The sequence below is a fragment of the Triticum urartu genome, chromosome 7A, assembly GCF_056163025.1.
Source record: "Triticum urartu cultivar PI428250 chromosome 7A, HENAU_Tu73, whole genome shotgun sequence".
NCBI lineage: Eukaryota > Viridiplantae > Streptophyta > Magnoliopsida > Poales > Poaceae > Triticum > Triticum urartu.
Window position 1 is genome coordinate 385307850 of NC_141879.1, and position 144179 is coordinate 385452028.

General features: G+C 44.4%; 2 protein-coding genes and 1 pseudogene across 2 annotated transcripts; 1 reads left to right on the forward strand and 2 right to left on the reverse strand.

Annotated features, from left to right (window-relative positions):
• The first annotated feature begins 15728 nt into the window (after positions 1-15728).
• Positions 15729-106090, forward strand: LOC147959682 (uncharacterized). The gene is made up of 3 exons (XM_087532817.1): positions 15729-16082; positions 20510-21172; positions 105962-106090. Exons 1-3 carry the CDS (start codon positions 15729-15731, stop codon positions 106088-106090), a joined length of 1146 nt encoding a protein of 381 aa, XP_087388943.1.
• Positions 106091-106941: 851 nt separating this feature from the next.
• Positions 106942-113513, reverse strand: LOC125522619 (uncharacterized). The gene is made up of 4 exons (XM_048687663.2): positions 112650-113513; positions 111222-111366; positions 109335-111152; positions 106942-107900 (listed from the first exon to the last, which is right to left on the reverse strand). The coding sequence occupies exons 1-4, from the start codon at positions 113321-113323 to the stop codon at positions 107175-107177; spliced, it is 3363 nt and encodes a 1120-aa protein (XP_048543620.1). The 5' UTR covers positions 113324-113513; the 3' UTR covers positions 106942-107174.
• Positions 113514-126065: 12552 nt separating this feature from the next.
• LOC147959683 (uncharacterized) lies at positions 126066-130055 on the reverse strand (annotated as a pseudogene).
• Between the last annotated feature and the right edge of the window lie 14124 nt (positions 130056-144179).

A 144179-nucleotide genomic window follows, 5' to 3' on the forward strand; every position in this document is an offset into this window, starting at 1 on the left:
TTGTTTATTATCAAACCTTTGGGAGTTACTTCTACGTTTTCTTATTATGCCATGCTATGCTAGTAGACGTGGATTGGGTGAGTGAAATACATGACAGATGTGAGTTTTGTTTATTAATGGTTTATCTAAGGTGGCAACTTAAACACACATCTGGGTGGATTGAGGCACCTGGGTATTCCAGGACTTGCCTGTTTTCTTTTGGACCGCCACCCAGGCTCAAAGGGATCATGAGACTATTCATACTAGAAACTTCCGTGTGCAGCCACAAGCTATTATGGGCTCTAGCATAGTTGACTAAGTCGTGTGAACTCTTACAGTGGTAGACTAGCAGATGTAGGGGATGTAGGTGGTACGGTCTACCCAATCGTAAGGTGCTAGCGCTTCTGAAAGACTATGTCTCGGTCATCCGTCTTCTCAAACACCATGTAGTGCGAGAAACCAAACGGAGGCGATCGAGTCTTGTGGGGAAAAGTGCGCAAACCTCTGCAGAGTGTAATAAACTAATCATGATTAGCCGTGTCCCCGGTTATGGACATCTTGAGTATCTAGTACCTGGATTATCATGTGAATCTCAACATGTTACTCTAAATTAATTTTGTTGGGTTATGTCTAATGATGATGCTTAATTGGGATTGAGAATGCTGTCAACCATTCTCAATGTTTAACAACTACCTTGATAGTAATTAAATTTATTCCTTTGAAGTAGGGAAAAATTGTCTTTACGCAAAACTGTAACCATAGAGCTTTCCACCAGCCAAATATGCATATAGTATAGCTGTTTCATTCCATTACTCTCTATGTGTTACATTGCCAGCATATTCCATGTGCTGACCCATTTCGGGCTGCAACGTTAATGTTGCAGACTTTTCAGACGATGATTAAGGAGTTTTTAGGTCGTGGTTCTATACTCAGTGATGCCGTTGGAGTTGATGGACTCACTTATCTTCCGAGCCTTCCGCTGTTATCGTTATTAGATGGCATTAAGCCATATTTATTGTAATAAGTTCTCTTCTGAGACACTCGATGTAAAAGTGTGTGATTGCTACTCTGCTATAAATCCTCCGAGTACTGTGTGGTGTCAGCATTACTAATTCAGGGATGACACCGGAGCACAGAGATCAGACTGTTTGAGGTCTGGTCGCTACAGACGCATGAAAGTACTCGGTGCTTCCGATAAACCCATAGGCATGACTAACCACTCATACAAACCAAACTTTGTTTTGAAAGCGGTTTTCCATTCATCATGCTCTTGTATGCGGATTTGATAGTAACCACTTTTAAGATCAATTTTGGAAAAAAAATAGTGGCACCGCTAAGTTCATCAAGCATATCATCAAGGCATGGAATGGGGTGCCTATATCAAACAGTGATAGCATTGATAGTTCTACAATCGGAACACATGCGGAAGCTACCGTATCTTTTTGGCACAAGGATGACCGGAATGGCACAAGGACTCAAACTTTCAAGCACATGTCCATGGTCTATGAGATGCTTTACTTGCCTTTGTATTTCTTTGGTTTCTTCAGGGTTGAGGCGGTAGGGAGCTTTGTTCGGAAGTGGTGCTCCGGGGATTAGGTCGATGCGGTGCTCGATGCCTCGTAGTGGAGGTAGACCCGGAGGTAGCTCGTCAGGGAAAACATCTTGGAATTTCTGCAAAAGAGAAGACAACACTAGAGGTAGATCGTGAGAGGTGTTAGCTTTTGATGCCCCGTCCTTGCACAAAATTACATAGTGTAGGACACTTGATGGGTTCTCACACACTCCTCTTATCTCACTTTTGGTGGCAAATAGAACTAGGTTCTTCCTTTCACTCATCATGGAGGCACTCGATTTGGGCTTGTGGCGCTCACTCTCTTTTTGGTGGTTCGCTCTCTCACTATTCTATCCATGATGGGTGGCTTGCTTGTCGGCACTTGGCTTGGAGACATAGGGCGAAGTACGACTCCTTTCCTTTCATCTTGAAGATGTAGTGGTTCGTTCAGCCATTGTGGATGACACCTCTATCAAATTGTCATGGTCGTTCGACAAGAAGGTGGCAAACGGTCATTGGAACGACATCACACTCCAAAGTGTCTTCGTAAGCTCCGATTTTGTAGGAGACTTGCACTCTATGCTTGACATGAATAGTGTTGGAGTTGCTTAGCCATTGAACTTTGTAGGGATGTGGGTGCTTCTTCTTGGGCAATTGGAGCTTGGAGCAAGGTTCTTCACTTCCTAAGTTATGACAACTCCCTCCATCGATGATGACCTTGACAGACCTTCCATTGATGCCGGCCTTGGTATGAAAGATGTGGCATCTTTGGTCTTCTTCTTGGTGATGTGGAAGGGTCAAGACCTTGGAGACAACAAGAGTGGGACTTGAATCTTCATCACAAAAGACTTGTTCCTCTTCATAGTTCACTTGCCGGTGCATGGCGACTTGCTGAAGTGCTTCCGTTTCTCCTTCACTCATGGTATGTACCATCGTCATTGAGGATCATGGTACGCTTGTTGGTACACTCAAAGTACTTGTGGCATCGGCCTCCGCATGTGAAGTATTTGAAGGAATTTGTCTTGACGGTCTCATCGGTTGGGGTAGATGATGATGAAGCTCTCGGCTTGAAGTTGCTCGTTGTAGGAGGATGACTTGAGGTTGTCGGAGCTTTCTTGTAACTCGAGTTGTCGACGTGGCTTGTAGAAGGCTTGGTTTATGTAGAAGGTGTTGGAGTCGTTGAAGCTTGGGTGTTGGAGAAACCATAGGACTTGGATGAGAACTTGGCATACTTGAAGTCATCTTGCACTTGACGTTCCGCTTTGGTAGCTTGATGCACTAGCTCGATGAGGTTCGAGTATGGTTGGAAGTCGGCGATCTTCTTGATGGGGTGATTGAGTCCATTCAAGAAACGTTCCATAGTTTGCTCATCATCTTCCATGACATTGGCTCGTATCATTGCAATCTCCATTTCTTTGTAGTACTCTTTAACGCTATTGGTTCCTTGCTTGAGGAGTTGGAGTTTCTTGAAAAGGTCGCGGTTATGGTAGGTAGGCATGAAGCATGCTCTCATGACATCCTTCATTTGCGCCCAAGTAGTGATAGGTGGTCCACCTTTTGCCTCTCAGCGCTCAATGACTTATTCCCACCAAATAAGGACATAGTCTTGGAACTCAAGGGATGCCATCGCGATCTTCTTATCTTCTTCATAGTTGTGCAAGCGAAAGATTTTGTCGACTTTCAATGCCCATGAAAGGTACTCTTCGGGATCATTGCTTCCATTGAATTTGGGCATGGTGAACTTTAGCTTGCCGTAGCGTTGCTCTTCATTGTGTTCGGGTCGGGGATGATGACGTCCTTGACAAGGAGGATCGTCTCTCACAACTTCCTCTTGCCGTGGAGGATTTCCTTTGTCTTCTTGCTCTTGTTGAACTTGATGTTCTTGGCGAGCTTGTGAAGGAACTTGTCGAGCTTGACGTTGCACGCGAGCTTGATATATTCGTTCATGAACTTCTTCGCGAAGCGCTTCTTCATGTTCATGAGCTTGTCGGCCTCGGTTGTATATGGCTCGACTTGATTCTCGGAGGGCTTGTTGCTCCTCAAGTGCTTGAGCTTCTCGCAGTTGTTGTTGTTGACGTTGTGCCTCGGCATCTTGTGCTTCTTGGTGTAGATGCGCTCGTAGACATCGTGTTGGTGTTGTCGTTGCTGTTCTCGTGCTTGCGCAAAGGTAGCTTGGTTTTGACGATGTCGTTGTTCTTGAGAGTTGTTGTCATGTAGAGGGTTGCGGTTGGCTTGGCGATCTCGGCGGCAGCACGACGAAGAGTGTTCGATGTTAGTGTACTTGAGCCGGAGATGGTGTACTTGAGCTCCTATGTCACAAAGAGCCACCTCTTGTTGAGGACAAAGTGGAAGAAGAGCGGTTGAGCAACAAAGCACGAATCTCATCCATTCTTGCATCATTCTCTTGCTTGTGGTCGTCGAGCTTGTGGTCGAAGTAATCTATTGTGCATTGCTCAGAGAGTCGCAAGTCGGTGGCGAGGTTGTCGATGTGTTCGCTCATTCCTTGTTGCTCTTCATGCAAAGCACGTTGTGCACCAAAGAGGTGGCTCTTTGTGACATAGGATCTCATGTCGTCGTCTTGCCCGATGAAGAGTGAGTTGGTAGAAGTACTTTCCCGGTGTATACAAAATGTACCTTGACCAATGTTGAAGATGGATCAAAGATCACTCCTTTGTGGAACAAGGAAATAACACAATTGGTACCAATTCTTGTCAGTCTCTCACACCTACACAAGTAAAAGCTTATGGTGGAGCTCGGTTAGGATGGTGGCACAAAATTTGATGCAACTGTTAGTGAGCTTCAATAATGTTGGAAAAGATTCACAAGTTTGCAGTGCAACGAGTAGACCAAGAAAAATATGGTACACAGAAACACACACGCAAAGAGATGAATGGGGTCGTGGAACCAAGGATGAGCCAAAATGTGGGATCCACGAAAATGCTCTTGTTGCACAACACTAGAGAGACGCTAGCACGATTGCACAATAGGCAGATACGAAGACTTGTGCACAACCTACTAAGAAAAAATGCAACGACTTCTATCCCAAGTATGCTCTATGTATGGTATTCCGATGATATGATCCAAGATGATCTAATATGACAATCTTAATGTTGTATGATGCTATGGTTCTGGCTTAAAAGCTCTTTGCTTATCTTTCCCTTTTGTTTAAAAGCTTGTTTGGCTCTTTGTGTTTGAGCTCTTTTCTCATGCAATGCTTCACGAACCAAGGTAGCAATTGGGTATGCGATGACACTTTGTGACACAAGAGATGATATGCACCAATGATATGTATGCTATGGGAAGTATGATCACTAATGGGCACAAGTCACGTTGCCAGCAATACTCAAAGGCTAGTCTCGATGGGTAAGAGACACAAAATTGGGCTGTGATGGTTATCAATGTAATGGCAAGGAGTGGACAAGGATGTCGTCAAATTTACCGTCCTTGCTTACGGTTGAGGGTGTCACGAAACCAAGATGAGGTTACCGAGAAGGTCGTTGTTGATGACGCGTCCGTGGCGAAGATGAGCGACGGTGATGTTGATGTCGAACCGTACCTAAATAGCCGAAACACAATAGGGCATGGAACCGCAACTCAAATTCTCAAAGCACAAAGTTGCAAAATGTATCAGAGTGCGAAACGAGTAAGCAATGGTGGTTGCGGAAAGTGTATGGGGATGTGTATGCGGAAGTGGGTCGGTGGCTACAATTTTTGGGTGGGGATTTAATTTCGTCAGGGTTGGACGGACGTCCGGCGGTTGCGGTCGTCTGGTCGCCGGTCATCTGGTAGCTGACGGACGTCTGATGCCTGGGCGAAAATTCGGGCACGGGTAGAACAGCTAGGGTTCGTGGTGGAGAGATCGAAATCCGTCGAATCTGGGCGATTTTGTGGATGGAAAAGGTGGAGACGAAGGGGAAAAGCTACATCCACTCAAGGCAAAGCAAACCGACGGATCAAATCCAACAAAATTCCATCACACCAACAAATCACAAAAAAGGGGCTATTTTTGTGGGAAATTTTCGAATTAGGGACAAAATCAACAAAAACAAGGCTAGAAACACAATGGGAAGGCTCTGAAATCATGATCAACGTGGCTCTAGATACCAAGATGATGTAGGGTGGAACCCTAGATGGTCGATCTTTCACAAAAGGAGTGGATCTCGCGATGAACACGAAGAACACGAGGGAAAACACGAGGGGAAATCACAAAGGGGAACACAAGAGAAACACTCAAACCAACAAGTATGATCACACATGCGCTAGATCCATGAACACAAAGGGAGATACATGATCCAAAGTCAACAAGGGACGATACACGGTAACCGGTTCTTCTCCAAAGGAGGTCTTGATGGGGCCACCCAAAAGGGGGTCTTGAATCCAAGGGGATCTTCTCCGAAGAGCGGCCGCGGTCTCTCTCGTGGAGTAGATCCGTCTCTAATGAGCTACTACTTTGCTAACCCTAGCTAGGAGGAGTAGGAGGTCTATTTATGGTCTTAGTGCAAAAGGGGACGAAGTAAGGGGGTACATGGGCCTCGGGCCCAAATCCTGTGCGCAGACAGGTACGGGACGTCCGCTGGGGACTGGTCATCCGGTGGCTCATGGGCTTCTGGACGTCCGATGGCTTCCGGACTTCCGCTGGTTCTAGCTCGGTTGCGTGGGCACCGGATTTCCGGAGTTGGCCGGTCGTCCGGTCGCCGGTCGTCCGGTGGCGTCGATCTTCCGCTGATTTGGCTCGGGTGCTGTGACACCGGTCGTCTGGTCCAGGCCGGACGTCCACTCACTGGGGCTCGGCTGGGGCTTCAGGCTCCAGACGTCCGGTCCCAACCGGTCATCCGGTGGCTGTAGCTTCATTGGCCTTCCTTCTTCATGACCTTGGCGCTTGATGTCCTCGTTGCCTTGTCCGATGGGTGTATTTTCTCCATGACCCTCCTCCAAGTACCTGATCACGCATAGTGTTTCCGCTTGAGGTAGTAGCCATGTCTCATGTATAGAAAGTGGTAGTTCGGAGAGGAGCAAGTTCACCTTATCTTCGATAGCCTTTGCTCGTGCCCTTGTCATTGGTCCAAGTGGTGTCATGGGAGACGTAGTTAGGTCCATGGGGATGATCTTGGGATGCTCCGCATCATGAAGCAACGCATAAACTAGGGTTTAAGATTCTGTCACTCTAGCAACCCATCATCTACTTATTACTTCCCAGTGCCTTCCCCTAGGCCCAAATCATGGTGAAGTGTCATGTAGTCGATGGTCACATAACACCACTAGAGGAAAGACAACATACATCTCATCAAAATATCGAAAGAATACCAAATTCACATGATTACTTATAACAAGACTTCTCCCATGTCTTCAGGAACAAATGTAACTACTCACAAAGCATGCTCATGTTCAAGATCAGAGGGGTATTGAATATAATTAAGGATCTGAACATATGATACTCCACCAAATAAACCAGCTAGCATCAACTACAAGGAATAATCAACACTACTAGCAACCCACAGCTACCAATATGAGGTTTTGGGACAAAGATTGAATACAAGAGATGAACTAGGGTTTCAGAGGAGATGGTGCTGGTGAAGATGTTATAACAAGACTTCTCCCATGTCTTCAGGAACAAATGTAACTACTCACAAAGCATGCTCATGTTCAAGATCAGAGGGGTATTGAATATAATTAAGGATCTGAACATATGATACTCCACCAAATAAACCAGCTAGCATCAACTACAAGGAATAATCAACACTACTAGCAACCCACAGCTACCAATATGAGGTTTTGGGACAAAGATTGAATACAAGAGATGAACTAGGGTTTCAGAGGAGATGGTGCTGGTGAAGATGTTTATGAAGATTGACCCTCCATTGATGAGAGGATCATTGGTGATGACAATGGCTTCGATTTTCCCCTCCCAAAGGGAAGTTCTCCCGGTAGAATAGCTCCGCCGGAGCCCTAGATTGCTTCTGCCCAGGTTCTTCCTTGAGACGGCAATGCTTCGTCACGAAAGCTTCCTTGTGATTTTTCTAGGTCAAAACCCTCCATATAGCAGAAGATTGGCACTAGGGGTAATACGACACCGTCTCCGGAGAGGAGGGTGTACAAGGGGAGATCTGATCTTCACAGCGTAGGATCGATAAATGGATGGGGATAACAAGCTGCAAGCAACTGAAAAATGGAAAATAAGAGATTATGACCCGACGAGGAGGATGCTCACCGAAGCCTGCAATCCGAACATTTGCCGATCCACAACCCGCAATACTACCCCACACAACCACGCTCAAGTCATGGAGCACGGGATAGATGCAATCTGCAAGGGAAACCATGAACTCTAACCCACACAACACGATCTAGTCGTGGAGCACGAATTAGGAGAAATTTCTCAAGGAATCACGAGAATAAGGATAACAAGAGCTCTCGAATCTCAGGAGGAGTCTATGTCTTTGGTCTTTGATAGAAATGGAAAAAGTCACCAACAAACGGAAGAGCTAGCCTATTTATGATTGGGACAACCCCCCTAGATAGGTGTGAAAGAGAACCAGCTTGGTTTGACTAAATGGCTTAGAGACTTAATGAGGTAGCTTCTGGAAAACTCTCGTTGGAGGTGGTTGGCAGTTTTCGACCAAACATTGTTCACTGGAGTTGAACAATGTTTCCTTCAGTAGAAAACTCGAGTTCTGGGAACCTTTCGCAAGTTGGGATATCCAAACTCGTGCAGAACATTGTTTCATCGGAATCAGAACAATGTTTCTTCAGCAGACAACTCATTCTTCTTGAGTTCCTAACTTAGTTTCTTCGCCATAAAACATTGTTTTGCACGGACTGAAATGTGTTTGGCCTTATTCGATATCGCATCTGAGTTTAACCAACAACAAAGGAGGTGAAGGAACAACCATGTTTTTAAGGTCAAATGATAGACTTAAGTTACCGTTCACCTAATCATATATTTGCATTGCGCGGCTTCCTGTGATTGGACCATTGATGATTGGTGGTGTGGTGCCCATTGTTGGGATGTCCTCATCATCCTTCCCTTCTTGAGAAGGAGATATCCTCGACTCTAAAGGCCCAAAGTATGGGGAAAGATCGGAGACATTGAAGGTTGGGCTAACATCATATTCTTCTAGAAGATCGATCTTGTAAGCATTGTCGTTGATCCTCTCGAGCACCGCAAATGGTCCATCACCGTGTGGCTGCAACTTGCACTTGTGTTGCTCAGGAAAACGGTCCTTCTGAAGGTGTACCCATACCAAATCGCCTTACTCAAACAACCGACAACAAAGGAGGTGAAGGGACAACCATGTTTTCAAGGTCAAATGATAGACTTGAGTTAGCGTTCACCTGCTCGTGTATTTGCATTGCGCGGCTTCTTGTGATTGGACCGTTGATGATTGGTGGTGTGGTGCCCATGGTTGGGATGCCCTCGTCAAGGGGCCTGCCAGGGGGGCCACAAGATCAGGGCGCGCCCTGGGGGTAGGACGCGCCCCCAAGCTTGTGGCCGCCTGGTGGGTCCCCCTCTATTATTTCTTCGCGCATTATTTTTTATATATTCCAAAATAATTCTTCATAAAGTTTCAGGACATTTGGAGTTGTGCAGAATAGGTTTCTCAGATTTGCTCCTTTCTGGTCCAAAGTTCCAGTTGCCGGCATTCTCCCTCTTCATGTAAATCTTGTAAAATAAGAGAAAAGGGCATAAGTATTATACCATAATGTGAAATAACAGTCCATAATGCAATAAATATCAACATAAAAACATGATGCAAAATGGACGTATCAACTCCCCCAAGCTTAGACCTCACTTGTCCTCAAGCGATAGCCGAAATCAATAATCATATCCTCATGTTTAGAGATAGAGGTGTCGATAAAATATAATATAGACATGAGGGTATCATGATCTGTTGGGGAACATTACATGGAAAACAAAAAATATATATGCACACGCAATGATCTATCCATGGAGATGCACAGAAACGAGGGGGAGAGTGTGTCTACATACCCTCATAAACCGTAAGCGGAAGCGTTTCTCAATGCGGTTGATGTAGTCGGACTTCTTCACGCTTCAACTGATCATGTACCGAACGGACGGCACCTCCGCGTTCTGCACACGTTCATCTCGGTGACGTCCCTCGCCTTCTTGATCCAGCAAGACGTCGAGGTAGTAGATGAGTTCCATCAGCACGACGGCGTGGTGAGGGTGAAGTGATCCTCATAGGGCTTTGCCTAAGCACTACAAAAATATGAACGAGGGTGTAAAAAGTGTAGGGGGCGCCGCACACGGCTAGGCAATTGTTTCGGGTGTGCTAGGAGTGCCCCCCACATGTGTGTGTATATATAGGCCAGGAGGCGCCCCAAGTAGGACCGAGTCCTACTTGGGTTCCTCCTAGGCCACCCCCTTCCTTATTTATCGGAGGGGGAAGGAAAGAGGAGGGGGAGAAAGGGAAGGGGGAGGCCGAATCCCCCCTTTCCTTTCTCTTCTCCCCTTTCCTTCTCCCTTTCATTCGGCCCATATGGGGGGCGCACCAGCCCCTGCTAGCTAGTGTGTTTCCCCTCTTGGCCCATTAGGTCCATATCTTTTGCCGGGGGTGCCCAGAACCCCTTCCGATGACCCGATATGTATGCGGTACCCTCCGGAACACTTCCGGTGTCTGAATACTATCGTATTATATATCAATCTTTACCTCTCGACCATTTAGAGACTCATCGTCATGTCTGAGATCTCATCCAAGACTCCGAACAATATTCGGTCACCAAATCACATAACTCATATAATACTATATCATCAACGAACGTTAAGAGTGCGGAACCTACGGTTTCGAGGACTATGTAGACTTGAACGAGACACATCTTCGGTCAATAACCAATAGTGAACCTGGATGCCCATATTGGCTCCTACATATTCTACGAAGATCTTTGTTGGTCGAACTGTTATGACAACATACATTATTCCCTTTGTCTGTCGGTATGTTACTTGCCCGAGATTCGATCGTCTGTATCTTCATACCTAGTTCAATCTCGTTACCGACAAGTCTCTTTACTCATTCTGTAATACGTCATCCTGCAACTAACTCATTAGTCACTTTGCTTGCAAGGCTTCTTATGATGTGTATTGCCGAAAGGGCCAGAGATACCTCTCTGATACTCAGAGTGACAAATCATAATCTTGATCTATGTCAACTCAACAAACACCTTCGGAGATACTTATAGAGCATCTTTATAATCACCCAGCTGCATTGTGATGTTTGAGAGCACACAATGCATTCCTCCATTATTCGGGAGTTGCATAATCTCATAGTCGAAGGAAAACGTATTTGACATTAAGAAAGCAATAGCAATAAAACTGAACGATCATTGTGCTAAGCTAACGGATGGGTCTTGCCCATCACATCATTCTCCTAATGATGTGATCCCATTATCAAATGACAACTCATGTCAATGGTTAGGAAACATTAACCATATTTGAACAACGAGCTAGTCTAGTAGAGGCTCACTAGGGACACGGTGTTTGTTTATGTATTCACACATGTATTAAGGTTTCCGATCAATACAATTCTAGCATGAATAATAAACCTTTATCATGAATAAGGAAATATAAAATAACAATTTTATTATTGCCTCTAGGGCATATTTCCTTCGGTCTCCCACTTGCACTAGAGTCGATAATCTAGTTCACATCGCCATGTGAGTAACACCCATAGTTCACATTGCCATGTGATTAACACCTATAGTTCACATCGCCATGTGATTAACACCTATAGTTCACATCGCCATGTGACCAACACCCAAAGGGTTTACTAGAGTCAATAATCTAGTTCACATCGCCATGTGATTAACACCCAAAGAGTAATAAGGTGTGATCATGTTTTGCTTGTGAGAGAAGTTTAGTCAACGGGTCTGTCACATTCAGATCCGTATGTATTTTGCAAATTTCTATGTCTATGTAATGCCCCGAGACCGTTGCGCCAGGTGTCTTCCAGTTTCGCGCGTTGTTTCCATGTCATTCGCTTGAGTGTTGCATCTTGCCATGTCATCATGTGCATTGCATCGTCATGTTTTTCAAAACTTGCATCCGTCCCGGCCTCCCGGTTCCTTCCGTTGTCTGTTCTGAGTCCAGACACACTTGCACGCGCCCGCGGCACATCCGAAATAGTATTTTATAAGTGGAATAAAAATGTTCTCGGAATGGGATGAAAGTTGGCGTGCGGTGTTGTTATGTTGTTAGTAGGTCGCCTGCCAAGTTTCATCGCATTCGGAGCACGTTTGATAGCCCAACCGTTAAACTTATAGCAGCAGTATTGCTGGTCTAACGCCGGACGTTTTCGCGCTCTGGAAATGGTTGCCGGGCTGCACTTCTCTTCTCTCCTCTTAGTCCATGGCCCTCTACATAGCCCACTAGCCGACCTCTGCTACCCTTCTCCATTTTGGACCGCTAGATGGCGATCGAACGGTCCAAAAACGGACTAGAGTGGACGGCCTCCCCCTTCCATTTCTGTCAAAACCCTAGCCTCCCTCGTTTTCCGTGCCGCCCAATCATTAGCCGTTGCCACCACCTCCCACCTTCTCCTCCATTTCCGTGCCTGGCCACCCTTCCTCCTCCACTTGGCGCCGCCCCACTCGCTAGCGCCGCCGCCAGCCACCGCAGAAGCCACTTGGAGGGCGCCACCTGTCCCGCCAGCGCCTCCCTCCAGCCGCCAGGGCCCGCCAAACCCAGATCAGGCCCGGGCAAGCCCATCATGGCCCGCCCTGAGCCCGAGCAGCGCCGCCGCTCCTGCAGGAGCTCCTCCCGTTCCCGAGCAGCTCGAGGCCCTGCACCGCCCGGCTCCTCCTTGCCTCGCCGGCCGGAGCCTTCCCGCGCCGCCCACCTCCGGCCACTGGACCTCGTCGCCGATGACTGCCTCCTCTAGGTCGCGCCTCCCGTCAACTACCTCTCCTTCCCGTCTCCTCCCTCTCTCGGGACCTCACCTCACCTCATCTCTCTCTCTTTCAAGGAATGGCCATGGATGTCGCCCCACTGCCGGAGCTGACCGGTGTCGGCCCGTCCCCGCCAGATCCGCGCAACCGCCGCCCCAGATCAGGTCCCTGCCGCCGTCCGCCGTTGTCCCAAGACCCGCCGGAGCCCCCTGCCACGCGCCAGCGTTGACCGAGACGGCCAGATGCGTGGGCCGCCTCACACGCACCTGGCCCAGCGCCAGCTCCTGCCTGGGTCTCTCCACCAACTGGCTTGCTATGGCCATGGTGAGAACACCCCAGCCCAGCGCCCAGCAGATTAGGCCGAGTGTCTGTTTTTTTTCCTCTGGTCGATTTTAGGATTTATCCAGGGAACGCCAGTCTTGCAGAAAAACCCTCCAAGTTCATGCATATCATAACTCACAAATGGTGCATCGGATTAAAATGATTTATATATGAAAAATGCTTAGAATTTCAGCTAGTTTCATAATTTGCAACTTTCAACCATGTTTAAAATGATGTTTGCTTATAATTTGCATAATTGTCATGTTAAAATGATTTATTTCATAACTAAATAACCGTAGCTCCAAACTTAACAAACTTTATATGTAAATGGGGTGGGAAAATGCCTAGTTTAACATGGTGCACTCTTCTTGCATGTTTAACAACTCTAAAATTGTGTATAGGGCAGAACAGTACCAACCTTAAAATATGCATATGGGGATTCTCCGGACTTGTTGTTTGTTGTTCCGGCCTCATTTGAACATGCCTAGATAGGTAGTTTTCATATGCTTCACCCCTTGCCATGCTTAATAACATTTAATATTTTTGGGTACATAAACGGGAGAGAACTAAATAAGTCATGTGGTGTTTCGTCAATATGCAACTCATTGCATATTGAGCTCCACTTAATTTGTACTATTGTTTGTGCACTTTGCCATGCCATGCCTCATTAAACCGGACATGCATCATACTTGTTTGCGCATCATGTCATGCTTATGTGATGGTTGTTTACTATGTTGCTTGCTTCTTTCCGGGTTGCTACTCTCGTTAGCTTTGGTTTCATTCCGGAGTTGTGAGGATCCGTTCGACTACGTCTGTTTGTCTTCTTCATGGACTTGTTCTTCTTTCTTGCAGGATCTCAGGCAAGATGACCATACCCTCGAAATCACTTCTATCTTTGCTTGCTAGTTGTTCGCTCTATTGCTATGTCGCGCTACCTACCACTTGCTTATCATGCCTCCCATATTGCCATGTCAAGCCTCTAACCCACCTTTCCTAGCAAACCGTTGTTGGGCTATGTTACCGCTTTTGCTCAACCCCTCTTATAGCGTTGCTAGTTGCAGGTGAAGATGAAGTTTGTTCCATGTTGGAACATGGATATTTTTGGGATATCACTATTATCTCTTACTTACTTTAATGCATCTATATACTTGGTAAAGGGTGGAAGGCTCAGCCTTATGCCTGGTGTTTTGTTCCACTCTTGCTGCCCTAGTTTCCGTCATACCGGTGTTATGTTCCTTGATTTTGCGTTCCTTACGCGATTGGGTGTTATGGGAACCCCTTGACAGTTTGTTTTGAATAAAACTCCTCCAGCAAGGCCCAACCTTGGTTTTAACATTTGCCACCTACTCATTTTTCCCTTGGGAGTCGTGCTCCCGAGGGTCATCTTTATTTTAAACCCACGGGGCAGTGCTCCTCTGAGTGTTGGTCCAAACTAGAGCATCGTGTGGGACCGTCCCTTGGCAACTTGGGTTACGTTGGTACCTGTACGCTTAGCTTATCCGGTGTGCCCTGAGAACGAGATATATGCAGCTCCTATCAGGATTTGTCGGCACAGTCGGGTGGTCTTGCTGGTCTTGTTTTACCATTGTCGAAATGTCTTGTAACCGGGATTCTGAGACTGATCGGGTCTTCTCGGGAGAAGGAATATCCTTCGTTGACCGTGAGAGCTTGTGATGGGATAAGTTGGGACACCCCTGCAGGGTTTGAACTTTCGAAAGCCGTGCCCGCGGTTATGTGGCAGATGGGAATTTGTTAATATCTGGTTGTAGAGAACTTGACACTTAACTTAATTAAAATGCATCAATCGTTGTTAATATCCGATTGCAGGGTTTGATATTTTCTTGACAGATATGTGATGCCCCACCACCACCATTTTCTAGTACTCTGTAGGATCATATTCTTGTGTGTTTCTATTGCTGCTAACCACGGCAGGATCACAAGTCGGTGAGACTGACTGGGAGAACATAACCGAATAAGGAGTTACATGATAAATTTCAGCAAATGATGACTGAACCGGTGCAAGATGTGCTGAACAATTTTGAAGAGGCCATGTATAAGATAACTGGCTTTGAGAAGACGTTCGAAACAATGCTTGATAACAAATTTAATGAACTGCTTGTGCGTCTTCCACAACCACCACTGGCTGCACCTACCGCACCTCTGCAACAACAACAACAACAACAACAACAACGACGGCGACGACGACAACAACAACGACGACGACGACGACAACAACAACGACAACAACAACAACAACAACAACAACAACAACAACAACAACAACAACAACAACAACAACAACAACAACAACAACAACAACAACGACGACGACGACGACGACGAGGACGACGACGAGGACGACGAGGAGGACGACGACGACGACGATGACAACAACAACAACAACAACAACAACAACAACAACAACAACAACAATGACAACAACAACGACGACGACAACAACGACGACAACGACGACAACAACAACGACGACAACAACGACGACAACGACAATGACTACCTCCACGTCGTGAAACAGCCATTCGCCGAGCGAGCCGTGTCCTCTTGAGCCTGGCCAAATTGTTAGTGCTATTGTTGATACTTCTGTGGCTCCTGCTGATGATGAGGAGGATGATTATGCAGGAGATTACGAGGATGAGGTTGATCAAAATCAGAACTACGTGCAACCACTAGCACCACAACCACCATGTCGTCCACATGCAAATTATCGCAATGGTAGGTGACGCGGAGCATCCTATGGACATCACCATGTAAAGAGTCCGTTTGCCAAGTGACACATGCGACATCTACTTCACATACACAAAGGTGAATCATCTCCTTCACACGTGCTCACTTGACCCCTTCGAGGATTGTATACTACTTGACACCCCTCTCGTGTGCATGCTTAGGTATTACCAGAACCTCACGGATGACGAGGAGGAGTGCAAGCGCCAAAGAACACCTACACCATCCGCAGCGAAGCATGGAAGAGAAGACGGAAGAAGCGGAGCTGCTACAAGCTACAGCCACCGAACGTCCGGACGCCACCGGACATCCGGTACCTGACGCAGCCCAGACGGCCAGAAGAACTCCAGGCGACGAGTGCTACAGCGGCAGGACGTCCGACGAATACCGGACGTCCAACGAGTCCCAGTGCCCGGACGACCGGTGCCGACCGGACGACCGGTGCCGACCGGACGACCGGTGCCACTACACCCGAGAAGAATCAACAGACATCCGACACGCGTCGGATGTCCGGACCGTCCTGAGCCACCGGACGTCTGACCCCCACCGGTCGCCCGGCACCTGCCTGTGTATAGCCACGGGACTTGGCCTTGTATCCCACTCCTACTTACCCCTTCATGGCTTACACTATAAATATACCACCTCCACCTCCTTTCTAGGGTTAGCGTTGTGTTAGCTCATATGTGAGATAGAGCTTCGCTCATCCATCCGGATCTACTCCATTGCGAGGGACCGACACCTTTTTGGAGAAGATCCACATTGGATTCAAGACCCCCTCTTGGGTGGCCCCTTCAAGACCTCCTCATGGAGATGAACGTTACCTTTTATCTTTCCTGTTGTTGTTCATTTACCTTGTGGATCTTGTGTGTTTGCTTGTCTAGTGGATATGTGATTGGACTTGTTCTTGAGTGTTTCCCCTTGTGTTTTCTCTCCGTTCTTCCCCGTGTTCATCGTGTTCTTCGAGGGAACCCACTCCAATCGTGAGAGATCGGCCTATTCCGGGTTATGATGAGGACATCAATACCATTGTTACACCCACAACCCCTGCTGCTATACATATTGGACCAATTATTAGAGCTCGCGCACTCCAATTGAATTACCAGGTACTTTCGTTTCTTGGTAACGATTCTAATGTTCATGAGAATATGATGCTGCCTAAATTGGATATGTTTGTTTTGCTTACAAATGAAGGGCCTAGCTTGGACAAGACAGATGAACCTTGAAGAAAGTTCAAGCAGGGAGATGATGGCATGCACAAGGGGAACAAGAACGGAGTTACAAGTGATGATTCCAGGACTTTGAAGCCACCATAATGAGTGCATGAAGCCTTGGACAAAATATACAAGATGCCACGTCATAAATTTCGTCCAGAGGACATTCTAGGTGTTGCGTCACCTTATTTTTGGGCCAGGCCCATGTAATTTCGAAATACTTGATTATAGGCTGTTTTTAGAGTCCATATGTGTGGGGAAACAAGAGTTAGGGTTGGTTTCGGAGCCCTCCTCCAAGGGCTAGGAAATTCCCCCTCTCTCCTCCATATATACAACCCTTAGGGCATCGTTTAGACTTTGGGTTTTGTTTATATTAAAGTTCGCCATAGCTGCGACTTCGCGTACTTCGTTTGTGTTCAACGACCAGACAAAGGCGTCACAGAACCCCACCTTGATCAATAAAGCTTTCCTCTTATATTCGCAATATCCAGATTGCAATCTTAGTTTCTTGCTTGTTATTCATTTGCCTGGAGGAAATAGACCTTTGTGGTCAGGTTGATCGTGCTCCGGCGTGGTCAATAACCTCTCGGAGTTGGTTTAGCGATTGCTAAGGCACGACATCCTCGCATGTTCGTAGTCAGATCGTCAAAGTCGACTTCCTCCAAAATGATAGCCACCATCTCATCGAAAGACGGGACACCTTTGCCTCTATCAGGTTGGCCCCACATCATATGGTATCATGAGCCATGTTGATCACATATTTGGAGTCCCTCCCACCGTTTTCTAGCCTTCTTTTGCTTGATTTCGTCCTAAATGTCAAAAATCCCCACCAAAAATAGCCCCAAATTTTTTTGTGATTTGTTGGTTTGATGAAGTTTTGTTGTTTTTGATCCATGGATTTGCTTGGTTTCGAGTTTATCTAGCATTTCCCCAAGTTTCCCCACTTTCCATCCACGAAATCTCAACAATTTTGACCCCAAAATCCCCATTTTCCTGCCAAAATCGTGTCCCGAAACTCGCATCTCGCGTTGACCCCAACCCACTGGACGACCAAGGTTTTTACGGACGTCCGGAGCCCCAGGAACCACCGGACGTCCAACCCTTAACGGACATCCGGAACCCCTAACCCGAGCAGAATTTACGGATTTCCGAGCCCTCCAGACGTCCGGCCTCCGAACATCCGTCCATTGCCGGACGTCCGTAACCTGTAGATATTGACTTCAGCTGATTCTTGTTTCGGCCATAACTAATTCATCCGAACTCCAATTTTGACATTCTTTAGCTCATTTTGAAGCTCTTGACACCCCCTTCCCACAAAAATACTTCCAACATCATTTGACTACATCAAAATTTTGAAACTTTGGCATCTTTGCCTAGGGTCTTCCACCACATCATCCGCATTACCACCACCGACTTCCGCAACCTAACCCATCTTGATCCCCATTGCATATGTGGTTGCTTGAGTAGTGATTCAAGCCTCCTAAGGTGTTTCGACTACTTAGGGACGGTTGCTTCCTCATCAACCACCACCACCACTTCTGCATTGCCTACTCGCATAACCCATCATTCATCACCTCCGCTTGCCGCTACCACCATTTTGACATTTGACATTTGAGATTTTGAGTTCGCGGTTTTTCCGTTTCCTAAGGTGTTTCGGCTAATTAGGAATGGTTCGACATAGAGAACACCGCCACTCATCATCGCCACGAGGTCGTCATTGTACATCCCGGACGGTAACCTCGACGACATCATTGTATATTCCCCATACAATTGCATTGATGACCCCTAGCCCATTTTGCGGTACTTGCCTATTGAGACTAGCCATTTGAGTATTGCCGGCAACATCACTTGTGCACATTAGTGGTCTACACCTTCCATTGCATACATACCATATCATATTGGTATTATCTTGGTATCATGTCATCTCTTGTGTCACAAGATTGTTCCCGCATATCTGCATTTGCTATCTTGATTTGTGCATTTCGCAAAGTGGCCATATCAAAAAAAAAAGAATAAGCTTTTAAGCATAGAAAAAGAGAAAAAAACAATCTTGTAAGAAAGAGCCATAGCATCATATCATAGTGCATTACAATATATCATATGGTATCATACTTGATCATCTTCGATCATAGTGTGCAACACCGGGAACCATACATACATAGCATACTTGGGATAGAAAGTTTATCCATTTTGCATCTTATAGGTTGTGCACAAGTGTCGTATCCGCCTATTGAGAAATCGTGCTAGCGTCTCTCTTGAGTTGTGCAACACGAGTGTTTTCCATGGATTCCACATTTTGTGCTCATTCCTTGGTTGCATGACCCCATTTATCTATCTCTGTGTGTGTTGCCATGTGCCATTCATTGCTATTGGTCTACTTTTTCACTTGCGAATTTGTGAATCGCTTTCAACATTATTGACTCTTGCTAACATTTTACACCAAATTTTTGTGCCACTATCCTCACCAAGCTACTCCATAAGCTTTACTTGATAGGTGTGAGTGAACAAGTCCGGTACCAATTCCACTATTCTTTCATCTCACATTGAGTGAAATAGGATACATCCTCAACTTTGGGAAAAGGTAACTTGGTATTGTTTATCTCATTTCCTACTCACCTCTACTCGAGTCTTGTGATGGATAGGCAAGGCATTTAATCTTCGGTCTACAACAACAACAACGAGTTCGATGCCACGAACAACCCCAACGACGCCAAAGATGCAAGCTCAAATGGAGGAGATCAATGCCCTCATCAAGTCCTACAAGCGGTCTTCCTCATCTTCGAGAAGACACGCAAGAGCACGTGTCTCCGAGCTACCATCTCCGGCAAAATCGCATCGGCGTCGACACTATCACCAACAAGGACGTGAAGGTCAAGAGATCAACACCAACAACTGCTCAATGAGTTCACCATCTCCCTTGGCATCTTCGCCAAGTGACTTCAAGGCGTCTTCGCCTATGGACATACGGCGTCTTCGCCCATAGGCACTTCAAGAGAAGCTCCCCAAGCTCAAGTCCGCGACTTCCACAAGCTACTATGATCTCGACATCGACCACGCGATTCCTTTCTATGGGACTCAAGAACATGAGGAGTATCTCGAATGGGAGCGTTTGATGGACGACTACCTCAAGCTACATCAAGTTCCTCCCGAAGATCAGGTGAAGTGCGCCACAAGGAACTTCCACGACTATGCGTCCACATGGTGGCTTCACGCACCTTCGGAGACCTATGACATGAGTTGGCCGAAGACGAAGAGAGCTTTGCGACGAGAGTTTGTGCCTCCAACCTACACGGAACAACTTCTACGCCAATTGGAGAACACCACCCAAGGATCCAAATCCATTGACGCGTACTTCAACAAGATGAATATTGCCTTGCGATAAGCCAGCGTGGACGACCCCATTTCGATGAAGTTCCACTTCATGATGGGATTGCACAACGACATCTCTAATACAATCTTCCTCGAGAACTACAAGTCCCTCGACGACAACTACATTGGTGCTCTCAAGGCGGAACAAGAACTCATGAAGGCCAAGGCTTCTCGATCCCAAGCACACTTCTCTAAGACCAAGCTCCAAGACGACGAGCATGAGGCTAGTACCACCACGATGTCCAAGCCTGGCGAGCTACAAGACAATGCTCCCAAGTTCAACTTCACCGCCATACCTCTTTGTGGCATTGACGATGTCGAGTCTACCATGACTCTTTTTCAAGACGGTGCGGCGACGAGTACGGCTACGGAGACCCTCAAGGACCAAGCTTTGGAGGCGGGCTACAAGGTGGCGAACAAGGATGATGCTTCCATCTAGGGAGGCGAGAGTGATGATGTGCCATCTTCGGCCTTCATCCACGGCGACGGTGACGAGATGATCGAGCATGGGATTTTCCCTTTGGTCATGGAGGAGAGTGATGATGTGCCATCTTTGGCCTTCATCCATGGTGACGGTGATGAGATGGTTGAATATTTCACCTCGACCACGGCGACGTTTGATGACTTGAGTGACTTGTGCCACCATATTGAGAGTGAGAGTGACTTCACCACTAGCCCCATATATGACAAGTTGCCCCAATTCCCATGTGAGGAGAGCCACAACCCCCACCACTTGAGTGAGATGAGTTACTCCACCATACGTGAGATTGAGTGCGCCTACTTTGAGGGAGTGAGTGAACCACCACATAGAGAGTGTCTGATAGTTGATAGGTCTCGTGAGGCCATTTGCATTTCTAACAACTTGACCTTTACCTCTATTCTGTCTTCTAATTTTGTGCTAGGTCCCACATATGATGACGCGCCGATTCGTGACGACTACGTCCTCCCTTTGGACAAGACGATGGCCATGGTGGAATATGATGCACCCCCGACATGGTTGCATCAAGATGAAGATGACCACCATTTGGTCTTTCCCACCTCACCTACACCACTTGAGTGGAATGAAAATGATAAGATAGGTGACGGTGATGCTCTAGTCCTAGTAGTGGACATTCTTGACATTGATTGCTTACATGATGTTGATCAACCTATTACCATGCTTCATGCTAGTGCGACTTCCCCATGCGATGATTTACCCATTTATGATGAGTATGATGATTGCCATGTGGAGTCTATTAGTTGTGATGCCATGTTACATAGGATTTCTTGTGATCATTCTTTAGGTCACATCATGTTTGACAATCCGCTTGACTTGCCATATGCTATGCATGAGATCCATCATATGTAATATTTGCAATCTCATCATAGTGACTATGCATATGCCATTAAAATAAACCCAATTTTCACATATGGCATAGATGACAAGCCCATGGTTATTGGCATTTGTTTTTCTTGTGATGATATTGATATGCTCCCTTTGCATCACTTATCTCATATGCCATGCCATGACCACCTAGCTTCGGATATGCATTGCTTTGGATGTTGTCCATTTTCTCCATATGGTGTTTCTGATATTTCTCATGAGGAGACCCCCATAGTTTCCTCACGCGTGTTAGGAGATTTTGATCCATCCCATTCATTGCATGATCCCAATACTTGTGTGCACCATATGCTCCCCATGAATAAACATGCTATTGTTGTGCCACATACTTGCACGCTCAATTTGTGTCCCCATCGTGTTATACACAATAAGTATTCTTTCATGATGAATGACATGTTCTTATACCATACATCAAATTTCTTTGAGCGATGCTTATCTTGTGCTAACTCTCACGTGCACATACACATCATGATGGATGATGTGTACATTTACCACACACACAATTTCTTTTGTTTGTGTCTCTTTCGTGTAGGTACCCATGAATACTTGTCAACCTCACAATCCCATGAGTTGACAAAACAAGCTCTAGAGAGCAACAATGACTTGGGATCACGTGCATTGTATTTCACACCGTTCCCATTATGCAACAACTTCGCGCATTCCTTCTACATGACCCTCACATGGTTATGTGTTATTGTCCACTACATATTCTATGCCCATCTTGCTATGTTCACTTTGCACGATATGCTCATTCATATGCCTTTGCCATGCATTTGTGACCCATGCTTTGCATTACACATGATGATTGATTCTCATACTTGTATGTGTATTTGCAAGCTTGGTGGAGATATTGCTTCTTATTGCCATGTTCCTTTTGTGACCCATTCCTATGATGATACTATGATCTTGATTTGTGTTCGTGCTTGTCATATGTCATGTGCATTATCTATGCCTATTATTTGCTCACATGACATGATTGCCATGATTTACTCTAGTGTGTTGCATCTTTGCTCCACTAGTTTGCATGACCTCATTACTATGCTTGCTTATGTTGCATCACCGATGATTCATACTTTCTCATTTCATGCGGTTGATGACAACCATCAACATGCTTTGCACATGAGTTTTATTGCTTCTTGTCATGTATCTCCATGTGTTGCCTCTCTCATGCTGGATGATTTGACATGTATTGAGTGCAACAATGCCCTTAGTCTTGATAATGAGTTTGCCCCCATAGCATTCTCCCATACATTTGGAGATTTTGACATATTTCTTGTGAAGCATGCTTGTCTTACCTCTTTGCACCATATACCTAGTGCCATGAATATAGCCTTTGTTGCATCATATTATTCATGCACTTGTGCTACTAATGGTTATGTGCAAGAGAGGAGAACCATCATGATGGATAATGTGTTTATCTACCATGCACATATGTTCTTTGTTTTGTCGTGTGCATGTGTAGGATACTTGGACTTTGTGTCAACTTCCACGTCATGTGAGTTGACAATCCGAGCTCTTAAGAGCGAACCACCTTCTATCACGGCGACTATACATCATACTTGCTTGTGCTTCGGCATTGTGAAGGACGCACAAGGACATGCTTTCAAGGTGATATCCTTCTCTTTCAAGAAACCCAAAACCATGAGCATGAATATTGTGGATCATACTACTTGTGTTGCTTGCACCTTGAGACTTACTTTTCATCTTGGACCCCTTGATTGCGCACATGTTAGTGATATTGCATTCATTCATGATCGCCACTTTGCCATGTATCATGATATATATGCCTTGTGTGTTGCATACAATTCTTGGATTAGTTGCCCCTATGATATGCTTGGTTGCAACAATGTCATCACTTCACATATGCCATCTCCCATTGCTTGTCACATGATTAACTTGATTGCCTCGCACATGATGAACAATTGCCCTTTCTATTGTGTTGAGTGCCATACTATCTTCAGCACACCTTATGCACGCTATGCTTGGATTGTCTTGCACTTGACCCATGTGTTTAGACACTTCATTTTATTTGGTGTTGTGAATGCTTCTTATGCCTACCATCGACATTTCATTGAGCACTTTGCCCATGCTTGCTATAACCTTGAGGTAGATGCTTATTCCCTTGTCACACATATTTGCATCACTACCTCACATTTACATGCTTGTCCCCATCATATCTTTGCTTGTGCTCAATTTATGTGCTTACATGCCATGTCACTGTCCTTTGTCAAACCATATGCTTTGCATGATGATGACACTTGTTTGGTGAATAACCTCTTGAATGCTTGGTTTTGCACTAACGCTAACCACATTTATTTTTCCAAGTGTTTGTTGTCCTTGCTCATTTTGAAGGAATCACTAGACGGTGCGACATTGGAGAGTGCCCACTTCAAGCTTGAAGATGATGACTACTTGGTGAACATCCACTTCTACATGGCGAAGCCATCTCTTTCCCATGGTGATTTTGTTTCGATCCGAGGTCGGATCTTTCCCAAGGGAGGGGAGATGATGTGGAGCATCCTATGGACATCACCATGTCAAGAGTCCGTTTGGCAAGTGACACATGCGACATCTACTTCACATACACAAAGGTGAATCATCTCCTTTACACGTGCTCACTTGACCCCTTCGAGGATGATATACTACTTGACACCCCTCTCGTGTGCATGCATAGGTATTACCGGAACCTCACGGATGACAAGGAGGAGTGCAAGCGCCAAAGAACACCTACACCATCCGCGAGGGAAGCATGGAAGAGAAGACGGAAGAAGCGGAGCTTCTACAAGCTACAGCCACCGGACGTCCGGACGCCACCGGACATCCGGTACCTGACGTAGCCCAGACGGCCAGAAGAACTCCAGGCGACGAGTGCTACAGCGGTCGGACGTCTGACGAATACCGGGCGTCCGACGAGTCCCAGCGCCCGGACGACCGGCGCCGACCGGACGACCAGTGCCACTACACCCGAGAAGAATCAACGGACATCTGACGCGCGCCGAACGTCTGGACCGTCCTGAGCCACCAGACGTCCGACCCCCACCGGTCGTCCGGTACCTTCCTGTGCGCAGTCGTGGGCCTTGGCCTTGTAACCCTCCCCCACTTACCCCTTCGTGGCTTAGACTATAAATAGACCACCTCCACCTCCTTTCTAGGGTTAGCGTTGTGTTAGGTCATATGTGAGATAGAGCTTCGCTCATCCATCCGGATCTACTCCATTGCAAGGGACCGACACCTCTTCGGAGAAGATCCACGTTGGATTCAAGACCCCCTCTTGGGTGGCCCCTTCAAGACCTCCTCATGGAGATGAACTTTACCTTGTATCTTTCCTTTTGTTGTTCATGTACCTTGTGGATCTTGTGTGTTTGATTGTCTAGTGGATGTGTGATTGGGCTTGTTCTTGAGTGTTTCCCTTGTGTTTTCTCTCCGTTCTTCCCCATGTTCATCGTGTTCTTCGAGGGAACCCACTCCAATCGTGAAAGATCGGCCTATGTCGGGTTAGCCCCGCATCAGTAGGTCTCCCCCTCAGGTACGAGATCATAACTATCTCCCCAAACTGAAATTGAATATTCCACCATTTGAGGGTACATATGTTCCTGATATATATCTTACTTGGGATTTAGAAACTGAACAACGATTTACATGTTTACAATATCCCGAGGAGAGACGTGTTCCTGCTGCTGTTTGTGCTTTCACTAGTTTTGCATGTGTTTGGTGGTCTGAGCATTGTAGATTATATCCTATTCCAGCTACTAGGGCTGCTTTGAAAACTGCTATGCGTACTCGTTGGGTTCCACCTTATTATCAACATGAATTACTTCAAAAATTGCAGCGTCTAAGACAAGGGAAAATTTTTGTAGAAGAATATTATCAGGAATTATAAACTGGCATGATTAGATGTGGTATTGTTGAGGAGAATGAAGCTATGCTTGCACGTTTTATGGGTGGATTAAATAGAGAGATTCAGACCATTCTAGAGTGATGAGGACATCAATACCATTGTTACACCCACAGCCCCTGCTACTATACATACTGGACCAATTACTAGAGCTCGCGCACGGCAATTAAATACCAGGTACTTTCGTTTCTTGGTAACAATTCTAATGTTCATAATGAGTGAATGAAGCCTTGGACGAAATATACAAGATGCCACTTCATAAATTTCGTCCAGAGGCTATCCTAGGTGCTGCGTCACCTTATTTTTGGGCCAGGCCCATGTAATTTCGAAATACTTGATTATAGGATGTTTTTAGAGTTTGTATGTGTGGGGAAACAAGAGTTAGGGCTGGTTTCGGACCCCTCCTCCAAGGGCCACGAAATTGCCCCCTCTCTCCTCCATATATACAGCCCTTAGGGTATCGTTTAGACTTTGGGTTTTGTTTAGATTAAAGTTCGTCATAGCCGCAACTTCGCGTGCTTCGGTTGTGTTCAATGACCAGACAAAGGCGTCACAGAACCTCACCTTGATCAATAAAGCTTTCCTCTTATATTCGCAATATCGAGATTGCAATCTTAGTTTCTTGCATGTTCTTCATTTGCCTGCAGGAAACAGACCTTCGTGGTCAGGTTGATCATGCTCCGGCGTGGTCAATAGCCTCCCGGAGTTGGTTTAGCGATTGCTAAGGCGCGGCATCCTCGCATGTTCGTAGGCGGATCGTCAAAGTCGACTTCCTCCAAAATGATAGCCACCATCTCATCGAAAGACGGGACACCTTTGCCTCTATCAAGTGGTATCAAATTTTAAGGTTGCTTGGTGAGATTTTACAGTTTTTCATAGTTTAGATCGAGTATGTTCTTCATACCTACAGTCTACAAAAAAGCCACACAAAAAATTAGGGTTAGTTCATCACATCCGAACCAATCTGAGGCTTTGCATAATCTTTTTACGGTTTTTGCTTTGTTGGATTTGTGGTTGCCTCGTCATGACTGGTTGCTCATCTTAGCGTCTAGTCTTTTAGAGTTTCTAGTTCTGGTCATAAGTTGTCACGCCGCTACCGCACCATCATCATCGCCCCTGCCATCTACGACCACCGCTTATCTGCCACCGATCTGTATCCATATACCACCACCAATCCGTATCGATATACCACCACCGATCTGTATCCATATACCACCACCACTACCACCATCGCTGCCATATACAAACACCGCTGCCACATCCTACCACCATATATCCACCACCAATCCGAGTTCCTTTCATATTAGGTTATTTTTCTGGATCCATCTATTTTCCGTTTCGTATGTCCTTGCCTGAGTACATTTCGAAAAAGAAAGAGTCTGGAGACCCCCGGGCAGCTTTTAGGCCAAAATTTCGCATGCAAAAATATTTTTTTCCTAACTTATTTTTAGGCTTCTCTGAGTCTTTTGAGCCACATGCCATCATAGTGATTTTTTCGCACTTTTTCATCGTCGCTGCCCTGATTTCCGAAAAAAATAGTCTAAAAAATTGCGTGCCCATCCTGTCAGTTTGACCTGGGAAGAGTTTTGAGACACTCGCCATTATAGTGATTTTTCGCAAAAAAAAGAGGAGCGCAAAAAACAAAAAAAGAGGAGCACAAAAAAAACAGTGCGAAAAAAATCCAGAGTGTGATTTTCCCTTGTTTACGTGTCGCGCCGTGATTTTGTTCGTGTTCTAGGCTCGCGTCTCTAGTACGGTCTAGCCTAGGACCAGCACAGTAACGTCGTTGAACGTTTATTCAACTTTGCATCTTTGAATTGATTATTGCTGACCCTTTTTGCTACCATAATATAAGCCTTCCTAGCTCCACATACATCTATGTCATGCGTTTGACTCTCCTTGGTAATCGTTCTATCCAAGCTTTGAGAGTTTTGACTACAACGGTTGCCGATCACCGCCTACTGCTGGGTAAGAACTGGTAAGAATTTGAGATTTGCTTGACGGATTTGTGACACCCACCACCACCTCTTGTTAGTCGTCTGTAGGATCATATTCTTGTGTATTTCTATTGCTGCTAACCATGGCAGGATCACAAACCGACAAGATTGACTGGGAGAACATGACGAACAAAGAGTTACATGATAAGTTTCAACAAATGATGAGTGGACAGGTGGAAGATGTGCTAAACAGATTTGAAGAGGCCATGGAGAAGATAGATGGCATTGAGAAGGCGTTCAGAACAAAGCTCAATAGCAAGTTTAATGAATTGCTCGCGCGTCTTCCACAACCACTGCCCGCTGCACCCGTCGCACCTCTACAACAACCACAACAACAACATCGCCTTCCCAATCAAGTGGGACGAGCACAACGCGTTCCCCTTGAGCCTGGTCAAACTTCTGGTGCCGTTGTACCTACTGTTGATGCTTCTGTAGCCCTAGCTTCTACAACAGAGGTGGAGGACCATTACGAGGATGAGGTTGATCAAAATCAGAACTATGTGCAACCACCAGCACCACCGCCACCAGGGCATCCTCATGCATATCATCGCAATGGTAGGGCTGCACAACCACCTGAGGTACGAGATCATGACCATCTTCCTAAACTAAAATTGAATATCCCACCATCTGAGGGTAGATATGTTCCTGATATATATCTTACTTGGGAGTTAGAAACTAAACAACATTTTACATGTTTACAATATCCTGAGGAGAGACGTGTTCCTGCTGCTGTTTGTGCTTTCACTAGTTTTGCATGTGTTTGGTGGTCCGAACATTTTAGATTATATCCTATTCCAACTACTTGGCCTGCTTTGAAAATTGCTATGCGTACTCGTTGGGTTCCACCATATTATCAACGTGAATTACTTCAAAAATTGCAACGCTTAAGACAAGGAAATGTAGAAGAAAATATTATCAGGAATTACAAACCGGCATGATTCGGTGTGGTATTGTTGAGGAGAATGAAGCTGGTGAGGACTTCAATACCATTGTTACACCCACAGACCCTACTGCTATACATACTGGACCAATTACTAGAGCTCGTGCACGCCAATTAAATTATCAGGTACTTTTATTTCTTGGTAATGATTCTAATGTTCATGAGAATATGATGCTGTCTAAATTGGATACATTTATTTTGCTTACAAATAAAGGGCTTGGCATGGATAAGAGGGATGAACACTGGAGCAAGACCAAGCATGGAGATGATGGCATGCGCAAGGGTAACAAGAATGGAGTTACAAGTGATGATTTTAGGACTTTGAAGCCACCATAAGGAGTGCATGAAGCCTTGGACAAAATATACAAGATGCCACTTCATAAATTTCATCCAGAGGCTATTCTAGGTGCTGCTTTACCATATTGTTGGTCCAAGCCCATGTATTTTCGAAATACTTAAGTATAGGCTGTTTTTAGAGTCCATATGTGTGGGGAAACAAGAGTTAGGGTTGGTTTCGGACCCCTCCTCCAAGGGCCACTAAATTCCCCCCTCTTCCTCCATATACAGCCCTTACGGCGTCGTTTAGACTTTGGGTTTTTGTTTAGATTAAATTTCGCCATAGCTACAACTTCGCATACTTTGTTTGTGTTCAACGACCAGACAAAGGCGTCACAGAACCCCACCTTGATCAATAAAGCTTTCCTCTTATATTCACAATATCCAGATTGCAATCTTAGTTTCTTGCTTGTTCGTTGTTTGCCTGGAGGAAGCAGACATTCGTGGTCTGGTTGATCGTGCTCCGGCGTGGTCAATAACCTCTCGGAGTTGGTTTAGCGATTGCTAAGGCGCGACGTCCTCGCACATTCGTAGTCGGATCCTCAAAGTCGACTTCCTCCAAAACGATAGCCACCATCTCATCGAAAGACGGGACACCTTTGTCTCTATCAAGTGGTATCAGATTTTCAGGTTGCTCAGTGAGATTTTATAGTTTTTTGTAGTTTAGATCGAGTCTGTTCTTCATACTTACAGTCCACGAAAAAGCCACAAAAAATTAGGGTTAGTTCATCATATCCGAACCAATCTGAGCCTTTGCATATTCTTTTTAGGGTTTTTTCTTTGTTGAATTTGCGGTTCCATCATCGTGTCTAGTTGCTGGTCTTAGCGTCTAGTCTTTTAGAGTTTCGAGTTCTGGTCATAAGTTGTCACGCCACCACCGCACCATCATCATTGCCCCTGCCATCTACCACCACCGCTTATCCGCCACCAATCCGTATCCATATCCCACCACCAATCGGTATCCATATACCACCACCAATCCGTATCCATATACCACCACCGCTACCACCATCGCTGCCATATCCTACCACCATATATCCACCACAAATCTGAGTTCCTTCCGTATTAGGTTTGTTTTCGAGATCCATCTAATTTTCGTTTCGTGTTTCCTTGCCTGAGTAGGTTTCGGAAAAAAAATCTAGAGACCCCCGAACAGTTTTTAGGCCAAAATTTTTGCAGGCAAAACTATTTTTCCCTGTCCTATTTTTAGGCCTTTCTGACTCTTTTGAGCCATGTGCCATCATAGTGATTTTTTGTCGCACTTTTTCGTCGTCACTGCCCTGATTTCCAAAAAAATAGTCAAAAAAATTCGTGCCCATCCTATCAGTTTGACCTGGGAGGAGTTTTGAGACACTCGCCATTATAGTGATTTTTGGCAAAAAAAGAGGAGCGCAAAAGAAGAGCGCCAAAACAAACCAGAGCAAAAAAAATCCAGAGTGTGCTTTTCCCTTGTTTACGTGTCGCGCCGTGATTTTGTTCGTGCTCTAGGCTCGCGTCTCTAGTACGGTCTAGCCTAGGACCAGCACAGTACCGTTGTTGAGCGTTTATTCAACTTTGCCTCTCTGGATTGATTATTGCTGACCCTTTTTACTACCATATTATAAGCCTTCCTAGCTCCACATACATCTACGTCGTGCATTTGACTCTCCCTAGTAATCGCTCTATCCAAGCTTTGAGAGTTTTGACTACATCAGTTGCCGATCACCGCCTGCTGCTGGGTAAGAACTGGTAAGAATTTGAGATTTGATTGATGGATTTGTGACACCCACCACCACCACTTGTTAGTAGTCTGTAGGATCATATTTTTGTGTGTTTCTATTGCTGCTAACCATGGCAGGATCACAAGCCAATGACATTGACTGGGAGAACTTGATGAACAAGGAGCTTCATGATAAGTTTCAGCAAATGATGAGTGGCAGGTGCAAGATGTGCTAAACAGATTTGAAGAGGCCATGAAGAATATAGATGGCATGGAGAAGACGTTCGAAACAAAGCTCGATAACAAGTTTAGTTAAATTGCTTTCTCATTTTCCACCACCACCGCTGGCTGCACCTGTCGCACCTCTACAACAACAACAACAACAACAACAACAACAACAACAACAACGTCGCCTTCCAAATCAAGTGGGACGAACACTGCGTGTTCCCATTGACCCTGGGCAAAATTCTGATGCCGCTGTTGATGCTTCTGTAGCTCCTGCCGCTACTGCAGAGGTGGAGGACCCATTACGAGGATGAGGTTGATCAAAATCAGAACTACGTGCAACCACCAGCACCACCACCAGGTCGTCCTCAGGTATATCATCGCAACGGTAGGGCTGCACCACCACCTGAGGTACGAGATCGTGACCTTTTTCCTACACTGAAGTTGAATATTCCACCATTTGAGGGTAGATATGTTCCTGATATATATCTTACTTGGGAGTTAGAAATTGAACAATGTTTTACATGTTTACAATATCCCGAGGAGAGACGCATTCCTGCTGCTGTTTGTGCTTTCACTAGTTTTGCATGTGTTTGGAGGTCTGAACATTATAGATTATATCCTATTCCAGCCACTTGGGCTGCTTTGAAAACTGCTATGCGTACTCGCTGGGTTCCACCATATTATCAACGTGAATTACTTCAAAAATTGCAGCGCTTAAGACAAGGAAAAAATTATGTAGAAGAATATTATCAGGAATTACAAACTGGCATGATTAGATGTGGTATTGTTGAGGAGAATGAAGCTATGCTTGCACGTTTTATGGGTGGATTAAATAGAGAGATTCAGACCATTCTAGAGTATAAGGAGTATAATAATATCACTCGTTTATTCCATCTTGCTTGTAAAGCTGAACGTGAAGTGCAAGATCGATAGGCATTGGTGCGGACTAAATTTTCTGCAGGTCAACCTTCATCATGGACACCGCGTGCGTCCTCTACTTCCACACATTCTAATGCACCGACACCTCCATCAGCTGTTACCTCCAGCCATGATACAAGGAAGGAGGCACAACCACCATTATCTGCCAAGAGCACACCTATCGGGCCTGCACAGAGTTCTTCTTCTTCCATGGCATCAATAGGGCACACAAGTGATATTATTTGTCGTCGTTGTAAGGGAAGAGGACATTTTGCGAGAGAATGCAAATCTCAGTGTGTGATGATTGCTACTGAGGATGGTGGGTATGAGTCCGCTAGTGACTATGATGAGGAGACTTTGGCTCTTATTACATGTGAAGAACACGATGGAGATGATTCTAAACATGAGACGGAATACATGGCTCCTGAAGATGCTGACAGGTAAGAATGTTTAGTTGCTCAACGTGTTTTGAGTGTGCAGGTCACACAAGCTGAGCAAAATCAGAGGCATAATTTGTCCCATGCAAAGGGAATTATCAAGGAACGTTCTGTTCGCATCATCATAGATGGAGGGAGCTACAACAACTTTGATGTAGAGTGGAACCCTAGATGGCCGATCTTTCACGGAAGGAGAGGATCCCGCGAACACGAAGAACACGAGGGGTAACACGAGGGGAAAATCACAAGCGAAACACAAGAGAACACTCAAACCAACAACTATGATAACACATGCGCTAGATCCATGAACACAAAGGGAGATACATGATCCACCATCAACAAGGGATGATACACGGTAACCGGTTCTTCTCCAAAGGAGGTCTTGATGGGGACCCAAAAGGGGGTCTTGAATCCAAGGGGATCTTCTCCGAAGAGGAGTCATGGTCTCTCTCGTGGAGTAGATCCGTAATGGATGAGCAAAGCTCTATCTCTAAATGAGCTACTACTTTGCTAACCCTAGCTAGGAGGAGTAGGAGGTCTATTTATAGTCTTAGTGCAAATGGGGACGAAATGAGGGGGGACATGGGCCTCGGGCCTGAATCCTGTGCGCAGGAAAGTATCGGACGTCCGCTGGGGACCGATCGTCCGGTGGCTCATGGGCGGCCAGATGTCCGGTAGTCTCTGGTCATCCGCTCGTTCTGGCTCGAATGCTGAAGTAGCGGATTTTCGGAAGTGGTCGGTCGTCTGGTCGACGGACGTCCGGTGGCGTCAGACTTCCGCTCGTTTGGCTCAGGTGCGGGTCACCGGTCGTCCGGTCCGGGCCGGACGTCCGCTCGCTGTAGCTCGGCTGGGGCTTCAGGCACCAGACGTCCGGTCCCGACCGGTCGTCTGGTGGCTGGGGCTTCTTCCGCAGCTCTCTTTCTTGTCCTTCACGATTGGTGTTCTTGTCGTCTTGTCCATTGGGTGTAGTCGCTCCGTGGCTCTCCTCCAAGTACCTGATCACACATAGTGTTTCCGCTTGAGGTAGTAGCCATGTCTCATGTATAGGAAATGGTAGTTCGGAGAGGAGCGAGTTCACCTTATCTTCGATAGCCTTTGCTCGTTCCCTTGTCATTGGTCCAAGTGGTGTTGTGGGAGACGTAGATAGGTCCATGGGGATGATCTTGGGATGCTCTGCATCATCTCCCTTCCCTTGGGAAAGATCCGACCTCGAATCGAATTCTTCATCACCATGGTAGGGCGAGAGGTCCTTGACATTGAAGATGTCGCTCATTGTACTTGTCGTGCGGGAGGTCGATCTTCTAAGCATTGTTGTTGTAGCGTGCAAGCACCTTGAAGGGTCCATCCGCTCGTGGTAGAAGTTTGGACTTGTGTTCGGTAGGGAAGCGGTCCTTGCGAAGGTGTAGCCACACAAGATCACCAATGTTGAATATCATGGGGTGCTTGTTGATGTTGAGCTTGGTCGCAAGTCGTTGTACTTGGCGCTCGATGGTGTGCCTTGTATCGTCTTGCACCTTCTTGAGATGGTTCACACGTGCACTTGTGTCCATATTGATGCACTCTTGGAGTGGTAGTGGAAGAATGTCCAATGGTGACAATGGGTTGAATCCGTAGACGACCTCGAAAGGGGACTTGCCGGTAGTTGAGTGTCTTGCGCGGTTGTAGGAGAACTCGGCGATAGGTAGACCCTCCTCCCACTCTTGATGTTCTTCTTGATTAGCATGCGAAGTAGAGCAGCGAGTGTGCGTTTGGTCACCTCCGTTTGGCCGTCAGTTTGTGGATGGTATGCCGTGGAGAAGAGTAGTTTGATTCCGAGCTTGGCGCATAGGGTCTTCCAAAAGTATCTGAAGAACTTGAGGGCACGGTCCATGACAATTGTATTTGGCACTCCATGTAGCCGTAAGATTTCCCTACAAAAGATGTTGGCAACATGTGAAGCATCGTCTATCTTGTTGCAAGGAATGAAATGTGCCATCTTAGAGAATTGATCCACAACAACAAATATCGAATCCTTTACATTTCTAGTTCTAGGCAATCCAAGTACAAAATCCATGCTAATATCTTCCCATGGTTGATATGGAATTGGGAGAGGAATGTAAAGGCCATGGGATTGAGCTTTAGACTTAGCTATGCGACATGTAGAGCATCGGTTGGTGAAGCGGTTGATGTCGCGAAACATATTGGGCCAATAATAGTTCTTGGAGAGCGTAGCAAAAGTCTTGTCACGTCCAAAATGTCCCATTAGCCCTCCTCCATGAGATTCCTGCAAAAGCAACAAACGAAGAGAAGACTCGGGGATGCAAAGTTTGTTAGCTCTCATAAGATATCCATCTTGGATGTAATAACGTTCCCAAGAGGTATGCGTCAAACACTTGGCATAAGGAATAGCAAAAGTAGGATCATGCGCATACAAGTCTTTTAGGTGCTCAAAGCCAATGACATCCAATTCAAGTTGAGTAACAAGCATGCATATGTGGGAAAGAGCATCCACCACAACATTTTCCTTACCTTTGATGTACTTGATGATATAAGGAAAAGACTCAATGAATTCACTCCATTTAGCATGACGCTTGTGCATCTTAGTTTGACCCTTAAGGTATTCAAGCGTTTCATGATCGGTATGAATGATAAATTCATGAGGGCGAAGATAATGTTCCCATTCATGCAAAACTCGCACTAAAGCATATAACTCTTTGTCATAAATGGGGTAATTGAGTTGCACTCTGAAAAGTTTCTCACTAAAGTAAGCTATGGGGCGCTTCTCTTGCGTTAACAGACCTCCTATGCCGTTACCACTAGCATCACAATGAATCTCAAAGGGTTTGTCAAAGTTGGGTAATGCAAGCACGGGAGCATGAGTAAGCAAATTCTTAAGCTCATTAAAAGTGGTATCTTGGGATGGTCCCCAAACAAAAGGCGCATTTTTCTTGCTCAAAGCATGCAATGGTGAAGCAATGGTGCTAAAGTCCTTCACAAATCTATGGTAGAAATCAGCTAAACCAAGGAAGCTACGCACTTGATGCAAGTTGGTTGGTTGTGGCCAAGTTTTAATAGCATTGATCTTAGAGTCATCAACATGAACATCCTTAGAGGAAACAACAAAACCCAAGAAAACGAGCTTATCGACGCCAAAAAGGCATTTTTCCATGTTAGCATAGAGACGCTCTTTTCGAAGAGTTTGCAAAACAGTTTGAACATGGGTGACATGATCTTTGAAAGATTTGCTATAAACAAGGATATGATCGAAGTAGACCACAACAAACTCACCAATGTAAGGGCGAAACACATAATTCATAAGATGCATGAAAGTACCCTGTGCTTCCGATAAACCCATAGGCATGACTAACCACTCATACAAGCCAAACTTTGTTTTGAAAGCGGTTTTCCATTCATCACCCTCCTGTATGCGGATTTGATAGTAACCACTTTTAAGATCAATTTAGGAAAATATAGTGGCACCACTAAGTTCATCAAGCATATCATCATGGCTTGGAATGGGATACTTATAGCGAATGGTGATAGCATTGATAGGTCTACAATCGGAACACATGTGAAAGCTACCGTCTCTTTTTGGCACAAGAATGACCGGAACGGCACAAGGACTCAAACTTTCACGCACATGTCCATGGTCTATGAGATGTTCTACTTGCCTTTGTATTTCTTTGGTTTCTTCGGGGTTGACGCGGTAGGGAGCTTTGTTCGGAAGTGGTGCTCCAGGGATGAGGTCGATGCGATGCTCGATGCCTCGTAGTGGAGGTAGTCCCGGAGGTAGCTCGTCGAGGAAAACATCTTGGAATTAATGTAAAAGAGAAGACAACACTAAAGGTAGAGTGTGAGAGGTGTTAGCTTGTGGTGCGTTGTCCTTGCACAAAAGGACATAGTGTAGGACACTGGATGGGTTCTCACACACTCCTCTTATCTCACTTTTGGTGGCAAATAGAACTAAGTTTTTCTTTTCGCTCATCATGGAGGTACTCAATTTGGGCTTGTGGCGCTCACTCTCTTTTTGGTGGTTTGCTCTCTCACTGTTCTCTCCATGATGGGTGGCTTGCTTGTCGGCGATCACTTGGCTTGGAGACATAGGGCGAAGTACGTACTCCTTTCCTTTCATCTTGAAGATGTAGTGGTTCGTTCGGCCGTTGTGGATGACACCTCTATCAAATTGCCATGTTCGACCAAGAAGAAGGTGGCAAACGGTCATTGGAACGACATCACACTCCATAGTGTCTTCGTAAGCTCCGATCTTGAAGGAGACGTGCACTCTATGCTCGACATGGATAGTGCCGGAATCGCTTAGCCATTGAACTTGTATGGATGTGGTGCTTCGTCTTGGGTAATTGCAGCTTGGAGCAAAGTTCTTCACTAGCTAAGTTATGTGTAACACCCCGAGACCGATGTGCCAGGTGTCTTCCAGTTATTCGCCGTCGTTGCCATGTCATTTGCTTGTGTGTTGCATCTTGTCATGTCATCATGTGTATTGCATTATCATGTTTTAAAACTTGCATTTGTCCGGATTCCCTCAGTCTCTCCCCGTTGTCCGTCCTGAGCCCAGACACACTTGCACACGCCTGCGACATGTCCGAAATATTATTTTATAAGTGGCCGGAAAAATGTTCTCGGAATGGGATGAGAGTTGGCGTGTGGTCTTATTATAGTGTAGATAGACCGCCTGTCAAGTTTCATCGCATTCGGGGTTCGTTTGATAGCCCAAACGTTAAACTATAGCGGCACTATAGCCGGTCTATCGTCGGACGTTTTCGGTCTCCGGAAACAGATGCCGGGCCCTCTCTCTCTTTTCTCCCCCTCGCAGTCTCGCCACAGCCCACCTAGTCCATCCTCCTTCCCCTCTTCGCTTCCGGAGTTGTCCGATGCGACCGCACGGTCCGAAACCCTCTCTGCACAGTGCATCGAACCCCTCACGTGTGCGTCCGAAATTGTTCCGGACCCGACCCGGGCAGTCATCACCGTTGGATCCGGATCATCCCCAAACGTCTACAAAACGTCACCGTTTTCTTATTTGGACTCCCTAGCGATTTTATTCGCGACCGTCCAATTTTGATCGGAGGCTCCAAATACCCCTAACCAAAAATCTTCGTTGCTATATAAATAGACGGAACCCTAGCCTTGTCCCATCCATCCACACATTCCGCACGCCGCCGCCTGGTCGCTTCCACCTCGGGATCCCCATCGATCCAACCAGCGACCTCCATCTTCCCCGATCCAAAATCCTCCCCGACCGTCTCCCTTGTCTTGCGCGCTTGGTCAATCGGGTTGCCCGAGTCCCGATCTCCTCACCGCGCCAGTATCCTTGGAGCCACGAGCCTCCCCGTGCTCCTCCACCGTGACTCGTCATCCGGCTGCCGGCGATCACGAGATGAGCACAGCTACCCTTCTCCTCCTCCTTCTGTTTATCTGCCTCCCTCCTCTTACCTCCCTGCCTCTCTTTCTCTGTTCTAAACAGGAGCTTGCCGCCCGACCACCTCGCATTGGCTCGATCCGGACGAGAACCGACCTCTTCAACCTGGGCCATGCCCGCGCCTCCCAAGGAGCCCCTCGTCGAAGCGCTGCTGCCGTTCCCTACCATGGCGCCCTCGCGCCCGAGCCCTGCATCAGCCCCGCGTCACCGGAGTCAAGCCACCGCCGGCCTCCGCGTCGAGCTCTGCCACCAGAGATCCCCGTCGCTGCCTCCATTCCCGCGCCGTTCCTCGCCTCCCGGAGCAAGTCCTTGTGCCGCCCCCTTCTGATTCGTCATCGCACGCGAGGAGGACGACCCCAGCGCCTGGTCTCGCTTCGCTATTGACTGCGCCCCCTTCCTCTTTGTTCGATCCAACCGCCCCTGCCCGTTGACCGCGGCCGTCGCCCTGCTTCACGAACGAGGCCGCCCCTCGTTGACTTGGTCCAGATCCAGCGAGCCGAGCCTAGCAGCCGGCCTGCCCAGTTCCTTCGCCTTGCGTGGGCCTCCTTGCCTCTCCAAGGCCCAACCTACCCTTGGCCCATCCGCGCAGACCTAGCAGCCGCACCAGATCCGCTAGGCCAGCCGGCCTGCTAAGGCCCGCGGTGAGCAGCCCAGTTCTTCTCAGATTCAGCCCATAGCTGTTTTTTTTTCTGTGCCCTGCGAATTTGTCTATTATTCCAGAGATGACTGTTTTATAGAAAAGTCCCTATTCTTCATGCATTTAATAACTTCACAACTGTGCATCGGATTAAAATGTTTTATATATGAAACTTGCTTAGAATTTTGTCTAGATTCAGAATATCCAACTTTCATCCATGTTCAAAATGTTTAAAAGGCTGTTTGTTTAAATTTGCTCCTATGTCATGCTTAAATGCTTTAATTCATAACTAAATAACCGTAGCTCCGAATTAAATAATCTTTATATGTAAATGGGGTGGAAAAATGCCTAGTTTAACATGATGCACTCATCTTGCATGTTTAACAACTCTAAAACATGGTTTAGGGCAGAACAGTACCAAACCTTAAACTATGCACATGAGGAGCTTCCGGACTTGTTGTTTGTTGTTTCCGGCCTCATTTAAACTTGACTAGATAGGTAGTTTTCTTTGCTTCACCCTCTTGCCATGTTTAACAACATTTAATATTGTTGGGTACATAAACGAGATCGAACTTAATAACTTGATGTGGTGTTTCGTCAATATGCAATCTGTTGCATATTGAGCCCCACTTAATTTGTAGGGTTGTTTGTGCACTTTGCCATGCCATGCATATTTAAACCGGACATGCATCATACTTGGTTGTGCATCATGCCATATTATGTGGTGGTTGTTTACTATGGTGGTTGCTTCTTTTCGGTGTTGCTTCTTCGGGTTGGTTCCGATAACGTCACGTTTGTGAGGACCCGTTCGTCTACGTCCATTTGTCTTCTTCATGGACTCGTTCTTCTCCCTTGCGGGACCTCAGGCAAGATGACCATACCCTCGAAATCACTTCTATCTTTGCTTGCTAGTAGCTCGCTCTTTTGCTATGCCTATGCTGCGATACCTACCACTTCCTTATCATGCCTCCCATATTGTTGAGCCAAGCCTCTAACCCACCTTGTCCTAGGAAACCGTTGATTGGCTATCTTTGCTCAGCCCCTTTTATAGCGTTGTTAGTTGCAGGTGAAGATTGAAGTTTGTTCCTTGTTGGAACATGGAGATGTTGTTCCTTGTTGGAACATGTTTACTTGTTGGGATATCAAAATATATCTTATTTAATTAATGCATCTATATACTTGGTAAAGGGTGGAAGGCTCGGCCTTATGCCTAGTGTTTTGTTCCACTCTTGCCGCCCTAGTTTCCGTCATATCGGTGTTATGTTCCCGGATTTTGCGTTCCTTACGCGGTTGGGTAATAATGGGAACCCCTTGACAATTCGCCTTGAATAAAACTCCTCCAGCAATGCCCAACATTGGTTTTACCATTTGCCACCTAGCCTTTTCTTTCCCTTGGGTTCTGCAGACTCAAGGGTCATCATTATTTTAACCCCACCAGGCCAGTGCTCCTCTGAGTGTTGGTCCAAACTAGAGCCCCTTGCAGCGCCACCTCGGGGAAACTCGAGGGCTGGTTTTAGTTGTATGGACTGCTCATCTGAGTGTGCCCTGAGAACGAGATATGTGCAGCTCCTATCGGGATTTGTCGGCACATTCGGGCGGTGTTGCTGGACTTGTTTTAACCTGTCAAAGTGTCTTGAAGAACCGAGATACCGAGTCTGATCGGAATGTCTCGGGAGGAGGTCTATTCCTTCGTTGACCGTGAGAGCTTGTCATGGGCTAAGTTGGGACACCCCTGCAGGGATTTGAACTTTCGAAAGCCGTGCCCACGATTATGGGCAGATGGGAATTTGTTAATGTCCGGTTGTAGAAAACCTGAAGTTGACCTTAATTAAAATGCATCAACCGCATGTGTAACCGTGATGGTCTCTTTCCGGCAGAGTCTGGGAAGTGAACACGGTGTTGGAGTTATGCTTGACGTAGGTTGTTCTAGGATCACTTCTTGATCATACTTTTATCGACCGTGCTTTGCCTTCTCTTCTCGCTCTCATTTGCGTATGTTAGCCACCATATATGCTAGTCACTTGCTGCAGCTCCACCTCATACCTTTACCTTACCCATAAGCTTAAATAGTCTTGATCGCGAGGGTGTGAGATTGCTGAGTCCCCGTGACTCACAGATACTTCCAAACTAGTTTGCAGGTGCCGATGAGTCCTTGCAGATGATGCAACCAAGCTCAGGAGGAGCTCGATGAAGATCTTGTCCATTGTGCTGTTTTGTTCTAGTTGATCAGTAGTGGAGCCCAGTTGGGGTCGATCGGGGACCTTGTCGCATTTGGGGTTCTTCTTTTATTTTGGTTCCGTAGTCGGACCTTGTGTGTATCTGGTTGATGTAATGCTTTATTCATGTATTTGTGTGAAGTGGCGATTGTAAGCCAACTATGTATCTTTTCCCTTATTGTATTACATGGGTTGTTTGTGAAGATTACCCCACTTGCGACGTTGCTTTCAATGCGGTTATGCCTCTAAGTTGTGCTTCGACACGTGGGAGATATAGCCGCATCGAGGGCGTTTCAAGTTGGTAATCAGAGCCTTCCCCAACCTTAGGAGCCCCATTGCTTGATCGTTTTTAGCAGCCGTTGTTGAGTCTAGAAAAATGTTTTGAGTCATTTAGGAATTATATATCGGAGAGTTTAGGAATTCTTTTTACTCCCCAGTACCTTCATCGCTCTGGTGAGGCATCCTGACGTAGAGTTTTGTCTCTTCTCTCCCAAATTTCACTAAAAAAATTTAGGATCACGCGGGTATCTTAGAATCGTTCCGATGGTTTTGTGACGAGAACATTGTCTTGGTGCCTCCTGTCAGGGGTTTTGTGGCAGTGTCCCGGGGAGTTGAGCTCCGAGGTGTAGTCATCACAATTTTATCGTTGCAGTTCTGGAATACCTGAGTTTAGTACGCCGACATCGAAAATCTCTTTTATGCAGTTCGTTGGTGAGATAACCTCGACGCCACCCAGTACTGGGGCGGGAGTTCGGGAGTATCGCCATAACTTGTATAACGGATGCTTTTCGAAGGTTGAGGTAGATGATTTCCGAAGGTTTCTTGGTTATGTGTTGAAGGATGGATACAGCTGGATGTAGGATTTGCTAGTTTTGGGTGAGATATTATGCTTCCCCTGTATCCCCAACACCTGATTGCAAAACTGGGAAAGTTTCGGGAGTTTATAAGTGGGAAATCAAGTAGCTCTTAGGATATCTTTCCGACAGATGTATGATATGAAATTGGGGTTCGACGTCTAGTGGTCCGCCTATCCACGGTTGGTTTTATAGTGGTCTCGTTGTGTCTTAAAGAGTCCTTGGCTATGCCGACTCGGGGACGCTTCGTATGTCATGTGCACTGCCTTGTACATGATGGTGTTGTACGATCGAGCCCGTGTAGACCCCACCACGAAAACTTCGGACGAAATCTCTATCATATGTTTGTTCCGGCTTATTCTGCAAGCCAATCCTTTGTTTTGTTTTGAGTTGTGGTATTCGAGTTGCTTCGAAGTCAAATGTTGATTCCATACCTTTCCTAAATGGTGTTCTCATATTTCTATGTGAATACTAATCCTTCATGATAATCGAGATTGTCATGCCAATTTCTTTTAAACCGGCGTGTTTCTCTTCAAGTGGATCCGATCATTTCAACTTCCGCAAGATCAATTATCACTTCTTCTCAACGGTGTTTGTTTCACCCGTCTCCAAGTTGCCTTCGTTTTTCCCACCCACCCACCCTTTTTCTTCAAGGACTCGGATTTCTTAATCAAGTATGCTTTGATTCATGTGAAGCCTCTCCATTCTTTTCCTTCATATTCTTATCCGGTGATTCTCATGAAGATCCTAACGGAGCTTCTACTTTATCTTTCTTCATTCTTTTTCTTCTCCGGTGGATTCTAGTCAAGCTTTGCTGATCATAGCCTTTCCTCGTTTCAAATGCTTTCTCATGCCGGTGCAATTCTTAATCGTTCACCTCTCGCTATCCTATTGTTCCAGAGTGCTCAAGATATCTCAGAAGGCTCATCTTTTCATTCAAGATCAGTTCAACCTATTTCGAGGTTGTTATCTCATTCAAGTCATTTTATTTAACCAGTATAAATCTCTCTTCCAAGCAATCGTTCTACGGTGTATCTTTTGAGTGGGCCCTAACCCACAGGTCTTTCCCAGGATCTTACCTGACTCTTCATATTCTCTCGGAGAATTCTCAAATCTTCTAAAGTTTGACGTAAGAATGAATTTTCATCAGTCAGAGGGTTTCTCCAAGATCTTTCAAATTCTTTTCATCGTTGACTCAACCTTTCCATTCTTCATTCCGGAGTTCCTCAATAATTATTGGTGGTGTTTCTTCTCGTCATTCTCAGATTTTGAAGACCGAGTTTCTCTTAAATCTTGCTCCATTCTCTTCAAGATTCGTGATTCTAGCTTTATGCCATCCTATCATAATTGTTTTTGATTGTGACAATTCTTTTCACCTATCCGGAGCAAATTCAGGAGTATTTTTCAGTTTGATCATCTGGAGCCCATCATCTCAGATTTATTCTTTCTTAGCTTTCAGCTATCATTCTCCAAATATTACCGGTGCATCGCTCAAATATCCTCTAATCAGTTCATGATCCCTTTGTTCTCTTGTATCTAAATTCCTTCAAATATCTTCGTTCATTTCACAATTCTTACCCGGTGATTCATCCTTTTTACTTCGTTCATCTTCAATTCTTACGGTGGTTCGTTCAAGAGTTTTCTTCCTTCGTGTTTCATATCTATGCATTCGTGCTTTTCAAATTCTACCGATGGATCGTTGAAGACTTTCTCAAGTTTGTGTTACATCTCTCTTAATCTTTTCTACGAGAATAAGAAATATGTCGAATCCGTTGATTGTCATCAATTTAATTGGTGAAGGATAAGCATAATGCAATTCTTATTCTTGTTTCATCGAGTTTATTCAATTCCTGTTTTCCGGAGTGGCTCATCATACTTATTCTTGGTTTCAAGTGCTCATCTTTCTTTCCCGGAGTTCCAAGCTCAAATTATCACGGAGATCCATCTAAATCATTACAAGGTTTCACCTTGTGTTTTCAACTTCTCTCTCTTTTCGTTATCTTTTGTTTACCGTAGTTCTTCATGAAGGTTCTACATGATGGTTCATCAAGGATTTATATTCCTTCTCGAAATGTTCATCAACTTTCTTTTCAGAGGAGCTCAAGCTTTCTTCATATTGTAATCCGGAGTGCATTTTTGTCTACTGTATCATTGGAGGTGGTATTATGTCATTCTTGATAATTTGAGTTCATGTTTTCATGATTCACATGTTGTCAAGATTGGGATATTTTAAATCCATCAATCTCGTCATTGGAGTCATCTGGGTTATATTTCACTAAAGCTTTCCCTAAGGATTGTTGCTATTAATGGTGATAATATATGATCATAGTGCTTCATCTATCCTCCCGGTGAAATAACTTTCTCGTCTCCTTGTCCATATCAATTCAATTCTTCTTCCCATGAGTGGCAGGTTGTCACCTCATAATCTGAGATGTATTCCATAATACCATATCAAGATTATTCTTTTCGTTGTTGGTGTTCCAACAACTCCGTTTGACCCTTCTCCTAAGGATGCCTTCTCAAACTCTTTTTGTGACAGAAGTTGGCATTTGCTTCTCCATTCTTTTATTTCAATTATCTATATTCTATTCTTTCGTTCCGGAGGCATTGTGATGTTGCTCTCTTCAACCCATCTTTTTGTTTTGTCAGGATCATGTTCTTTTCTTGGTTTATCCATTTAACCGGAGTGTCATGCCCTCTTTTCAAGTTCTTCCCATTCTGTCAAGTTTTGGCTCCCTTCTCAACCGGAGTGCCGTCTGAAATCGTTCTTACCCCTTGTTACATTCATTCAATAGTTTCGGAGGCAGTGTGTTGTGATTTCATCAAGTATGTTCTCATCTGGCCAAGTTCTTATTCAATTTCTTTTCTTTTCAATCGGAGTGCTGCCCAAAGTTGCTCTTCCTTGTTTCTCTTTTCTGACGGAGACTGTTAACTTCATTCATCTCCATTGTATTCTTTTCTCAAATTGGCTTAACCTTTTCAAGGTTCTTTGGTTTCACTCGTTTGTCAAATAAGCAACTTAGTTTTACCTCTTCTCTTTCGCTTCCGTTTTTCCCTCCGGTGCCATTCTAGATCTCGGGGCGAGATCCTCTCGTAGTGGTGGAGTGTTGTAACGCCCCGAGACCGATGTGCCAGGTGTCTTCCAGTTATTCGCCGTCGTTGCCATGTCATTTGCTTGCATGTTGCATCTTGTCATGTCATCATGTGCATTGCATTATCATGTTTTAAAACTTGCATTCGTCCGGATTCCCTCAGTCTCTCCCCGTTGCCCGTCCTGAGCCCAGACACACTTGCACACGCCTGCGACATGTCCGAAATATTATTTTATAAGTGGCCGGAAAAATGTTCTCGGAATGGGATGAGAGTTGGCGTGTGGTCTTATTATAGTGTAGATAGACCGCCTGTCAAGTTTCATCGCATTCGGGGTTCGTTTGATAGCCCAAACGTTAAACTATAGCGGCACTATAGCCGGTCTATCGTCGGACGTTTTCGGTCTCCGAAAACAGATGCCGGGCCCTCTCTCTCTTTTCTCCCCCTCGCAGTCTCGCCACAGCCCACCTAGTCCATCCTCCTTCCCCTCTTCGCTTCCGGAGTTGTCCGATGCGACCGCACGGTCCGAAACCCTCTCTGCACAGTGCATCGAACCCCTCACGTGTGCGTCCGAAATTGTTCCGGACCCGACCCGGGCAGTCATCACCGTTGGATCCGGATCATCCCCAAACGTCTACAAAACGTCACCGTTTTCTTATTTGGACTCCCTAGCGATTTTATTCGCGACCGTCCGATTTTGATCGGAGGCTCCAAATACCCCTAACCAAAAATCTTCGTTGCTATATAAATAGACGGAACCCTAGCCTTGTCCCATCCATCCACCCATTCCACACGCCGCCGCCTGGTCGCTTCCACCTCGGGATCCCCATCGATCCAACCAGCGACCTCCATCTTCCCCGATCCAAAATCCTCCCCGACCGTCTCCCTTGTCTTGCGCGCTTGGTCAATCGGGTTGCCCGAGTCCCGATCTCCTCACCGCGCCAGTATCCTTGGAGCCACGAGCCTCCCCGTGCTCCTCCACCGTGCCTCGTCATCCGGCGACCGGCGCCGCTGCCGGCGATCACGAGATGAGCACAGCTACCCTTCTCCTCCTCCTTCTGTTTATCTGCCTCCCTCCTCTTACCTCCCTGCCTCTCTTTCTCTGTTCTAAACAGGAGCTTGCCGCCCGACCACCTCGCATTGGCTCGATCCGGACGAGAACCGACCTCTTCAACCTGGGCCATGCCCGCGCCTCCCAAGGAGCCCCTCGTCGAAGCGCTGCTGCCGTTCCCTGCCATGGCGCCCTCGCGCCCGAGCCCTGCATCAGCCCCGCGCCACCGGAGTCAAGCCACCGCCGGCCTCCGCGTCGAGCTCTGCCACCAGAGATCCCAGTCGCTGCCTCCATTCCCGCGCCGTTCCTCGCCTCCCGGAGCAAGTCCTTGTGCCGCCCCCTTCTGATTCGTCATGGCACGCGAGGAGGACGACCCCAGCGCCTGGTCTCGCTTCGCTATTGACTGCGCCCCCTTCCTCTTTGTTCGATCCAACCGCCCCTGCCCGTTGACCGCAGCCGTCGCCCTGCTTCACGAACGAGGCCGCCCCTCGTTGACTTGGTCCAGATCCAGCGAGCCGAGCCTAGCAGCCGGCCTGCCCAGTTCCTTCGCCTTGCGTGGGCCTCCTTGCCTCTCCAAGGTCCAACCTACCCTTGGCCCATCCGCGCAGACCTAGCAGCCGCACCAGATCCGCTAGGCCAGTCGGCCTGCTAAGGCCTGCGGTGAGCAGCCCAGTTCTTCTCAGATTCAGCCCATAGCTGTTTTTTTCTATGCCCTGCGAATTTGTCTATTATTCCAGAGATGACTGTTTTACAGAAAAGTCCCTATTCTTCATGCATTTAATAACTTCACAACTGTGCATCGGATTAAAATGTTTTATATATGAAACTTTCTTAGAATTTTGTCTAGATTCAGAATATCCAACTTTCATCCATGTTCAAAATGTTTAAAAGGCTGTTTGTTTAAATTTGCTCCTATGTCATGCTTAAATGCTTTAATTCATAACTAAATAACCGTAGCTCCGAATTAAATAATCTTTATAGGTAAATGGGGTGGAAAAATGCCTAGTTTAACATGATGCACTCATCTTGCATGTTTAACAACTCTAAAACATGGTTTAGGGCAGAACAGTACGAAACCTTAAAATATGCACATGAGGAGCTTCCGGACTTGTTGTTTGTTGTTTCCGGCCTCATTTAAACTTGACTAGATAGGTAGTTTTCTTTGCTTCACCCTCTTGCCATGTTTAACAACATTTAATATTGTTGGGTACATAAACGAGATCGAACTTAATAACTTGATGTGGTGTTTCGTCAATATGCAATCTGTTGCATACTGAGCCCCACTTAATTTGTAGGGTTGTTTGTGCACTTTGCCATGCCATGCATATTTAAACCGGACATGCATCATACTTGGTTGTGCATCATGCCATATTATGTGGTGGTTGTTTACTATGGTGCTTGCTTCTTTCCGGTGTTGCTTCTTCGGGTTGGTTCCGATAACGTCGCGTTTGTGAGGACCCGTTCGTCTACGTCCATTTGTCTTCTTCATGGACTCGTTCTTCTCCCTTGCGGGATCTCAGGCAAGATGACCATACCCTCGAAATCACTTCTATCTTTGCTTGCTAGTTGCTCGCTCTTTTGCTATGCCTATGCTGCGATACCTACCACTTGCTTATCATGCCTCCCATATTGTTGAGCCAAGCCTCTAACCCACCTTGTCCTAACAAACCGTTGATTGGCTATGTTACCACTTTGCTCAGCCCCTTTTATAGCGTTGTTGGTTGCAGGTGAAGATTGAAGTTTGTTCCTTGTTGGAACATGGAGATGTTGTTCCTTGTTGGAACATGTTTACTTGTTGGGATATCACAATATATCTTATTTAATTAATGCATCTATATACTTGGTAAAGGGTGGAAGGCTCGGCCTTATGCCTGGTGTTTTGTTCCACTCTTGCCGCCCTAGTTTCCGTCATATCGGTGTTATGTTCCCGGATTTTGCGTTCCTTACGCGGTTGGGTAATAATGGGAACCCCTTGACAGTTCGCCTTGAATAAAACTCCTCCAGCAATGCCCAACATTGGTTTTACCATTTGCCACCTAGCCTTTTCTTTCCCTTGGGTTCTGCAGACTCAAGGGTCATCATTATTTTAACCCCACCGGGCCAGTGCTCCTCTGAGTGTTGGTCCAAACTAGAACCCCTTGCAGCGCCACCTCGGGGAAACTCGAGGGCTGGTTTTAGTTATACGGACTGCTCATCTGAGTGTGCCCTGAGAACGAGATATGTGCTGCTCCTATCGGGATTTGTCGGCACATTCGGGCGGTGTTGCTGGACTTGTTTTAACCTGTCAAAGTGTCTTGAAGAACCGAGATACCGAGTCTGATCGGAATGTCTCGGGAGGAGGTCTATTCCTTCGTTGACCGTGAGAGCTTGTCATGGGCTAAGTTGGGACACCCCTGCAGGGATTTGAACTTTCGAAAGCCGTGCCCGCGGTTATGGGCAGATGGGAATTTGTTAATGTCCGGTTGTAGAAAACCTGAAGTTGACCTTAATTAAAATGCATCAGCCGTGTGTGTAACCGTGATGGTCTCTTTCCGGCAGAGTCCGGGAAGTGAACACGGTGTTGGAGTTATGCTTGACGTAGGTTGTTCTAGGATCACTTCTTGATCATACTTTTATTGACCGTGCTTTGCCTTCTCTTCTCGCTCTCATTTGCGTATGTTAGCCACCATATATGCTAGTCGCTTGCTGCAGCTCCACCTCATACCTTTACCTTACCCATAAGCTTAAATAGTCTTGATCGCGAGGGTGCGAGATTGCTGAGTCCCCGTGACTCACAGATACTTCCAAACTAGTTTGCAGGTGCCGATGAGTCCTTGCAGATGACGCAACCAAGCTCAGGAGGAGCTCGATGAAGATCTTGTCCTTTGTGCTGTTTTGTTCTAGTTGATCAGTAGTGGAGCCCAGTTGGGGTCGATCGGGGACCTTGTCGCATTTGGGGTTCTTCTTTTATTTTGGTTCCGTAGTCGGACCTTGTGTGTATCTGGTTGATGTAATGCTTTATTCATGTATTTGTGTGAAGTGGCGATTGTAAGCCAACTATGTATCTTTTCCCTTATTGTATTACATGGGTTGTTTGTGAAGATTACCCCACTTGCGACGTTGCTTTCAATGCGGTTATGCCTCTAAGTCGTGCTTCGACACGTGGGAGATATAGCCGCATCAAGGGCATTTCATTATGACAACTCCCTCCATCGATGATGACCTTGACGGACCTTCCATTGATGCCGGCCTTGGTATGGAATATGTGGCATCTTTTGTCTTATTCTTGGTGATGTTGAAGGGTCAAGAACTTGGAGACAATGAGAGTGGGACTTGAATCTTCATCACAAAATACTTGTTCCTCTTCATCGTTCACTTGCCGGTGCATGGCGACTTGCTCAAGTGCTTCAGTTTCTCCTTCACTCATGGAGTCATATGTACCATCGTCATTGAGGATCATGGTTTGCTTGTTGGTACACTCAAAGGACTTGTGGCCCCGGCCTCCGCATGTGAAGCATTTGAAGGAACTTGTCTTGACGGTCTCATCGGTTGGGGTAGATGATGATGAAGCTCTTCGATTGAAGTTGCTCGTTGTAGGAGGATGCCTTGAGGTCGTCGAAGCTCTCTTCTAACTCGACTTGTCGATGTTGCTTGTAGAAGGTTTGGTTGAGGTAGAAGGTGTTGGAGTCATTGAAGCTTGGGTGTTGGAGAAACCATAGGACTTGGATGAGAACTTGGCATACTTGAAGTCATCTTGCACTTGACGTTCTGCTTTGGTAGCTTGATGCACTAGCACGATGAGGTTCGACTATGGTTGGAAGTCAGCGATCTTCTTGATAGGATGATTGAGTCCATTCAAGAAAGGTGCCTTAGTTTTCTCATCATATTCCGTGACATTGGCTCTTATCATGGCAATCTCCATTTCCTTGTAGTACTCTTCAACGCTCTTGGTTCCTTGCTTGAAGTTGGTCGTTGTAGGAGGATGACTTGAAGTTGTCGAAGCTTTCTTGTAACTCGACTTGTCGATGTTGCTTGTAGAAGACTTGGTTGATGTAGAAGGTGTTGGAGTCATTGAAGGTTGGGTGTTGGAGAAGCCGTATGACTTGGATGAGAACTTGGCATACTTGAGGTCATCTTGCACTTGACGTTCCGCTTTGGTAGCTTGATGCACTAGCTCGATGAGGTTAGAGTATGGTTGGAAGTCGGTGATCTTCTTGATAGGGTGATTGAGTCCATTCAAGAAACGTGCCATAGTTTGTTCATCATCTTCCGTGACATTGGCTCGTATCATTGCAATCTCCATTTCCTTGTAGTACTCTTCAACGCTCTTGGTTCCTTGCTTGAGGAGTTGGAGTTTCTTGAAGAGGTCCCGGTTGTAGTAGGTAGGCATGAAGTGTGCTCTCATGAAATCCTTCATTTGCGCCCAAGTAGTGATGGGTGCTTCACCTTTTGCCTCTCGGCGATCAATGACTTGTTCCCACCAAATGAGGACATAGTCTTGGAACTCGAGGGATGCCATCGCGATCTTCTTCTCTTCTTCATAGTTGTGCAAGCGGAAGATTTTGTCGACCTTCAATGCCCATGAAAGGTACTCTTCGGGATCATTTCTTCCGTTGAACTTGGGCATGGTGAACTTTAGCTTGCCGTAGCATTGCTCTTCATTGTGTTCGGGTCGGGGCTGATGACATCCTTGACGAGGAGGATCGTCCCTCACAACTTCCTCTTGCCGTGGAGGATTTCCATTGTCTTCTAGCTCGTGTTGAACTTGATGTTCTTGGCGAGCTTGTGGAGGAACTTGTTGAGCTTGACGTTGCGCGCAAGCTTGATATATTCGTTCGTGAACTTCTTTGTGAAGTGCTTCTTCATGTTCACGAGTTTGTCAACCTCGGTTGGCTGCGACTTGACTTGATTCTTGGAGGGCACGTTGCACCTCAAGTGCTTGAGCATCTTGCAATTGTTGCTCTTGACGTTGTGCCTTGGCATCTTGTGCTTCTTGGTGTAGACGCACTTGCTCTTCCTCTTCATGTCGGCGTTGTCATTGTCGTTCTCGTGCTTGCGCAAAGGTACCTTGGTTTTGACGATGTTGTTGTTCGTGAGAGTTGTTGTCGTGTACAGGGTTGCGGTTGGCTTGATGATCTTGGCACGTGGCACGACGAAGAGCATTCGATGTCGGTGTACTTGAGTCGGAGATGGTGTAGTCGGAGTGTCGACTTGAGCGGCTCCGTCTTGATGAGGACGAAGTGGAAGAAGAACGGTTGAGCAAGAAAGCACGGATCTCGTCCATTCTTGCATCTTTCTCTTGCTTGTGGTCGTCGAGCTTGTGGTCGAAGTAATCTCTTGTGCGTTCCTCGGAGAGTCGCAAGTCCGTGGCGAGGTTGTCGATGTGTTCGCTCATTGCTTGTTGCTCTTGATGGGAAGCACGTTGTGCACCAAAGAGGTGGCTCTTTGTGACGTAGGAGTTCATGTCGTCATCTTGCCCGATGAAGAGTGGGTTGGTAGAAGTACTTGGCCTATCCATCATTCCAAGAGAAATACGTGAGTGGGAGAAAAAGAAGAACGTATACCAAATGTACCTTGACCGATGTTGAAGATGGATCAAAGATCACTCCAATGTGGAACAACAAAATAGCACAATTGGCCAATTGTCGGTTTCTCACACCTACACAAGTAAAACTTATGGTGGAGCTAGGTTAGGATGGTGGCACAAAATTTGATGCAATTGTTAGTGAGCTTCAATAATGTTGGAAAAGATTCGCAAGTTTGCAATGCAACAAGTAGACCAAGCAAAATGAGGTACACGAAAACACGCACGCAAAGAGATGAATGGGGTCGTGCAACCAAGGATGAGCCAAAGGCGGATACGAAGACTTGTGCACAACCTAGCACTAGAGAGACGCTAGCACGATTGCACAATAGGCGGATACGAAGACTTGTGCACAACCTACTAAGCAAAAATGCAACAACTTCTATCCCAAGTATGCTCTATGTATGGTATTCCGATGATATGATCCAAGATTATCTAGTATGACAATCTTAATGTTGTATGATGCTATCGTTCTTGCTTAAAATCTCTTTGCTTATCTTTCCCTTTTGCTTAAAAGCTTGTTTGGCTCTTTGTGTTTGAGCTCTTTTCTCATGCAATGCTTCACGAACCAAGATAGCAATTGAGTATGCGATGACACTTTGTGACACAAGAGATGTTATGCTCCAATGCTATGTATGTATGTTATGGGAAGTATGATCACTAATGTGCACAAGTCACGTTGCCAGCAATACTCAAAGGCTAGTCTCGATGGGTAAGCGACGCAAAAGAGTAAGGCTATGATGGCTATCAATGTAATGGCAAAAAGTGGAGAAAGATGGTCGAATTTACCATCCTTCCTAACGGTTGAGGGTGTCACGAAACCAAGATGAGGTTACCGAGAAGGTCTTTGTTGATGACGCGTCCATGGCGAAGATGAGCGGCGGCGATGTTGATGTCGAACCGTACCTAAATAGCCGAAACACAATAGGACATGGAACCGCAACTCAAATTCTCAAAGCACAAAGTTGAAAAACGTATCGGAGTGCGAAACGAGTAAGCAATGGTGGTTGCGGAAAGTGGTGGAGGTATGGGTATGTGTATGCGGAAGTGGGGCGGTGGCTGCAATTTTCGGGGCGGGGAAATTCAGTTTCGTCAGGGTTGGACGGACGTCCGGTGGTTGCGGTCGTCCGGTCGTCGGACATCCGGTGGCGAGCGGACGTCCGGTGCCTGGGCAACTTCGGGCATGGGATGAACAGCAAGGGTTCGTGATGGAGAGGTCAAATTTCATTGAATCCAGGCGATTTCATGGATGGAGAAGGTGGAGACGAAGGGGAAAAGCTAGATCCACTCAAGGCAAAGAAAATCCATGGATCAAATCCAACAAAATTTCATCACACCAACAAATCACAAAAAAAAATTGGGGCTATTTGTTTGGGGAATTTTCGGATTAGGGACAAAACCAACAAAAACAAGGCTAGAAACGCAACGGGGAGGCTCCGAAATCGTGATCAACGTGGCTCTGATACCAAGATGATGTAGGGTGGAACCCTAGATGGCCGGTCTTTCATGAAAGGAGCGGATCCCCTGAAGAACATGAAGAACACGAGGGGTAACATGAGGGGAAATCACAAGGGAAACACAAGAGAACACTCAAACCAACAAGTACGGTCACACATGCGCTAGATCCATGAACACAAAGGGAGATACATGATCCACCATCAACAAGGGACGATACACGGTAACCGGTTCTTCTCCAAAGGAGGTCTTGATGGGGCCACCCAAAAGGGGGTCTTGAATCCAAGGGGATCTTCTCCGAAGAGGGTTCGCGGTCTCTCTTGTGGAGTAGATCCGTAATGGATGAGCAAAGCTCTATCTCTAAATGAGCTACTACTTTGCTGACCCTAGCTAGGAGGAGTAGGAGGTCTATTTATAGTATTAGTGCAAATGGGGACGAAGTGAGGGGGTACATGGGCCTCGGGCCCGAATCCTGTGCGTAGACAGGTACCGGACGTCCATTGGGGACCGGTCGTCCAGTGGCTCATGGGCGGCCAGACGTCCGGTAGTCACCCGTCGTCCGCTCGTTCTGGCTCGGATGCTGAAGTAGCAGTTTTCCAGAATTGGTCGGTCGTCCGGTCGCCGAACATCCGGTGGCATCGGACTTCCGCTCGTTTGGCTCGGGTGCGGGGTCGCCGGTCGTCCGGTCCGGGCCGGACGTCCGCTCGCTATAGCTCGGCTGGGGCTTCAGGCGCCGGACGTCCGGTCCCGACTGGTCGTCCGGTGGCTGGGGCTTCTTCTGCGGCTCTCTTTCTTGTCCTTCACGGTTGGTGTTCTCTCCGTCTTGTCCATTGGGTGTAGTCGCTCTGTGGCTCTCCTCCAAGTACCTGATCACACATAGTGTTTCCGCTTGAGGTAGTAGCCATGTCTCATGTATAGGAAATGGTAGTTCGGAGAGGAGCGAGTTCACCTTATCTTCGATAGCCTTTGCTCGTGCCCTTGTCATTGGTCCAAGTGGTGTCGTGGGAGACGTAGGTAGGTCCATGGCGATGATCTTGGGATGCTACGCATCAAACTTGGCTAGCATGGAGATGGTGGAGAAGCTATCTCTCACCACAAGACCACATCCACATCCTTACTACATCCAATGGTTCAACAACAGCGGCAAGGTTAAGGTAACACGTATTGTTCGTGTGCATTTTAGTATCTCTACATATGCTGATTATGTTGATTGTGATGTGGTACCCGTGCAAGCATATTCCTTATTAGTTGGTAGACAATGGCAATTTGATAAAAATTCTGTACACCATGGTAGAAACAATCAGTATACTCTTGTTCATAAGGACAAAAATATTACTTTGCTTCCTATGACTCCTGATTCCACTTTGAAAGATGATATTAATAGAGCTAATAAAGCAAAACAGGAGAAAAATAAGAGTGAAAATCAGATTGTGGCAAAAGAATTTGAGCAGCAAATGACGCCTAATAATAAACCATCTAGTGTTGCTTCTGAAATTAAATTGAAAAGTGCATGTTTACTTGCCACCAAATCTGATATTGATGATCTAGATTTTAGAAAATATGTTTGCTATGCTTTTGTGTGCAAAGAGGCATTATTTTCATATGAGGACGTGCCTTCCTCTTTGCCTCCTGTTGTCACTAACATTTTGCAGGAGTTCGCTGACGTCTTCCCACAAGACGTGTGATGTCTACTACACAACCTTCTTCTTGTAGACATTGTTGGGCCTCCAAGTGCAGAGGTTTGTAGGACAGTAGCAAATTTCCCTCAAGTGGATGACCTAAGGTTTATCAATCCATAGGAGGCGTAGGATGAAGATGGTCTCTCTCAAGCAACCCTGCAACCAAATAACAAAGAGTCTCTTGTGTCCCCAACACACCCAATACAATGGTAAATTGTATAGGTGCACTAGTTCGGCGAAGAAATGGTGATACAAGTGCAATATGGATGGTAGATAAAGGTTTTTGTAATCTGAAAATATAAAAACAGCAAGGTAACTAATGGTAAATGTGAGCGTAAATGGTATTGCAATGCGTTGAAACAAGGCCTAGGGTTCATACTTTCACTAGTGCAAGTTCTCTCAACAATAATAACATAATTGGATCATATAACTATCCCTCAACATGCAACAAAGAGTCACTCCAAAGTCACTAATAGCGGAGAACAAACGAAGAGATTATGGTAGGGTACGAAACCACCTCAAAGTTATCCTTTCCGATCGATCTATTCAAGAGTCCGTAGTAAAATAACATGAAGCTATTCTTTCCGTTCAATCTATCATAGAGTTCGTACTAGAATAACACCTTAAGACACAAATCAACCAAAACCCTAATGTCACCTAGATACTCCAATGTCACCTCAAGTATCCGTGGGTACGATTATACGATATGCATCACACAATCTCAGATTCATCTATTCAAACCAACACAAAGTACTTCAAAGAGTGCCCCAAAGTTTCTAACGGAGAGTCAAGATGAAAACGTGTGCCAACCCCTATGCATAGGTTCATGGGCGGAACCCGCAAGTTGATCACCAAAACATACATCAAGTGGATCAATAGAATACCCCATTGTCACCAGGTATCCCATGCAAGACATACTTCAAGTGTTCTCAAATCCTTAAAGACTCAATCCGATAAGATAACTTCAAAGGGAAAACTCAATCCATTACAAGAGAGTAGAGGGGGAGAAACATCATAAGATCCAACTATAATAGCAAATACATCAATATCGTATCACCTCAAGAACACGAGAGAGAGAGAGAGAGAGAGAGATCAAACACATAGCTACTGGTACATACCCTCAGCCCCGAGGGAGAACTACTCCCTCCTCGTCAAGGAGAGCGCCGGGATGATGAAGATGCCCACCGGTGAGGGTTCCCCCCTCCGGCAGGGTGCCGAAATGGGTCTAGATTGGTTTTCGGTGGCTATGCAGGCTTCTGGCGGCGGAACTCCCGATCTATTCTGCTCTTCGATGGTTTTAGGGTATATTGGTATATATATAGGAGGAAGAAATACGTCAGGGGAACCACGAGGGGCCCATGAGGGTGGAGGGCGCGCCCAGGGGGGTGGGCGTGCCCCCCTGCCTCGTGCCTTCCTCGTTGCTTCCCTTACGTACACCCCAAGTCTTCTGGATTGCGTTCGTTCCAAAAATCACGCTCCCGAAGGTTTCATTCCGTTTGGACTCCGTTTGATATCCCTTTTCTGCGAAACACTGAAACAAGGGAAAAACAGGAACTGGCATTGGGCTTTGGGTTAATAGGTTAGTCCCAAAGGTAATATAAAAGTGTTTAATAAAGCCCATAAACATCCAAAATAGATAATATAATAGCATGAATGCTTCATAAATTATAGATACGTTGGAGACGTATCAGCATCCTCAAGCTTAATTCCTGCTCGTCCTCGAGTAAGTAAATGATAAAAGAAATAATTTATGAAGTGTGAATGCTAGCAGGTGCACAAGTTTGATCAATGATAATTTCAATCACATTTTCTAGCATCATTATATATCATAACAGTAGCTCATCTCATAAAGCTTTTCATGATCAAGTAACAAGCTATTCACATGTTAACGTATAGATCATAGACTTTCTTGAAAACTAACAAACCATGTTATCAGTCATCAAACAATTACAATTCATCTTATTTTCAGGAAGAGTCTTTGTCAGAGCTTTGATTTAGCAAACTCCTCATACTCAACTATCATTTAGTCTTTCACAATTGCTAACACTCATGCGATATTTATGGGTTCAAAGTTTTAATCAGACACAGAGAAAGATAGGAGCTTATAGATTCTCCTCCCGACCTTTTACCTCAAGGGTAATGTCAACAATAATAGCTCATGATTCCTTACAGCCAATTGGATATATATATCAGAATCTTTCCAAAACAATGTGCTTGCCAAAGGATAAAATGTAAAAAGGAAAGGTGAAGATCACCATGACTCTTGCATAAGGTAAAAGAAAAGATAGGCCCTTCGCAGAGGGAAACAGAGGTTGCCATGCGCTTTTATAGTTGGATGCACAAAATCTTAATGCGAGGGAACGTCACTTTATATTGCCACTTGTGATAGGGACCTTTATTATGCAGTCCGTCGCTTTTATTGCTTCCATCACAAGATCGTATAAAGCTTATTTTCTCCACACTAAAAGACCATACATATTTAGAAAGCAATTTTTATTGCGTGCACCGATGACAACTTACTTGAAGGATCTTACTCAATCCATAGGTAGGTATGGTGGACTCTCATGGCAATACTGGTTTAAGGGATGTTTGGAAGCACAAGTAGTATCTCTACTTGGTGCAAATAATTTGGCTAGCATGAGGGGGAAAGGCAAGCTCAACGTGTTGGGCGATCCATGACAATATACTTTATTTCGAATATAAGAAAACATAACCCATTATGTTGTCTTCCTTGTCCAACATCAACCTTTTAGCACATATTTTAATGAGTGCTTACAATTACAAAAGATGTCCAAGATATTATATTTATATGTGAAATCTCTCTTCCTTCAATATTCTTTCATGAATTGTTCAAGTGACCAATACAATGTTTGCTAACCTTCAATAAATTTACCACCTCCACTTCTTATATGTAAAGCCATTACTCCCCATGGGATAAGCATATGAAACATATATAATTTCAGATTTATGATATTCAATTCGTTCAACCATTTACTGATAGGATATAAGTGAAGCACACGAGTAAATGACAAACTACTCCAAAAAGATAAAAGTGAAGATCAATGAGTAGTTAAATAATTATGGAACTATGTGAAGACTCTCTCGCATTTAATAATTTCAGATCTTGATACTTTCTTCAAGCAGCAAGCAAAACAAAATAAAATGACATCTAAGAATATCAAACATCATGTGAAGAAGCAAAAACTTAGGATCAACCGAAACTAACCGATAGTTGTTGAAGAAGAAAGGTGGGATGCCAACCGGGGCATCCCCAAGCTTAGACGCTTGAGACTTGTTGAAACATTATCTTGGGATGCCTTGGGCATCCCCAAGCTTGAGCTTTTGTGTCTCCTTAATTCCTCTCATATCACAGTCTCCCTAAATCTCAAAAGCTTCATCCACACAAAACTCAAGGACTCGTGAGATAAGTTAGTATAAATCAATGCAAAAACCTTATCATACTCTACTGTAACAAATCACTAAAACTATTATTTAACATTGCATACTAAATGCCTCTGCATATTTAATAGTCCTATCCTCAAATAGAATCATTAAAGAAGCAAACATATGCAAACAATGCAAACATAACAGCAATCTGCCTAAACAGGACAGCCTGTAAAGAGTGCAGCAAGATCCATACTTCCCTACCTCCAAAAACTATGAACGAAAATTCCCACTGTAGTAAATTTATCAGAGCTTATTATGCAAAAGGTTTCAACATTTTATCACATTCTGAATTTTCTAGGGAATTTTTGCAACAGTGGTAAACTTTCTATTTTCAAACAGCAACATGTGGACTAGTAAAATAGGCATAGTAAAGGCTATCAATGCCACTTTTAATGAAATAAAAGATGCAAAACATTGTTATAAATAACAGAAAGCAAATCCTAACAAAATAAATTGATGCTCCAAGCAAAACACATATCATGTGGTAAATAAAAATATAGCTCCAAGTAAAGTTACCGATGAACGAAGACGAAAGAGGGGATGCCTTCCGGGGCATCCCCAAGCTTAGGCTCTTGGTTGTACTTGAATATTACCTTGGGGTGCCTTGGGCATCCCCAAGCTTAGGCTCTTTCCACTCCTTATTCCATAGTCAATCGAATCTTTACCCAAAACTTGAAAACTTCACAACACAAAACTTAACAGAAAACTCATAAGCTCCATTAGCGAAAGAAAACAAAACACCACTTCAAGGTACTGTAATTAACTCATTATTTATTTATATTGGTGTTATACCTACTTTATTACAACTTCTCTATGGTTTATAAACTCTTTTACGAGCCATAGATTCATCAAAATAAGCAAACAACACACGAAAAACAGAATCTGTCAAAAACAGAATAGTCTGTAGTAATCTGTAACTAACACAAACTTCTAGAACCCCAAAAATTATAAAATAAATTTATGGACGTGAGGAATTTATCTATTAATAATCTGCAAAAATAATTAACTAAATATCACTCTCCAAATAAAAATGACAGCAATTCTCGTAAGCGCTATAGTTTCTGGGTTTTTTTACAGCAAGATCAAAAAGACTTTCCCCAAGTCTTCCCGATGGTTCTACTTGGCACAAACACTAATTAAAACATAAAACCACATATTAACAGAGGCTAGATGAATTATTTATTACTAAACAGGAGCAAAAAGCAAAGAACAAAAATAAAAATTGGGTTGCCTCCCAACAAGCGCTATCGTTTAACGCCCCTAGCTAGGCATGATGATTTCAATGATGCTCACATAAGACATAAGAATTGAAACATAAAGAGAGCATCATGAAGAATATGACTAGCACATTTATGTCTAACCAACTTCCTATGCATAGGGATTTTGTGAGCAAACAACTTATTGGAACAATAATCAACTAGCATAGGAAGGCAAAACAAGCATAGCTTCAAGATTTTCAACATGTAGAGAGGAAACTTGATATTATTGCAACTCCTACAAGGATATATTCCTTCCTCATAATAATTTTCAGTAGCATCATGAATTAATTCAACAATATAACCAGAACATAAAGCATTGCTTTCATGATCTACAAGCATAGAAAATTTACTACTCTCCACATAAGCAAAATTCTTCTCATTCGGAATAGTAGTGGGAGCAAACTCAACAAAATAACTATCATGTGAGGCATAATCCAATTGAAAACTAAAATCATGATGACAAGTTTCATGGTTATCATTATTCTTAATACCATACAAGTCTTCACAATAATCATCATAGATAGCAACTTTGTTCTCATAATCAATTGGAACCTCTTCCGAAATAGTGGAATCATTACTAAATAAAGTCATGACCTCTCCAAATCCACTTTCATCAATATAATCGTCATAAATAGGAGGCATGCTATCATCATAATAAATTTGCGCATCAAAACTTGGGGGACAAAAAATATCATCTTCATCAAACATAGCTTCCCCAATCTTGTGCCTTTGCATATCAATAGCATCATAGATAGTCAAGGAATTCATACTAACAACATTGCAATCATGCTCATCATTCAAATATTTAGTGCCAAACATTCTAATGCATTCTTCTTCTAGCACTTGAGCACAATTATCGGAATCCTTATTTTCATGATAGATATTAAAAAGATGAAGCATATGAGGTACCCTTAATTCCATATTTTTTGTAATTTCCTTTTATAAACTAAACTAGTGATAAAACAAGAAACTAAAAGATTCGATTGCAAGATCTAAAGATATACCTTCAAGCGCTAACCTCCCCGGCAACGGCGCCAGAAAAGAGCTTGATGTCTACTACACAACCTTCTTCTTGTAGACATTGTTGGGCCTCCAAGTGCAGAGGTTTGTAGGACAGTAGCAAATTTCCCTCAAGTGGATGACCTAAGGTTTATCAATCCATAGGAGGCGTAGGATGAAGATGGTCTCTCTCAAGCAACCCTGCAACCAAATAACAAAGAGTCTCTTGTGTCCCCAACACACCCAATACAATGGTAAATTTTATAGGTGCACTAGTTCGGCGAAGAAATGGTGATACAAGTGCAATATGGATGGTAGATAAAGGTTTTTGTAATCTGAAAATATAAAAACAGCAAGGTAACTAATGGTAAATGTGAGCGTAAATGGTATTGCAATGCGTTGAAACAAGGCCTAGGGTTCATACTTTCACTAGTGCAAGTTCTCTCAACAATAATAACATAATTGGATCATATAACTATCCCTCAACATGCAACAAAGAGTCACTCCAAAGTCACTAATAGCGGAGAACAAACGAAGAGATTATGGTAGGGTACGAAACCACCTCAAAGTTATCCTTTCTGATCGATCTATTCAAGAGTCCATAGTAAAATAACATGAAGCTATTCTTTCCGTTCAATCTATCATAGAGTTCGTACTAGAATAACACCTTAAGACACAAATCAACCAAAACCCTAATGTCACCTCAAGTATCCGTGGGTATGATTATACGATATGCATCACACAATCTCAGATTCATCTATTCAAACCAACACAAAGTACTTCAAAGTGTGCCCCAAAGTTTCTACCGGAGAGTCAAGACGAAAACGTGTGCCAACCCCTATGCATAGGTTCATGGGCGGAACCCGCAAGTTGATCACCAAAACATACATCAAGTGGATCAATAGAATACCCCCATTGTTACCACGGGTATCCCACGCAAGACATACATCAAGTGTTCTCGAATCCTTAAAGACTCAATCCGATAAGATAACTTCAAAGGGAAAACTCAATCCATTACAAGAGAGTATAGGGGGAGAAACATCATAAGATCCAACTATAATAGCAAAGCTCGCGATACATCAAGATCGTATCACCTCAAGAACACGAGAGAGAGAGAGAGAGAGAGAGAGAGAGATCAAACACATAGCTACTGGTACATACCCTCAGCCCCAAGGGAGAACTACTCCCTCCTCGTCATGGAGAGCGTCGGGATGATGAAGATGGCCACCGGTGAGGGTTCCCCCCTCCGGCAGGGTGCCGGAACGGGTCTAGATTGGTTTTAGGTGGCTACAGAGGCTTCAGTCGGCGGAACTCCCAATCTATTCAGCTCTCCGATGGTTTTAGGGTATATTGGTATATATAGGAGGAAGAAATACGTCAGGGGAGCCACGAGGGGCCCACGAGGGTGGAGGGCGCGCCCCCTTGCCTCGTGCCTTCCTCGTTGCTTCCCTTACGTACACCCCAAGTCTTCTGGATTGCGTTCGTTCCAAAAATCACGTTCCCGAAGGTTTCATTCCGTTTGGACTCCGTTTGATATTCCTTTTCTTCGAAACACTGAAACAAGGGAAAAACAGGAACTGGCACATGGCTTTGGGTTAATAGGTTAGTCCCAAAAATAATATAAAGTGTTTAATAAAGCCCATAAACATCCAAAACAGATAATATAATAGCATGAATGCTTCATAAATTATAGATACATTGGAGACGTATCAACGTGCCACCGGGATTACCACCTACTCGAGGGATTGAGCATCAAAATGACTTAATTCCCGGTGCATCACTACCCAACCGTGCACCATACCGTACCAATCCAGAGGAGACGAAGGAGATTATGCTTCAAGTACAGGAACTGCTCGACAAAGGTTACATACGTTAATCTCTTAGTCCTTGTGTTGTTTCTATTGTACTAGTGCCTAAAAAGGATGGTACGTCGCGAATGTGTGTTGATTGTAGAGGCATTAATAATATTACTATTCGTTATCGTCATCCTATTCCTAGGCTAGATGATATGCTTGATTAATTGAGTGGCTCTACAATATTCTTCAAAGTTGATTTGCATAGTGGATACCATCAAATTCATATGAAATTGGGAGATGAATGGAAAACAGCATTTAAAACTAAGTTTGGTTTATATGAGTGGTTAGTCATGCCTTTTGGGTTAACTAATGCACCTAGTACTTTCATGAGACTAATGAACGAAGTTTATGTGCTTTCATTAGACGATTTGTGGTAGTCTATTTTGATGATATACTGATTTATAGCAGATCTTTGGAGGAAAATTTGGAACATTTACGTGTTGTTTTTATTGCTCTACGTGATGCACGCTTGTTTGGTAACCTTGGGAAGTGCACCTTCTGCATCGACCGAGTATCTTTTCTTAGCTATGTTGTTACTCCACAGGGGATTGGAGTTGATAAAGCCAAGATTGAAGCTATTGAGAGTTGGCCGCATCCCAAAACGGTCACACAAGTGAGGAGTTTTGTTGACCTCGCTGGATTCTATAGGCTTTTGTGAGAAATTTCAGCACCATTACTGCACCTCTCAATGAGCTTACAAAGAAGGATGTGCCTTTTGTTTGGGGTACCGCACAGGAAGAAGCCTTCACGGTATTGAAAGATAAGTTGACACATGCTCCTTTACTCCAACTTCCTGATTTTAATAAGACTTTTGAGCTTGAATTTGATGCTAGTGGAATTGGATTAGGAGGTGTGATATTACAAGATGGAAAACCTGTTGCATACTTTTCTGAAAAATTGAGTGGGCCTAGTCTGTATTATTCTACTTACGATAAAGAATTATATGCACTTGTTCAGACTTTAGAAACATGGCAACATTATTTATGGCCCAAAGAATTTGTTATACATTCTGATCATGAATCTTTGAAATGTATTAAAAGTCAAGCTAAACTGAATCGTAGACATGCTAAATGGGTTGAATTCATTGAGACTTTCCCTTATGTCATTAAACACAAGAAGGGTAAAGAAAATGTTATTGTTGATGCATTGTCTCGTCGCTATACTATGCTTTCACAACTTGACTTCAAAATATTTGGTTTGGAGACCATCAAAGATCAATATGTGCATGATGCTGATTTTAAAGATGTAATGCAGAATTGTAAAGAAGGAAGAACATGGAACAAGTTCGTCATTAATGATGGATTTGTGTTTCGTGCTAATAAGCTATGCATTCTAGCTAGCTCCGTGCGTCTTTTGTTGTTGCAGGAGGCGCATGTAATTTCAAAATACTTGATTATAGGCTATTTTTAGAGTCCGTATGTGTGGGGAAACAAGAGTTAGGGTTGGTTTCGGACCCCTCCTCCAAGAGCCACAAAATTCCCCCCTCTCTCCTCCATATATACAGCCCTTAGGGCATCGTTTAGACTTCGGGTTTTGTTTAGATTAAAGTTTGCCATAGCTGCAACTTTGCGTACTTCATCTGTGTTCAACGACCAGACAAAGGCGTCACAGAACCCCACCTTGATCAATAAAGCTTTCCTCTTATATTCACAATATCCAGATTGCAATCTTAGTTTCTTGCTTTTTCTTCGTTTGCCTGCAGGAAACAGACCTTCGTGGTCAGGTTGATCGTGCTCCGGCGTGGTCAATAACCTCTCAGAGTTGGTTTAGCGATTGCTAAGGCGCGACGTCCTCGCACGTTTGTAGTCGGATCGTCAAAGTCGACTTCCTCCAAAACGATAGCCACCATCTCTCGAAAGACAGGACACCTTTGCCTCTATCATAGAGTATAAGGAGTATAATAATATCACTCGTTTATTTCATCTTGCTTGTAAAGTTGGATGTGAAGTGCAGGATCGATAGGCATTAGCATGAACTAACTATTCTGCAGGTCGACCTTCCTCATGGACACCGCGTGCATCCTCTACTTTCACACATTCTACTGCATCGGCACCTCCATCAGCTGCCACCTCCAGTCATGATACAAGAAAGCAGGCACAGCCACCACTATCTACCAAGAGCACACCTATCGGGCCTGTACAGAGCTCTTCTTCTTCCATGGCATCAACAGGGCACACAAGTGATATTATTTGTCGTCGCTGTAAGGGAAGAGGTCATTATGCAAGAGAATGCAAATATCAATGTGTGATGATTGCTAATGAGGATGGTGGTTATGAGTCCGCTAGTGACTATGATGAGGACACTTTGGCTCTTATTACACGTGAAGAACATGGTGAAGATGATTCTGAAAATGAGACACAATACATGGCTCCTGAAGACGCTGGCGGGTATGAATATTTAGTTGCTCAACGTATTTTGAGCGTGCAGGTCACACAAGCAGAGAAAAATCAGGGGCATAATTTTTTCCATACAAAGGGAGTTGTGAAGGAACGTTTTGTTCGCGTCATCATAGATGAAGGGAGCTGCAACAACTCTGGCTAGCATGGGGATGGTGGAGAAGCTATCTCTCACCACAAGACCACATCCACATCCTTACTATATCCAATAGTTCAATAACAGCAGCAAGGTTAAGGTAACATGTACTGTTCGTGTGCATTTTAGTATCTCTACATATGCTGATTATGTTGATTGTGATGTGGTACCCATGCAAGCATGTTCCTTATTACTTGGTAGACCATGGAAATTTGATAAAAAATCTGTACACCATGGTAGAAACAATCAGTATACTCTTGTTCGTAAGGATAAACATATTACTTTGCTTCCTATGACTCCTGATTCCATTTTGAAAGATGATATTAATAGAGCTAATAAAGCAAAACAGGAGCACAACAAGAGTGAAAATCAGATTGTGGCAAAAGAATTTGAGCAACAAATGAAGCCTAATAATAAACCATCTAGTGTTGCTTCTGCAATTAAATTGAAAAGTGCATGTTTACTTTCCACCAAATCTAATATTGATGATCTAGATTTCAGCAAATCTGTTTGCTATGCTTTTGTGTGCAAAGAGGCATTATTTTCATTCAAAGATGTGCCTTCCTCTTTGCCTCCTGCTATTAGTAACATTTTGTAGGAGTTCGTTGATGTCGTTCCACAAAACGTGCCACCGGGATTACAACCTATTCGAGGGATTGAGCATCAGATAGACTTAATTCCCGATGCTTCGCTACCCAACCGTGCACCATACCGTACCAATCCAGAGGAGACGAAGGAGATTATGCGTCAAGTCCAGGAGCTCCTTGACAAAGGTTATATTCGCGAATCCCTTAGTCCTTGTGTTGTTCCTATTATTCTAGTGCCGAAAAAGGATGGTACATCGCGTATGTGTGTTGATTGTAGAGGCATTAATAATATTACTATTCGTTATCGTCATCCTATTCCTAGGCTAGATGATACGCTTGATCAATTGAGTGGCTCTACAATATTTCCAAAGTTGATTTGTGTAGTGGATACCATCAAATTCGTATGAAATTGGGACATGAATGGAAAACCGCATTTAAAACTAAGTTTGGTTTATATGAGTGGTTAGTCATGCCTTTTGGGTTAACTAATGCACCTAGTACTTTCATGAGATTAATGAACGAAGTTTTACGTGCTTTCATTGGATGATTTGTGGTAGTCTACTTTGATGATATATCAATTTATAGTAAATTTTTGGAGGAACATTTGGAACATTTACGTGTTGTTTTTATTGCTCTATGTGATGCATGTTTATTTGGTAACCTTGGAAAGTGCACCTTTTGCACTGACCGATTATCTTTTCTTTGCTACGTTGTTACTCCATAGGGAATTGAAGTTGATAAAGCCAAGATTGAAGCTATTGAGAATTGGCCGCAGCCCAAAACGGTCACACAAGTGAGGAGTTTCCTTGGCCTCGCTGGTTTCTATAGGCGTTTTGTGAGAGATTTCAACACCATTGTTGCACGTCTCAACGAGCTTACAAAGAAGGATGTGCCTTTTGTTGGGGGTACCGCACAGGAAGAAGCCTTCACGGTATTGAAAGATAGGTTGACACATGCTCCTTTACTCCAACTTGCTGATTTTAATAAAACTTTTGAGCTTGAATGTGATGCTAGTGGAATTGGATTAGGAGGTGTGTTATTACATGTAACATCCCAAAATTCTAAATTTTGGAATGTTATAATAAATAGATAGTTTTGATTGCTCTGTGATTGATTGACTGAAAGTGAGTGAATTTGAAACTTTCTGAAAGTTAAATGAGAGGGTATAAAAGGACTTTCCCAAACTTTCATTCTGCATTTCGATCCCCGTGAATTCAAATTCTTTTCAAATACAAAACCCTATAGAGAAAATGATATGACTTCTTCCATTTAATTAAATGAAAAGGGGTTTTTGAAAAGATTTGAATTTTATTTGGAAATATTTCAAATTCAGAAACTTTAAGCAACTCAATGATTTTCATGAGTGAAGAGAAAATGACTTCTTCAAAATACATGAAATACGAGTTGGAAGTTTAAAAGGATCAAATTTAGAGTCCGTTTGAAATTATTTACAATTTGGAGTTATTTAGGTTTTATTCAAATTATTTTTCTTCAAAAATAAAATAAATGGAAAATAGGGTAAAATGATTCGCTACATCAGAAAATTGGAGAGAAATAATTTCGAAATCATTTTGGTATTTCTAAAATGATTTTTATTGGGTTTTATTGTAGAAGTAGCACTGTTTGAATTATTTAAATTTTTTTCATATTTTATTTGGCACTAGAGAAATGTCCATGTTGTAGAAAATCTTTTTCTGAAAATTTTGATATATAATATACCTATATAAAAGTTTATTTTATTTTCTTTATCCAGTTTTCCTCTTTTGTTTCTATATAAAAAAGAAAAAAATATGTGTGCGCGTGGAACTAACCGCTGCCCAGCAGCAGGCCGGCCCGTTTTTCTTTTGTTTTCTTTTGTCTTTTTTTATTTTATTTTTGTTAAGAAACAAATTTCAGAAAAAAATAGACTTCGGAAAAAAATGCAGCCGTGCGAGGCGTTAGCCTTTTTCTTCTCTGTTTCGTATATTTTCGTCTATGTTTAGTCCCACATTGCCTAGCCTTTACCCTTAAACCTCTTTTCCACCTATAAATATAAACCCATAGAGCCTTCAAAAATCATCCGATTTGAGTTAAATCAATATTTTGTTTGGCTACATTCATTTAAGAAAAATATTTTTCTCCTCTCCGGCGCGACTTCTGGAAATTGTCTTCTCTCTTCGAAGTTGTCTTTTCTCTGCCTTACAAAGATATTTTTCTTTGTTTTTTTATACTTCCATAGTTTATTATTTCTGGACTAATATAATAGAATAATTAGATTATCAATTAGTCTACGTATTTATACATTAGACCTTAGGCGTAGCTATTTTTCTTCCGTAAAACAGCTTGGCCCTGAATTTTCAAATAGCCATAACTTTTCACTCGTTTATCCAAATTTGATGAAACCAGCGCCTATAGCTTCGTCTTGTTTTCACCTATCTAGTGAACCTGTCACATCAACTTTTTGAAATTATCAAATTTCAAATTTTGTTCAGATTCATATTCAAACTTTTTTGAACATAACTTGAGTTTCGTAACTCCGATTTAGTTGATTCTTTTTGCAAATCGAAGCTCTTGGCCTAAACATTCTAATAAGGCCAAATTCACATAATTTTGGTATTGTTAGAATTTTTTTACGTTGCAAGAGTTATTTGCTTGGTTTTGATGTTTTCCGAACTGTCTTCTTCGTTCTTCCCGATCTTTTGAGTGATTGCTTATGTGTGGTTACTATTGCTTGCTCACGATAGATTGAACGGAGTGTGATGAGTAGAACTATCCAGAGTTATGAGTGCGGATCATCTTCATCAACAGTACGAGGCAAGTTCACTCTTTGATCATATCCCTTTCATGCCCAGTTTGTATGCATTAGTTTCACCCTCAAACATTGCATGGTTAGGATTTGATAACATGTGGGTATTGGGAAGTAGTTGATGAGGTAGGAACCTATTACCAAGCATTCAAACCTTGGGAGCTACTACTACGTTATGCTTATACTGCTATGCTATGCTCGTAGACGTGGATTGGTTTTGAGTGTATTCATGACGGATGTGAGTATTCTTAATTAATGGTTAACTTAAGGTGGCAACTTAAATACACATCTGGGTGGATTGAGGCACCTGGGGAATCCAGTGATTGCCTGTATTTTTTTGGAAATCCCGGGGTACCATGTGATTCTCCTATGGATTGCCACCTAGGCTCAAAGGGATCATGAGATTATTCATGCTGGAAACTTCCGTGTGCAGCCACAAGCTATTATGGGCTCTAGCATAGTTGATTAAGTAGTGTGAACTCTTACAGTGGTAGACTAGCAGATGTAGGGCATGTAGGTGGTACTGTCTACCCATCGTAAGGTGCTAACGCTTCTGAAAGACTGTGTCTCGGTCATCGGTTTCTCAAACACCATGTAGTGCGAGAAATCCAACAGAGGAGATCGAGTCTTGTGGGGAAAAGTGCGCAAACCTCTGTAGAGTGTACAAACTAATCATGATTAGCCGTGTCCTCGGTTATGGACATCTTGAGTATCTGGTTCTTGGATTATCATGTTGATCTCATCACTCTAAATTAATTTTGTTGGGTTATTAATTACCTTTTAATTGGGATTGAGATGGGGTTTACCATTCTCAATGTTTTCAACCAACTTTGTAGTTAAATAAAATGTATTCCTTTGTAGTAGGGAAAATTTGACTTTTCGCAAAAACATTATAACCATAGAGCTTTTCCACCAGCCATATATGCATGTAGTGATAGCTATTATTCATCATTATCCTATGGTGTGAATTTGCCAGTACATTCAATGTACTGATCCTTTGTGGCTGCAACATCTCATGTTGCAGGATTCTTACGACGAGTAAGTGATACGTTAGGGTTACGATTTCAACACTCAACTTTGCTGTTGGTGTTGGTCGGAATCCACAACCTTGTTACTTCCGCTATTTGGATTGAGGTAATAGTATTTACGTTATTTTATACATGTGATTTATCTCTGTTATAAATCCTCGAGTACTGTGTGTGTCGGCATACCGATCCAGGGATGACACTTAAGCACAGAGACTTGACCGTCTGAGGTCGGGTCGCTATAAGATGGTATCAGAGCACATATTGACTGTAGGACGTAACCCCTATAAACTGGCAAGCCCATAGGAAAGATGTTCTCTACAAACTTCATTTTCAAAGGATCTTTTACCTCTCTTCTTTTCTGAGCTTTATCAAAATATTCCCTTTTAGTTAGACTATAACCCTTTCCCCTTTTGACCACGAAGATTCGACTGATGAGTCCACTCCAAGAAGTACAAGATATCGGACAACTAAGACCACTTCGGAATAAAGAGGATTTTACCGTGCATTATAGTAATGGAAACTACGACGGTTGAAGACTTCGAAGACTAGGAGAATTGGAGGCTATGAAGAATTTCCAAATTTGTATGACCTAGTAAGGCTCCCTTGATGGAACTTGACAGACTATGAAAGCTGTTAATACCCGAGATCAAGGTGTGTTGGAGAAAGACCGGAACATGGAGCATTAGAACTCAAAGTTTTGTCAAGAAAACACTAAGGCAGGAGATATAAACTATGGACTGATAGCTCATGGCAAAGACATGGGCAAAGACACGGCTATTCATGATGTTATCGCCCTCTTATGCTATTGTCACCATGCTGAGTTGAGCTTGCATTTCTTTGGAAGGATTGGATGACAAGAAGGCTGATGGAGCACGTATCAGCAAGACAAAGTTTTAACCTTAGCTAGTGTATCGCCAGGATCGGGAGTATTACATCAAGAATTTTAAGATGGACCTTTAGGAAGCCGTATTTGACAAGGAAGCATTTCGTGAAGAACTCAGGACCCAGAAGCTAAAAGTAGCCAAGCTGGAGGAGCAAAACCTCGAGATACAGGAGAATCGTTAGGAACTGAAGGACAGTAGGACCATGGTTCATGCCAAGGATGTTGAAACCCAGAAGTTTGGAATGCAACCCCAGAATATTGAAGGACGTCATGAGAGACTTCGCGTCAACAGAGATGATCTGGCAAAAGAACTTGAGAAGGACAAGCACGATCGAAAGTAGCCATCAGAGACATGAACAAGATGTGAAGAGTTTGACGAGTTTGAAGATTCATTGACCTTTAGAAGACCAAGCCCCTGTTATATACCTACGTTAGATGCGACGATTGTGAGTTGTCATTTGTTTGATGTTTTTCGGACACCACAAATAAAATATGTTTCTTCAAAACTATTGTTTGCATTGTGTGTATCCCTCTCTATCTCTCTTATCTCACCCCAAAACCCATGGACCCAATAGAGGATGAATGGAGATGAGCTTGTATTTTCTAGACCGATGAGTCAATTGGAGACGGACCGATGGATTCAGAACATGGAAGATTTCATGAAGAATAGCACTATAGCCGGAAAGAATATGACCCAGCATGCTCTTCAGTGTTTTGAAAGAGGTGCTGCTACTTGGTGGAGGATGTACCAAACCATCAATGGATGGCAAGGAGTAACCACTTGGAAAGATTTTAAGTTGACTTTGCTAAAGTCTCGGTTTGTGTCCCGGAAATTGAAGCCTTCTGGAAAGGATATGAAGAAAACTTGTGCATGCAAGCTTTGTGGAGAAATAGGACACAACCATAAAGAACACAAGGATGAATGCCCTAATGGTGAAGGAAGTCACCCAGCTGAAGAATGCCCAACTAGGCAGATCACTTGTTTCTTGTGTAAAGGGACTACCCACTACCCTGCTCAGTGTCGAATTTACCCCATGGTACAACGAACCATCCAGCAGAAGAAAGAAGAAATGAAAGGAGCCCTCATGGAAATTTTAGAAGAAACTGTGATGAAGGAAGAGGTGGAGGACACACCTAAAGAAGACCCGAGTAAACCCTGCACTAAGTCTTGCTATTCATGTGGAGAAGAAGGACACATCTCCCAAAATTGTCTGAATGAGGATCTAGTAGAATTCCCGACAGAGGAAGTAGAATATGACCCACAGGAAATAGAAGCCCTGATTGGAATGGAAAAGTCCAGGAAGAGAAACCGATTGGAGTCCAGGAGGGACCTGAGTCATATCACCTGTTACAGGTGCAAGGAGTCAGGGCACTACCTCAGAAGTTGCCCAAAAAGGAAGCCAAGGACCCAAGGAGGCTATATAATCACAAGGAAACCTCGGGACTTGTCAGAAGTAATATGTTTTCGTTGTAATAAAGCAGGGCACTTTGCCAGAGATTGTCCCAAAGAGAAGGAGACTCGTGATAAATAGTTGAGTCTGTGAGAAGTATAGTAGTAGAAGTGAGAACATTTTCTTTTATATTGAGGTGTTGAGTTGAGGCATGTAATGGAAAATCAAGAGATTGTAATCATTGGAGAATCAATGAAATTAGCATCGTTGGTAAAGAATTGGATTTTATGAGTTGTTACTCTATGAAGAAGGATTTTGACCGTTTTCGAGGATATGAGAAATATGGTCTATGGACCAGTTTGTGCATTTCAAGGGCGGTAGTAATTGTGAGGACCCTTGACCCCTGGAAAGGATAATGATATTCCACGAAGTGGACTTTGGACAAAATAAGTAAGAGTATTAACTCGATATGTGGGATACCCCAAGAATATGAGGGGATGAAGTATTATTGGATATAGAGGAGGTATAATGTTGTTAATATGGAGCAATTGTAACTTCATGATGATTTGAGTAATCACGTCTGAGTTTGGTACAAATAGCAGGAAGAGAGAAATTGCAATTGGATGGATTTAAGAATGCTAGGAAGCTAGATGTTGGATTAATGATCAGTAGCCCCGATGATGAGTTCAATGGTTTACAAGTGATGAGATGGGCCATAACCCACAGGCCCCAAGACCTACCAAGAAGCAAGCACACTCTTGCTGAACGAAAAACCCTGAAAGAGAGTACGACCTTACCCACCGACGATTTTATAGGAGTAACGCAAAACCTGAGAGTTGTGAAGGAACGATAGATGTTTGTTTGGCTTGCAGAATCCATGGATTTATCCGAACTTAGTTCATCGATGAGACAAATTCTGCAATGCTTGTGAGGATGACCGAGTGTTAGAATGCAAGATTCGCTAAACCATGTACAAGGTAATGATTTGGGTGCAGGATGGATTGATCACCATACCGACTTACTCTTATTATTCGCCTTGCTATATGGGATGGTAAATCTAAGTGACTTACCTATAGTAGAGAGACGACGATATTAAGCCTTGTTTAAACCTTAGAATGCTATAATCATTTTCCCTTGTACAAGGCAGTTGTTGCCAATCGTAGGACATACGGTGAGAATGAAGCCTAGGCCCATTTCCTGCAGGAGAAGCCATAAATGGTTGACCACCATGAGATATCAATAGTTGTTTAGTATTGGCGCCAGACCCGTCAGCTAAGAAGACCTAGTCACAGAAGAACCTTACCAAGATGAAAGACAGAAGAATTGAGGAAAAGGTTATGCCACTACCGAAAGAGCCCAGATAAGGAATTATCCTGAAGATCTAAGAAGACCGACACTGTTAACAATATGGATGAAGTATATGAGTTTTGATGGAACCGTAACCATGCTTCTAAGGGTGGTAGCACCCCAGACCCCCTCTTGCGACAATTGATGGATTTTGAGGAGACCGCCAAACCCTAACTTTTTTCTTGCTAGCCTCTTCGAATCTCGAGAACGAGATTCATTTTAAGGGTGCTAGGTTTGTAACATCCCAAAATTCTAAATATTGGAATGTTATAATAAATAGACAGTTTTAATTGCTCTGTGATTGATTGACTGAAAGTGAGTGAATTCGCAACTTTTTGAAAGTTAAATGAGAGGGAATAAAAGGACTTTCCCAAACTTTCATTCTGCATTTTGATTCCCGTGAATTCAAATTCTTTTCAAATACAAAACCCTAGAGAGAAGATGATATGACTTCTTCCATTTAATTAAATGAAAAGGGTTTTTTGAAAAGATTTAAATTTTATTTGGAAATATTTCAAATTCAGAAACTTTAAGCAACTCAATGATTTTCATGAGAGAAGATAAAATGAATTCTTCAAAATATATGAAATATGAGTTGGAAGTTTAAAAGGATCAAATTTAAAGTCCGTCTGAAATTATTTTCAATTTGGAGTTATTTGGGTTTTATTCCCTACATCAGAAAATTGGAGAGAAATGATTCCCTACATCAGAAAATTGGAGAGAAATCATTTTGCTATTTCTAAAATGATTTTTATTGGGTTTTATTGTAGAAGTAGCACTGTTTGAATTATTTGAATTTGTGTGAATTTTATTTGGCACTAGAGAAATGTTCATGTTGTAGAAAATCTTTTTTTTGAAAATTTTGATTATAATATGCCTATATAAAATTTTATTTTATTTTTGTTATCCAGTTTTCCTTTTTTGTTTCTATATAAAAAAGAAAAAAAACTACGCGTGCGCCTGGAACTAACCGCAGCCCACATGCGTAGCATAGCAGCAGGCCGGCCCATTTTTATTTTGTTTTCTTTTGTCTTTTTTCTTATTTTTTTTATTTTATTTTCATTAATGTTTAGTTTTTTTGAAACAAATTTCAGAAGAAAAAAATAGACTTCGGAAAAAAAATGCAGCCCATGTACGGCGCGCGGCCGGCCGAGGCCTTTAGGCCCGTGCGAGGCGTTAGCCTTTTTCTTCTCTGTTTTATATATTTTCATCTACGTTTAGTCCCACATTGCCTAGCCTTTGACCCTTAAACCTCTTTTCCATCTATAAATATAGACCTTTTCCACCTATAAATATAGACCTATAGAGCCTCCAAAAATCATCCGATTTGGGTTAAATCAATATTTTAGTTTGACTAGATTCATTTAAGAAAAATATTTTTCTCCTCTCCGGCGCGACTTCTGGAAATTGTCTTCTCTTTCCGAAGTTGTCTTTTCTCTGCCTTATAAAGGTATCTTTCTTTGTTTTTTTTCTTTTTATACTTCCGTAGTTTATTATTTCTAGACTAATATAATAGAATAATTAGATTATCAATTAGTCTACGTATTTATACATTAGACCTTAGGCGTAGCTATTTTTCTTCCGTAAAACAGCTTGGCCCTGAATTTTCAAATAGCCATAACTTTTCACTCGTTTATCCAAATTTGATGAAACCAGCGCCTATAGCTTCGTCTTGTTTTCACCTATCTAGTGAACCTGTCACATCAACTTTTTGAAATTATCAAATTTCAAATTTTGTTCAGATTCATATTCAAACTTTTTTGAACATAACTTGAGTTTCGTAACTCCGATTTAGTTGATTCTTTTTGCAAATCGAAGCTCTTGGCCTAAACATTCTAATAAGGCCAAATTCACATAATTTTGGTATTGTTAGAATTTTTTTACGTTGCAAGAGTTATTTGCTTGGTTTTGATGTTTTCCGAACTGTCTTCTTCGTTCTTCCCGATCTTTTGAGTGATTGCTTATGTGTGGTTACTATTGCTTGCTCACGATAGATTGAACGGAGTGTGATGAGTAGAACTATCCAGAGTTATGAGTGCGGATCATCTTCATCAACAGTACGAGGCAAGTTCACTCTTTGATCATATCCCTTTCATGCCCAGTTTGTATGCATTAGTTTCACCCTCAAACATTGCATTGTTAGGATTTGATAACATGTGGGTATTGGGAAGTAGTTGATGAGGTAGGAACCTATTTCCCTGCATTCAAACCTTGGGAGTTACTACTACGTTATGCTTATACTGATATGCTATGCTCGTAGACGTGGATTGGGTTTGAGTTTATTCATGACAGATGTGAGTATTCTTAATTAATGGTTAACTTAAGGTGGCAACTTAAATACACATCTGGGTGGATTGAAGCACCTGGGGAACCCAGTGATTGCCAGTATTTTTCTGGAAATCCTGGGGTACCATGTGATTCTCCTATGGACTGCCACCCAGGCTCAAAGGGATCATGAAATGATTCATGCTGGAAACTTCCGTGTGTAGCCACAAGCTATTATGGGCTCTAGCATAGTTGATTAAGTAGTGTGGACTCTTACAGTGGTAGACTAGCATATGTAGGGGATGTAGGTGGTACTGTCTACCCATCGTAAGGTGCTAATGCTTTTGAAAGACTGTGTCTCAGTCATCCGTTTCTCGAACACCATGTAGTGCGAGAAATCCAATGGAGGAGATCGAGTCTTGTGGGGAAAAGTGCGCAAACCTCTGCAGAGTGTACAAACTAATCATGATTAGCCGTGTCCCCGGTTATGGACATCTTGAGTATCTGGTTCTTGGATTATCATGTTGATCTCATCACTCTAAATTAATTTTGTTGGGTTATTAATTACCTTTTAATTGGGATTGAGATGGGGTTTACCATTCTCAATGTTTTCAACCAACTTTGTAGTTAAATAAAATGTATTCCTTTGCAGTAGGGAAAAATTGGCTTTTCGCAAAAACATTATAACCATAGAGCTTTTCCACCAGCCATATATGCATGTATTGATAGCTATTATTCATCATTATCCTATGGTGTGAATTTGCATGTACATTCAATGTACTGACCCTTTGTGGCTGCAACGTCTCATGTTGCAGGATTCTTACGACGAGTAAGTGATACGTTAGGGTTACGATTTCTACACTCAACTTTGCCGTTGGTGTTGGTGGGAATCCACAACCATGTTACTTCCGCTGTTTAGATTGAGGTAATAGTATTTACGTTATTTTATACATGTGATTTACCTCTGTTATAAATCCTCGAGTAGTGTGTGTGTCAGCACACCGATCCAGGGATGACACTTAAGCATAGAGACTTGACCGTCTAAGGTCAGGTCGCTACATTACAAGATGGCAAACCTGTTGCATACTTTTCTGGAAAATTGAGTGGGCCTAGTCTAAACTATTCTACTTATGATAAAGAATTGTATGCTCTTGTTCAGACCTTAGAAACATGGCAACATTATTTATGGCCCAAGGAATTTGTTATACATTCTGATCATGAATCTTTGAAACACATTAAAAGTCAAGCAAAACTGAACCGTGGACATGCTAAATGGGTTGAATTCATTGAGACTTTCCCTTATATCATTAAACACAAGAAGGGTAAAGAAAATGTTGTTGTTGATGCACTGTCTCGTCGTTATACTATGCTTTCGCAACTTGACTTTAAAATATTTGGTTTGGAGACCATCAAAGATCAATATGTGCATGATGCTGAATTTAAAGATGTATTGTAGAATTTTAAGGAAGGGAGAACTTGGAATAAGTTCGTTGTTAACGATGGATTTGTGTTTCGTGCTAACAAGCTATGCATTCCAGCTAGCTCCGTTCATCTTTTGTTGTTGCAGGAGGCGCATGGAGGAGGATTAATGGGACACTTTGGCGTGAAGAAGATGGAGGATATACTTTCTACACATTTCTTTTGGCCAAAGATGAGATGGGATGTTGAGTGTTTTGTTGCTCGCTACACTACAGGTCAAAAATCTAAGTCACGACTCAATCCTCATGGTTTATATATGCCTTTGCATGTACCTAGTGTTCCTTGGGAGGATATATCTATGGACTTTGTTTTAAGTTTACCTCGAACAGAGAAGGGGAGGGATAGCATATTTGTTGTCGTGGATAGGTTCTCGAAAATGGCACACTTTATACCATGTCATAAAAGCGATGATGTTGTTAATGTTGTTGATTTGTTCTTTCGTGAAATTATTCGCTTGCATGGTGTGCCAAATTCTATTGTTTCAGATCATGATACTAAATTTCTTAGCCACTTTTGCAGATGTTTATGGGCTAAGTTGTGGACTAAACTGCTTTTTAGTACTACATGTCATCCCCAAACTGATGGACAAACTGAAGTAGTCAATAGAACATTGTCTACCATGCTTAGGGTTGTTCTGTAGAATAACAAGAAAATGTGGGAAGAATGCTTTCCTCATATTGAATTTGCTTATAATCGGTCGCTGCATTCTACTACTAAGATGTGCCCTTTTGAAATTGTGTATGGTTTCTTACCTCGTGCACCTATTCATTTGTTGCCTCTTCCATCTTCGAAGAAGGTTAATTTTGATGCTAAACAACATGCTGAATTGATCTTAAAAATGCATGAATTAACTAAGGAAAATATTGAGCGCATGAATGCTAAATATAAACTTGTTGGAGATAAGGGTAGAAAATGTGTTGTCTTTGCACCTGGAGATCTTGTTTGGTTACATTTGCGTAAGGATAGGTTTCCTAATTTTCTCAAGTCAAAACTAATGCCACGTGCTGATGGTCCTTTTAAGGTGTTAGAAAAAATAAATGATAATGCATATAAACTTAAGTTGCCTGCAGATTTTGGGGTTAGTCCCACTTTTAACATTGCAGATTTGAAGCCTTACTTGGGTGAGGAAGATGAGCTTCCGTTGAGGACGACTTCAATTCGAGAAGGGGAGGATGATGAGGACATCACTAACAAAGTTACACCCATAGCCCGTACTGATACATATACAGGACCAATTACTAGAGCTCGCGCGTGCCAATTAAATTACAAGGTACTTTTGTTTCTTGGTAATGATTCTAATGTTCGTGAGAATATGATGCTGCCTAAATTGGATACATTTGTCTTGCTTACAAATGAAGAGCCTAGCTCGGACAAGTAGGATGATCATTGGAGCAAGATCAAGCATGGAGATGATGGCATGCATGGAGTTACAAGTGATGATTTCAGGACTTTGAACCCACCATAATGAGTGCGTGAAGCCTTGGCCAAATATACAAGATGCCACTTCATAAATTTCGCCCAGAGGCTATTATTGGTGCTACGTCACCTTATTATTGGGCCATGCCCATGTAATTTCAAAATACTTGAGTATAGTATGTTTTTAGAGTCCGTATGTGTGGGGAAACAAGAGTTAGGGTTGGTTTCGGACCCCTCCTCCAAGGGCCACGAAATTACCCCATCTTCCTCCATATATACAACCCTTAGGGCGTCATTTAGACTTCGGGTTTTGTTTAGATTAAAAGTTTGCCATAGCTGCAACTTCGCGTACTTCGTTTGTGTTCAACAACCAGACAAAGACGTCATAGAACCCCACCTTAATTAATAAAGCTTTCCTCTTATATTCGCAACATCCAGATTGCAATCTCAATTTCTTGCTTGTTCTTCGTTTGCTCGCAGGAAACAGACCCTCATTGTCAAGTTGATCATCCTCCAGCGTGGTCAATAACCCTCGAAAGTTGGTTTAGCGATTGCTAAGGCGCGGCGTCTCGCACGTTCGTAGTCGGATCATCAAAGTCGACTCCCACAGAAAACGACGTCCACCATCTCATCGAAACATTGGGACACCTTTGCCTCTATTAGAGACTTAGAGTCATCTAGATTAGTGTAAAAGCTTGCATCGACGTAACTCTTTATGACGAACTCTTTATCACCTCCATAACCGAGAAATATTTCCTTAGTCATCTTTAAGGCACCTAAGGATAATTTTGATTGATGTTCAGTGGTCCACTCCTGGATCACTCTTGTACCCTCTTTGCCAGATAAGTGGAAAGACACACATCAGGTGTGGTACACAGCATGGCATATCATATAGAACCTATGGCTAAGGCATAGGGAATGACTTTCATTCTCTCTCTATCTTCTGTCGTGGTCGGGCTTTGAGTCTTACTCAACTTCACACCTTGTAATACAGGCAAGAACCCCTTCTTGGACTGAACCATTTTGAACTTCTTGAAATCTTATCAAGGTATGTGTTTTTGTGAAAGTTCTATTAAGCGTCTTGATCTATCCTTATAGATCTTGATGCTCAATATGCAAGTAGCTTCACCGACGTCTTTCATTGAAAAATTCTTATTCAAGTATCCTTTTATGCTATCCAGAAATTCTATATCATATCCAATCAATAATATGTCATCCACATATAATATTAGAAATTCTACAGAGCTCCCACTCACTTTCTTCTAAATATAGGCTTCATCGTAAGTCTATATAAAACCATATGCTTTTATCACCTCATCAAAGCGTATGTTCCAACTCCAAGATGCTTGTACCAGCCCATAGATGGATCGCTGGAGCTTGCACACTTTGTCAGCACCTTTAGGATTGACAAAACCTTCTAGTTGCATCATATACAACTCTTCTTTAAGATATCCATTATGGAATGCAGTTTTGACGTCCATTTGCCAGATTTCATAATCATAAAATGTGGAAATTGCTAACATGATTCGGATAGACTTAAGCATCGCTACGGGTGAGAAAGTCTCATCATAGTCAACTCCTTGAACTTGTCGAAAACCTTTTGCGACAAGTCGATCTTTGTAGATAGTGACATTACTATCAGTGTCAGTCTTCTTCTTGAAGATTCATTTATTCTCAATGGTTTGCTGATCATCGGGCAAGTCCACCAAAGTCCACACTTTGTTCTCATACATGGATCCTATCTCAAATTTCATGGCCTCAAGCCATCTGTCGGAATATGGACTCATCATAGCTTCTTCATAGTTTGTAGGTTCGCCATGGTCTAATAACATGACTTCCAGGGCAGGATGACCATAGCACTCTTGTAACGCCCTCGATGCGGCTATATCTCCCACGTGTCGAAGCACGACTTAGGGGCATAACCTCATTGAAAGCAATGTCGCAAGGGAGGTAATATTCACACAACCCATGTAATACATAAGGGAAAAAGATACATAGTTGGCTTACAATCGCCACTTCACACAATACATGAATAAAGCATTACATCATCCAAATACAATCAAGGTCTGACTACGGAACCAAAATAAAAGAAGAACCCCAAATGCGACAAGGTCCCCGATCGACCCCAACTGGGCTCCACTACTGATCAACTAGAACGAAACAACACAAAGGACAAGATCTTCATCGAGCTCCTCCTTGAGCTTAGTTGCGTCAACTGCACGGACTCATCGGCACCTGCAAACTGGTTTTGGAAGTATCTGTGAGTCACGGGGACTCGGCAATCTCGCACCCTCGCGATCAAGACTATTTAAGCTTATGGGTAAGGTAAAGGTATGAGGTGGAGCTGCAGCAAGCGACTAGCATATATGGTGGCTAACATGTACGCAAAAGAGAGCGAGAAGAGAAGGCAAAGCACGATCGTGAAACTATGATCAAGAAGTGATCCTAGAACAACCTACGTCAACATAACTCCAACACCGTGTTCACTTCCCGGACTCCGCCGGAAAGAGACCATCACGGTTACACACGTGGTTGATGTAGTTTAATTAAGGTCAACTTCAGGTTTTCTACAACCAGACGTTAACATATTCCCATCTGCCCATAACCACGGGCACGGCTTTCGAAAGTTCAAATCCCTGCAGGGGTGTCCCAACTTAGCCCATGACAAGCTCTCACGGTCAACGAAGGATATTCCTTCTAGAGGGAAGACTCGATCAGACTCGGAATCCCGGTTACAAGACATTTCGACAATGGTAAAACAAGTCCAGCAACACCGCCCGAATGTGCCGACAAATCCCGATAGGAGCTGCACATATCTCTTTCTCAGGGCACACTCAGATTGTCTTAGGTACGGGTAGGCCATCCCAGAGTTTCCCCTGGTGGCCACCGGCAGCTGACAGTTTGGACCAACACTCAGAGGAGCACTGGCCCGCGGGGGTTAAAATAATGATGACCCTTGAGTCTGCAGAACCCAAGGGAAAGAAAAGGCTAGGTGGCAAATGGTAAAACCAAGGTTGGGCATTGCTGGAGGAGTTTTATTCAAGGTGAACTGTCAAGGGGTTCCCATTATTACCCAACCGCGTAAGGAACGCACAATCCGGGAACATAACACCGATATGACGGAAACTAGGGCGGCAAGAGTGGAACAACACACCAGGCATAAGGCCGAGCCTTCCACCCTTTACCAAGTATATAGATGCATTAATTAAATAAGATATATTGTGATATCCCAACAAGTAAACATGTTCCAACAAGGAACAACATCTCCATGTTCCAACAAGGAACAAACTTCAATCTTCACCTGCAACTAACAACGCTATAAGAGGGGCTGAGCAAAGCGGTAACATAGCCAAACAACGGTTTGCTAGGATAAGGTGGGTTAGAGGCTCGGTTCAACAATATGGGAGGCATGATAAGCAAGGGGTAGGTATCGCAGCATAGGCATAGCAAAAGAGCGAGCATCTAGCAAGCAAAGATAGAAGTGATTTCAAGGGTATGGTCATCTTGCCTGAAATCCCGCAAGGAAGAAGAACGAGTCCATGAAGAAGACAAACGGGCGTAGACGAACGGGTCCTCACAAACGCGTCGTTATCGAATGCAACCCGAAGAAGCAGACACCGGAAAGAAGCACACAACATAGTGAACAACCATCACATGATCATGGCATGATGCACAATCAAGTATGATGCATGTCCGGTTTAATGAAGCATGGCAAGGTAAAATGCACAAACAACACTACAACTTAAGTGGAGCTCAATATGCATCGGGGTGCATATTGCCAAAACACCACATAATGTATTTAGTTCGATCTTGTTTATGTACCCAACAATATTAAATGTTGATTAACATGGCAAGAGGGTGAAGCAAAGTAAAACTACCTATCTAGGCAAGTTTAAATGAGGCCGGAAGCAACGAACAACAATTCCAGTAAATCCCCATATGCATATATTGGTTTGATACTGTTCTGCCCTAAACACAATTTTAGGGTTGTTAAACATGCAAATAAAGGTCACCATGTTAAACTAGGCAAAATTCTACCCCATTTACATATAAAGTTCATTAAATTCGGAGTTACGGTTATTTAGTTATGAATTAAAGCATTTTAACATGGCATAGGAGCAAATTTAAACAAACATCATTTTAGACATTTTAAACATGGATGAAAGTGGCATATAATTAACCTACACATAATTCTAAGCATTATTCATATATAATTCATTTTAATCTGATGCACCAATTGGGAGTTATTATATGCATGTTTCCTAGGGTCTTCTCTGTAAATAGTAAAACCTGAGATATAAAACAAATCGGCCAGGACTGGAAAAAAACGTTCATGGGCTGGAACCGGTCGGCCCAACAGTGGAAGGGGGGAAAAATGAGGTGCTGGGGATGGCCTCACCATGGGCCAAGCCCAGATCGGGGGGAGAGGCCCAGGCAGGCCGGCTCTGGAGGGGAATCAGGCTGGCCTTGGCACTGGATGCGGTCAACGCGAGCGGCTGAAGCGGTTCGTCTCTGCTCGAACGGAACAGAGGAGTGGCGCGGCGAGGAACTCCGGGAAGGCTTGGTGGCTTGCGAGGCGGAGAAGGCGAGGGGGAGGCCGGATCTGGTGGGTCGGCGCTGAGGTCGGCCGGTCTTGAAGGAGAACAAGGCGTGGGAGGCAGCTCGAAGCAGAGGGACAAGGCTCCAGACGCGGGACGGCGGAGGGACTAGGCGGGACGCACGCCGGCGAGACAAGTGAAGGCAGCGGCGATGCAAGAGAGCGACGTCGGTGAACTTGGCGCACGAGGGAGGCAGGGGTTGCAGGCGCGGTTGAGGAAGGGGTGCTGGGAGGCAGCGGACCCGGCGAACTCGGTGGCGGCGCGACGAACTGAGGAGGCGACGGCCTCGTCTCCAGCGGGCGGTGAGGACGACGCGGAGGCGGCCCGAGATCGCAGGTGACCAGGGCGGCGTGGCTCACCTGCATGAACGGACGCCCATGGCTGCTCTCCTGTCCAGGATGAGAGAGAGAGATGAGAAGGAAGGGAAGGTAGGGGAGGCGAGGTGATGAGCGGGAGGAGCGCGATGCCTCGGGTGCCTGGCTGCCGATGGAGACAAACGGGACGACGTGGCTCAGCTGCTGGTGGAGCTCAACGGCGGAAGGAGCTCTGGTGGTGCTGCGGCTTGCGGCGGGCAGCGGCTTGCTGGGGATTTGGGCGCTCGCGAGACGGCGTGGTGATCTGGTAGGAGCTTGAGGTGGGGAGGTCGAGAGGGATTTTTAGATCACGGGCACGGCGTGGTTGGTTGGGCACGGAGAGCAAGGGGAAAAATGGCGATGCCTGGTAGGTGGATCGGGAGGGGAGCTGGTGGTTGGCTGGATCAGGAAGGATCCCGATGTAGATGGTGGGAAAAGTGGCAGCGGCGGCTGGGAGGATGGGACATCTCTCCTCAAATTTAGGGTTGGACTATATATATACATTAAGTGGATTAGGTTAGGGGCTACCTCATCCCTACGATCGTAATCGGACGGTCGCGAATAAAATAGTTAGGGAGCCCAATTAACAAAACGGAGATGTTTTGTAGATGTTTGGGGATGATCCGGATCCAACGGTAACGACTGTCTGGGTCGGGTTCGGGACAGTTTTTCGGACGCGCGTGCGAGGGGGTTTGATGCACTGAGCAGAGAGGGTTTTGGACCGTGCGGTCGCATCGGACAACTCCGGAAGCGAAGAGGGGAAGGAGGATGGACTAGGTGGTCTGTGGCGAGACTGCGAGGGGGAGAAGAGAGAGAGAGGGCCCGGCATCTGTTTCCGGAGACCAAAAACGTCCGACGTTAGACCGACTATATTGTCGCTATAGTTAATGGTTGGGCTATCAAACGGACTTTGAACGCGATGAAATTTGACTAGCGGTCTTCCTACACTAAAATAAGACCGCACGCCAACTTTCAACCCATTCCGAGAACATTTTCTGGCCACTTATAAAATACTATTTCGGACATGCCGCGGGCGCGTGCAAGTGTGGTTGGGCTCAGAACGGACAACGGAGAGAACTCGGAGAACCCGGACGAATGCAAGTTTTAAAACATGATGATGCAATGCACATGATGACATGACAAGATGCAACATGCAAGCGAATGACAAGGCAACAACAGCGAATAACTGGCGGACACCTGGCACAACGGTCTCGGGGCGTCACAACACTCCACCACTACGAGAGGATCTCGTCCCGAGATCTAGAATGGCACCGGAGGGAAAAAACGGAGGAGGAAGATAAGCGGTAAAACTAAGTTGCTCCTTTCACAAATGAGTGAAACCAACGAACCTTGAAAAGGTTAAGCCATTGAAAGAAGAATGCAACGAAGAAGAACAAAGTTGAAAGCACTCCGGTAGGGAAAAGGAACAAGGAAGAACAAATTCGGGAAGCACTTCGAATGCAAATGGAAGGAATTAACAGGAACTTGACAAGATGATAGGATGCTTGATGAGATCAACAACATACTGCCTCCGGAACTATTGAATGAATGGAACAAGGGGTAAGAAAGATCTCGGACAGCACTCCATTTTAAAAGAGATGAAAAACTTGATAAAATGAAAGAGCTTGAGCAAAGGGACACAACACTCCGGTTGAAAGGATAAGCACGAGTCAAACATGATCTTGACAAGACCAGAAGATGGGTTGAAGAGAGCAACATCACTAGACCTCTGGGAGAAAGAATAGAATAAAGATAATTGAGACAAAAGAATGTAGAAGAAAATGCCAACTTCTGCTAGAAAAGAGCTTGAAAAGGTATCCTTAGGAGAAGGGTCGAACGGAGTTGTTGGGAAACCAACAACGAAAGGATAAGCTTGATATGGTCTTATGGAATACATCTCAAATAATGAGGTGACAACCTGCCACTCACGGAAAAAGATTGTATTGATAAGAATAAGGAGACGAGAAACTTATTCACCGGAAGGATAAAAGAAGAACTTGGATCATTTATAACCACCATAAATAGCAAAATCCTTAGGGAAAGCTTTAGGTGAAATATAACCCAAGATAACTCCAACGAAGAGGTTGATGGATTTAAAATTTCTCGTTCTTAACAACATGTGAATCATGAAACATGAACTCAAATTATCAAGAATGACATAATACCACCTCCAATGATACGGAAGAAAGAATTGCACTCCAGATAGCAAGATGAAGAATGCTTGAGTTCCTCTGAAAAGAATCTCAAAGAACACTTCGAGAAGGAATTAAATCTTTGATGAACCGACATGTAGAGCCTCCATGAAGAACTCCAGTAAACAAAGGAATGAAAAGAAAGAGAAATTGAAAACACAAGGTGAAGCCTTGCAAAGATTTAGATGGATCTCCGTGATAATATAATTGAAATAGCTTGGAGCTCCGAAAAAGAAAGATGAACAAAAGAAATCAAGAATTTTTATGAACCTCCGGAATAAGGAATTAAATCACTTGGATGAAACCAAAAATAAGAATTAGATTATGCGTATCCTTCACCAATTTAAATTGATGACAAGCAGCGGATTTGGCATACTACTTTTTCTCGTGGAAAGGATTAAGATAGATATAGCGCAAACTTGAGAAGGTCTTCAACGAACCACCGGTAGGGTTGAAACAACGAATGAATTGATATGATAAACGAAGGAAGAGAAATCTTGAATGAACCACCGTAAGAATTAAAATGAACGAAGAAAATATAAAGGAACACCAGGAAGAATTTAGCAAATGAACAAAGATGCTTGAGAGAATTTATAAACATGAGAACGAAGAGATCACGAGCTGATAAAAGAATACTTGAATGATGCACCGGTATGATTTGGAGAACGAGAGTTGAAAGCTTGAATGAATAATATTTGAAAAGATGGCCTTCGGAGGAAATAAATGGAAAACAACTCATGAAATGCTCCGGGTGGGTGAAAAGAATTCTGACAATCATAACAATTATGAGAGGATGGCAACAAGCTAGAATCACGAGTCTTGAAGAGAATGGAGCAAGATTAAAGAGAAACTCTTCTTCAGTCTTCCAAAATCTGAGAATGACGATGAGAAACACCACCATGAATTATTGAGGCACTCCGGGAGAATCCCAAAAAAACTAAGAGGTTGAACCAACAATGAAAAGAAATTGAAAGATCTTGGAGAAAGGCATTTGACTGATGATAACTCATTCTTACGTCAAACTTTGACAAGAATTTGAGAGTAACGCCGGGAAAATAAGAAGAGTCAGGTAAGATCCTGGGAAAAGACTTGTGGGTTAGGGCTCACTCAAAAGATACACCGTAGAACGATTGCTCGAAAAGAGAGATAGCGTTGGTTGAATTAAATGGCTTGAATGAGATAACAACCCCGAAATAGGTTGAACGGATCTTGAATGACAAGACGAGCCTTTTGAGATATCTTGAGCACTCCGGAACAGTAGAATAGCAAGCGGGGAATATTAAGAGGTGCACCGGCATAAGAACACATTTGAAACAAGGAAAAGGATGTGATCAACAAAGCTTGACTTGAATCCACTGGAGAAGAAAGGGAACGAACAATGATGAACTTGAGGCTCCGTTAGAATCTTCATGAGAATCACCGGATAAGAAAATTGATTGAAAAGAAAGAAGAGGCTCCACATGAATAAGATGGATAGTTGATTAAGAAATCTTAGTCCTTATAGAAAAACAAGGGTGGGAGGGTGGGAAAAACAAAGACAACTAGGGAATGGATGGAACAAACAACATTGAGAGCTTAGATTGAATCTTGCGGATGTAGAAAATGGACGGACCCGCTTGAAGAGAAGCACACCGGTTGAAAAGGATTGACATGACAGTCTCGATCATCATGAAGGTTTAGTATTCCCATAGGAATATGAGAACAACATTAGAGAAGGTATGGAATCAACATTTGACTTCGAAGCAACTCGAATACCACAACTCAAAACAAAACAAAGGATTGGCTTGCAGAATAAGCCAGAACAAACATATGATAGAGATTTCGTCCGAAGTTTTCGTGGTGGGGCCTACACGGGCTCGATCGTACAGCACCATCATGTACAAGGCAGTGCACATGACATACGAAGCATCCCCGAGTTGGCATAGCCAAGGACTCTTTAAGACACAACGAGACCACTGTAAAACCAACCGTGAATAGGCGGACCACTAGACGTCGAACCCCAATTTCATATCATATATCCGTCGGAAAGAAATCCTAAGAGCTACTTGAATTCCCACCTATGAAACTTCCGAACCTTTCCGGTTATGCAATCGGGTGTTGGGGATACAGGGGAAGCATAATATCTCACCCAAAACTAGCAAATCCTACATCCAGCTGTATCCATCCTTCAACACATAACCAAGAAACCTTCGGAAATCGTCTACCTCGACCTTCGAAAAGCATCCGTTATACGAGTTATGGCAATACTCCCGAACTCCCGCCCCTGTACTGGGTGGCGTCGAGGTTATCTCACCAATAACTGCATAAAAGAGATTTTCGATGTCGGCGAAACTAAACTCAGGTATTCCAGAACTGCAACGATAAAATTGTGACGACAACACCTCGGAGCTCAACTCCCCGGGACACTGCCACAACCCCTAAATGTCAGGAGGCACCAAGAACAATGTTCTCGTCACAAAACCATCAGAATGATTCCAAGATACCCGCGTGATCCTAAAAAAAATTAGTGAAATTTGAGAAGAGAAGAGTCAAAACTCTACGTCAGGATGCCTTACCAGAGCGATGAAGGGACTGGTAGTAAAAAGAATTCCTAAACTCTCTGATATATAATTCCTAAATGACTCAAAACATTTTTTCTAGACTCAACAACGGCTGCTAATTTCGATCAAGTAGTGGGGGCTCCTAAGGTCGGGGAAGGCTCTGATTACCAACTTGTAACGCCCTCGATGCGGCTATATTTCCCACGTGTCGAAGCACGACTTAGAGGCATAACCGCATTGAAAGCAATGTCGCAAGTGAGGTAATCTTCACACAACCCATGTAATACATAAGGGAAAAAGATACATAGTTGGCTTACAATCGCCACTTCACACAATACATGAATAAAGCATTACATCATCCAAATACAATCAAGGTCCGACTACGGAACCAAAATAAAAGAAGAACCCCAAATGCGACAAGGTCCCTGATCGACCCCAACTGGGCTCCACTACTGATCAACTAGAACGAAACAACACAAAGGACAAGATCTTCATCGAGCTCCTCCTTGAGCTTAGATGTGTCAACTGCACGGACTCATCGGCACCTGCAAACTGGTTTTCGAAGTATCTGTGAGTCACGGGGACTCAGCAATCTCGCACCCTCGCGATCAAGACTATTTAAGCTTATGGGTAAGGTAAAGGTATGAGGTGGAGCTGCAGCAAGGGACTAGCATATATGGTGGCTAACATGTACGCAAAAGAGAGCGAGAAGAGAAGGCAAAGCACAATCGTGAAACTATGATCAAGAAGTGATCCTAGAACAACCTACGTCAAACATAACTCCAACACCATGTTCACTTCCCGGACTCCGCCGGAAAGAAACATCACGGTTACACACGCGGTTGATGTATTTTAATTAAGGCTAACTTCAGGTTTTCTACAACCGGACGTTAACAAATTCCCATCTGCCCATAACCGCGGGCACGGCTTTTGAAAGTTCAAATCCCTGTAGGGGTGTCCCAACTTAGCCCATGACAAGCTCTCACGGTCAACGAAGGATATTCCTTCTAGCGGGAAGACCCGATCAGACTCGGAATCCCGGTTACAAGACATTTCGACAATGGTAAAACAAGTCCAGCAACACCGCCCGAATGTGCCGACAAATCCCGATAGGAGCTGCACATATCTCTTTCTCAGGGCACACTCAGATTGTCTTAGGTACGGGTAGGCCAGCCCAGAGTTGCCCCTGGTGGCCACCGGCAGCTGACAGTTTGGACCAACACTCAGAGGAGCACTGGCCCGGGGGGGTTAAAATAATGATGACCCTTGAGTCTGCAGAACCCAAGGGAAAGAAAAGGCTAGGTGGCAAATGGTAAAACCAAGGTTGGGCATTGCTGGAGGAGTTTTATTCAAGGCGAACTGTCAAGGGGTTCCCATTATTACCCAACCGCGTAAGGAACGCACAATCCGGGAACATAACACCGATATGACGGAAACTAGGGCGGCAAGAGTGGAACAGCACACCAGGCATAAGGCCGAGCCTTCCACCCTTTACTAAGTATATAGATGCATTAATTAAATAAGATATATTGTGATATCCCAACAAGTAAACATGTTCCAACAAGGAACAACATCTCCATGTTCCAACAAGGAACAAACTTCAATCTTCACCTGCAACTAACAACGCTATAAGAGGGGCTGAGCAAAGCGGTAACATAGCCAAACAACGGTTTGCTAGGATAAGGTGGGTTAGAGGCTCGGTTCAACAATATGGGAGGCATGATAAGCAAGGGGTAGGTATCGCAGCATAGGCATAGCAAAAGAGCGAGCATCTAGCAAGCAAAGATAGAAGTGATTTCAAGGGTATGGTCATCTTGCCTGAAATCCCGCAAGGAAGAAGAACGAGTCCATGAAGAAGACAAACGGGCGTAGACGAACGGGTCCTCACAAACGCGTCGTTATCGAATGCAACCCGAAGAAGCAGACACCGGAAAGAAGCACACAACATAGTGAACAACCATCACATGATCATGGCATGATGCACAATCAAGTATGATGCATGTCCGGTTTAATGAAGCATGGCAAGGTAAAATGCACAAACAACACTACAACTTAAGTGGAGCTCAATATGCATCGGGGTGCATATTGCCAAAACACCACATAATGTATTTAGTTCGATCTTGTTTATGTACCCAACAATATTAAATGTTGATTAACATGGCAAGAGGGTGAAGCAAAGTAAAACTACCTATCTAGGCAAGTTTAAATGAGGCCGGAAGCAACGAACAACAATTCCAGTAAATCCCCATATGCATATATTGGTTTGATACTGTTCTGCCCTAAACACAATTTTAGGGTTGTTAAACATGCAAATAAAGGTCACCATGTTAAACTAGGCAAAATTCTACCCCATTTACATATAAAGTTCATTAAATTCGGAGTTACGGTTATTTAGTTATGAATTAAAGCATTTTAACATGGCATAGGAGCAAATTTAAACAAACATCATTTTAGACATTTTAAACATGGATGAAAGTGGCATATAATTAACCTACACATAATTCTAAGCATTATTCATATATAATTCATTTTAATCCGATGCACCAATTGGGAGTTATTATATGCATGTTGCCTAGGGACTTTTCTGTAAACAGTAAAACCTGAGATATAAAACAAATCGGCCAGGACTGGAAAAAAAACGTTCATGGGCTGGAACCGGTCGGCCCAACAGTGGAAGGGGGGGAAAATGAGGCGCTGGGGATGGCCTCACCATGGGCCAAGCCCAGATCGGGGGGAGAGGCCCAGGCAGGCCGGCTCTGGAGGGGAATCAGGCTGGCCTTGGTGCTGGATGCGGTCAACGCGAGCGGCTGAAGCGGTTCGTCTCTGCTCGAACGGAACAGAGGAACGGCGCGGCGAGGAACTCCGGGAAGGCTTGGTGGCTTGCGAGGCGGAGAAGGCGAGGGGGAGGCCGGATCTGGTGGGTCGGCGCTGAGGTCGGCCGGTCTTGAAGGAGAACGAGGCGCGGGAGGCAGCTCGAAGCAGAGGGACGCGGCTCCAGACGCGGGACGGCGGAGGGACTAGGAGGGACGCACGCCGGCGAGACAAGCGAAGGCAGCGGCGATGCAAGAGAGCGACGTCGGTGAACTTGGTGCGCGAGGGAGGCAGGGGTTGCAGGCGCGGTTGAGGAAGGGGTGCTGGGAGGCAGCGGACCCGGCGAACTCGGTGGCGGCGCGACGAACTGAGGAGGCGACGGCCTCGTCTCCAGCGGGCGGTGAGGACGACGCGGAGGCGGCCCGAGATCGCAGGTGACCAGGGCGGCGTGGCTCACCTGCATGAACGGACGCCCATGGCTGCTCTCCTGTCCAGGATGAGAGAGAGAGATGAGAAGGAAGGGAAGGTAGGGGAGGCGAGGTGATGAGCGGGAGGAGCGCGATGCCTCGGGTGCCTGGCTGCCGATGGAGACAAACAGGACGACGTGGCTCAGCTGCTGGTGGAGCTCAACGGCGGAAGGAGCTCTGGTGGTGCTGCGGCTTGCGGCGGGCAGCGCCTTGCTGGGGATTTGGGCGCTCGCGAGACGGCGTGGTGATCTGGTAGGAGCTCGAGGTGGGGAGGTCGAGAGGGATTTTTAGATCACGGGCACGGCGTGGTTGGTTGGGCACGGAGAGCAAGGGGAAAAATGGCGATGCCTGGTAGGTGGATCGGGAGGGGAGCTGGTTGTTGGCTGGATCAGGAAGGATCCCGATGTAGATGGTGGGAAAAGTGGCAGCGGCGGCTGGGAGGATGGGACATCTCTCCTCAAATTTAGGGTTGGAATATATATATACATTAAGTGGATTAGGTTAGGGGCTACCTCATCCCTACGATCGTAATCGGATGGTCGCGAATAAAATAGTTAGGGAGCCCAATTAACAAAACGGAGATGTTTTGTAGATGTTTGGGGATGATCCAGATCCAACGGTAACGACTGTCTGGGTCGGGTCCGGGACAGTTTTTCGGACGCGCGTGCGAGGGGGTTTGATGCACTGAGCAGAGAGGGTTTCGGACCGTGCGGTCGCATCGGACAACTCCGGAAGCGAAGAGGGGAAGGAGGATGGACTAGGTGGACTGTGGCGAGACTGTGAGGGGGAGAAGAGAGAGAGGGCCCGGCATCTGTTTCCGGAGACCGAAAACGTTCGATGTTAGACCGACTATATTGTCGCTATAGTTAACGGTTGGGCTATCAAACGGACTCTGAACGCGATGAAATTTGACTGGCGGTCTTCCTACACTAAAATAAGACCGCACGCCAACTTTCAACCCATTCCAAGAACATTTTCCAGCCACTTATAAAATACTATTTCGGACATGCCGCGGGCGCGTGCAAGTGTGGTTGGGCTCAGAACGGACAACGGAGAGAACTCGGAGAACCCGGACGAATGCAATTTTTAAAACATGATGATGCAATGCACATGATGACATGACAAGATGCAACATGCAAGCGAGTGACAAGGCAACAACAGCGAATAACTGGCGGACACCTGGCACAACGGTCTCGGGGCGTCACAACTCTGGTGTGGAACGTGCTCTGTTCGACCTACGAGGTCTAATAGTAACTTGATCTGAAGTTTCATGATCATTATCATTTGCTTCCTCTCTAGTTGGTGTAGGCACCTGGGGAACGGTTTTCTCTGATGTGCTACTTTCCAAATTGAGAGAAGGTACAATTACCTCATCAAGTTTTACTTTCCTCCCACTCACTTCTTTCGAGAGAAACTCCTTCTCTAGAAAGGTTCCATTCTCGGCAACAAAGATCTTGCCTTCGAATCTGTGGTATAAGGTGTACCCAATTGTTTCCTTAGGGTATCCTATGAACACGCACTTCTCCGATTTGGGTTAGAGCTTATCACGCTGAAGCCTTTTGACATAAGTGTCGCAACCCCAAATTTTAAGAGACGACAACTTAGGTTTCTTGCCAAACCAATAATTCATACGGTGTCGTCTCAATGGATTTAGATAGTGCCCTATTTAACATGAATGAAGCTGTCTCTAATGCATAACCCCGAAATGATAGCGGTAAATTTGTAAGAGACATCATAGAACGCACCATATCCAATAAAGTACGGGTTCGGACACACCATTACGTTGTGGTGTTCCAGGTGGTGTGAGTTGTGAAACAATTCCACATTGTTTTAAATGAAGGCCAAACTCGTAACTCAAATATTTGCCTCCGCGATTAGATCGAAGAAACTTTATTTTCTTGTTACAATGATTCTCTACTTCACTTTGAAATTCTTTGAACTTTTCAAATGTTTCAGACTTGTGTTTCATTAAGTAGATATACCCATACCTACTCAAATCATCTATGAAGGTCAGAAAATAACGATACCTATCACGTGTTTCAACACTCATCGGACCGCATACATCGGTATGTATTATTTCCAATAAGTCATTAGCTCACTCCATTGTTCCGAAGAACAGAGTTTTAGTCATCTTGCCCATGAAGCGCAAGTATCAAATGATTCATAATCAAGTGATTCCAAAAGTCCATCTACATGGAGTTTCTTCATGCGCTTTACACCAATATGACCTAAACGGCAGTGCCACAAGTATGTTGCACTATCATTATCAACTTTGCATATTTTGGCATCAATATTATGAATATGTGTATCACTACGATCGAGATTCAACAAACCATTCATCTTGGGTGTATGACCACAAAAGGTTTTATTCATGTAAACAGACCAACAATTATTCTCTAACACATCAATAACATGTATATCAAATATACCTTTGTTCACTTTGCCATCCTTCTTATCCGCCAAGTATTTGGGGCAGTTCCGTTTCTAGTGACCATTCCCTTTGCAGTAGAAGCACTCAGTTTCAGGCTTAGGTCCAGCTTTGGGCTTCTTCACGAGAGTGGCAACTTGCTTGGCATTCTTCTTGAAGTTACCTTTCTTTCACTTGCCCCTTTTCTTGAAATCCCTTCAAAGATAAAGGGAAGACCTTCTTTTTGACTTCATCCTTGGGTAAACCTGCAAGCTTAAATAATCCACATAGATTAGATGCATATCAGGATGTAGTCCTGCATAAGGATTAGCTAGCAGTTTCTCTATCATACCCAAAGGAATTTCATAATAAATATTTTCAGTAGGTGTAGTAGGTTGAGGAGAAACTCTTTGTTCTTCCGGTCGGTGTGAAGATACCCCGAACAAGCCCCTCCAAGGATGATTTTCCATAGTGACAAGTAACAGTAAATTTCAGCACGTAATATAAATATTTCCTTACCAAATTCCACTCACCAAAGGCGCTTCACTCCTCGGCAACGGTGCCAAAAAAGAGTCTTGATGACCCAAAATTATAGGGGATAAATCATAGTCCTTTCGATAAGTAAGAATGTCGAACCCAACGATGAGCAGAAGGAAATGACAATCGGTTTTCACTAAGGTATTTTCTGCAGGCACTGAAATTATCGGTAACAGATAATTTGGTAGTAGGATAATTCGTAATGGGTAACAAGTAACAAGTGTAGCAAGGGTGCAGCAAGGTGGCCCAATCCTTTTTATAGCAAGGGATAATCCTAGACGAACTCTTATATAAAGCAAAGCGCTCCCGAGGAGAGATGGAAATTATTGTCAAGCTAGTTTTCATCATGCTCATATGATTCGCGTTTGTAACTTTGATAATTTGATATGTGGATGGACTAGTGCTTGGGTGTTGTCCTTACTTGGACAAGACTCCCACTTATGATTAACCCCTCTCGCAAGCATCCGCAACTACGAAACAAGAATTAAGATAAATCTAACCATGGCATGAAACATGTGGATCCAAATCAGCCCCTTATGAAGCAACGCATAAACTAGGGTTTAAGCTTCTGTCACTCTAGCAACCCATCATCTACTTACTACTTCCTAATGCCTTCCCCTAGGCCCAAATCATGGTGAAGTGTCATGTAGTCGACATTCACATAACACCACTAGAGGAAAGACAACGTACATCTCATCGAAATACCGAATGAATACAAAATTCACATGATTACTTATAACAAGACTTCTCCCATGTCCTCAGGAACAAACGTAACTACTCAGAAAGCATGCTCATGTTCAAGATTAGAAGGGTATCGAATATTATTAAGGATATGAACATATGATTTTCCACCAAATAAACTAACTAGCATCAACTACAGGGAGTAATCAACACTACTAGCAACCCACAAGTACCAATCTGAGGTTTTGGGACAAAGATTGAATACAAGAGATGAACTAGGGTTTGAGAGGAGATGGTGTTGGTGAAGATGTTGATGAAGATTGACCCTCCATCAATGAGAGGATCGTTGGTGATGACAATGGCTTCAATTTACCCCTCCCGGAGGGAAGTTTCCCCAGCAGAATAGCTCCGCCGGAGCCCTAGAGTGTTTCTGCCTAGGTTCTACCTCGAGACGGCACAACTTCGTCCCGAAAGCTTCCTTGTGATTTTTTTCTAAGTCAAAACCCTTCATATAGCTGAAGATGGACACAGGGGGCCTGCTAGAGGGCCCACAAGCTCAGGGGGCACGCCCCCGGGCTTGTGGCCACCTGGTGGGTCCCCCTCTGTTCTTTCTTCGCCCATTATTTTTATATATTCCAAAATAATTCTCCGTAAAGTTTTAGGACATTTGGAGTTGTGCAAAATAGGTCTCTCTAATTTGCTCCTTTGCAGTCCAAAATTCCAGCTGCTGGCATTCTCCCTCTTCATGTAAATCTTGTAAAATAAGAGAGAAAAGGCATAAGTATTATACCATAATGTGAAATAACATTCCATAATGCAGTAAATATCAACATAAAAAGATGATGCAAAATGGATGTATCAGAGGGCTACTAGCTATACATCTCGACAAAGAATAAATTGCACCAATCGAAAAAGAACATAGAAACAGCCCAAGGCCGAGGTGATGCACCACCTCGGGAGTAGTCTGAGATAAAGCTTGGACGTGAGTAGCTAGTTCCACAGAGGACTTTTCCGGCATTAACATCGATTGAGCTCCTTCAACCTTTTTCAAGGCTGAGGTGATATATGACTCCTCGGATGCAGGTCGGCGTTGGAGCTCGGCTGCAAAAAGACACCTCAGATGCAAGCCGGTGTTGGAGCTCGGTTGCAAGGGGACACTGCCGCACAGGAAAACCTTCGAACCCGAGGTGCGGCGTAACAATAACAAGTCAGCTGTAAAGGCCGAGAACTTAAAGGGGCTCCTCGGATGCCCGACATGTAAATTCTTTGGATATACCTCAGCGATCCTCGAGATCGAAGATGAGAAAATTTATTGAACCAGCTTTCAAGTCCGACTCCAAAGACGAAGAACAGTTAGGAAGAACTAAGGAGCGTCCCCAACTTGAAGACCAGTTCAGGGGGCTATTGTTGGTGTCCTAGACTAGGGGGTACTCACCACGTAGTCTCCTGATCAAGTGGGTCGGGCCGAGGACCCCCATGACGGTTCACTAATGGGCCACTTCGAGTAGCCCATGACGCATACAAGAAAGATTCTACAAGACTTGACAGACAAAACAAGGACTCTTCAAAACCCTAGGTCTCCGGTGCATTATATAAACCGAGGTTAGGCTAGTTAATAGATCATTTCATATTCATTACAACAATCTCATGGTAGATACATGTACTATGTACTATACCCCATATCAATACAATCACCATCATGACATAGGGTATTATCTCTTCGAGAGAGCCCGATCCTGGTTAAAATCCTATGTCCATGTTACCATCGTGATGTAGGGTGGAACCCTAGATGGCCGATCTTTCACGAAAGGAGCGGATCCCAATGAGGAACACGAAGAACACGAGGGGAAACACGAGAGAACCACTCAAACCAACGAGATTAGGTGATAAGTCCATTTTGCATCATGCTTTTATATCGATATTTATTGCATTATGGGATGTTATTACACATTATGTCACAATACTTATGCCTATTCTCTCTTATTTTACAAGGTTTACATGAAGAGGGAGAATGCCGGTAGCTGGAATTCTGGACTGGAAAAGGAGCAAATATTAGAGACCTATTCTGCACATCTCCAAAAATCCTGAAACTTCATGGGAGCACGTTTCAGAATAAAAAAAATATTGGGCGAAGGAAGTACCAGAGGGGGGCCACCCACCATCCACGAGGGTGGGGGCGTGCCCCCCTGCCTCGTGGGCCCCCTGACAGCCCTCTGGTGCCCATCTTCTGCTATATGAGGTCTTTCGTCTAGGAAAAATCACAAGAAAGCTCACGGGACGAAACTCCGCCGCCACGAGGCGGAACCTTGGCGGAACCAATCTAGGGTTCCGGCGGAGCTGTTCTGCCGGGGAAACTTCCCTCCGGGAGGGGGAAATCATCACCATAGATCCTCTCATCAGGAGGGGGTCAATCTCCATCAACATCTTCACCAGCACCATCTCATCTCAAACCCTAGTTCATCTCTTGTATCCAATCTTTGTCTCAAAACCTCATATTGGTACTTGTCGGTTGCTAGTAGTGTTGATTACTCCTTGTAGTTGATGCTAGTTGGTTTATTCGGTGGAAGATCATATGTTTAGATCCTTTATGCATATTAATACCCCTCTGATTATGAACATGAATATGCTTTGTGAGTAGTTAAGTTTGTTCCTGAGGACATGGGAGAAGTCTTGCTATAATTAGTCATGTGAATTTGGTATTCATTCGATATTTTGATGAGATGTATGTTGTCTTTCCTCTAGTGGTGTCATGTGAACGTCGACTACATGACACTTCACCATTGTTTGGGCCTAGGGGAAGGCATTGGGAAGTAATAAGTAGATGATGGGTTGCTAGACTGACACAAGCTTAAACCCTAGTTTATGAGTTGCTTCGTAAGGGGCTGATTTGGATCCATATGTTTCATGCTATGGTTAGGTTTACCTTAATACTTCTTTTGTAGTTGCATATGCTTGTAATAGGGGTTAATCATAAGTGGGATGCTTGTCCAAGGAAGGGCAGTACCCAAGCACCGGTCCACCCACATATCAAATTATCAAAGTACCGAACGCGAATCATATGAACATGATGAAAACTAGCTCGACGATAATTCCCCTGTGTCCTTGGGAGCGGTTTCCTTTATATAAGAGTTTGTCCAGGCTTGTCCTTTGCTACAAAAAGGATTGGTCCATCTTGCTGCACCTTATTTACTTTTATTACTTGCTACCCGTTACAAATTACCTTATCATAAAACTACCTGTTACCGATAATTTCAGTGCTTGCGGAGAATACCTTACTGAAAACCGCTTATCATTTCCTTCTTCTCCTCGTTGGGTTCTACACTCTTAATTATTGAAAGTACTACAATAGATCCCCTATACTTGTGGGTCATCATTAGGTCACACATATGCTAGATCCTCGAAACACAAAAGGAGATACAAGATCCACGATCAACAAAGGACGATACAAAGGTAACCGGTTCTTCTCCGTGAGGAGGTCTTGAGGGGTCTTCCCATGAAGGGGTCTTGAATCCAAGGTGGATCTTCTCCGAAGAGGTAACGGTCCCTCGCAATGGAGTAGCTCCGGATGGATGAGCGAAGCTCTAGGGGTCCTACGAAGCTCTATCTCCCATATGAGCTAACACAACGCTAACCATGACTAGGAGGAGGTGGGGGAGTATACATAGTGATAGTATAAGTTGGGGATGAATTGAAGGGGTACATGGGCCGGTGGCCCGTTACACTGTGCGCAGAGGTGGCCGGATGTCCGGGCGTCGGGCCAGATGTCCGGGGCTTCGGGATGGGTCGGATGTCCGGGCTGGGAGGTCGGATGTCCGGGCTGGCCTGTGTTGCTTCCAGATGCATCCGGTGATGGAGGGTCCGGATTTCCGGGCGAAGGGGCCGGATGTCCGGGGCTTAGGGAGGAGCCGGATGTCCGGGGCATGGTGTCGGATGTCCGGGTTGTCGGGGTCGCTTCCGGAGCTCTCTGGATAGGAGGGGTATGTATAGGAGGGGTTGGGCCAGTTGTCCGGGCTGGACTGGATGTCCGGGCTGGGGCCGAATGTCTGGCCGCTGTAGCAACTGGCTCTTCTTCCTTCTCCTTCCTTCGCTTCCGCGGACGCTTGGCCTTGGTCCTTGGGATCTCCATGGTCTCCTCGGGTGTACCTAAGTATGCACAAGGTTCGCGCTTGAAGTAGCATCCATGTCTTACATGCGGAAAGGGAAGATTCGGAAAGGAGCGAGTTCGCCTTAGGTCCAATGGTGTATGCTCGAGTGCCCATGGGGATGATCGTAGGATGCTCCGCATCATCTCCCCTCCCTTGGGAAAGATCCGACCTCGGATCGAAAACCTCATCACCATGGAAACGGTTGTCATGGACGGACTTGTAGTTGGACGAAGAGGAAGACATGGCACAATCCAAGTACTCCAAGGTGTCGCCGGAGTGGTATACATGCAAAAGGATAAAACACAAACGACACTCGAAAATACAATGGTTAGTGCACACAAAGTGTCCATCATGTAAGAATGAGTCCGTGTAGCAAGATTGTTCGTGACAAAGCGCATGAAGCTTATCAAGATGATATAGAATGATATGCAAAGCGTTCGTGGGAGCAAAAACATTCATTATGCACACAAATGTGTTGTGAATATGATCAATGCAACCACGGTGCAAAATGATGTCATAGTGAGACGGTTTATCAATAGCATGAATATGGTAATGGATGCTCAATATGAATAAGTTATCATGCAATTGATGGTAGGCAATATGATCATGATGTATGAATATGCCATCAAGAAAGATCACAACAAATTTGCTAAGAAAGTGCATAGGCTCGTATATCATGGATGACATGGAAATAGATGCAACAAGGCAATCATAATGTGGGTCAATCCATGCATAAGACGCAAATTTGTTATGGGTGGTGTTGTACCATAGCTCGATGTCATGGCACTCCTCAACTTGAAGGTCCATAGGGTCCAACTCCAATGTCGGTCCTCCATCCGATATATGTATCATGTAGACAAGAAGAAGGAAACAACAATGAAAGAGTGACCCATCCAATATGCGTATTTGAGGATGGCTCAAAGGGAAGTAGTTCACCTTTATGAGAATGTTGAAAATGTTGGTGTCGCGCATCATGTACGCCTTCAGATGACCAAGTTGTCTCGTGATGGTACCACCTTTTGAATACTTCAAAGCGAAAGAACATGACAAACACTCGGAAAAACAAATGAGGTTAGCGGAAGTGCAAAACCTATCATTCGTGTGGTAAGATACCCAACAAGTGTATGCATCATGCTCATCATAAGAAAGGACAAGGGAGAATTTCATAGTATGGAGGCATATGATGCGAGAACAACCAAATACAACAGGCTCAATCAAACAAGCATGCATCACAAGTAATATGTCCAAGTCTCCACAATCAATAAGCATAGATGCAACAATTGGAGGCAAGCGACAATGAACAAGATATATCATGTGAGAGGCATGAACATATATGTCATCAACCCAAGAAAGCTAGTAAGAGTGGAACATGGGTGATGCGACAAAGCAAGCAATCATATTGATCAAGTGGTGCAAGCTAGTAGTGCGAAGATGCCACGTGCTAGAGGTAATCGTGTCATGTGTGCAAATAGTAGGCATGCATAATTCACATGACATAGCACAAGCGTGAAAGCAAGATATGAGGAGGGTATCATCAATGTATTGGCGAGAGGCCATATGTAAATATCAATGGGACATCATGACTCTCCCAACACAAGAATCAAGAATAGCATGGGCACAAAGAAATCATTGCAATAGCTACTAGGGTCTCCACCAAGCATGCAAATACACATAGGACTAGCATAATGGTGAATCATGGGTAGATGCAAGCAAGGGTCACAATTGCATGGCAAAATCATGTAAAGAGGCATAACATGCAAAGTGAACACGATATAATGGGCATACGGTGATAATTGGTATATAGCCCATAGCCATGTGAGTAGAAGAGATGTGCGTAGTCCTTGTGTGAAGGGAATGGTGGTAAGGGTAGTCCACGGGGTCCCAAGTCATCATTGCTCTCAAGAGCTCGTTTCGTCAACTCATGGGATTGTGAGGTTGACGATTGTTCATAAGTACCTACACAAAACAAAGGCAAAAGGAAAATTGTGTGTGTGTGGTATATGTACACATCATCCATTATGATGCGCATGTGATTGTGTTGGTTAGCACCAAATATCCAATGCTCAAATAAATGAGATGCATGATATAGAAACATGGCATCCATCATGAGAGGTTTGTTGTTATGTATGGAATAATGGAGACTCAAATTGTATAATGCATCATGAGAAATATGTAGAGCATTGTTATTCGTGGAATGCATATGGTGCACGCAATTACGGGAATCATCCAAAGTATGGAATGCATCAAAATCTCCTAATATGTATGAGGAAACTATGGGGGTCTCCTCATGAGCATTAATGGAAACATCACATGGATAATATTGACAACATCCAAAACAAAGCATATTTGGAACAATGTGATCATGGCATGGTATAGTGGATGAATTGCGCAAATCATGTAAAGGAAGCTTGGCAATATCATCGCATGAAAAACAAAAGCCAGTGACCATCATCTCGTCATTTATGCCATAAGTGCAAATGGGTTTTATTTTAATGGGGCATGCATAGTTATGTTGAGATTGAAATGATGCAATATGGGAGATCTCACTCATAGCATATGACAAGTTCAATGGATTGTCAAACATGACGTGACCAATAGAATTTTCACATGATATCCTATGGAGTATAGCATCACAACTAGGCAACTCAACATGCTCATCATCATATTCATCATAAATGGGTAAGTCATGACATGAGGAATTCGCACTAGCATGAAGCATGGGTGGATCAACATCATGCAAGCAATCATTTGTAAGATAGTCCACTAGTGGGACAAGATAAGTACCATCACCTATGTTACCTTTAGAGCTTCGCTCATGTGTTGTAGGTGAGGTTGCAACATGATGGTACTATGTGGGGGTACCTCTTCTTCCACCATGGTCATCGGTTCTCCCATTGGAGGTATGGACTCGTCGAGGATTGGCGCTTCGTCTTGTTGGAGATCTAGCACCAAAAAAGAAAACACACTCGGAGTAGAGGTTAAGTCGTTAGAACTCATAGTGGCCTCACATGCCATGTCAACTACCTCACTCACTAAGTGTTGTGGCTCACTCACTCCCGGTATGATGCTCGCACTCATATGGTTGGTGGAGTCACTCAAATGGCTCTCAACCTCACATAGGATGTGTGGCATGCTCTCATGTGTCGGGCTAGTGGTGGTCACACTCATCCTATCATAGGAAATGCACTCAATGTCATATATGGTGGAGTCACTCATCTCACTCATGGGGTGGTGGCTCTCCTCACATGGCAATTGGGGCATCTCGTCACATGTGGGTGTCGGAGAGATGTTGGTGCAAGTGTCTCTATGCTCAACTCCTATCGCCGCCTTGGTTGAAGGGATAGTCCCATGCTCAACCTTCTCATCCATAATGCCTCCAAAGATGAATGCCGTAGGATGTGGCAAAACATCACTCTCCTCCGAGACCAAAGAGAGGGTCTCATGTGCGATCTCGTAGCTTGACTCGGAGTATGAGTCCAATATGGGCGCCGTCTTCATGTTGTTGAAGAGGTTCGTGCTCGTCGCCGTTGTCGAAGGGGATGGCCCTAGCTCGACCTTCTTATCGTCGTCTTGTTGTAGGAGGCCCATATGATGTGGCACCTTGTGGCTCATCTGCATGACCGAAGGGAAATTCCCATGCTCGGTCATTTTCCTTGAGGGGCTTCCAAAGATGGAAGTGTCGCCCTCGCTTGTAGGTGGTCGCCTTGTTGTTGAAGATGTCGATGTAGGCAAACTCATGAGAAGTAGGCGAAGATGTCGTACGTCCAAAGGCGAAGATGCCTTGACAACACTTGGCGAAGATGCCGAAGTGGTGGTGGTAGTAGCCGTAGTGTGCTCTTGGTGGTGCTTGTCTCGCAGTCTTCTCTTGAGCTCATGAAGTTTGGTCGTATCTTGATGTAGAGCTTGTTGGGACTTGTAGGTTTGCGCGTGTCGAGCATCTTCATGTTGATGGTGTCGTTGTCGTGCTTGAGCTCATAGTAGATGTCGTTCGTCTTCGTCGTGCACAAGATGCTTGGAGGTGACTTGCCCTTCATGACGATGTGGGTCACGAATGTGATGGTGGTCGCCATGTAGATGTGGACGTGGACGACTTCGCTTGCATTGCGTGGGCGCTCCGAAGATGATCGACTCGCTCGCCATCGCCTTGAGGATGATAAAGGGGAAGAACAGTTGATCAACAAGGTCTGAATCTCCTCCATCCTTGCATCTTCCTCCTCCTTTTGTGCGGAAAGCTTATTGTCGAGGTAGTCTCTTGTATGTAGCTCGGAGTGTTGCATGTCGATGGCGAGGTTGTCAATGCGCTCTCGCAATCTTTATTGTGTGCCTTGCATTTGTCGTTGTAGATCGAAGATTGATGATTTGGTGATGTAGTTGTTCGCGCCGTCATTGTTGTTGAAGACCGGAGATGAAATGCCTTGCCTATCCATCACAAGACTCGAGAAAATATGAGTGGGAGAAAGATAAGAACTATACCAAATGTACCTTGACCGATGTTGAAGAAGGATCAATGATCACTCAATGACGTAACAAGGAAATAGCACAATTGGTATCAATCTCGTCAATTTCTCACACCTACACAAATAAGGCTTATGGTGGAGCTCGGTGAGGATAGTGGCACAAAAATTTGATGCAAAATGTTAGCAAGAGTCAATAATGTTGAAAGATATTCACAAATTCACAAGTGAAACAAGTAGACCAATAGCAATGAATGGCACATGGAAACGCACACACAGATAGATAAATGGAGTCGTGCAACCAAGGAATGAGCACAAAATGTGGAATCCACGAAAAACGCTCGTGTTGCACAACTCAAGAGAGACACTAGCACGATTTATCAATAGGCGGATACGACACTTGTGCACAACCTATAAGATTTAAAATGGATAAATTTTCTATCCCAAGTATGCTATGTATGTATGGTTCCCGGTGTTTCTCTCAAGATGATCCAAGATGATCGGATATGACAATCTTATGTGCAATGTGGTATGATGCTATGGCTATTGCTTACAAGCTCTTTGCTCTTTATCTTTTGCTTAAAAGCTTTATTCTTTTTTTTGGATATGGCCACAATGTGAAATGCACAAACCAAGCTAGCAATTGTGTATATGCGGGAACAAACTTGTGACACAATGGATGATATGATACCAAGATGATATGGTATGTATGCAATGGAAGGTGTAGATCACTAATGTGCACAAGTAACGTTGCCAGCAATACTCAAATGGCTAGTCTCGATAGGCAAGTGACGCAAAATGGGCTAGGGGTTATCAATGCAATGGCAAGAATATACAATGATGTCGTCGAGGTTACCGTCCTTATGTACGATGACGACCTCGTGGCGATGATGAGTGGTGGTGTTATCGATGTAGATACCAAGATGATGGAGACTCATCCCTAAGTAGCCGAAACACCTTAGGAAACGGAAAAACCACGAACTCAAAATCTCAAATGTCAAATGGTGGTAGCGGGAATGTGGTGGTGGTTACGGAAGCTCAATGGGATTGCGGAAATGCAATGATGGGTTTTGAGACGCAATGCGGAAGTGGAGGGTAAGGTGGTGGACTATACACGGTGTCGGAGTTGGAAACACGGTCCCTAAGTAGCCTAAACACCTTAGGAGACACAACTCTCAACACAAACAAAATTGGGTTAAGTTGGGGTGGAGGAAGTGTATGGTGGGCAAGCTTATGCGGAAGTTATGGTGGTGGTTGATGAAGAAGCAACCGTCCCTAAGTAGCCTAAACACCTTAGGAGACTCAAATCACAACTCAAACAACCACTAATATAATGGGGAACAAAAATGGGTTAGGTTGTGGAAGGCTGTGGTGGTTTTGCGGAGGATGTGGTGGAAGCCCTAGACAAAGATGCCAAAGTTCCAAAAAATTGATGGAGTCAAATGGTGTTGGAAGTATTTTTGTGGGAAGGGGGGTGTCAATAGCTTCAAAACAAGCTAAAGAACGTCAAAAACGGACTCCACATGAATTAGTTATGGTCAAAACGGTGAAACACGGGAGGCTGAATTCCCAGGGGCCGGACATCCGGGGTCGGGGGCCGGATATCCGGGGGCTGATGTCCAGAACCATGCGGATTTTGTGCTCCAGGAGCCGGATGTCTGGCTTGGGGCACGAATGTCCGGCCCGAAGATTCCAGATCGGGATTGGGACTTCGAAACTCGATTTGGGGCGAAAATCGATGATTTGGGGGGCAAAATTGGAGAGATTTCGTGGATGATAAGTCAGGAAACTTGGGAGAAAGCTAGATCTACTCAAGACACAATGAATCATTAGGTCACACATATGCTAGATCCTCGAAACACAAAAGGAGATACAAGATCCACGATCAACAAAGGACGATACAAAGGTAACCGGTTCTTCTCCGTGAGGAGGTCTTGAGGGGTCTTCCCATGAAGGGGTCTTGAATCCAAAGTGGATCTTCTCCGAAGAGGTAACGGTCCCTCGCAATGGAGTAGATCCGGATGGATGAGCGAAGCTCTAGGGGTCCTACGAAGCTCTATCTCCCATATGAGCTAACACAACGCCAACCCTGACTAGGAGGAGGTGGGGGAGTATATATAGTCGTAGTACAAGTTGGGGATGAAGTGAACGGGTACATGGGCCAGTGGCCCGTTACATTGCGCGCAGGGGTGGCCGGATGTCCGGGCGTCGGGCCGGATGTCCGGGGCTTCGGGACGGGCCGGATGTCCGGGCTGGCCTGGGTTGCTTCCAGATGCATTCGGTGATGGAGGGGCCGGATGTCCGGGACTTAGGGAGGAGCCGGATGTCCGGGGCATGGTGTCGGATGTTGGGGTTGTCGGGGTCACTTCCGGAGCTCTTTGGATAGGAGGGGTCCAGATTTCCGGGGGTTGGGCCGGTTGTCCGGGCTGGGGCCGGATGTCCAGCCACTGTAGCAGCTGGCTCTTCTTCCTTCTCTTCCTTCGCTTCCGCCAACGCTTGGCCTTGGTCCTTGGGCTCTCCATGGTCTCCTCAGGTGTACCTGAGTATGCACAAGGCCCGCGCTTGAAGTAGCATCCATGTCTTACATGCAGAAAGGGAAGATTCGGAAAGGAGCGAGTTCACCTTAGGTCCAATGGCGTATGCTCGAGTGCACATGGGGATGATCGTAGGATGCTCTGCATCAATCGCTAAGACACCTAACTTAGAACCCCTACCTCAAGATATGTCGGATTTAGCACTGACGGGACCACCGGGTGAACACTTTCAGCACTTGGTAGAATTTGATTCTCTCCTCAAAACTTGTAGGAAGGTGTAGAGGGTGTAATAAAGATTTTGTGTACGTGATGTTTTTAGGATACGGTACAGACACATGCGCTCATATATATACGCACGTACATTCACCTCTATAAACACACACGAACATCCTACCCCTATGAGCACCTCCGAAAGACTGAGCCGACATATTATCTAGAGATTGACGAAGTCTCCATAGACGTCTCATAGTCGACGAGAACATCACACTCGCGCATTGCCTAAAATACGAAAAAAGAAATCCAGAATAATGCAAGCACACTGGTGGGCTGGAAATACCAATGTTCTCCTAACAATCCAACCACAGGTTGGATCACTTTTGTGCACGTGATTTGATTCCACACGTACCTTCCACCGCAGACCCCCTGCAAACATTACGGATTTACTATGACCAAAGAAATAAAACATCAGAAATGCGGTTTTCGATCTTTTTCTTCCAAATGGGTATCTAATCGTTGTCTGTGCAGTTCAAGCACACGATTAATCTGTAAATTGCATTGTCATAACACCAAAACACTTACGAAGGTAAATGTCCTTTCAAAAGGGTCGTGGGAGAGCACCGCGGTAGGAAAATACCTCCTGCATGTTTGAACTGACTTGAAACGAACCAACCAGAAATAAAACCCAGAACATGCGGGACCAAAAGTACAATGCCGCAAACCCGCTTCGGCCTTGTTCGTTTAATCCCACCCCCGCCAGGATGGGAGGGGTTTTGGCCCGAACCCCGTGGTTTATACCCTCGCCGGGGCTGAATCCCGCGTAGCTTACATGTGTGTTCGGTTCAACCCAACCGGGTTTATATCCCATCCAATCCCACCCCAAACCGCAGGGATTTCACCGGGCTTTGACCCACGTCGCCCGCCGCGTGGAAGAAAACCTCGTCTCGTCTTCTCGGAAGAGAGGAGAGGGCGAGAGCGGCGGCGCCAACGCCGACAGGGAAGGACTGGGCGACGGCTAGGGGGCAGAGGGACGATCTCTCATTTCCACTGAAGGTCGACTGCTGCATCATCCTTCTAACCCCCCAGCCTCCCCCCCCCCCCCCCCCCCCCCAAAGTTAGCAGTAGATCTCCCAGTGCGAGCTCGGCGGCTACTTCGGTGTCCCTCCCCAAGGTTTCACGCCGGCAGGATCTTCTCCCCTTTTGATTTATAGGGATTCACATCACCTTTTCCGCTGGTGATTGAGGGGATTAACGGAACAGCAATGAAGGAAAGGGTTGAGAGGAAATTCTGTGGATTAATCACGGCAAGGTTTGGGTGACAGGGTGGGGTCACCCAATCCCTAGGTGGAACAAATCCACTAGAGGATTAAATCTTTTGCAACCCAACAAAGCCTTCAGGGGACGTCAGCTCTATAAGATTCCCGATTAATAACCGATATATAAGCCCATACAACTCCAACAGCACGTGTCACCGCCGTGGTCGTTATTGAACAAATGTCACACTTATCGCAGCTTAAGTTCACAGGCAAAAGCAAACTAGCATAACCCTGTAGTATAGGATTTATGCCTCGCAACTTAGTAAACCAGAATCTTCTGAACATCAAACCTCTACCTGTGATTTCCTGAAATAAGATGCTTGAAGCCTGTTACAGCAATGGAAGAGTTTTCATCACTGCCAGAATATACTACTACCTCTGTTTTAAATACATAAGACATTTTGCCAGTTTAAATTGAACTGCCAAAACGTCTTACATTTAGGAAAACGCCTACACTCGTGCACAAAAGGGGGTCTGCGGATGTACTATCTTATCTGAGCAGAGGATGTACTATCTTATCTGAGCAACATAATTAGGATCTCCTGCAAAAGATATACCCGGGTAAATGTAATAAATAAAATCTAAAACTATTATTTCAGTTCTAACGAAATACGCCTACACTCGTGTCATGAAATCGATAAACTTCCTAAGAGAAGATGGAGCACATCAAATACAAACATCATTCCTAGATAGCCCGCTCAACTCTGCAAACTGATCGGTGCAGGTAATTTTCAACCTTAACAGATACAGCGGGAAAAAAAACATCTCCAACGCTATTCAGATGACCTCAGGGTTGCCACAAGCCATTGTTGGGCATATTACGTTGACCAGACACCTTATCCTTGCATGATGGGCAGATGAGGCCGTAATTACCAACCTGCTGTCCATCGACGGGGCCAAAATGGTGGAACTGGCTGTTGCACCATGTACATACTGCTGCGAGCATGCTCCCTCCACTAACCATCCTTGGTACCTTGAGATCCCATCCTGACTGGGCCGGAGGGCCACTTCCCGTCTGTGGTACATTCCCCAACACTAAAGTTGGCTCGGATGTCCTCCCAGAATTCTGCCTGGCCAAGCTCCCAAACTGAGAGGGTTCAGTGGAAGGTACAGGATTAGGTCTGACCACGCTCCCAAACTGAGAGGATCCAGCAGGAGGTCTAGAATTGGTTCCAGCCATGTGCCAATACTGAGAGGATTCAGCAGAATGTTTAGAATTAGGTCCGTCCATGTGCCTAAACTGAGAGGATTCGGCAGCAGGTATAGAAGGTCCAGCCATGCGCCCAAACTGAGATGATCCAGTTTGCAGATAATCAGAACTTGCCACACTCCCTAACTGAGAGGATCCAGAAGGAGAAGAATTAGGTCTGACCATGCTCCCAAACTGTGAGGATCTAGTGGGTAAATTATTATTTCTGGCCAAGCCCACAAGCTGAGGGGATCCAAATGCAGCCCATCCATAACCAGGAAATACGTGCTGCTTCTGGCCACCAAATCCAAGTTGCAACGCACACTGTTTTCATTATTACAAAAAAAAAATCAATTATCACATGGGTATTCAGCATGAAAGATCATTGCCCCAACAAAGTCCAGCACAACAAAATTTGATAACACGGAAACAAGGCAACCGAGATAACCAAAAGGCATTTTCATATTAAGCAATAGTTGTGAGAACGAGAACAAAAAGAAACAGCAAAAATAGAACTATAAAAACATGCATGGGCTTTTTGTTTGCCCCGCCAAAAAACCAATATGGAGTGATATGTATGTAGTACTCCCTCCATCCCAAAGCAAGTGTCGTTGATTTAGTACATAGTTGTACTAAATCAGCGACACTTATTCTAGGACGGAGGGATTATATACTTTCTTAAATCTCGATAAAATATTGAATGAGTTAGGACACATGCATACTGTACTCTATGTTATAATAAGAATTTCATGAGTGCTCATTTCGTATTTAATAATCAAACCGGCAAACACTTTGAATCATACACTTGTGCTCGAGTATTAGCTTATTTACGTTTTATTTGTATTAGAAAGGCGTTGTATAAACAATAATAATAACTAAAAAAATGCAAAGAGTGTTTCCTGATTCAACTACATGCCGTATGACATATCACCAATTAATATTTGTTAATATTAAAAATCAAGTTAGAATATCAAAGAGGCATTGTTTATTAATGTATTACCAGCATGAAAAAATAGTGGTATTTATGATTCTGCATAGAACAGCAATTGCTTCACGAAATTCCCCATTCCCAAAAGTAAAATTTTATAGACATTTGAATTGGCCGGTGTAGTTTTACACCCTACATAAACTTGTAAAAGTTGTGGATTTGATTCCTTTAGCACAGTACTTAATAATCTAACCATTCTCATGGATCAATATTGAATACTCCCTCCATCCCATATTAGTTGTCGCTGAAATGGATGTATCTAGACATATTTCAGTGCTAGATACATCTGTTTGAGCGACAACTAATATAGGACGGAGGGAGGACCCTTTAATTAATGCCAAGCTCAAAACAAGCTCAGCTAGGTTTAATCCCGTAATATAAATCTGGTGTGCATATCTTATCTAATTTGTCGAGATGGACCTAATCAGACCTTACATTTGGTTGAGTTATGAAAGCCTGCAAAATCATGTAAATTTTACCTAATCCAGGGTTGTGCTGAAAGGTTAAGCAAAAAAAAAATCCTAACTCAACCATGCAAAACCGAACTCATACCAGGAGAAATAAGCCAACTTCAAATTCATTTGCTTTGCCTAGTATAATTATATTGCTTCTCTTGTTTTCAATGGAAGGGAACAAAGCAACTCATTTAAGTAGCGATCAAATCAATATAGATTCATTATTTTATGATTAATGCCCACCAAAAAAAAAAATCAAACCACTTCTAGATCGTGCAAGAGTTATGAAAGCCTGCAAAATCATGTCAATTTTACCTGATCCTGGGTTGTGCTGCTCCTTGGAACATCACCAGCAGAATGAACCAAAGTGGACATGCCATCAAAATTGCTCTGCATAGGTATTAGATCGTTGATATTAGCTGCTGCAGCAAGCGGGGTGTAATTAGGAGCACTACCACTGTAATGATTCTGCATATCGTTACTTGGCTTTCCCAACACGGCATGCACAGAACCCATTGAATCATTATTATTCATGGGCCTATTTACAGAAGGACCCTCCACGTTGGCATCATTTCTATAAACAAAAGAACCATTCATGCAGTTGACATCAATTCCCTTGGTTAAGTTACTGGCTGTCAAAGTGCTTGAGTCCGGTAGTGCACAGCGGCTCAGAATGTTGGGTTTTGGGTGACTCAAGTTATTACTACACTGGGCAAGACTCCTTTCAGTGATACTACCAGTATACACATCATTATTATAGCCTTCAACAGCTTCATTACTTGCTCTGTTCTGTGTGGTATTCATTTGTTCCTTGGTATTGTATGCACGCTCTTTGTCACTGTTCTTTGCATGTGTTGAACGGGAAACAGAAGAATCCACATTAGTTGCAACATGAGAGATGGGGCATATGTTCAAACTAGACTGGTACACCATGGTATTGTTCTTGTTGCCAAAAATGTTAGCTGCAGCATCATTACCATAACTACCACCGATGCATCTGGCAGCATTAGAGGATCCGTTAGATCCACCAAGGGAACCAGATACTTTATTATTTGAGCCAGAACAGGATGATGTAGTAGATGCACCACCATTATTATTAAAACTGCCAATGAAGCATTTTCCAGCAATGGATGATTGATTAGCCTCATCAACAGCAGTAGAAGTTTGATTGTTTGCACTAGCAATCGGGAAAGATATTGTGTCCAGGCATGAATTAAGGTTGACGTCTCTTGCTTTCACAGTATTATTGACCTCGCCACGCTTTGAAACAGGAAAGCCACGATCAACAATCTGGTCCTCGTAATGTTTAGCACTTGAGAAGCTAGAAGGTCTGAAGTCATGGCCACTTCCCGTGTGATCACTAAAATCATCAACTTCAGCAAAGCCGTTAAGCCTGCCATTTGGTTCATCATTGGATTCAGGAGCTACTTTTGGTTTTGGAACAGTTACATTGGCATAATCCATCATATCATTTCTGTATCTGCATGCACTTTGAGCATCTGTAACAGGAGGAACCTCTACCTGTCTACACCAAGCTTCACCACGCCTATTGAAACTACCGGAACAATTTGTGTTAAAAAGATCTATAACTTTTGAGTTATCACCCCCTTGTCCTTTTGAATAACTCTGATGCTGAGAACATGCTTCGCCTGCAGTCTTGCCCTTTTGTTCAGTTGGTTCAGTAAGCTCCTGAGGGGTAAATTGTAACTCTCCCAAGAAGTTGTTAACTGCCTGTCCTGATGAGATCTTATCAAAGAAAGCTTCAGGAGTAAGCCCCTCATGCCTTGCATGGGCTCCAACATGGCCAAAGTACCGTGATTGCTCCTGAAAGGTCTTGTGACATACAGGGCATTCAAATTTCCCATCTTTACCAACTTTTGGTTCACCAAATTTGCTACTCTTTCTGCGCCTCTTAGCTTTCTTTTCATGAAATAACAGCTGGTGCTGCACATAGGCACTTTGATTGTGCAAAGTTAAATTGCAATTCTGGCACTTATAAGTATTTGCTGGATTTGTATTTCCTTCTACCGGATCCTTTGAATTGCAGGAACGGCTGGAAAAGGTGACAGAAGTAACTGGCAATACATTTAGGTTATCCACACTTGAACCAATTTGATGTTGAAACCCTACAGCCTGTGAAACACATAAATTAAACAAGGAAAATTCAGGTACAAAATAAAATGGCATACACTATAAACTTACATCATCTTCACCATCGTCATCACTCAAGGCATGTTGTCTGGTGCTGTTATACTGAATAGGAACTGTTACGGCCGCCGGATACCCAAGAAGTGACATAAGATACACAGAAACTTCTTTACAAGTACGAAACTGATGTCCCCTTGGGCTGGAAAGTATGATTTGTAGGCTTAGCTACACTGGATAATAATATACAAGAAAGAATACATGGAAAGCAAAATTGTCCTGGTCAGGCGGTAATGGCAAAAGCATTAACAATGCATGGTAGATAAAGCAAAGCATATTGCTGAAATTCTCTTATCTCAACTAGACTTCCAGGCAACAAATATCAAAAATGTGAGAGCCAGCAGCGCAGCTATTGGACATTGATTCCTACCAACAAAAGGACAAATAGCCTTAAACAGAAAAGTAATTCTTGACAATTTCCAGAATTAAACAACTTAATGATGAGGAATAATTTTCATAGTATAAAGCAAAACCATCATTAAGAATAAAGAATGGTAGTATATATCCGAATACATATGGCACAGTATCTTGGTAATATTTAACTGATTGGAATGCTCAAGTTTCCGGTGCTACTTCAACCAGAAGCAAAACAAATAGAAGGTAGTCTCTCTGTTGCAAAATGTAAGGCACCAATAAAATGAGGGCTATGTCAATATGACACAAAAATCATGTCAATGGATTCTTATTCAAAAGCATTTACCAATGATATCACTTTTTGTCACATAATTCGCATTGTGTTTGTCAATTGCTGGTCAGATTTAAATCTCGGAATGCATGGACATCTTACATTTTGGAACAGAGGGGGTACCATATATAGAACTGTGTGTTAAAGCCCTTATAACACCATATATAGAACTATGTGAAAGAATATTACCCCTTTATGCTTTACCTAAGAATATAGTGATAAATTACTGCCATAACAAGCATCAACACAAACTAGTCAGATGGTACCGCTGCAACGTGCACAGTATGCTACTATGCATGCATCGAAGGGTGAAGGATATATCAAAGAAGTGTGCAAATCAAAAGAACATATTTAATAGGCTTAAACTGTTAGTGATTGTATTTTGAAAGCTGAAACAACATCAGTGAATGCTGCTCAATGTCATAAACCATGACAAATCACCAGTGTTTTCTGCAAACAAGAAAACTGAGGATTATGATTTAACTAGAATCTCAGTGTGTTCCTTTGGGACCATTTATTTGCTAGGTGCTTGTGAACAACATTAAGTATTAGCATTTAAAACCCATTCCTAAAATGTACACACAAACCCAAACCATCGTACATCTATGCTATCATATATACACTGCAGGAATAATCCAGATTGTTACACAATATAAGTTATGATTGCATTCCCTCTGTCGATGCCACCACTACAGAGTTAGCATCATTTATAGGAAATTTGACAAGGCAAAGCAGCAAACCTCACGTAACGGATGCAATGCACCCAGGCATGGCGCCCCTTCCGCTTGAGCCCGAGCTGCAGCTTCCACCCGGTAGGGAGGTGATCCCCAAAGAAGGCTGCGTCCACAAACTTCCTCCGCCGCCTCTGACTCACCCACTGTCCTTCGAGGCAATTGATGAAGTCCATTAGCTCCGCCTCCAACATAAGCCCGGCTGTTTGCCTCCGTAACTCTACGCCGTATGGGTCGACGAGCCCAGCGAGCCTCACAAGATCAACGGAAACCCCCTTGGAGTTTGTAGTCTCCCGGTCGGGGTCGGGAGACGATAGGGCTAGGGTTTCGGGTGGAGGCGGGGTCGAGGGCGGGCAGGAGGGGTTTTCACGGGCGAAGAGACGGCGGAGATGGTAGGCGACGAGGTGGTTCTCGGGGTTGTTGCCTGCTGACGGCGTGATGGAGGAAGGGGAGGTGGGGAGGGAGGAGGAGGCGGCTGCCGCGAAGCGGAGTCGGGAGAAAGTCTGCTTACGGGACCCCGCGCTCTCGTTAAACACAGCACGGTCGATCTTGAGAGGCGGGAGCGGGTCGGCGTCGGGGCAGCTCCGCGGAGCGACTGCGTGGAGGGACGCGGCGGCGAGGGCGTCCAGGTCAGACTGCGCGAGCACGCGGAGGTCCACCACGGGGAGAACCTCTGAAGCCATTAGCACCGTCGCGACACGGCGGCGGCGCGCTCGGGCGGGAGGACGCGGCAGGCTGCCGGGGCGGCGGAGGTGCCCTGATCCGAGCGTGCCGTTCTTCGAGGAGACGGGCGGGGGATTAGGCAGTTGAGGGCTTCTTCGGCAACTCTCCCCAGCCGTCAACTCCCAGCTCCCCTCCACCAAATCTCCTAAATAAAAACACTCTCCCATGGAAAGGGGGCCTCCTGGCGACGGGGCTGTGGGCTTCATAACCGGGCCCACATTTTATTTTTTTTGAAAACGGTGGTTTTGACTCTTGGATCTATTCACAACTAGGCAATTCCTCACGCGTTGCTGCGGAAATATATGGTAAAAAATAAACATTGAATATTATGTAACTTTGATGATCAAGGTACTCTTCAGGTCGCATGGAATAATGTTATGTGTTGGGAAGGAGGGGAATTTACTTTTAACTCTCATGTATTCAGTTCTACATGAAGATGCCAACAACCTGAGTTCTCCATCAATCTAAGTTCGGAAGTACATTATCAAAGATTTCACTCTTCCATATCTATAATACATAAATAGTTCATCCCCACTATTTTATTTCTCTTGACATGCAGCCTATCCACATCATCAAGTAGGCCCCACATATGAAGTCACTTTTTTTTCTTTATGTAATCTTCCTATAATAATTTCTACCACGCTGCATTGCACGTAATGTACCTGGAAGACAAAATGAGGGCATGTCCATCTTCTTCCATCCATTATGCCATAGTAGGCCTTTCGTCTCTCACCTGGGCCCTCTGCTTTGTGTCCATATAACACGAGTGTGTTGTTTCCTCTCGACTCCTCGAGTATCAACCCATCGATCCCTCTCTCCATCGAGAGAGAAAAAAACCAATCCCTTGCGTGAAGGGTGTGGCGGCTGGGAGGCGATCCCCGCTTTGAGTGTCTGCCTGTATGCTCGGATCCGATGACTCTTTGCCTCCAGCACGAACGTCGGTCCGCCCTGCTTCCCACTACTCTCAAGTTCCTGCACGACCGTCGGTCCCCCTCACCTTCGATGGCACTCGGGCTTCGGCATGACCACCGATCTCCCTCCCCTCCGGCGGCTCTCCGGGATTATCTCAAGCAGCGGTCCCGTTGTTGTGGGCTCCTCCGGCTATGGCTGTTGGTCCTCTTGCCTACGGCGGCTCGGACACGATGCCGATTTGCCTTTCGTCCTCCCCTAAATATTGTTTTCATTCCAACAAATTAGCTCCAGCGCCACTGGGGAGGTTGGTTCCACCAGGATTACTGAGTTGGCTCCCTTTTCGATCGGGACGGTCAGGAAGGAACGATGTGGTGGTAACTACTGACTTAATTTTTAATCTGCAAACTTGCAGTTCCACATTCTATCTAATGTAGATGGAGGTGTAGAAGATGGTGTTCATTTTTGCTCAATTGGTGTTGATGCAGTATGTCCCAACCCTCAATGGTTGCTGTTGTTGTGTATGAAGATACGGGCTCACCTCTCAAGCACCCACACTGCCTTTACTGAATCACAATTGATGTAAGCATGCACACTATGCACTGGCCTTGCTTGAAATCTCTGGCGTCAATCTGTGTGCAGGGCGGGTGCCTTTTCTCTACATGTGAGTTTTCTTTACTCCATTTATTATTCCATATGTATGCATCCCACGTAATTAATCTTGCAAACAAGGCAGGACCTACAATCAACAACACTGAGTTCTGCCGACCTCCATGCTTTGTGTTTATATAATTTAGCAACTAAATTGTGATTCTGTTGTACAAAAATTTATCCGAATGCCATTTATTCAAACCTGCTTGAGTGCATATTAAGTATTGTACTAAAGAAACATCTCCAGTCTCTAATACTAATTCCTGATCGCACGAATTTTACTCCCCTACAGGCTTCTTTCCCTATAATATTTTCTTGAGTTAGCTATTGCTACTTGCTACATTTCATATTTCAAATATGCTTGACATAATAACTGCAAGTAGTCATTCTCACATCATGTACACTCTTTGCCCTCCAAGTAAGTTTCTGCAGTTGAATACTAATGGTTGGTATAGAGGGGATGAATACAACATTCACAATAAAGTAATAGGCACGTGATACCTCTACACCACTACTAAAGGTTGTTCACTGGTGAAATTGAGAATACTATGAAACAACCCAAAGCATATGCTTACCCGGCTGTAACAGATGATTGCATTAGAAATGGAATGACGGATCTCCACACATTTTACAGAAGAGGGCACAAACCACAAGCACAGTGCATAGTTCTCTCACGAGTTATTATTTTTACAGTTGAACACTGAGTTATTCATGCAAACATAATAAACTTTATGTAGTTACAATATTCACCTTTTTATTGGGGAACTATCACATTTTGATTTTAACTACTATTACTCAATACATAAACATTGGTGATGCATATTGCTACTACAAAATCCCACAGCAACGCGCGGGGTATCATCTAGTTTTCAAAATGCACCTCGCCGGAATAGCAATTTCCATGGGAAATAGTTTATTTATCTATTTTTAACAATATCTCCCATAATTCGATGCCTCTTCTCCATGAAGGCTAGAGGATGTCTCAACATTTCAAGGCAATAAAAGTTCCACAAAAGGAACAATTATATTCCTCAACGTGAGCATGACATAAGGCACAGATGAAATCTAGGAGAAATATATTTTTACAATGGAGGGGATTTCGAGTGTTAACTTTTCCTTGAAGGAGGTGCCAAAAATAACTTGCAACTGAGCCCTTGCAGACAGAAGATTTCCAAAGTGAAATGGGGGAGGGACCTGAGAGGTGCTATGAGCTGTGTGAAAAAAAACATGTATTTCATTCCACTTGTTTGACCAAGAGAGCTTACAACTTTTAGTATGCCCACCAAAGACCTACCAGAATAGTAAGGAATATGTTAGGGGACAAAGTTCCTGATTAAGAATAAGAAAGCCCATAATTATATCATTTAGTAGTAGAGACTATTATTCCGTAACAAACTATGGATCACATGACGTCATGATACATGAGAAAAGAAGACAGAAGCTTAGCAAAGGAGGGCAAGAACTCAACCCACTCTTGTTTTTTTACATTTATTCTCAGCCAAAACATGAGTGTTATGACGCCAAATCCTCTCATTACTATCTTTGATATTTCAAATGAAAGTTGTGTTAGGGATATGACTACTGGGTATGACCCGCCCAGGAGGGGTCGGGTCATACCACTGGCGACTTAAAGATAAAGATGGCGGGTCGTGAAGCAAGCCTATTGACAGCCCAAGACCCAGAGGCGACTTGAGTCCCAAGAGGATGAACCGCCATATGTGTAACTTGTATTGTAAGGCAAGCTTAGTTAGTCACCGAGCCAGACATGTTGTGTATGAGCCGACCGGGACTCTGTAAGCCGTGGGGCATCAACCTAAGTATATAAAGGGGTGACCCAGCGGCGGGTTAACTCAAGAAAACAACAAGTCGAGAACTAGGTCAAGCATATTCGCTCCCTGGTAATCGAATCCCAAGCAATACAACCCCAAACTGGAGTAAGCCTTTACCTCATTGCGAGGGGCCGAACCAGTATAAACTCTCTATGTCCTTTGTCGCCCCTTTAAGCTAACCTAGTTGCGATGGCTCCACACCTAAGCCATTTCGCTAGGGCATTTGCCGTGTTAAGTCCACGACAGTTGGCGCCCACAGTGGGGCTGGCGCACGGTGGTTTTGATTTCTTGAAGGGTAACTTCGCAGGGATCAAGGGATACACTATGGGCCGGATGACCAAGAGTCGTCGCGGCAAGCTCTACATCAACGATGCTGGTTAGGGCCCCGAGGCCGGCTCAATTGAGTACGGGTATCGGGTCCCCTTCGGCGGAATCCACGTCTTCATCGGCAAGATTGGCGAATCGGGCCCTGAGCCAGACACCCGCACCGACATCATCGAGACGGCTCCGTGTGCACGACCCGCCAAGGTTCAAGCCGTCGTGAAGCACGCTTTTGTTGGTTTCATCCACGGGCGGATCTCGAGGAAGGATCTGTATCCAAAGGAGAGACGGACATCCACTCTGATGACGAGTCTTCAACCGGCACTACTGCAGGATGCTGCTAACGCGACACTATGATCAGAGACCCTTCGACAAAACTGTGTGTGATGCCATAATCGCAAACGGTGGTGTAAAAACCGTCAAAAAGGTGCAAAACGTTTGCGATGGAGGATGCATCAAACACGGTTCAGATTTCCGTTGCGTGTGTGATGCAGGGCATACAGTTCGGCTCAATTAACTGTTTGTGATGAGGAGGAACAAAAGAAACGGGCAGTCAGATGAAGGTGTGTGCGATGTACAACATATGGTTCACTCGGATGAACTGTTTGTGATTAGGCAACACAAAATAAACGGTCAGCCAGATCAAAGGTGTGTGCGATATACGACATGCAGTTCACTCGGATGAACTGTTTGCATTGAGACATGAGAGCAGAAATGATTCAAATGAACAAGATGTGTGTGATACGAGGCAAACAGGTGTGTAATCGGAAACGTGTGTGAAGACTGATAACAACACAGACGATTACTGCTAACAAGTCGTGTGTGTTGTGAGCAAACGATTGCTGGTATAAAATTGTGAGTGATTGATGAAAACATCACTGACGGGTTACATTGTTTAGTCCGTGTGCGATGTGATTTTCTTTGTCCGCACAACATCTACGCTCTGTCTACAGAGCATCAACATATATACTTAAAAAAGACAACATTGCATAACCAAATTAAGCATACAATTACACAAGTGACTACACACATAACATTTCCACACACCAAAGCAAGCAATTACATGCATACTAAAGTAGGAGAAACGAGGATCCAATCATCTACTTATTGTTGCGACGATGCTTGCCATTGCTCTTCTTCCGGCTAGATCCCTGGCCGTTTTGGGGAAGGAGGCACTTCCTCATGTCAACGATCCGCCTGTACATGTCGTAGCTCATGTACGCCTCCTTGGCCGCGTACACGACGTGAGCTTTGTCGAGTTTCTCCATCCAGGCCGAGTGTCAGGCACGCTTGTCCTTGTTGCACGAATCCTTCATGTCTCTGTAGTAGGGGTCGATGATGGCCTCGGCGAGGTGAACCAGTGAGTCCTTCTCATGCTCCTTGCTGCCCCATATCTTGTATTGGCCCTGGATGTCGACAAGATTCTGGCAGGCGATGCCCGAATTCTCGAGCACCTTTACATCGTTGGTGATGTCCACCGTAGCGAACATGTAGTGGGGGCTGTTGACAAACCTGGAGAAATGCTTGCAAGGCCTTGTGGCCAGGCAGTAGTGGTAGATGAGTACGTGGTGGCACACACACACATCTGGGCGACGGCGACCTTGGGACGAGACCCGGCACGAGCGCGGGTGTACTCGAGGTCAAACTCGACCACCTTGTACTTCTCTGCGGCAAGCAACAGCTCCATGATGTGGATGGAGTGCTCCACCCAGACCGGGTCATTGGTGTACACCACCGAGAGGTCCATGAACCTTCTGTGGGTGTCCACCATGGCATGCATGATGAACTACTGCTCGTCATCGGCAACCGCTCGGAGCGCCATTGGAGCCGTGCAGGATACCCTCTAAGAATTTCTCGTGGTGGGTGTGCTTCTTGCAATGGTGGGGCGCGATCGAAAGGTTGAAGAGACACAAGGGTTAAATGGCCACTGTAATAAATGGGGCCGGCCGGCCTGTAATCGTCATGTCTTGTCACGGCGTTCATGGCGGAGGATTCCAGTGCAAGCTTGATAACACCGCCCCGCACGCGTGGGCTCGAAGAGGCGCCAAATGAATCATCGGTGAGCCTGTTCCCACGCTATCGCGCTGTTTACCGCACAAGCTTCCCGCCTGGCTTGTTTATCCACGCGTCGGATAGAAGAGGGACAAATCGTGGGCGTTTATTGGCAAAAAGCTTTGTAAAAACGAAGTGTGTGGAATGACTTCGATCATAAGTTTACCCATGGGTGATGAGGTCAAAGTTGCACAAAAGGGTGACGATGGACACTTGAGTGCAATAAGTAATTATGCGCTCTACAGTGCACACGGTGGAAGAAACCAACTGTGTGCAATAATGTTGAAGATCACAGTCGAGTTAGCTATACAGATCGTGTGCTGTGAGATCGACAAGGTAAACTAATTAGAGAATGGTTAATAAAATCTAAGACCATTGCATATTAAGGTCAAAATAGTGTTAGCAATATACAAGTCTCATACGATGCCATTTCAACGATTGTGCCACAAAAGCTCGAAATGCTACAAGGTTCAAATTCCAGAGTTATATGGCTCAAATTCAAAGATTACAAGGTTCAAACTGATATTAGAAATGAAATTCAGCTCATCAGCTGCAACGCTCGCGCTGATCCGTTGAACATGGATATCAGAGAGGTTCAAACTAATATCACCACTTCTAAGTCTGGTTTCGAAACCTCACAATTTTTGCAAAGGGGTTAGCCACTGAGAAGTCATGTATGGGGTTGACACGATAACTTCCGATTACTCTGTCATCTGAAGTTCCAAAATGAAATTCAGCATTTTTGGAGCCTACTCCATTCTGCCGCAGGCGCCGGCGCTGATCAACAAACCAATCATTTTTGCGAAATATATGTAGGGCAAACCTCATTTCCTTCAGCACCCTTGCTTTGAGAACAAAGAACCTGGCGAATATAATCTCCGGTAAGGTCCCTCGGTAGGAGTTCAAAGTAATTTATGAGAGATGCAGATCTAGGCATTCGACGTGATTGTTATATTGTATCACATTGTCCACCACTAGGCCTAATCTTATCTGCAAAACAAGAAAAGTTGTTAGTGCCTACATGCAGTTTTGAACATTACTATAGGCCTATTTGGTTTGCAGGATTTGTAAAATGCACTAACATGCCATCTTCGATCTGACATGATTAACATGGGCATTTGATTACATTCTAGAAAAATCTAGCCTTCTTCACAAGAGGTTGGAGTGGATGAGAAGTTCCCTACGAAAACTTGAACTCCCTTATGGTTAACATTTAACAGGAAAGGAACATCACCTCGATATATAGCTTCTCCAAGCACGGAAAGCATCTCAGGAATCTGACAGCTTGCTCCAGGTTGGGGCCGATAGATTCTAGTGCCAAGACCTTCACTGTGCGCAGTTTCGGGGTCAAGCTTGTCGGAATCATTTTCTGAATGACAGACGAACAAACATCTTCAAAATTAGAAATAATGTTAATTTGTAGAAGGAGAGGTAGAAGGTGGTTGTTGTACCTGAACAGGTGTGTATCCAATAACAAGTTTGGAGTATCTGTGAGATGAGTAGCCCACCACTGTCAATTTCAGCGCAGAAATGACATTGATTCTTGTTGGACCTTCTTGATCAACTATAAGTAATCTCTCAAGTGCAGGTGTGTCCTCAATGACCATACCGTGGTACACATCTTGTGATGTCTTCCTGCCGCACCAGCAACACACATAAATAGTCCGGAGAGTCATGGAGGTGATGTGGAAGGTACTCAACCCATTGATCACCTGAAGACGAAGGTACTCGAGTACAGTACAGCCACTGAGCAGGCGCTCCATGTCACCGTTTGAGAGGCAGACGACGACGAGCTCAAGGTGCTTCAGTCGTGGTAGAATAAGAGCGGGTGCGACATTAAGTGGGGAGGGAAATGGCAGTTCTTGAACTTCCAACGCGCCGCGTGGGCGCGAGGCGGAGTGCAGACGTTGGAGCGACCGCATATGCCCATCATCAAAAGTGAGCTCCTCAAGCTGATCTAGGGCGGGGGATCGGAACCAGTCGTCAAGCTTGGCTCGGTCCTTGCCGTTGGAACGGAACTTGCACATTCTAAGGCCTTTGGTTGGGCCAAGGTGACTGCCAAGGATCTTGGAGAATGCATCCAAGCTTTTGCGATAGCCATGGCAGAGCTCGTGGGTGTCGATGAGGTCGAGAGGGCTGGAGTTCCATAGGGGGCACCACCGCCGAGAAAGGACGGTTGTATGCGCCCTATATTTGATTGGGAGGAGGGAGATGATGACTCTCAACATATCATCGGGGAGGCTGCTGATGAAGTCTAGGCATCCTAGAGTCGCTTGTGGTTCTAGCTCGCCCCGCCTCCGCTTGTTTGCAACCCGGTTCTCGACCTCCGGAGTCTCCTTGTCAGCGACGCTTTCTAATAGAAATGGGAGCACATGGAATATTTAGTTAAAACAGGGCAATAGAAAAGTGTATTGGTAACTAGAAGTTATTAGGTAGGAATATAGTAAGAAAAGGGAATAACAATTGGTTGCTTAAATACTACACAATTCATTTGACATTGCTGGGTAAGTCAACATGCAGATAGTTGAAAAGAAAACTTACTTCGAACAATGTCTGGATGGATGATTTTGTCGGGGAAGTTAGCATATATCTCATGACCAGGCCCTTTTATGTGCAGTGCAATTTTAGTGCCAGCTTTCAATACATAAAACTTTGCAATTTCTTTCCAAAAGCCAATGCCAAAATAGGAGTTACCATGTTCATCAAGTCTTACAGTAGCAATGATTATAAATCCATGGTTTGCGTGCAGTATTGTACGATCGAAAGTATGTCTAGAGGGGGGGGTGATTAGACTACTTGACCAAATAAAAATCTAGCCTTTTCCCAATTTTAATTCTTGGCAGATTTTAGTAACTTAGCATAGGTCAAGCAATCAACCTACACATGCAATTCTAAGAGTATAGCAGCGGAAAGTAAAACAATTGCATATGAAGGTAAAGGGAGGAGTTTGGAGGGAGCAAACGCAATGTAGACACGGAGATTTTCGGTGTGGTTCCGACAGGTGTTGCTATCGTACATCCACGTTGATGGAGACTACAACCCACAAAGGGTAACGGTTGCGCGAGTCCACGGAGGGCTCCACCCACGAAGGGTCCACAAAGAAGCAACCTTGTCTATCCCACCATGGTCGTCGCCCATGAAGGACTTGCCTCACCAGGGTAGATCTTCACGAAGTAGGCGATCTCCTTGCCCTTACAAACTCCTTGGTTCAACTCCACAACCTTGACAGAGGCTCCCAAGTGACACCTAACCAATCTAGGAGACACCACTCTCCAAGAGGTAACAAATGGTGTGTTGATGATGAACTCCTTCGTCTTGTGCTTTAAATGGTAGTCTCCCCAACACTCAGCTCTCTCTCATAGGATAGGATTTGGTGGAAAGATGATTTGAGTGGAAAGCAACTTGGGGAAGGCTAGAGATCAAGATTTATGTGGTTGGAATGGAATATCTTGACCTCAACACAAGTGTAGGTGGTTCTCTCTCAGAAAATGTATGTTGGAAGTGTAGGCATGTTTTGATGGCTCTCTCCATGAATGAAGAGTGGGGGGAGGGGTATATATAGCCTCCACACAAAATCTAACCGTTACACACAATTTACCAAACTTGGTGGGAACGAATCGTGAAACTCGGTCAGACCAATTTAGTTCATAATGTGACCGTTAGGATTTTTGGTGGGACCGACATGTCAACTCGGTGAGGCCAATTTCATTAGGGTTAGGGCATAACGTAATCTCGGCAAGACCGATTACACAAAATCGGTGGGACCGATTTTGGTAGACAAACAGAGAGTTGGTCACGCAAACTCGGTGGGACCGATTCGCTCATCTCGGTTGTACCGAAATGTTACGAAAGGGAAACAGAGAGTTTTTGTATTGCAATCTCGGTGGCACCGATCGCTCATCTCGGTTTGATCGAAACGTTATGAAGGGAAACAGAGAGATTACAATCCCATCTCGGTGAGACCGAGATCCCTATCGGTAAGACCGAAAAGACTAGGGTTTCTGGTAGTGGCTATGTCAACTGAACTCGGTGGCTCCGGATAGACAGTTTCGGTGGGGCCGAGTTTGACTTTTGGTTTGGGACATATGTGGATGTGAGAAAGTAGTTGAGGGTTTTTGGAGCATATCACTAAGCACTTTGAGCAAGAAACTCATTAAGCAACACCTCAGCCCCTCTTGATAATATTGGCTTTTCCTATGGACTCAATGTGATCTTGGATCACTTAAAATGAAAAAAATGTAGAGTCCTGAGCTTTGAGCTTGAGCCAATCGTTTGTCCTTAGCATTTTGACGGGTCCACATTTCTCATCCATGCCATGCCAATCATTGAGCTTTCCTGAAATGTTTATCTTGAAGTAGCATTAGCTCAATGAGCTATATGTTGTTAGGAATTACCAAAACCACCCAGGGATAGTTGCACTTTCAATCTCCCCCTTTTTGGTAATTGATGACAACATATAGATCAAAGCTTCGACAAAAGATAATAAGATTGAAAAACACCGTCGCTTTGAGAAGTATGTGATAAGCAAGAGCTCCCCCTAAATTTGTGCATCATTTAAAATTTGCTTTTGAATGCAAATGCACAATTGATTAGGATCATGGGTTACTCTTCCATGTCACATACATCTTGGTGGAGTGCTCAAAATGATAGAAGTTAAAAACATGCACTCATCACCAAGCAAGTGAATGATCATATAGGGATATAAGAGATAATATCATCCAACAAGCATTAAGGGTAGCATATGATCAAACACATGATCAAACAAGTATCTCACAAGGACATAAAGTATCTCACACAAGTATGCAATAAAGTAGTTCAACCAAAATAGCAAGAGAGATAAAAAGCAACACACTCTCTCTCTCGAAGCCTATGATCTATACATTTTTCTCCCCCTTTGGCAACAAGTTACCAAAAGGTTTGAAAATGCATAGTGCTATACGTCTCTCAGGATTCTTCGGGAGGTGGTGTAGAGAGAACTCCAAGGACGAAGGCTTCCGATGAAGTAGTTGGAGCTGATGGAGTGGGTGCTGGAGGTGGCACTGGAGCTGTAACTGCTGGTGCTGACACTGAAGCTCTAGTATCTGAGACTGGCACTGCAGCAGACCTTGAACCTCGTGGCACGCGCTTGAAAGCATCAGTGGTTGCTTTTCCTCCCCTCTCCTCTGCTTCCTCCTGAAGCTGCTCAACTGCAGTCTGAATCTCAGTCACTTTGACATCAAGATCATAGAATTTCTGCTCAACGATCCTCCCCAAGCTCTCTTGGTTTTGAGTCAGGGTGGCCAAGCCCTTCTAATCCTCAAGGTAGATTGGATCAAATATCCAAGCTGATCTTGCTTGGTCTTCAAGAATACTTGAGATGCCTCTTCAACAGTTGGCATCTTTGTAGCTTTCTCTGCCCTTGCCTTCTCTCTCTTCTCATGTGCTTGAGCTGATGATGGTTCATTTTCATTCATGACAATAGTGTTGTCTTCAAATTCAGGGTAGATGGGCAGGTGCTCCTTATCCAATAGATATTTGCCTATGCCCATCTTGGAGTTGATGAGCTCCTGAATTTGTGGGGCATGCCCACAACTTCTCTTCTGATTAGCTGCTGTCCTTTTGACTATCTCCACAATCAGACTCATGACTTTGAACTTTTGAGGCACATCAAACAAATGGAGCAAATTTATAGCACATCATCTGATCATCTTGTGATCACCTGACTTGGGTAGTAATGTGTGCCTTAGGATCCAGTTGATGGTAGGCAGACTAGACAACAAGAAGTGGACAGATCCAAACTTATGAGTATCCAATGCATCATCTGGGATCTCTTTGTACATGTTGGCCATAAAGTTATGGTCTTTATTCTTTTCAGCATAAACATCCAAGTCATCCTCACTTTCTTCTAGGGCATTGATCAACTGAGCCCATTCTTCAATAGTAGATTGGTACCTTGTACCTTCAGACATCCAAATGATCTTCCCATTTGGGTAGAAGTGGGCAGTGGAGTAAAACTGCATGATCAGCTCATCATTCCACTTGGTGAGCTTCTGGGCAACAAATGTATCAACTCCACATGCTTTCAAGCTGTCATATACACATGGATAGTGATCTTCATTCTCCTTGATGTACTCCCAGTCAACCCATCACATGTCACACACTATGGGCTTCTTGTCAAGCATAATTGTCTCATAGAAGTCTTGCTATTCCTTAGTGTGAAACCTGTAATCCACAACAGTTCTCCTCCTGACAGCATATGGATCAGACTGTCTCCATAATCTCAGTCCTGAATCCTTCCTGATTTTCATGTTTTCTGCAACAGGATGTGCATCATTGTGGTGAGGGATCTTGGGCTTGAGCTTCCTTAGCACTTGGGCTTCATCATCTTCTTCATCAACAGTCTCAGGCACTGGGGCCTTGTTCTTTTCTGCAGCTGAAATGTTTCTAGTGCTTCTCTTTGGAGCAGACTTCTGAGCTGGAGCTTTGGGAGCAGACTTCGGCTTTGATGGAGCAGCCCCTGATCTGATTGCATCTCCCATAAGCTTCTGAGCTTTGGGTGCTGGTGCAACATCATCTTCTTCTTCATCATCATCTCTCATCATGGATGATCTGCCAAGCACTCTGGCAGTGGTCTTCTTGACCCTTTCCTTCCTCTTCTTCCCTTCTCCAACTGCCTCTTCAGTTGGCTTGGAGGTTTCAGCAGTGGATGCTCTGGCCTTAGACATAGGAACTCTCTTTGCTGGTGCCTTCTTATGCATCCCTGGCTTAACTGTAGCAACTGTGCCATACTCCTTTTTCAGTACTTTTTTCCTTGAAGTCGCCTCATCCTCAATGGCCACATAATCCTCATCCTCAGATTCTGAGGTTTTCTTCTTCCTGGATCTGGTTGCTGCCTTAGGTAAGTTGCTTGGAGTGCTCTTGCTTCCATCATCAGAAGAGCTAGAGGGACTAGTGCCCTCACTCATCTGAACTTGTTCTTCAGATTTGTTCTGGCTTTCACTTTGATCAGACATCTTGCAGGCAAACTATCAGCAGACCCTGCGAATAGGTTGTAGATGAGGTAGAGTAGATGAGCATCACAAAGTACAGAGGTTTTGCAAAATAATTGAGTCAAAAAACTTAGTTTTAGTTCTCTACAGAAGTGATCTCGGAGCTACCGAATTGAGAAACTCGGTGATACCGAAGCAACACTTGGAACCTAAACTAGTGAACTCGGTAGGGCCGAGTCACCGTTCGGTGGCACCAAGATTGCTAGGTTTCATAGAATTTTGAACTCGGTCACACCGATTTGCACGTTTTGGTCAGACCAAAAAGCGCATGTGCAATGGCCAAGGCCGAATCGGTGAGACCGATTTCTATAGTTTGGTTGGTCCGAGATGAGTTCTGCGGAGAGCTAACCCTAAAATTTTCGAATCAATCTAGACCTAAGGAAGTTTTAGCTGGATGGATCAATCTCAATCGTGGCAAGAAACATGGCAGTGTCCTTGTGCTAGGAATCGGAGTGAAAAAGATAGCACAAGGGGTCAATCACTTACCCTAGAGCGGCGAGTGTTCGCTACGGCAGCAACGGCGGAGCAGATTGCCGTTGATGGCAGCGGAGACCAGCGGCGGGAGGTCGCTGGCGGCGATAGGACGATCCGGAGACCCGAAGAGGCAGAGCGGGTTACGCGCGGGTGAAGGGTTTCGGAAAATTTTCCAAAAATTGACCCGTCAGTATATATAACCTGACCCTGCCGGTGTGACCGAGTGGAACAACTTGGTGGCACCGAGATGCAGAACTGCAAGCGGTTACTGCAACTCGATGTGACCGAAACGTTCTAATCGGTTGCACCGAGATTGAAAACCTAGATCAACTTAGTGATCTCGGTGTGACCGAAATGGATGACTCGGTCATACCGAAATGCACAAAGAGGTTTTGGAAGTTTAAGTCTATGACAAATCGGGGACTCCGAGTGCTCCTCACACAGAGTGGTTCGAATCTGACTTGATCAAACTTTGTGATGTAGCATGAATAGAGTTTGAGACGAGGAAAACATAGATAGCTAGAGGGAGTTCTTAGGCATCCTTGTCCATCCATTTGGCAAAAGAGAAAAAAGCCAAACAATCAAAGCAACAAATGGATGTCCTCGAATGAGTAAAATATGCATCCAACATGCTCACACAATAAAATGGCAAATGAAATATGTGACAAAGCATGCACAATCACTCTAGCATCTATCAAGCAATTTGGCGATGACTAGGTCATCTATATATGAGTATATTGACTTAGGAGTCAAATGAGAACATTTGATCATAGGTCATACTCGTCGTTTAAGCACAAGTGGGTTGCCACTTTTACATAAAGCATTGTTGTGTTCACACCATTAGAGTTGCTTTAGCTCAATTGATTGGAGTAAAGCTCCCCCTAGAAGTGATATCCCCCCTAAGAGGGATGAACTAACCTTGGGTTTTGTCGATGATGACTTCATGTAGGTGTTGAAGATGTAGATGCTTAATGTTGATGTAGATCTTTTGGAGCAATCCTTTGGAGTGAGTTGCACTTTCAATACCTACACGGGTTAGTCCCACGAGGAACAAACAAGGATATCCATAGACATAGAGTGATGTTCACATAGGATGATGTCCATGAAAGCATTAGGTTACCTTGTCCCTTGTCTTACCAACAAGAGGGTTTGTGACTCCTTGAACTAGTGCAAGATATGGAAGTTGTTTTCACTTGTCCTTGCCAAAATGATATGAGTGAAGTATGTTGGCGGAGTCACCCTCAAGAACTCTCTAGTTCTTCTTCTTCGGGATCCACACCATCTTGAGGGGAATCCTTGGAGTTGTAGTCATACTTGATGAAGTAGAACTTGATGTAGTCTTGGGAACCCACTTGACCAAGGCCTTAGGTGCTTGTTCAAATGCATCAATCTCCTCTTGAAGCATGTCCTTGCCTTTTAGCTTGTGGTGGAAGATCATCTTGAGCTTGTGTTCCTTGGAAAGAAGTAGGATCATACTTATCTTGTTGAGGAACAAACTTCGTCTTGGGGTATTGATCTTCTTCCCACTCAACTCCATTGGCATTGAACTTTCGTTCAAAACCTACACCTTGATTCTTCCGGTGTCGTCCTTGCTTGGGTACAATTTCCTTGAATTGCTTACTCCTGGCAAGGCTCTTGTAAACACCTTTCTCTATAATTCCCTTCAGTAAGCTGTTTTCTTGCTCAAGTGTAACTTGGCTAAGAGAATCATTAGTGGAATCAAGAGAACTACTAGAAGCAACAATATTGGATTTAGCATGATTGTTGTTACTACTAGAAGAAGAATCTTTCTTACTCTTGTTGCTAATTTTAACTTGTGGCATGTAAGTAGACAAGAGTAAATGCTTGGCAATGTAAGAAGAACTTTTCTTGCGAAGATCATCATTGATTGCTTTTAAGAACTCATGCTCTTGCTCAAGGTTGAGTTTTTCAAAGCGTAGCTTCTCATGAGTCTTTAAAAGTTCTCGATGATCTTCCAAGGTAGTTTCATGAGCTAACTTAAGAGTGTTTAGTTCTTTAGTTAGATGCTCAATCTTCTTCTTATCATCGTCATTCGTTTTATCTTGATTATTATGATTAATAGCAAGTTCATCATAGTTTTCATAACTAGAGTTGTCAACAAGTAAATCATCATCTCCTAGCAAATCATCTTCATCACTATTGAAATCAACATACTCAGGGAGTGTTACCTTTGGACCTTTAGCCATGAAGCATCTTCCAATTCCTTCATTTGGTGAATCAAATATGTCGTAGGAGTCGGTTGACACAAGTGCTAGATCAGCAACACCTTCATCTTGAGTATATTCGGAGTCAGAGTGATAGCTTCTTTCAGAGTGATTGTCGGAGTCGGAGCCGGATACCCATTCACCAACATGAGCTTGATGTCTTCTTTTTGTGTAGCTCTTTGATGATTTGTCCTTCCTCTATGAATCCTTGCTTCTCTGAGAGGGTCTTCGTTCATAACGATCATCTCTACTCCTTCTCTCTCTTGGCAGTGATTCTTCTCTCCAACTTCTTCTTTTGGGAGAATCTTCTCTTCTTTTGTAAGGAGCCGTACACTCATTTGAATAGTGTCTGGGTCTTCCACAATTGTAGCAGTTACGCTCACGACTAGAAGATCTTTTGTCATTGTAGGACCTTGACTTGGAACTTCTTTCCTTGCTTCTACTCTTGTAGAACTTGTTGAAGTTCTTCACCATTAGGCTCAATTCTTCATTGAAGGTTTGCTTCTCATTTGATGATGTGGGAGCATCACATGAGGCTTTGTAGGCACCACTTGACTTGTTGCGGAGCTCTTCCTTATCCTTGAGTGACATCTCATGAGCAACAATTCTTCCAATGACTTTCGTTGGCTTGAGATCTTTGTAGTTGGGCATCATTTGGATCAATGTGCACACGGTATCATATTTTCCATCCAAGGCTCTTAGGATCTTCTTGATGATGAATCTATCAGTCATCTCTTCACTTCCTAAGCCGGCAATCTCATTTGTAATGAGAGCAAGCCTAGTGTACATTTCAGCGACACCTTCACCATCCTTCATTTTGAACTTGTCAAGTTGACTTTGAAGCACATCCAATTTGGATTCCTTGACGGAGTCGGTACCTTCGTGCATATCAATCAGAGTATCCCAAATTTCCTTTGCATTCTCAAGATGGCTGATTTTGTTGAATTCTTCGAGGCACAATCCATTGAAGAGAATATCACAAGCTTGAGCATTGTATTGCAGCATCTTCAACTCTTCCGCGGTAGCTTCACGGTTCGGTTCTCTCCCATCAAAGAATTCATCTTGCAAGCCAATACACACAATAGCCCAAACGACGGGGTTATGTCCAAGAATATGCATTTTCATCTTATGCTTCCAACTAGCAAAATTAGTACCATCAAAGTAAGGACCTCTACGGTGGTAATTTCCCTCGCTAGACGCCATACTCTCCTAGGTTTTGAAACCAAGGCTATGACCACCAAAATCTATGGAAATCAAAGCAAATGGAGACCAAAGCTCTGATACCACTTGTAGGATCGAAAGTATGTCTAGAGGGGGGGGGTGATTAGACTACTTGACCAAATAAAAATCTAGCCTTTTCCCAATTTTAATTCTTGGCAGATTTTAGCAACTTAGCACAGGTCAAGCAATCAACCTACACATGCAATTCTAAGAGTATAGCAGCGGAAAGTAAAACAATTGCATATGAAGGTAAAGGGAGGAGTTTGGAGGGAGCAAATGCAATGTAGACACAAAGATTTTTGGCGTGGTTCCTATAGGTGGTGCTATCGTACATCCACGTTGATGGAGACTTCAACCCACAAAGGGTAACGGTTGCGTGAGTCCACGGAGGGCTCCACCCACGAAGGGTCCACGAAGAAGCAACCTTGTCTATCCCACCATGGCCGTCGCCCACGAAGGACTTGCCTCACTAGGGTAGATCTTCACGAAGTAGGCGATCTCCTTGCCCTTACAAACTCCTTGGTTCAACTCCACAATCTTGACGGAGGATCCCAAGTGACACCTAACCAATCTAGGAGACACCACTCTCCAAGAGGTAACAAATGGTGTGTTGATGATGAACTCCTTGCTCTTGTGCTTCAAATGATAATCTCCCCAACACTCAACTCTCTCTCATAGGATAAGATTTGGTGGAAAGATGATTTGAGTGGAAAGCAACTTGGGGAAGGCTAGAGATCAAGATTTATGTGGTTGGAATGGAATATCTTGACCTCAACACAAGTGTAGGTGGTTCTCTCTCAGAAAATGTATGTTGGAAGTGTAGGCATGTTCTGATGGCTCTCTCCATGAATGAAGAGTGGGTGGAGGGGTACATATAGCCTCCACACAAAATCTAACCGTTACACACAATTTACCAAACTCGATGGGACCGAATCCTGAAACTCGGTCAGACCAATTTAGTTCATAATGTGACCGTTAGGATTTCCGGTGGGACCGACATGTCAACTCGGTGAGACCGATTTCGTTAGGGTTAGGGCATAACGTAATCTCGGTGAGACCGATTACGCAAACTCGGTGGGACCGATTTTGGTAATAGACAAACGGAGAGTTGGTCAGGCAAACTCGGTGGGATCAATTCGCTCATCTCGGTTGTACCAAAACGTTACGAAAGGGAAACAGGGAGTTTGCATTGCAATCTCGGTGGGACCGATCGCTCATCTCGGTTTGACCGAAACGTTACGAAGGGAAACAGAGAGATTACAATCCCATCTCGGTGAGACCGAGATCCCTATCGGTAAGACCGAAAAGACTAGGGTTTCTGGCAGTGGCTATGTCAACTGAACTCGGTGGCTCCGGATAGACAGTTCCGGTGGGGCCGAGTTTGACTTTTGGTTTGGGACATATGTGGATGTGAGAAAGTAGTTGAGGGTTTTTGGAGCATATCACTAAGCACTTTGAGCAAGAAACTCATTAAGCAACACCTCACCCCCTCTTGATAGTATTAGCTTTTCCTATGGACTCAATGTGATCTTGGATCACTTAAAATGAAAAAATGTAGAGTCTTGAGCTTTGAGCTTGAGTCAATCCTTTGTCCTTAGCATTTTGAGGGGTCCACATTTCTCATCCATGCCAAACCAATCATTGGGATTTCTTGAAATGTTTATCTTGAAGTAGCATTAGCTCAATGAGCTATATGTTGTTAGGAATTACCAAAACCACCCAGGGATAGTTGCACTTTCAAGTATGACATCCGTGGAGCCTTCATCTATGTAAAGGGAAAAATTGTGCACTACATAATCTATTGCATAGCAAGGGATGTTCTGCATAAAATGGTAGGATTGTTAAAGAAGGTAACATGGAAATATGGGCCCAAATTGAAAGAACTGTACAATAGTTGAAATCGAAGGACAAAAATCTATAACTAAACAGATAGGGTAAACATGATGTCATGGAAATATGAGAGTAATCAAAAGAACAATACATCATTAATTTGCCTAATATAGAAAGAAGAGGGGGGAAATCCCCTTTGACGTATATGGTGCATGTGGCACCTTTTATCCAAATGTAGCAATATTTAGAATATGTTCAGGAAAGTAGGCCATGCTAACTGATTTAGGGTGAGATTGAACATACCGCGCGCATCCTCAAGTTATCTGGTACGGTGAGATGGAATCTCTAGAGGAGGTCGCAAAGTCCTGAAGTGTCAGCACACTGTACATTATATGAATGAAAGAAAACCCTCAAATCAGCTCGAATAAAAATGAATTCACGACGATTTCCACCGGGTGATTAAAGGAGGCAGATGAATTGGGATAAGAGATGAGATAATATCTCGTTAAATTAGTTACCTTGTCGTCCATGAGAAAGAACCCCCAGTACGGCAGATTCCCCAACCGAGCGGAGCTGGGTCGACCGCGAGCAGCGTCGAGAAAGTCGATGGTGATAGGCGGCGGCAAGCGGAAGTGGTGAAATGTGGTGGGCTTTGACAGCAGCCTTGCGGCCGCAGTAGGCGTCGAGCTAAGTGTTTACCGCTGCGATAGGCGGTGCCATGGCATATACGCAGAGGAGCTTGTGCAGGTGTGAATGGGGAACGTATCGGAGGGTCCGAGGGGGTGGCGGGCGGGGTGAGGGTTTTTGTGACGTGGGGATGGTGAGGATCTTCTTTTTTCCTTTTTGAATTGGGTGGTGAGGGTTTTCTGTCCCATAAATAATTTTGGGGGTGATACGTCTCCAACGTATCTATAATTTTTGATTGCTCCATGCTATATTATCTACTGTTTTGGACATTATTGGGCTTTACTATCCACTTTTATATTATTTTTGGGACTAACCTATTAACCGGAGGCCCAGCCCAAAATTGCTGTTTTTGCCTGTTTTAGGGTTTCGAAGAAAAGGAATATCAAACGGAGTCCAAATGGAATGAAACCTTCGGGAACGTGATTTTCTCAATGAACAAGACCCAGGAGACTTGGACCCTACGTCAAGACACAAAAGAGGAGGCCACGAGGTAGGGGGGCGAGCCTACCCCCCCGGCGCGCCCTCCACCCTCGTGGGCCCCCTATTGCTCCACCGACGTACTCCTTCCTCCTATATATACCTACGTACCCCCAAACGATCAGATACGGAGCCAAAACCCTAATTCCACCGCCGTAACTTTCTGTATCCATGAGATCCCATCTTGGGGCCTGTTCCGGAGCTCCGCCGGAGGGGGCATCGATCACGGAGGGCTTCTACATCAACACCATAGCCCCTCCGATGAAGTGTGAGTAGTTCACCTCAGACCTATGGGTCCATAGTTATTAGCTAGATGGCTTCTTCTCTCTTTTTGGATCTCAATACAATGTTCTCCCCTCTCTTGTGGAGAACTATTTGATGTAATCTTCTTTTTGCGGTGTGTTTGTTGAGACCTATGAATTGTGGGTTTATGATCAAGTCTATCTATGAACAATATTTAAATCTTCTCTGAATTCTTTTATGTATGATTGGTTATCTTTGCAAGTCTCTTTGAATTATCAGTTTGGTTTGGCCTACTAGATTGATCTTTCTTGCAATGGGAGAAGTGCTTAGCTTTGGGTTCAATCTTGCGGTGTCCTTTCCTAGTAACAGTAGGGGTAGCAAGGCATGTATTGTATTGTTGCCATCGAGGATAACAAGAGGGGGTTTTCATCATATTGCATGAGTTTATCCCTCTACATCATGTCATCTTGCTTAAGGCGTTACTCTGTTTTCATTAACTTAATACTCTAGATGCATGCTGGATAGCGGTCGATGAGTGGAGTAATAGTAGTAGATGCAGGCAGGAGTCGATCTACTTGTCTCGGACGTGATTCCTATATACATGATCATGCCTAGATATTCTCATAACTATGCTCAATTCTGTCAATTGCTCAATAGTAATTTGTTCACCCATCGTAGAATACTTATGCTCTCGAGAGAAGCCACTAGTGAAACCTATGGCCCCCGGGTCTATCTTCATCATATTAATCTCCTACTACTTAGTTATTTCCTTTGCTTTTTTACTTTGCTTTTACTCTACTTTGCATCTTTATCATAAAAATACCAAAAATATTATCGTATCATATCTATCAGATCTCACTCTCGTAAGTGGCCGTGTAGGGATTGACAACCCCTTATCGCGTTGGTTGCGAGGATTTATTTGTTTTGTGCAGGGGCGAGGGATTGGCGTGTAGCCTCCTACTGGATTGATACCTTGGTTCTCAAAACTGAGGGAAATACTTACGCTGCTTTGCTGCATCATCCCTTCCTCATCAGGGAAAACCAACGCAGTGCTCAAGAGGTAGCAAGAAGGATTTCTGGCGCCGTTGCCGGGGTGGTCTACGCAAAAGTCAACATACCAAGTACCCATCACATACCCTTATCTCCCGCATTATATTATTTGCCATTTGCCTCTCGTTTTCCTCTCCCCCACTTCACCCTTGCCGTTTTATTCGTCCTCTCTCTCTATCCTCCCTCTATTTCTCTATTTGCCTCTTTTTGCCCGCTTGCTTTTTGTTTGCTCGTGAGTTAGTTTGCTTTCTTGTCACGATGGCTCAAGATAACACTAAATTGTGTGACTTCACCAATACCAACAACAATGATTTTATTAGCACTCCGATTGCTCCTCTTACCGATGCTGAATCTTGTGAAATTAATACTGCTTTGCTGAATCTTGTCATGAAAGATCCGTTTTCCAGCCTTCCTAGTGAAGATGCCGCTACGCATCTAAATAGCTTCGTTTATTTGTGTGATATGCAAAAGAAGAAAGATGTGGATAATGATATTGTTAAATTGAAGCTATTTCCTTTTTCTCTTAGAGATCGTGCTAAAGCTTGGTTTTCGTCTTTGCCTAAAAATAGTATTGATTCATGGAACAAATGCAAATATGCTTTTATCTCTAAGTATTTTCCTCCCGCTAAGATCATGTAACACCCCGTATGTAACTTGCCATATTTGTATTACAACTCTTGCCATTTCCGGCACTAAGTTATGATATTTCCTCGTTGTCGGGTTTTTGTCTTCGTGTTGCTTTTGTCTTTGTCATGCATCTCATATCATGTCATCATGTGCATTGCATTTGCATACGTGTTTGTCTCATGCATCCGAGCATTTTCCCCGTTGTCCGTTTTGCATTCCGGCGCTCCCATGTCCTCCGGTGTCCCTTTCTACCTCTTTTCGTGTGCGGGTATTAAACGCTCTCGGATTGGATCGAGACTTGCCAAGTGGCCTTGGTTTACTACCGGTAGACCGCCTGTCAAGTTTCGTGCCATTTGGACTTCGTTTCATACTCCAACGGTTAACCGAGGAGCCGTTAAGGCCTCGTGTGTGTTGCAGCCCAACAAACCTCCAAAGTGGCCCAAAGCCCACCTAAACCTCCTCCATCATCTAGATCGTTCGATCACGATCGCGTGGCCGAAAACCATGCTCAATTTGGAGCCTCCTAGCTCCTCCTACCTATAAAAAGGCCACTCCCCCGAAATTTTCGGATCAATCCCTACCCTAACCCTAGTCTCCTTCCTCCTCCAGCCGCCGGACGTGTCCGACCGGGCCGGACACGTCCGCCCTGCTCCCCCCGGCCAACCACCGAGCGCCACCTGTCGCCACCGCGTCGTCCATCGCCGCCGGCCCACTCGGCCCAGGGCGGGCCCTCCCCGCGCTTTGCTCAGGCCGCGCCCTGTGCCCGCGTGCGCCGCTGCCTTCCGCCGCACACCGACGCCGCGCCCCACCGCCCGCACCGCGTCGCTCCACCCCGCTCCACCTCGCCGCCCTCGCCGCCCATGTCGTCCTCGCCGGTGCCACCTCCTCTCCGGCGAGCCCCCGCTCCGGATCCGGCTTCCCCGATCTACCTCCAGCGAGCTCGGATGAACTCCGGCGAGAGATCCAGCCACCTCGGTTCACGTGCCCGACGAACCCTAGATCTCGGTTGACTCTCTCCAACTCCCCGTAATTTTTGGCAATTTTCATCATGGCATAACTCTGCACTCGTGGCTCCGTTTTGGGCGTGTAGCATATTAAATTGTTCGTCTCGACGAGTACTTCATTTCATCTCGTTGCATCATGTTCATTTGAGCTCCTCTTGATGCCCTAAATGCTGTTGGAAGAGTGCTAGTTTCTGTTAGTTTCAGATTCATATCAGTAATTGGACATTTGTCATTTTTGCCATGATTGTTTGGTGCCTCCTATGATCTTAAGCCCTACATGAGTTTTGAAGTATGCCATGCCATCTTTACAGGGGTGTATGCCATGTATTTTTGTGATCTTTGTGGTGACTAGCACAAGCATGCAAAGTAGCTCTCGTAATGTTGCTGATTTCAGGGACTTAGAAATCTTCTAAGTCTTTGTCCTGTCAATATTTTTATGCCATGTATTCTTGTTGCTACAGAGTGATCCAAGCCTCTTTTGAGCATGATCAGTAAGGATGTTTTGTAGATATTGTTGTGCTCTATCCATCCATGTCTTTGTTTGCATTTATGGAGCACCCTAGCTTGAGTCAATCGAGCTCTACTTTTGCTATAAAATGTTCCTGGCAGAATGTTTACGTGTTAAGCATTTTTGCCGAGCTTGTTGTAGTTGATCCGTGCATGCTATGATGTTGTTCTTTCCATGTTTAACTTCTATGCCATGTCTACTTGCTGGGTGTATGCTTAGTTTATCATGCAATGCCTTGTGGTAAGTGCATCGAGCTCGTAAGCATGCCTACTTGATATCTGTTTTGCCATGTTCCAATTTTCTACTAAGTCTGAATATGTTAACGATAATTGCTATGTTCACATGGTTGCCATTGTATTTTCTGATCCCTTTTGGCTTATGGTCAGTAAGGCACTTTTGTTGTATGCTTTGAGTAGCTTCATGCCATGCCTTGCTTTGCCATGATATGTTCCTATAGCATGTTGTTATCTTGCTCTAAACATTGCTTCCTGATGTTAAATTCCTCACTTGTTGTTATTTTCACAAAGTCTGTAACCTGTTATCTTTTGCACTTTTGACATGCTTGTTTGAACCTGCTATTGAGTGAATTAGCCGTAGGTAAGTGTTCATATTTTGTCAAGCATCTTGAGTGGATCCTTGCCATGTATTTTGTTGTTATGTTAGAATGCAGTAGCTTGTTGTTCTTGATGCATTTAGATGGTCTCATGCTATTAATCGCAAATCGATGCCATATTTGTTTTACTTGCCATTTCCAAACCGTCCATCCGATTCCGGTGATCTTTATATCGATTTCGACCGAAATCAACTCATCTTTCTAGTGGAACTCTTGGTTTTCCAAGTTGAGGCCAGGTTCAATCTTTCCTTTCCAAAACATGCATAGGCATCGCATATCGCATCCCGCATATCATGTCATGTTTTGCATCATTTTGCTTGTGCATTGCACGTGGTTGAGTGTGTCTCCCTTTGCTTGTGTTCTTGATTGGGTAGAGCCGGGAGATGAGTACGTGATCGAGGAGCCCGTTGAGTACGTTTACGAGGATCAAGCTAACATCAACTCGGAGAACTTTGCAGGCAAGATGACCATACCCTCAAAATCACTTCTATCTTTGCTTGCTAGATGCTCGCTCTTTTGCTATGACTATGCTATGATACCTACAACTTGCTTATCACGCCTCCCACATTGCCATGTCAAACCTCTAACCCACCTTGTCCTAGCAAACCGTTGTTTGGCTATGTTACTGCTTTGCTCAGCCCCTCTTATAGCGTTGCTAGTTGCAGGTGAAGTTTAGAGTTTGTTCCTTGTTGGAACATGTTTATTGTTGGGATATCATTATTATATCTTGTCTATTTTTAATGCACCTATATACTTGGTAAAGGGTGGAAGGATCGGCCTTATGCCTGGTGTTTTGTTCCACTCTTGCCGCCCTAGTTTTCGTCATACCGGTGTTATGTTCCTTGATTTTGCGTTCCTTACAGGGTTGGGTTATAATGGGAACCCCTTGACAGTTTGCCTTGAATAAAACTCCTCCAGCAAGGCCCAACCTTGGTTTTACCATTCGCCACCTAGCCTCTTTTCCCTTGGGTTCCGCGGACTCAAGGGTCATCTTTATTTTAAACCCCCGGGCCAGTGCTCCTCTGAGTGTTGGTCCAAAATAGAGCCACTTGCAGCGCCACCTCGGGGAAACTTGAGGGTTGGTTTTAGTTGTACGTAGTGTTCATCCGGTGTGCCCTGAGAACAAGATATGTGCAGCTCCTATCGGGATTTGTCGGCACAGCGGGTGGTCTTGCCGGACTTGTTTTACCATTGTCGAGATGTCTTGTAACTGGGACTCCGAATCTGATCAGATTGTCTTGGGAGAAGGAATATCCTTCGTTGACCGTGAGAGCTTGTGATGGGCTAAGTTGGGACACCCCTGCAGGGTTTTGATCTTTCGAAATCCGTGCCCGCGGTTATGGGCAGATGGGAATTTGTTAATGTCCGGTTGTAGATAACCTTAAACTTAACTTAATTAAAATGAATCAACAAAGTGTGTGGCCGTGATGGTCTCTTTTCGGCAGAGTCCGGGAAGAGAACATGGTCTCGTGTTATGCTTGAACGTAGGTTGTTCTAGGATCACTTCTTGATCATAGTTTCTCGACCGTGCCTTTGCTTTCTCTTCTCGCTCTCTTTTGCGTATGTTAGCCACCATATATGCTAGTGCTTGCTGCAGCTTCACCTCATACCTTTTACCCTACCTATAAGCTTAAATAGACTTGATCGCGAGGGTGTGAGATTGTTGAGTCCCCGTGACTCATAGATTACTTCAAAACTAGATGCAGGGACCGATGATACCGCTCTAGGAGATTCGACTAAGCTCAAGTGGGAGTTCGATGAGGACTCAGGACGATACTACGTTTCTTTTCCAGACGATCAGTAGTGGTGCCCAGTTGGGGCGATCGGGGACTTTGTCGCATTTGGGGTTGTTCTTTATTTTGGTTCCGTAGTCGGACCTTGATTGTATCTGGATGAATGTAATGATATTTATGCTATTGTGTGACGTGGCGAGTGTAAGCCAACTATGTACCTCTTTTCCTTATTCATTACATGGGTTGTGTGAAGATTACCTCACTTGTGACATTGCTTACAATGCGGTTATGCCTCTAAGTCGTGCTTCGACACGTGGGAGATATAGCCGCATCGTGGGCGTTCCAAGTTGGTAATCAGAGCCTTCCCCGACTTAGGAGCCCCCCTGCTTGATCGAATCACTGGCGTTGTTGAGTCTAGAAAAATGTTTTGAGTCATTTAAGATTATATATATCGGAGAGTAGGATTATTTTTACTCCTCAGTCCCTTCGTCGCTCTGGTGAGGCATCCTGACGTAGAGTTTTGACTCTTCTCTTCTCAAATTTCACTACTTTTTTTTAGGATAATGCGGGTATCTTGGAATCGTTCCGATGGTTTTGTGACGAGAACATTGTTCTTGGTGCCTCCTGACATTTAGGGGTTGTGGCAGTGTCCCGGGGAGTTGAGCTCCGAGGTGTTGTCGTCACAATTTTATCATTGCAGTTTTGGAATACCTGAGTTTCACCGACATCGAAAATCTCTTTTATGCAGTTGTTGGTGAGATAACCTCGATGCCACCCAGTACTGGGGCGGGAGTTTGGGAGTATTGCCATAACTCGTATAACGGATGCTTTTTGAAGGTTGAGGTAAATGATTTCCGAAGGTTTCTTGGTTATGTGTTGAAGGATGGATACAGCTGGATGTAGGATTTGCTAGCTTTGGGTGAGATATTATGCTTCCCCTGTATCCCCAACATCTGATTTTATAACCAAAAAGGTTCGGGAGTTTCATAGGTGGGAATTCATGTTGCTCTAGTATTTCTTCCGCGAATATTTGGTTTGTGATTGGGTAATCCTCACCAAGTATTTGTTCTTGTCCGTACCTTGTTGTTTTGTTCATCTACCTCTATCTAAGTGGCTTCTCAATTTATGGAAGTGTGACCATTTCAATTGGAATTCATTCGTTCATTTTGTTCGGATGTTAAGACTATATGTTGCAATTTCGATCCATTTGATTCAGCTTGAATATATGTCTGTCAAGATGCTAACGGATGTCACCCTCTTCAGGGTGGCTCCTCCAACGCATCAGAATCCTGAACCGCCACCACCACCTCCACCTCCGGAGGCATGGCAAGCTATGATGGATGCTACCAATGCAAACACGCAGCTGATCATGCAAATATTGCAAGAGCGCAACCAAGGGAATCAAGGCCATGGCAACAATCATAATCAGTTTGCTACACTCAACCAGTTCCTCGCTAACCAGCCAAAGACCTTCAGTAACTGTGTTGAGGCAACAGACGCTGATGATTGGCTCGTGGATATCTGCAAGCATTTCGAGTGCAGCAACGTCAGGCCTAAGGACTTTGTCAAGTTTGCTTCGTTTGAACTCAAAGACCAAGCTGCAGAGTGGTATCAGCAGTACAAATATTCCAGAGGAGGTCGTGTGATTACTTGGGATGAATTCCGTCAAGACTTCAAAGCTCACCACATTCCTCAGAGTGTTGTTGAGAGCAAGCGTGAGGAGTTCCATAACCTGAAGCAAGGCAGCTTGTCTGTTTACCAGTATAACATCATGTTCCAGAAGCTCGCTCGTTTCGCTAAGCAGGACGTCCCTAACGAGAAGAGCATGATTTATCAGTTCAGAGGTGGCCTCAGAGAAGATCTCCAACTAGCTCTTGTGCTTTTTGAGCCACAGAAGTACGATGAGTTTTACAACATGGCACTGAAACAAGAGACTACTCAGCTCAAGTGCGATGCTTCCAAGAAGCGAGTCAAAGATGCAACTCTTTCTTCCTCAACTCAAGTGGTAACTAAGCAGCAAAAGTATTGGTTGCCTCCTCCTCCTCCGTTCCGTCAGCCTTATCAACAGAAGAGCAAAGGTGGCAATGGATCTTCCCACCCACCCAACCTAGGCTTTCAGAACAAGACTTCGTCTCATGCTCCAAGATCAAGTGCTCCGTATCACCGTCCGCTCTCGGAGGTCACGTGTAACAAGTGTCAGCAGAAGGGTCACTATGCCAACAAATGCTTCAATCAGAGGCGTCTTCCTCCTCCTCCTCCTGTGAGATCTGCCAGCACCGCAGTGGTCAAGCATAATCCCAAGCACGCCAAGGTCAACATGATGAACGCAGCTCAGGCAGAGGACTCGTCAGAAGTTATCATGGGTAACCTTCCTGTTAACGATGTTCCTGCAAAAGTTCTTTTTGACACTGGTGCATCACTTTCTTTTATTTCAAGACCATTTGTTGCAAAGCATGAATTTGTGACTAAAAAGATTCCTGCCTCGTTGAAGATTGTGTCCCCGGGCAAGCAAATGACTTCTAACAATTGCGTCCCGGATGTTACTATCATGTTGGGCGACTATAAGTTTCTGTCTTCTCCCGTGGTCCTTGGTAACTCGGATATTGATCTTATTCTCGGAATGGACTGGCTTTCTAAGCACAAGCCTCTGCTTGATTGTGCTGCCAGGCAGATTCAATTGACACATTCGTCTAAGGATGTAATCGTCTTTGCCGCTCGTGATGATACCATTCGACTGTTTTCTCTCAATGAGAAGGGCGAGCTGGATGCCATCTCTCAGATTCCAGTCGTTTGCGAATATCAAGACGTCTTTCCAGAAGAGCTTCCAGGAATGCCTCCGCACCAGCCAGTTGAATTCGTCATTGATCTTGAGCCTGGCACGGAACCTGTTTGCAAACGTCCTTACAAGCTTGGACCTGAAGAGTTGAAGGATCTGAAGAAGCAACTCGATATTCAAGACCGTATGTGTCTCATCCATCCAAGTTGTTCTCCATGGGGTTGTGGTGTTCTTTTCGTCAAGAAGAAGGATGGAACGGACCGACTCTGTGTCGACTACCGTCCATTGAACAAGAAGACCATAAAGAACAAGTACCCACTTCCCAACATCAATGAGCTTTTCGAACAACTCAAAGATGCTCAACTATTCTCCAAGCTTGATCTCCATATGGGCTATCATCAGATTCGCATTCGTGAAGAAGATAACCCCAAGACAGCTTTCAGAACAAGCTATGGTTCATATGAATACACTGTCATGTCTTTCGGCCTTGTCAACGCTCCTCCAACTTTCTCTCGCATGATGAACTTCATCTTCAACACCTACACAAATGACTTCGTCTGGCTCTACATTGATGACATTTTGGTCTTTTCCAAGAACAAGGAGGATCATGCCAAACATTTGAGATTGGTGCTGGATAAACTCAGAGAACATCAGTTCTATGCGAAGTTTTCAAAGTGCGAGTTTTGGCTCGATGAGGTTCTCTACCTTGGGCATATCATCTCCGCCAAGGGCATAGCAGTTAATCCTGAGAAGGTGTCTGCAATTGTGAATTGGGAACCACCTCAGAATGTGAAGCAACTCCGCAGCTTCCTTGGGCTCGCAAGCTATTGTCGAAGGTTCATTGAGAATTTCTCTAAGATCGCGAAGCCTCTTTCCAACCTCCTCCAGAAGCATGTGAAGTACGTCTGGTCGCCTGAATGTGACATCGCTTTCAACACCCTGAAAGAGAAGTTAGTCACTGCTCCAATTCTGACTCCTCCTGATGAATCCAAACCGTTCGAGGTCTTCTGTGATGCTTCCCTTCAAGGTCTTGGTGCAGTGTTGATGCAAGAGAAGAAAGTTATTGTAACACCCTCGATGCGGCTATATCTCCCACGTGTCGGAGCATGACTTAGAGGCATAACCGCATTGAAGGCAATGTCGCAAGAGGGGTAATCTTTACACATCCCATGTACTGAATAAGAAAAGAGGTACAGAGTTGGCTTACAATCGCCACTTCACACAATACATGAATATGACATTACATCATCCAGATACAATCAAGGTCCGACTACGGAACCAAAATAAAAGAAGACCACCCCTAATGCTAGATCCCCGATCACCCCAACTGGGCTCCACTACTGATCAACTGGAAACGAAACAACACAACGAACAAGGTCTTCATCGAGATCCTCCTTGAGCTCGGTTACGTCACCTGCACGGTATCATCGGCACCTGCAACTGGTTTTGGAAGTAATCTATGAGTCACGTGGACTCAGCAATCTCACACCCTCGCGGTCAAGACTATTTAAGCTTATACGAAGGGTAAAAGGTATGAGGTGGAGCTGTAGCAAGCACTAGCATATATGGTGGCTAACATACGCAAATGAGAGCGAGAAGAGAAGGCAAGGCACGGTTGAGAAACTATGATCAAGAAGTGATCCAAGACTACTTACGTCAAGCATAACTCCAACACCGTGTTCACTTCCCGAACTCCGCCGGAAAGAGACCATCACGGTTACACACGCGGTTGATGCATTTTAATTAAGATAAGTTTCAGGTTTTCTACAAGCGGACATTAACAAATTCCCATCTGCCCATAACCGCGGGCACGGCTTTCAAAAGTTCAAAACCCTGCAGGGGTGTCCCAACTTAACCCATCACAAGCTCTCACGGTCAACGAAGGATATTCCTTCTCCCAGGAAGACCCGATCAGGCTCGGAATCCCGGTTACAAGACATTTCGACAATGGTAAAATAAGTCCAGCAAGACCACCCGTTGTGCCGACAAATCCCGATAGGAGCTGCACATATCTCGTTCTCAGGGCACACCGGATAAGCAATCTGTACAACTAAAACCACCCCTCGAGTTTCCCCGAGGTGGCGCTGCAAGGGGCTCTAGTTTGGACCAACACTCAGAGGAGCACTGGCCCCGGGGGGGGGGGGGGGTTAAATAAAGATGACCCTTGAGTCTGCAGAACCCAAGGGAAAGAAAAGGCTAGGTGGCAAATGGTAAAACGAATGTTGGGCCTTGCTGGAGGAGTTTTATTCAAGGCGAACTGTCAAGGGGTTCCCATTATACCCAACCGCGTAAGGAACGCAAAATCAAGGAACATAACACTGGTATGACGGAAACTAGGGCGGCAAGAGTGGAACAAAACACCAGGCATAAGGCCGAGCCTTCCACCCTTTACCAAGTATATAGATGCATTAAGTAAATAAGAGATATTGTGATATCCCAACAATAATCATGTTCCAACAAGGAACAAAACTCCAATCTTCACTTGCAACTAACAACGCTATAAGAGGGGCCGAGCAAAGCGGTAACATAGCGAAACAACGGTTTGCTAGGACAAGGTG

What these genes read in the sequence shown, in the direction of transcription:
- LOC125522619 (XM_048687663.2), bottom strand. Translation starts at nt 113,323, where the DNA reads ATGGCTTCAGAGGTTCTCCCCGTGGTGGACCTCCGCGTGCTCGCGCAG. An exon ending in ATGACGATGGTGAAGATGAT is followed by an intron (nt 111,153 to 111,221) that starts GTAAGTTTATAG and finishes TGTGTTTCACAG; the next exon opens with GCTGTAGGGTTTCAACATCA. An exon ending in GCAGCACAACCCAGGATCAG is followed by an intron (nt 107,901 to 109,334) that starts GTAAAATTGACA and finishes TAATGAAAACAG; the next exon opens with TGTGCGTTGCAACTTGGATT.
- LOC147959682 (XM_087532817.1), top strand. Translation starts at nt 15,729, where the DNA reads ATGGAAGAGAAGACGGAAGAAGCGGAGCTGCTACAAGCTACAGCCACC. An exon ending in TAGCCACGGGACTTGGCCTT is followed by an intron (nt 16,083 to 20,509) that starts GTATCCCACTCC and finishes GCTTCCATCTAG; the next exon opens with GGAGGCGAGAGTGATGATGT. An exon ending in ACGGTGATGCTCTAGTCCTA is followed by an intron (nt 21,173 to 105,961) that starts GTAGTGGACATT and finishes CCCAAACCGCAG; the next exon opens with GGATTTCACCGGGCTTTGAC.